General features: G+C 31.7%; 17 protein-coding genes and 1 pseudogene across 20 annotated transcripts; 13 read left to right on the plus strand and 5 right to left on the minus strand.

The window, feature by feature from the left end:
• Positions 1–4,929: 4,929 nt before the first annotated feature.
• On the minus strand, positions 4,930–6,165 carry LOC113871845. Its single transcript, XM_027508939.1, has one exon. It carries the CDS (start codon positions 6,163–6,165, stop codon positions 4,930–4,932), a length of 1,236 nt encoding a protein of 411 aa, XP_027364740.1.
• Positions 6,166–14,913: 8,748 nt separating this feature from the next.
• On the minus strand, positions 14,914–15,924 carry LOC113871846 (UV excision repair protein RAD23 homolog B-like). The gene has a single exon (XM_027508941.1). It carries the CDS (start codon positions 15,922–15,924, stop codon positions 14,914–14,916), a length of 1,011 nt encoding a protein of 336 aa, XP_027364742.1.
• Positions 15,925–17,784: 1,860 nt separating this feature from the next.
• LOC113872497 (dnaJ protein ERDJ7) lies at positions 17,785–21,497 on the minus strand. Its single transcript, XM_027510093.1, has 11 exons — positions 21,183–21,497; positions 21,033–21,095; positions 20,864–20,930; positions 20,661–20,720; positions 20,486–20,536; positions 20,287–20,367; positions 19,622–19,734; positions 19,313–19,430; positions 19,015–19,141; positions 18,704–18,839; positions 17,785–18,136 (listed from the first exon to the last, which is right to left on the minus strand). Exons 1-10 carry the CDS (start codon positions 21,293–21,295, stop codon positions 18,736–18,738), a joined length of 897 nt encoding a protein of 298 aa, XP_027365894.1. The 5' UTR covers positions 21,296–21,497; the 3' UTR covers positions 17,785–18,136; positions 18,704–18,735.
• Positions 21,498–26,088: 4,591 nt separating this feature from the next.
• Positions 26,089–27,993, plus strand: LOC113871847 (gibberellin 2-beta-dioxygenase 8-like). Its single transcript, XM_027508942.1, has 3 exons — positions 26,089–26,549; positions 27,133–27,454; positions 27,748–27,993. The coding sequence occupies exons 1-3, from the start codon at positions 26,089–26,091 to the stop codon at positions 27,991–27,993; spliced, it is 1,029 nt and encodes a 342-aa protein (XP_027364743.1).
• A 2,068-nt stretch (positions 27,994–30,061) lies between these two features.
• Positions 30,062–32,087, plus strand: LOC113871554 (pyruvate, phosphate dikinase regulatory protein 1, chloroplastic-like). Its single transcript, XM_027508646.1, has 3 exons — positions 30,062–30,706; positions 30,787–31,420; positions 31,591–32,087. The coding sequence occupies exons 1-3, from the start codon at positions 30,296–30,298 to the stop codon at positions 31,692–31,694; spliced, it is 1,149 nt and encodes a 382-aa protein (XP_027364447.1). The 5' UTR covers positions 30,062–30,295; the 3' UTR covers positions 31,695–32,087.
• Positions 32,088–32,940: 853 nt separating this feature from the next.
• Positions 32,941–36,454, minus strand: LOC113871556 (annotated as a pseudogene).
• An 11,992-nt stretch (positions 36,455–48,446) lies between these two features.
• On the plus strand, positions 48,447–49,150 carry LOC113871998 (NDR1/HIN1-like protein 26). The gene has a single exon (XM_027509138.1). It carries the CDS (start codon positions 48,473–48,475, stop codon positions 49,148–49,150), a length of 678 nt encoding a protein of 225 aa, XP_027364939.1. The 5' UTR covers positions 48,447–48,472.
• Positions 49,151–53,368: 4,218 nt separating this feature from the next.
• LOC113871996 (cysteine-rich receptor-like protein kinase 10) lies at positions 53,369–56,322 on the plus strand. 2 transcript variants are annotated; one of them, XM_027509134.1, is made up of 7 exons: positions 53,369–54,200; positions 54,683–54,823; positions 54,915–55,036; positions 55,126–55,336; positions 55,428–55,665; positions 55,769–55,919; positions 56,008–56,322. In XM_027509134.1, exons 1-7 carry the CDS (start codon positions 53,369–53,371, stop codon positions 56,320–56,322), a joined length of 2,010 nt encoding a protein of 669 aa, XP_027364935.1. The 2 variants fall into 2 exon arrangements, with proteins under 2 accessions (XP_027364935.1, XP_027364936.1); XM_027509135.1 differs by lacking the exon at positions 54,683–54,823 and having other exon boundaries at positions 53,822–54,023.
• A 2,382-nt stretch (positions 56,323–58,704) lies between these two features.
• LOC113871986 (cysteine-rich receptor-like protein kinase 10) lies at positions 58,705–63,048 on the plus strand. The gene is made up of 7 exons (XM_027509109.1): positions 58,705–60,291; positions 60,964–61,104; positions 61,199–61,320; positions 61,614–61,824; positions 61,995–62,229; positions 62,324–62,477; positions 62,603–63,048. Exons 1-7 carry the CDS (start codon positions 58,755–58,757, stop codon positions 62,936–62,938), a joined length of 2,736 nt encoding a protein of 911 aa, XP_027364910.1. The 5' UTR covers positions 58,705–58,754; the 3' UTR covers positions 62,939–63,048.
• A 2,333-nt stretch (positions 63,049–65,381) lies between these two features.
• Positions 65,382–66,979, plus strand: LOC113871848 (cysteine-rich receptor-like protein kinase 5). The gene is made up of 6 exons (XM_027508943.1): positions 65,382–65,385; positions 65,447–65,568; positions 65,640–65,850; positions 66,006–66,240; positions 66,334–66,466; positions 66,794–66,979. The coding sequence occupies exons 1-6, from the start codon at positions 65,382–65,384 to the stop codon at positions 66,977–66,979; spliced, it is 891 nt and encodes a 296-aa protein (XP_027364744.1).
• Positions 66,980–70,115: 3,136 nt separating this feature from the next.
• LOC113871992 (cysteine-rich receptor-like protein kinase 25) lies at positions 70,116–73,188 on the plus strand. Its single transcript, XM_027509123.1, has 7 exons — positions 70,116–70,976; positions 71,258–71,395; positions 71,506–71,627; positions 71,700–71,910; positions 72,039–72,273; positions 72,360–72,513; positions 72,847–73,188. The coding sequence occupies exons 1-7, from the start codon at positions 70,157–70,159 to the stop codon at positions 73,180–73,182; spliced, it is 2,016 nt and encodes a 671-aa protein (XP_027364924.1). The 5' UTR covers positions 70,116–70,156; the 3' UTR covers positions 73,183–73,188.
• A 1,924-nt stretch (positions 73,189–75,112) lies between these two features.
• LOC113871849 (cysteine-rich receptor-like protein kinase 25) lies at positions 75,113–76,739 on the plus strand. Its single transcript, XM_027508944.1, has 2 exons — positions 75,113–75,247; positions 76,143–76,739. Exons 1-2 carry the CDS (start codon positions 75,113–75,115, stop codon positions 76,737–76,739), a joined length of 732 nt encoding a protein of 243 aa, XP_027364745.1.
• Positions 76,740–78,424: 1,685 nt separating this feature from the next.
• On the plus strand, positions 78,425–82,505 carry LOC113871995 (putative receptor-like protein kinase At4g00960). Its single transcript, XM_027509133.1, has 7 exons — positions 78,425–79,310; positions 79,851–79,988; positions 80,407–80,528; positions 80,604–80,814; positions 81,076–81,307; positions 81,809–81,959; positions 82,099–82,505. The coding sequence occupies exons 1-7, from the start codon at positions 78,488–78,490 to the stop codon at positions 82,429–82,431; spliced, it is 2,010 nt and encodes a 669-aa protein (XP_027364934.1). The 5' UTR covers positions 78,425–78,487; the 3' UTR covers positions 82,432–82,505.
• Positions 82,506–85,880: 3,375 nt separating this feature from the next.
• Positions 85,881–88,803, plus strand: LOC113871988 (cysteine-rich receptor-like protein kinase 10). Of its 3 annotated transcripts, none has more exons than XM_027509114.1 (7): positions 85,881–86,746; positions 86,837–86,977; positions 87,056–87,177; positions 87,265–87,475; positions 87,751–87,988; positions 88,164–88,314; positions 88,417–88,803. In XM_027509114.1, exons 1-7 carry the CDS (start codon positions 85,918–85,920, stop codon positions 88,744–88,746), a joined length of 2,022 nt encoding a protein of 673 aa, XP_027364915.1. In that variant the 5' UTR covers positions 85,881–85,917; the 3' UTR covers positions 88,747–88,803. The 3 variants fall into 3 exon arrangements, with proteins under 3 accessions (XP_027364915.1, XP_027364916.1, XP_027364917.1); XM_027509115.1 differs by having other exon boundaries at positions 86,837–86,950; positions 87,035–87,177; XM_027509116.1 differs by lacking the exon at positions 86,837–86,977 and having other exon boundaries at positions 85,881–86,759; positions 87,072–87,177.
• A 1,367-nt stretch (positions 88,804–90,170) lies between these two features.
• Positions 90,171–92,245, minus strand: LOC113871850. Its single transcript, XM_027508945.1, has 3 exons — positions 91,875–92,245; positions 90,713–91,774; positions 90,171–90,639 (listed from the first exon to the last, which is right to left on the minus strand). The coding sequence occupies exons 1-3, from the start codon at positions 92,243–92,245 to the stop codon at positions 90,171–90,173; spliced, it is 1,902 nt and encodes a 633-aa protein (XP_027364746.1).
• Positions 92,246–95,900: 3,655 nt separating this feature from the next.
• Positions 95,901–99,325, plus strand: LOC113871994 (cysteine-rich receptor-like protein kinase 10). Its single transcript, XM_027509132.1, has 7 exons — positions 95,901–96,728; positions 96,918–97,049; positions 97,149–97,270; positions 97,372–97,582; positions 97,835–98,072; positions 98,233–98,383; positions 98,508–99,325. Exons 1-7 carry the CDS (start codon positions 95,948–95,950, stop codon positions 98,820–98,822), a joined length of 1,950 nt encoding a protein of 649 aa, XP_027364933.1. The 5' UTR covers positions 95,901–95,947; the 3' UTR covers positions 98,823–99,325.
• A 2,219-nt stretch (positions 99,326–101,544) lies between these two features.
• On the plus strand, positions 101,545–109,018 carry LOC113871851 (cysteine-rich receptor-like protein kinase 25). Its single transcript, XM_027508946.1, has 6 exons — positions 101,545–102,316; positions 102,758–102,882; positions 102,951–103,161; positions 103,267–103,510; positions 103,673–103,823; positions 108,689–109,018. The coding sequence occupies exons 1-6, from the start codon at positions 101,545–101,547 to the stop codon at positions 109,016–109,018; spliced, it is 1,833 nt and encodes a 610-aa protein (XP_027364747.1).
• Positions 109,019–114,896: 5,878 nt separating this feature from the next.
• LOC113871854 (putative receptor-like protein kinase At4g00960) lies at positions 114,897–117,633 on the plus strand. The gene is made up of 7 exons (XM_027508950.1): positions 114,897–115,677; positions 115,853–115,978; positions 116,121–116,245; positions 116,314–116,524; positions 116,630–116,873; positions 117,035–117,185; positions 117,304–117,633. The coding sequence occupies exons 1-7, from the start codon at positions 114,897–114,899 to the stop codon at positions 117,631–117,633; spliced, it is 1,968 nt and encodes a 655-aa protein (XP_027364751.1).
• The last annotated feature ends 230 nt before the right edge of the window (positions 117,634–117,863 follow it).

Raw genomic sequence — 117,863 nt, forward strand, 5'->3', positions numbered from 1 at the left:
ATCTCTCTTGTCTGTAATTTTGCCTTTTGTGTATTATTAAATGAAATTTACTACTGACAGTTTAGGGAAGATTATTTAGTTTCTGATGAGGAGCTGTATTATGTTCATCTCTTAATAAATAAATGATGTAACGTGAAGGTAACGGAATCAACAATACCACGGCTGGATCAGAATATAAAATGAATAATACCGAAAGCAAAGCCGTTGAAGAAAGGAATAATGATATTATATCTACAAATGATGAAACTAGTTGTGGGATTTACATGAAATGATTTCAAAAATAGATAAATGGTTAAGATCAAACTTAATCTCGCTTGAATAAAAAGTTTATTTCTCAATATCTACAAATTAAAGATTAAACAAGACGAACTGTTTGGAGTGTCCATTAGTAAAAGGAAGTAGGAGGTTAACTGCGTTTTTCTCATTTCTTGTAAAAATAAAATTTTAAGGCCAACCTTTCAATTTTTTTATTTCGTCCTTGTCTAAATTCTAAACTCTTAAGCCCAGTTATCTAAAGTCCAATTTATAAACTTTCTGAAGACTTATGCACCTTTAAATCATTTTGTGTTTGCCTAAACAAAAGGAAAAGTAAGGCCCTTTTTGGAAAAGGAATAAAAAAGAGAGGCGTGCAATGGCTTATGAGGGAGCCCTGATCATGTTAGCCTGCGTGTATGTAGTATAATGTTTTATGGCTTTTCCACACGTATGGTAATACTCACTTCTTTTTGGTTTATAAGTTGGCCACACAATTTTTTAACATATTTTTTATTGTTATTTAAAATTTATTAAAATTATATGAATTTAATATTTTATTATTTATAATTTAATATTTATTTCTCATATTTTTATAATTTTTAATTAATAAAAAATATATACTTAAGACATTGTATTTCTAGCGCTGAACTTCTGTAATTTAATATTTTTTTATCCACGAATCTTTGAAAAACAAACACAGTATTATTCCATGAAGTATTTATGAATTTAGTATAACTTGCAAATTTTATTTGATCAAACTAAAGCATATTTAAAGAATGCAAGAAATTACAAAATTTGGACTTCGTTGAAGTTATTATATATATATATATAATTAAGTCGAAATCTCAAAATACAACTTTTCTTTTAGTTTATTTTAAAATTTTAATCACAAATTCACTCTTTAAACAAACAATTATTGTTTTCAAGTCTATTATTGAAGCTACTGGTTACTTATACTGTAGAATCATAAACATCAATAAATTTTGAAGAGAGTAAACATTAACTATTCATTCAACGAATAATCATATTCATAAGTTATCATTCACACAAATTATCCATTAATCTACAGTCAATAACATTTATACACAACAAGATACAATCACACATATATTAAAAAAAACTCGTTAAACATAAAATTGATATGAACTCAACTCATTTATATATATTTTATTGAAACATTTATAAGTTTATATAAAAGTTAATGATATACAATAATAACGAAACTAATCAAATAAATAGAGGAAGTATGGTTGTTCTGTATAACTCAAAAAGCAATCAAAATCATTAAACCATAGAATAATTATATTTTATGCTTTTTTTTAGTAATTGTGATATTATTTTTTATCAGTCGCTGAATGCATGTTTAAATTGCTTTGCGTCATATATCAGAAAAGACACCAGTAGTTAAGCGTGATATAGAACTCTCTCAATGCTTTTTTATTCAAAGCTGATCGAATGACAGTGAAGATTATACATTGCTATTTTCAAAGCTTGTATTTACACACAGCTAGTTCTACAATTCTTACATCTTATACAACAATAAACTTTCCCGCCAAATTACAAAAGCTTAACAAACTAACAAACTAACTGGTAATTTGGTATGAGTTAGTTAGCAGCAGAAACGTAGTGGCACGTGAAATACAATACTACTCTGGGGCTACTGAGTTGATGATCCTTTTTTTAGGTGGAATATGTTCTTGAGCAAGGGATCCATCGAAGGTTTCAATGGTGTCACCCTGCTGAACTCCGTGCCATCGAAACGACAGTTGTTCATCCATCGGAATCTGGTTGTGAATGAAAAAGTAGCGACGACCAGTGGGAAGACGAAACCGAAGCCTCTGGTGCAACTGTTCAAGCTTATCCTTCAACACTGCCACGTTATCCTCAGCATTTACCTCAATCGGTATTTTCTCTTTCGCGCGCATAGGCAACACCATCACCTTCAACTTCCTTTGCACTCTGCCACCGCCCTGTTTCGATGAAGAAGTGAATTGCGAAGGCGGAGCAGGTTTTTTGTACAAGTCAATCTCATTGTTAGGATATTCGAAAACATCGCAATCACCCAGCAACTGATGGTCAAGCAATTCAACATGCGTTCTATTCGACTGCAACACAATCCTATCCACTGGCACCGTTCCTGCGTAGTTTCCAACGTGAAGAAACTTCTTCAGCTCCAGAACGGTTTCGTCCACGTCCATTTCTACAGGGATACGATCTTTGTACGCTGGCACTTTCACATCCAGCACGATTGTCCTCGACGGCGACTCTATTTCTGGTTGGGGTTTCGTCGGAAACTCATTCTTTGTCTGCTCCACCTCCTCCTCCGTTGCAATCGACGGCAACTCTAATGCTGGTTGCGTTTTCTCCGGAAATTCATCCTTTATCTGCTCCACCTCCTCCTCCATCGTCGTCGACGGCGACTCTATTGGTGGCTGCGGTTTCGCCGGCAACTCATCCTTTGTCTGCTCCGCCTCCTCCTTCGTCGTCGTTGACGGCGACTCTATTGGTGGCTGCGGTTTCGCCGGCAACTCATCCTTTGTCTGCTCCACCTCCTCCTTCGTCGTCGTCGACAGCGACTCTATTGCTGGTTGCGTTTTCGCCGGAAACTCATCCTTTGTCTGCTCCACCTCCTCCTTCGTCGTCGTCGACGGCGACTCTATTGCTGGTTGGGGTTTTGCCGTAAACTCATCTTTTGTCTGCTCCACCTCCTCCTTCGTCGTCGTCGACGGCGACTCTATTGCTGGTTGCGGTTTCGCCGGAAACTTGTCCATGGTCTGCTCCATCTCCTCCTTTGCCGTCGTCGTCGGCGACTCATCCATGTCAATAATGAGTGAGTGAGTGAGTGACTGCAGGTTGAGAGTAAAAGAGAAATGGTATATTAATAAGCGTGGGAAATGGGTGGCGCACGCTAATTTTTAATAGTATCAAAGCGTCGCATCGCATGATGATGTTGATTTCATTTCCCATGACGAACCTTCGTGTGCTATATAGTTTCTGGAAACTTTTATCCTTTGGACGCCCAATACACGAAGTAGAAAGTAGATACGTTATTGCGTGTTTTTTTTTTTTTTTTACATCATAATAATTTTTTTAAAAAAATACTCCTTTAATAATTTAAATTATTAAAAATTTATAATTTTAAAAATAATTTATGAATTTAGGTTTATACACTTTTAAAATTAATTTTTTAAAATTATAAAAAAAATTTACATAAATTTATATAATTAAAATTTTGTTAACTTCAAGAGTTTAAGTATTTAAGTATTTATTAATAATTTTTTTATAAAAAAATATATAATTATTGCTTTGAGTTATAAAAATATAATAAATACTTTTTTTACTAAAATTTTATTATTATTAAATGCTTATCCTTAGCCTAAAGTTAATAAGACACATAATTAATATTTTAAATTTTTAAAAATTAATTTTCAAATTTAAATTTTCATAATTTTAAAAATTAATATTAAATATTTTTAAAAACATATTTTTAAAATTAAGATTATATATTTTTATAAATAAATTTTTAAAATTAAAATTTTAAACTTATAAAATTATTCACTATTTTTAAACAAATTAAATTAAGATTCTACATCTAAAAATTAATTTTCAAAAACAAGTTGTTTAAATTAAAATTATACATTTTTAAAAATTAATTTCCAGAAAAAGTTGTCATATTTTTTCAAATTAAAATTTTGCACTTCTAAAATTAACAATTTTTAAGTAAGTTTCTAAAATTAAGTTTTTAGAAGATTTTTTATAAAAAATTTTAAAATTTAATTTTGAAAGAAAAATGCAACAAGCAACCTTATCGGAGGTCTCTTCAAGCGGGTTTTTCTAATCTATTAAGGGTGCATGGCGTTTTGTTTATTTTTAAATAAAAATATAAAATTTAATAATTAAAAATAAAATTATATTTTTTAAAATAATAATATATAATAAAATTATTTTTAAAAATGATTTTATTAAAAAAATGTTTGAACTTTATTTTATAATTACAAATAATATATTAAAATGATAAAAATTTAATAAAATTAAATTTATTAAAAATAATTACGAAAAAGGGTAAGAATGTAATTTTATTAAAAATAATTAAACAAAAGTAGTACAAATTTTTAAAATGAAAATTTTCTATATAAATATAAATAAGCTCCATTTAGTCAAATCTAAATATTCATAAATAATTTAAAAAAAAAAAAGTGGTAAGAACAGGCCAAAGCCCACAAGACTTGAATATTTATTTAATATTTTTAACTGTAAGTTCTTTTCTTTTATGATTTTTGAACTGTAACTTGGATCTTTATAGATGCTAATAGAATTACATAATTTATTAAAATAAAATAAAGTTTCTACGACCAATTATCAAATTTTTTATTCGATCATTATCTAAATAAATAAAAAAATCTAAGGCCGAGTTTGCTCAAGCCCAATATATGGGAGAATCATGTTAGCCCAACTTCAAAAGAAGTGATGCAAAATAAATAGGAGAATCGTACAAAATGTATTCAACGTTTGATTTCAAAGATGAATGAAGGATATGGTTTTTCTATTTTTGAAGTTGTATTTACAAGCAGCTAAGCCCTGCCAGTTGTACAACTAGAGCATACTAACGAACTAACTAACAGGAAGGTTGTTATTAGTTACCACCTACCAATTAACAGAAGATACTGTTAACTGTTAAGATATGGATCCATCGAAGGTTTTAATGATGTCACCATTGCCAACTTGGTGCCACTTAAACGACTTTTTTTCGTCCATGGCACGCTGCCCGTGAATGAAAAAATAGCGACCATCTTTGGGAAGACGAAACCCAAACGTCTTCTGCAGCTCCTCCAGCTTCGTCCTCAGCACTGCCACTTTATCCCCAGCACTCACCTGTATCAATATCCTCTCTGACGTACGCATCGGCAACAGCATCACCGTTATCTCCGCATGCTTTATTATGGAACCACTACAATGATTACTAGTGCCAACACCATCCACCGGAAGCTGTTTCGGTGAAGGCAGAGGTTTTACTATCACGTTAATCTCGACTTCAGGAGGCTCTAATTCCGTGCAATCCTTCAGCAACTGCTGGTCAATAAATTCTTTTTTCGTTTTATGTGACTGCAACACAACCCTGTCCATTGCCACACCTTTCATGCCTTCAAGTTGAAGAATCTTCTCCTTCAGCTTAAGAAAGCTGTCTTTCCAATTCAATTCTACAGCGATACGATCTTTGAAGTGAGGCAATTGCACGCTCACTTTCCATGCCCATGATGGATGCGAGGGCGGGGGCGGTGGCGGCATTGGCTTTTGAATCCCTGGTTTTCTTTTTCTAGGCAGTTGGGGCTGTGACCCGGTCACGATAGCCATTTGCGGTGGTGAAGGTGGAAACTGCGTCGGGATTATCATTTGCGGTAGCGACTCTGGTGACTGTGGAAACGCTGGCATCTTCCCCGTCGACATTATCGTCTGCGGCAGTGACTGTGGAAACTCATGCATCTGCTGCGTCGCCATTACCGTTTGCGGCGGAGACTGTATACACGCTAGCATCTGCTGCGTCGGCTGCGACTTGGGAAATATTTGTGGTTGTGCCGGAAAGTCTAAGTTAGCCAGCAGCGACTCCATTATCTCCGGCGGCTCTGTCAGAAATTCTTGAATGAACATGTCCATGGCATCCATCGACGGCGGGAACTCGGGCAGCACGGGAGAGGCGGGGAGTAGGAGGTGAATGTGCGAGCCCTCATAGACTTGGGTTGTCCAGATGTCGAGATGGTCTTGGAGAACCTGGCCATTGAAGACGAAAGTTTGATCGGAAATTGGAATCCGTTGAAACTTTTGCACCTTCTCTTTGAGACGGAGAACTGTGTCGAAGGGTTCAACGGAAATAGTGAATGATTTGCCACCCTGGAGCTCTAAGATCACATCCATCTGTCAATAACGAGTCCTCATTTGGAGACTAGCGTCCATGCTCGCTATATACTTTCTGGAATCTCCAATAACCCAAGTTCGAAGAGTTCAATAATTGAAATCATTAAATAAAAAATTTAATATTTTGATAAAATCTAATTATATCAATTTAATATATTCGTATTTTTTGCACGTACATTCGATGCCTAAGTTAAATACACACTTTTAAAAATTTTTAATTGGATAAAAAATATTAAATAATTTTTTAAATTAATAAATATTTTAAAATATTTTTTTGTTAATTTATACCTTTGATGGACAAGATATAAATTTTTTAATAAATTTTGTTTATGGAAACAGTAAAAATCACTTAAAATTTATTTATAACAACAGTTTAAGGATTTTTTTATTATAAATTTTGATTAATTGTGTTATGATTAATAAGATTCTTATATTTTATTTTAAAAATTTATATTCTTAATTTTTTAATCATATGTTATATTGTTATGAATGATGAAAAGAGAACATAGATAAAGAAAGATGGAGAAAATATATTGAGAGTTTGACTAAAAATTAACACTACTTAAAAAAAATAAAAATAAACGTTAAGTGTATTAAGATGGAGATTACTCTTCACTGCATTAGTTGGAGACTGAATGAACAGCAACGGAAGCCACCGAGTGACAATGTACACAGCTTTTACTAGGCCTTACGCATCACTAACTGATGAAGTTGTATCACATAAAAACTAAGTTTGACGCCAAATTAAATTTTAACAAACAAACAAAATCCCTTAACCTAAGTTACTATTTACCAGTTTGCGACTGAATCTCGCTCATGTTTGGCGATGCTATATTTTTCTAGCGTTAGAAAGAAATTGAATGTTTTTGGTTAATGAATTCGATTAATATCCAGAAATTCCAATGGTGTCACCCGCTTGAACCCCGTGCCACTCAAACGGCATACTTTCATTCATCAAACACTGCTTGAAAGTGAAACAATAATGTCCATCTGAGGGGATAACACTGTTATCCAAGTTCATCTTCTGCAGCTGCTTCTTCAAATCCAACACTTTACCCGAAACGTTTATTTCTAACGCTATATTATGTTCACCGTTCTTGGGGGACACCAGCACTATCACCTTCCTTGACCCTCCGTCACTCGCCGTCTCTGCCACTGGTTTTTCATACATGAAAATTAGTGATTTATTGTCAAAGTCAGCGACGTGGCATTGTTTCACCAACAGTTCGTCACGCAACACGCGCCCTCTCGCATGCAGCAACACCATCCTTTTCACTTCCATGTCCTTGCGATTTTCGCAAATCTTCTCCTTCACTTTTAAAACGGTGTCGTCTGTGTCCACCACTAGAGAGAAACTCGGTTTCATGAACGAAATGATTTTTACAATCATTTGACACGGTGCAGGTAGAGTTTCCGACTCTTCATTCTTCTTCGGCGGCGAGGACTCCGGCGCCGGCACATCCACCACTTCTTGAATCACAGGCTCCTTCTTTGGCGGTGGCCACGAGTTCTTAACATTCTTCTTCCGACCGGGCAAACTCAGGTACTTCATTGGCCGCAATTTATCCTCTTCTTGAATTATTAATGAGAGTACGCTATCCATAGACGGAATTGGATCCTTTAAAAGAATTATCCCACTGATTTGAGCGAAAGAGTCATTGAGACCGAAGAGAAAGCTCATGACGCATTCCATATCCATATGATCGACGAGAGGTTGAGCACCGCCACATGAACAAGTATGAATTGGCGAATACTCTCTGAGTTCTTTCCATATAGACCTGAACTTGGCTAAGTATTGACTGACTGATAGAGGCCCTTGAGTACAAACAGCCAATTCTTTCTTCAATTCAAAGATTCTCCGTCTGTTGTGTCGCTGAAATCTTTGTTCAAGATGGATCCATATCTGCGCAGCTGAACAGGAGGAATATATGACGTTGGCTGTGAGAGTGACTTCATCAGAAATGGTGTTGAGTAACCAAGAAGAAATCAGGCTATCATTCAGCAGCCAAGCGTGAAAGAGAATTGGTTCTTTTTCATCTGGAATAGTGATTGATCCGTCGAGGAATCCAAATTTGTTCCTGGCCGTTAATATCATTTTCATGGCTTTCTGCCACCAGTTGTAGTTGTCGCCAGTGAGAGGTGGAGTAACGAGAACCATACGAGGGTGATCTAAGGGGTGGATGAAGAAAGGACTTGAAGGGTCAACCATTATTGTGACAGAAGAAATTTAGTTGCATATGGGCACAAGAGAAAGAGAAGAACTGTGAGCCTGAGTGCCTCGGTTGTTTTAACTGACAGCCAAAATGTGGGGTGATTCTTATTTCATTTACGTAAATTCCATTTCTTTTGAGACGAGTTCATGTGCTATACTATCGGGACGGATAATGCTATTTTATTCTATCTATTCAATTTCATACTTTTTTTTTTTTTTTCTAATTTAGGTTTAAACAACGTTGTAGGACTTATATTATAAATCAGTTTTTATATATATATTTATTTTTAATTTAGTCTCGACTATTAAATTTAGAGTAAACGATGTTAAATAAATAAAGTATTAAATTAAAAATAAATGTAGTATAAAGACTAATTTATAAATTTACAAATTTGACTTAACAATATTTTTATTAATTTGTGATACATTTTTAATTTTTATCTTAATTTTGTGATTTACCTGCACTCTCTCTTTTGCTTCTACTTTTATTTTTTTTATCTTTGTTTTTCTTATTCTTCTTGGTAAACTTTAATAAAGGTTATAATCTTTTTTTCTCTTAACTTTTTATTTTAAAATCCAATTAATTCTTAACAATCTTCAAATTACTTCACTATTTTCACTCTCACTCTCACACTCATCTACCCCAAATTTTAATCTCTCATAAAAACTTTCTCTCTCTTCAAATGCACCCTCATTATGTTACTAGCAACACATTCATTTATCTAGACCTTTAATTATCTATTCTCTTAACACTATCAAAATTAAGATATAAACTAAAAGTATATTACAAGTTTACAAAAATACTCAAATTTGTAAGTTAGTATTTGTATGAAAAAAATTATAAATCAGTCCTTATATTATATTTATTTTTAATTTAATTATTTACTTATTTAACGTCGTTTATTCTAAACTTAATGGTATTGATTAAATAAAAAATAAATATAGTACAAAGACTGATTTATAAATTTTTTATATATAGATACTAACTTACAAATTTAAGTCAAGTATCAAAATTAAAATATTATTTAAACCTACAATTTATATAGATATAAGAGATAGAAAGAGGATGAAAAAGTGTGTAAAAAATATCACCAAGATAATGCTGGAAGAATATATAATATTTTATATCTATATAATAGTACGATGAAACAGCTTCCAATAATGTTTTTAAATAAAGAAAAATGATTGAGTTCTAAATTTTTTATCAGTTCACATTATTAATAAAATTTCTGGATGCTAGTGCAAATTGGGACGTATCTCCAGAGGTTATGAAGACACCTACAAGCATCATGCATTAGGATATATGGTGGCAGGGACTGTGTATTTAATTTTAATGGCAGCGACAAACTATAATAATAAAGTGATCGTACTATTGTAAGTCTTTCCCTTTTAGGGTTTAGACTGTGAGAAAATCCTTATCTTATTTAGATATCTCCTTCCGTGGTTAAAAAACCTTTTTCCAATACAAAAATGCGTTAGCACATGAAGAAAATTGTTAAGAATATATTAAACATGCGTCCAAAGATCAATCCTGAATCCCAGAACAACTCCTTGTTTGAAACTTGAGCTTTATAATGCAAAATTGATATGTACCCATAAAAATATTTATATTATTATAATATTTTAGTGTTTGGACTACACCTAAAAATAAATTATATATTAGCCACTCATGATTATTAGCAATAACTTGTTATTTGAAATTCTACAACTTGCAATTCCAGAAATAATTGGCGAGACTCAAAAGGGAGTGTTGTCCTGTTACTAATAAGTATATAAAAACGATTAAAAAATTGAAAAATATGTTCCCGTGGATTCACTGATTACTTTTCACGAACCATGTGTATCGTCAAAACGCTTTAGCAAAGGAAGCATAAACAATATGCTCATAACATCTGCAATTACTTATGATAAGCGTATTATACACTGTCCAATGCTTTATCTGGAAACTGAATCTGAATGCTATTATTACACATGGCTTCCTCATGACTTCGATTGCCACTGTTAGGAAGAAATAGCAGAGATCCTTTTTTTCAGTTATCACCTTAATTCCTCATCAATTCTGACTTCAATGGTGTCGTTCAGTTCAATTCCATGCCACTGGAACGGCATGGATTCATTCATCAAACCATACTGGTAAAGGAACCGATAACGATCATCTGCGGGAAGAACATTTCCACGAGACTGAGACTCTAACGCGGTCCGCAGCTTCTCCCTCAAAACACGCACTTTATCATCAGGGTTTATTCTTATGGTTATCCAATACGTCCATTTTAATTCCTTCACCTTCACTTCCAACTCCTCTGACCCTCGGCCACCACCCGCAGCAGCAGCCACTGTCGCCGGTCTTTCATACATACATACATCCACGTAATTCTCATCAGTGATGCCACAATTAATCAGCAACTCATTCTGATGCAACTCCCGACCCGTTGGAAGCAGCAAGACAATCCTCGCCACTTCCTCAGCCATACCACAGAGTTGAATCTTCTCCTTCAGCAACAAAACGGTGCCGTCGGGGTCCATTGGTTGATAGGAAGTCCGTTTCAAGAACGAAAAGATTTTAACAATGATCGTACAAGGCGACAAGACATCTATAGTTGGCAGGAATTCGTCGTTGCAAAGTTCATCGACGAAAATCGAACATCCAGGATAAATTCCGCCTTCTTGAAGCATCTGAAAGGGATCCACTGGAAGCAATTCTTCAGACGTTGAAAGCAGCAAATCCATATCGTCCCTGTCCATCCATTCCGTCCTCGACGAAATCATCTCCTTTAGCGTCTCGACGGTGTCTCTGTTGATGTCAACTTCCATTCGTAGAGGAGGTTGTCTCCTGGAGGCTGACAACCAGCTCACGTAGATCGTGACTATCTTCGGCACTACTACTGGGTTCTCCTGCTTGTTCCACCACTCATTCAAGATTTTCCAGTATGTCGAATGAAGAAGTATGAGCTGAATGTGCGGTTCTTCTTGGAGATCGCATTTGCAGACTTCTTCTAGGACAGGTTTGCCTTCGTAGATGAACAGCTGGTCCTCCATTGGAATGTCGAATCTATCTTCAATTTTCTCTTTCATGTCCTCCGTTGTGGCATGGGTATGCACTTCGATGCAGAATGATATCCCTCCGTCCACCTCAAAAAACACCTTCTCATCCTCCATCTCATTCGCAATAGTAAGCACACATTCACAAAATCGATTCACAGTGATGATCTGTTATGCATAACTAATTTCCAACAGAATCTCACTCACATCAGTACTGAGTCGTTGTGTTATCACAACAAGAAAATACCACCGAATCTAATTTAAAAATCTAAAGAAATCCGTAACAAATATTGACTAAATTAGGAATAGACAAATGTTATTAAAAATAAAAATAATTTATTAATTATTTACAAATTTTATTTAATTTTTTTAATTTAAACGTATGAATGTTTATATATTTTTTAATATTTTAGAAGATAAAAATTAATTTATATATATATGTATAATTTTTAAAAAGAAAAATAATATTTTAAAAAACATAAAAATATATATTTTAAATAAAAAATATATCAAATTCATATTTTTTAAAAACAACAAATTAAAATCATTATAAAAAATAAATAAACTAAAATTATAAAATGTTACTTAAAATTAAAATAAATAATTATTATAAAACGAAAATTAAGTTTATAGTTATAACTATTTTTAGATAAATTATTTTAAAAGATAAGAATAACTATTAATTATTACATAAAATTTTTCAAATCATTCTGTTACATTATATTATTGATTTAGTAATATAAAATTAATAATTTTTATAAATAATATAGTTATTAAAATATAATAAATAATAATTATCAATTTATGTCTGAATTTTAAAATTATAATTATAAATCAATAAATTTAAATTAAATTTTATTATTGTAATCAAAATAATTAATAATAAATGATCTTAAAGCAAGAAAATATTTAATTTATGTTATCTAATATTTAAATTATAAACATAAATTTATAGTTTTTTACATAAAAATTTAATCCCTAATTATGATTTCAACTATGTTCACGTAGTTACATTTTTCTTTATTTTCAATATAATAAAAAATATATAAAAAACTTTAATTTAGTATAATTTATTATACAATTTATTTGTTTTAAAATAACTCAACTATCATAGTATATAAAAAATTAAATAGTAAAAAAATTATTAAAAAAATAGTATATAAAATTAAATATAACCATCATAATACTACTATAAAATTATAATATTTAAAATTATTAAATAATTAGTTATTATATTTTTTTGTTTTTTATAAATATTCAAATAAAAATTAATAAATAATATCTCAAAGAATGATTACAATTATTTTAAATATGATTATATTAATTCACTAAACATTATATGATTTATACGTATCAATACACTTATAATAATATATTTAAACATTTAAAATATTTACTAATTTTTTATTTATCAATGTTATTTAATTTTAAACATATTTTCAAACACACTACTATCAAATGTTTTATAACGATTATGAAAAATTTATATCATTGCAATTCAAATTAATTTATATTCAAATTTAAATTTAATATATGATATCGTAAATGATAGTGTATTTTAATTTGAATAATTTTTTAATAATTTTCTTTAATATTAATAATATTATTTTAAATTTTTTATATTTAATATAACAAAGAATTAATTATTAAAATAAAAATATTTTCTTGAAATAATTTTTGTTTATAATATTTTTAATTTCACTGACTATAATATAAAATATAATTTTAATAATATTTTAAAAATAAAATTATTATATATATATATATATATATAATTTGTTAAATGAAAAAATAATATTTTTAAAATTAAAAAAACTACGATAAGTGACCAAAAATTTCCTTTCTTACGCATTATAAAATAAACAATTACAAATGTGTAAAAAAACCTTACACCTCTCCAGCATTTGGGTTCATGAAATTGGAAGCCCCAATCTCTATTTGAAAGACAAATTTTAGTTCCTGTGCAGAGGATTATTTCCCAGGCGACAAAAACTTTATTCAAACTATCTCTTTTCTCATGAATTGGATTCCAACCAATATCAAGCTACTTGAGTAGTTTGTCATCCTTCTTCCTTCTTTTCTTTAGCTGCAACTGCTGTAGACGCATTCACATTTGAATTAAATATATGACCATCATGAGTGGCATCAGGTGAAAATTTGTCCAAGAGTCATAGTTACCCCGTTAGTGGAGATGCTTTTCCAATGTAGCATCGCATTGCAGTTTGCAAAGGGGATTCGCAAGGCTATTGAGGTGATGTGTTGATGTTTGTCTTGCCTTTAATTTCATCTGTCGCTGTGATGTTTGATACTTTAATTGGTTATCTTTTTCAATTTTTTCCATTAATTGTCTTAATGGATATCATTTTATATATTTTTTCTGTTTTTATAAATCTGTGTATATAGAGTTTTTGGTTATCTTTTTTTTTCTTTCTTCTTTAAGTTTCTGCAAAATAAAGAATTCAACAAAAAATATCAAGAAAAATCTTTATCTCTATCTTTAAATTAAAATAATTAATTAATTTAAATTATTCTAAATTAAAAAAATTAAACTCAAATTAATTCATTAAAAAAATAAGTATCCTAATTCATATTAAAGATTACACAATCTTAATACATATCAATTGTAATAAAGCTAACTACAATAGTTTTCAAAAATATATTATAATCAATTTCTATTATGTGAAACAACAATGTTAAGTCAATTGAAGTTGACTTCTAGGTAAGAGTCATTTAAAAATTGAAGAAAAATTAATTAAAATTGACTTTTATATGAAAGTCATTTAAAAATGAAAGAAAAATTGATTAAAAATGATTTATACGTATGAGTCAGTTAAAAATTAAAGCAAAATAAATTAAATTCTTCTGTTATATTTCATATCTTGACCTATCTATAACCATTTTTAAAGCAAAGTATATACATAATATATTATTCAATTTATTTTATTCATATTTAAAAGCGCCGAGGCTGAGAAAATGAATACAACAGGTAAGTTGTATTTGTGCAGAAAATTTTGGGTCATGATAAAGTTGTTACCTTGTTAACAAATAAAAACCATATTATAATTAAAAATATGAACAAATAGATCGTATATTCAATCACTTAGGTCTTAGAAGCTAGGCGCACCAATTGTTAGAAAAGAAATCAAAACCCTTATAAAGGAGCAAGTCTTCAAGCAATTAAGTATATAAAGAAGTAAAATTAAACCCATATCAAAATTAATACCCATACAAACTCTCGAATGCTTTTATTTCAAAAGTGGACGAATGACAAGGGAGCTTACAAAACTGTTATTTCAACGCTTTACTACCCTCATTGTTTACACCCTTGGTTAGTAAAGTTCTTTAAAACTACTAACTAACTTTCCCGCCAAACTAATGTTTAACGAACGAACTAACAGAAAGTCAGAAACGAGAGGTAAGTAACGAACTAGCAGTTTGTTATTAGTTAGGAACTGACAGTGGCGCATGAATGAATGGATGGCTTCTTCACCAGTTGTTTATGTCTTTCGTTTAGGTTTCTTCTGTTTATCATCTTCAACGTATTCATGGGCAATTTGAATGGTGTCACCGTCGCTAACCCTGTACCAATTAAACGAATGAGTTTCGCTCATGACACAGTTCTTGTAAGTGAAAAAATAAGCACCACTAGGGGGAACAACATTCCTGTAATACCTCTCCAACACATCTCTCAAATCTCCCACCGTATTTTCAATAGCATTTACCTGAATGGGTATCTTCTCGGTCCCGTTCTTGGGCAACACCATCACCGTCAACATCTTCGCTCCGTCACCGCTTACATGAGCCGCCAGCATTGGGAAAGTAGGTTCTGGTTCAGGTAGTTGTTTTTTGCGCACGTAAATGGTTGAAAATTTTGAAATGCCACAATCTCGCAACAACTGATGGTCGAGCAATTCCTCACCTGAATCAGACCACAGCATCATCTCGCTCCTTTTAATTTTGCGGCATTTCCTCATTCTAGCAATCCTGTTCTTCAGCTCCTGAACCGTGTCGATCAGGTCCATTTCCATGCAGAAAGGCTTTGCGTTCGAGTATTCACCGTTTTTCACCGTGAACGTGACTGTGGTCGAAGGAGGTTTCGGTGGAGACTGCGGAGGCCGCAGCGTCGAGGATGTTGGCGACGGCGGAGCCAGCGGGATCGGAGATGTTGCTGACAACAGAGGCGACAGCGGTGGTGGTGTAGGCGACAGCGGAGGCGGCAGCATTGGTGACGACGGAGGTGTCGGCGTCAATGGCGTCACCGTTGGTGACGGGGGAAGATTGTCAGAATCGGCGGCGACAAGGAGTTGAATTGGGGAGTCCTGGTGGATGTCGCTTGCTATGATTTGATCGTGATCTTGGAGAAGCTGACCATTGAAGAGTAGCGCTTGCTTGGAAACGGGAATGCCCTTGTATTTCTCAACCTTCTCTTTGACTTCCTGGAATGAGTCGTAGAAACCCACTTCAATGGAGAATGTTTTCTCGCCCTCAAGCACAAAAGTCACGTCCATGTCAATCACTCACTACAACAGTTCACAAACGCTCAGCTGAGCCAGCACAAAATGCTGTATGTACCTGAATTTATATAAATTTCGTATGTCTATGTGTGTATACACGAATCTTTTTATATTTATTTTGAAAAAAAAATTAAAATAAAATGTTCAAATTACTAAAAGACCTTATAAAATTATTAATTTTTAAAATAAATATTCAAAATTATAATCCTACTTAAATTTCCTAAATTAAAATTTTATGCTCTCATAAATTCATTTTTTGAAGTGTCACTTAAAAGAAGTATCAGTTCCACGTGAACTTGTTTAACCCTTGACAATAGTTTGTGGGCCAAATAAGATTGGTGCTTCCTAACCAGAACAATTATTTTAATGGTTAGAATAGTTAAAATAAGCTTTTAGAAATTATTTTTTAAAATAAGGTTTTAGAATTAGGATTCTATATTTTTTAAAATTATTTTCTAAAATGTTTTATTTCTATTTTAAAAATAAAATATAATTTAAAATATAATTATAAATTATATTTTATTTTTAAAACAGAAATCAAACATATTCTAAATCTTTAATTTTAGAAATTGATTTTAAAAAAGAACTAATAATTTTATAAATTAATTTAAAAAAAAACCTAATTTCAAAACTTATTTGATAATATATTTTTATTATTATAAAGGGTATTTTAAAAAATTATAATTTTTTTCCTAGATGTGTAAAAAAAGGTTTGCAAAAAGGTTTCACAACCAGCAAAATGATAATAACTTGAACAGCTACATACATGTGGTCAAAGCCGAACGACACTGCGACAGCCACGTTAGGGCTAAGTACCGAAAGTACAAGGAAATCTAACACTAAATACGAACTCCTCAAATACTAAGTTTTGTAGGCTTTTTTATTTAAATAATATTTTTTAAAAAAGAAATTATCAAATCATAACTTTTTTAAAATTATTTTTTTATCTAGAGTAATTTTAACTGCGTGTCATAAGTTTTGCTATTATTATTATTGACTAAACTTTTATTTTTAAATTTAAAAAAAAAATTGTTACTAAAAATGTGAAATTTATAATTTTTTTATTTCTTAAAATAAATTTTACCACAAAAAAATTGAAATTTATAAAATTTTTATACGTGTTAAAATATTTGTAATTTTATAATTAAAAAAATATTTATTTAAAAAATAAAAAAAGTTTCGGAAAATGGATGACAAAACTATTTGAAAAAATAACGTTGCATAGTGGAGCTTCTAGCGCAATAGTCTAAAGGAATACTAGATTGAGTTTCAACAAATGAAATCAATATAGCTACAAATGAAAAACACATGCCGTTAATCTCCAAATGGCTTGAAGCATTACATCTACCTTGATTTGCCTTCTAATTGATATAGAAGACTGCCCTTTTCAAACTCAGAAATTGAAAAATGAAAGAAAACTATCTCATTCATCAGACTTGTAGTTGTATTGATTTCATTTGTTAAAATTCCATCTGGTACTTCCTTAGACCCTTATGCTAGAAGCTCCACTCTGCAACGTCAATTTTATTTATTTTTTAAACAATTTTGTCATCCCGCAAAACTTTTTTTATTTTTAAATAAATATTTTTTTAATTATAAAATTATAATAGTTTAACACGTATAAAAATTTTACAATTATGACGAAACTTATTTTTAAAAATAATTTTTTTTTAAATTTCACATTTTTAATGAAAATTTATTTTTTAAAATTTAAAAATAAAATTTTTGTTAATAGTCATAACGAAACTCATGATATGTGATTAAAATTATTCCAGACAAAAAAATAATTTAAAAAAATTATAATTTAATAATATTTTAAAAAAAATATTATTTAAATAAAAAAGCAAGTTTTGCACAGAAAAACCAGATACTCTTTGATATCTACAATCCTAAATACGACAATGATTACTGATGTTTGAGTTATACATAAAATTATGAAAAGAACAAATGAATATTGTCATGTCATCTAACGCTCGAAATCTCTCGTCCATTTTTAAAATCTTCCAATTTGAAGAATTTCTGAAATCAAAACAGAAAAGAAAACTTAACATCTGTACTATTCTCCTCCCTTTAATCTTCCTTTGTTTCCTTCCGTCCGAACTCCCCGGCTGGCCTTGTTGTCAAGATTCTAATATCACCCAAGTGCACCCTGGTCATGCCTTTGAGCAGGACTCACCCGTTCCCATTTCTTATCCCTTTCCCTGTCCTAATTCGAGAATAATACTTCAGTTAAAGAAAAGAACTTGATAATTAGGGAAAAATACATTATTTTCTATTGTCATGTCATGTTTAATTGACAATAGGAAATGAGACGCAAGGACGCGATTTCTATTCTCTTAAGCCTAAGGAAGCAAACAATGACACTACAGGAAGAGTAGAAGCAGGTATTTCGTATACATCCCAACATGCAGGTCATAATGCTACTATAACATACTGTTTTCATCTATCTCATGAAAGGTATTGAACTAAAGGCACAGAATCACTGACAAGTATGTGATTGCAGTAAGACCGAGGCTAAGTACTCAATTCATTGAAAGAATAAAGCAAAAGCTAAAGCAGTATTCTATGGTGTTCACTGTTTAGCATGTGTAAACATAGTACATTTTGTTCATGATTCCACGTTTTTGTAGTTGACATTCATAATTCTTTCTGTTCTATCCCCTCTCCCCAAACGAGAAAAAATCCATTCAAAAGAAATCAATTGGTAGCTTTCCAATTTCAATTATCACGTTGTGGTTCAGTTCAATTTCAGTGATAAAACAAAATTTAGTACTTGAAAAGCAGCAGATGAAGCAACTAAAGCAGCTATCTTCTGCGCTTTGATTCTTTGCGCATATCTGCTACATAGCTCTCCAGATTTGTTTTCTCCCATAAACGTCTTAGCACAAGATCTTCCTTTGTTGCCTCATCTATTAATAACAGGCACCCAATCAGTAAAATTCAATAAGTTTTGAAGCATTAAGAGACATGCCAGAAGAAGTAACCAAAACATGAAAAGTAGGATGATTCTACTTCTACAACACAAATAATCCCCTAGTTCCACAATATCTAAAAGAATGTTCTGCATAGATAAATTATAATCACCTATATTTTTCCATCTATCGAGAGGAATACCAAGGGACCTTTGTGTCAAATAAGAAGCATCTTCCCAAGAATAAGGGTGCTTTTTCACTTTGTATCTCCAAACCCAACAGCAAGACCACAACAGCAGCTGAATGGAGAACAGAACTAATTAGTACTTGCACATAAAACAATTGATATTTTCAAGATTCAGCACTACTTATGGGAAAGAACATCATATATGTACACTTTGAATTAAAATACAGCAATCAAAGATTCATGGTATGCAATTGCAGTTTCCAAATAAGATTTTAGCTCTAACCTTGCCTAAAGTATACGGTAAAAGAACAAAGCGGACACCAACAAGTTTCCATGCAGAGGGCTTTTCAGCTCCCGATATCTGCAGCTCAAGCTCTTTGCTAAGATCTTCCTCCACTTTCCTGCATATACAGATTCCTCACATTGTGTGTCAAAACTCAAAAGTACAGAAATGATGGGCAACAAAGCCCAATCTTATAACATTGTGTGTCAAAAGAGTTTGTAAGGAGGACAACAAATTTGAACGGGTCAGAGGATACTATATTTAGGAAATTACATACTACAACTACACAGAATAAGGATGATACCATACTTGTCTGTATTCTTCTGACTCTTCTTCTTGTTTGTAATCCCTCCACTGCGTTCAAGTTCCAATGCCCTTAGTCTATTTTTATATGCAGGTGTCTTCTTGACCATGGCTACAGCCTAAACACACAAAATTCGATGCAAAGAATGTAGATATTTTAATATTTCAAAAACACTTTTACAAACAACAAATAAAGCAATTTGAAGAAAAATATTTGTCGTACATATCCTTCGTTGGAAATTTACACAGATCATATCTATTTTCAAATCTTCGCATGCATGTAAGACAGAAAATCATGGTATAACATTTTATCAGATAATGGCACCTGGAATTATAGGACATGTACGATACAGAAAATTTTCACCAGGAAACTTGGGTTGTGACAACCCTTGACTCGAAGACCTAGTTTCCTTGCCAAGAGATGTTTCCATATATGGAATGTTGGGCATAAGTTGGCAGAATACAATATTTAAAACATGAGTACAGAGGCATACAGCTCTTCAGCCTTCAGCTAGCTGATTAGAGCTGTGTAGGATAAATGCACATTTCACTTAAATACAAAGTTCAACTTAAAGTTTTTGACAATCTAGTTGCATCAGCAGTTAACATCTACACAACACAGTGACGGAAGTCTTATAATAAATCGTAAGGTATTCAATATATCACAGTACCTGATTATACCTTGTTGATTGATTTAGATATTGAAAACCAGAAAGAATAAGAAGAAGGCCAACCAACACAGCACGAGGATCCTGGCAGGTAAAAAGTACATGATAAAATGAGATTCAAAAGCAAAAATCAATCACCATTTTGAATCAATTTTATCCGATATTTATTGCTGCTTGCAATTACAAAGGCAACAAATCTCACCGTCTTGTGACCATAGTACGCCCGATAGTAACGTGCAGTATTATAAAACACCTGGAATCAAGAAATGAAAACTCAGTTCTTTTCAGCAAACACTAAAGATTGAGAAAACAATTCAGGGTTATGGACCCCAATTTTAAAAGGAAACACAACTTAACCGTAACGAAAATATAAGTACCTCCTCTGGATGTGCAATTGCATAATCATATTGTTCTCGGGTGGCCTCATCCTTCAAAATCTGTAAAGAAGTTTAATTTCTGTCATTGGCAACACAACTAATTTCTCAACGAGAAAAGAACAATGTGCTCCATTTACAATTTACTCCACATTGCAAAAGATTCGATCTTATAAAAGCTTTAACAAGAAGAATAACCAAGGTACCTCGTAAGCGTTGGCAATTTTAACAAACAGCTTTCGCGATTCTGGATCAGGGTTTTTGTCGGGGTGACTGGATCAAACAGAAAACCAAAAGAAAGAGAATTACTTGAAGGAGAACCAAGCTATGAGTACGGGGAAAGAGAGAGAGAGAGAGGGAGAGAGAGAAAGATACTATTTCAAAGAGAGCTTGTAGTATGCTTTCTTGATTTCGGAAGCATTGGCACTCTGAGAAACCCTACAAATGAAAAGACGAGGGACAGTCACGAGAACAAATAAAGCACAAACCAAAAATAATTGGGGAAAGAAAGGAAGCTTAGCAGACCCAAGCAGATCGTAGCAATCATCTTCGTCGCAGTAGATTGCGCGCGAAGGAGAAATGGTAATTAGAACGAGAACCGCCAAAAGAAACGGGATTCCAGTTGGGCGCCCCCACATCGCTGCCGGCGACGGATCCAATTCGCCGGAAAACGGTGTGCCTAATTTTCTACTTTCTCTCCGTCGACACAAACTCCAGACTCCAACTATATCTCTTTTCTGGCCATAAATCTGATATAATTCGGGTCCTCGTGCTCCGAGAGTCCGATTTGAATTGCACTGGAAACGACAACGTTTCGGTTCGCTTCTTTTCTCCAAAAATTCTTCTCTGTTTTCTAATTTAATTTGATCACTCTGCGCTTACATTTTTAGTCTTGTCAAATAGTCCACTGTATTTTTCTTTCTTCACATTTAGTTCCTTTAAATAGTAAGGGATCTTCTTTTTTTATTCCGTTTCAGTATTGCAAATTTTTTTATGTAACTCTCATAAATATTATAATTTTCATTGAATTATCTTAAAATGAGAGATCACGTAAAAAAGGTATGATACTTATACACGAATATCAACATAGTGTGTATTAATCTGGAATCAACTCTTGAAGTCATCACGGATTTCAACAATCACTCCAGACCTTATTAAGATAATTGCCTAAAGGTTTTGTACTGTTTGAACTAAATTATACCTATATATGCGTATCTTTTGTCTAAATTGAGTAAATAATACATTATTTCAAAACTAAATACCAGTATCTGGGAATCTTGGATGATGATAGGTGGAAGCATGTTTAGATACTATTAACTAATAAGATAGGATTTGCAAGAACATAATTGCAGGAACTAACTTGCATAGAAGTTGATAAGGAGTGATGAAAAAGATCTATTTAGAATTCATAATCTTTTTGGAATAGAAACTAGATATTTAATTTTATTTTTATTTAAGTAAAATAAATTTACTTAAAAAAAAATAAGGAAAATGATAAATTTTTATACAAAATTAACTTAAACAAATTTACATAAAAAAATTTGTCATTTTCTATATATTCACTTAAATAAATATATTTTTCCTTAAATAAACTCTCGTCACAGCTACGGAGAATCTAGATCCATCTATTTATGGCATGGAATTTCAAGCCACTGTACACGTCAAAAACTCCTAGCCAGACCTCCTGTTCTCTTTCACGTCCTCCCTTGTAATGACCGACCCTAAATGCACTGCAAAATTGTTAGGCAGGACTAAATTTTTTCTTTAAATATAAATAAATATGAATATTAAATTATATATTTTTAATAAATATTTAAATAATTTTAAATTTATTTTACATAATTATCATGTGATAATACATAATTTAATATAATTAAATTTTATTAGGGTAACTAGGGATTAGGCGGGGCCAACGTGTTCGATGGACACGAAAAAAAATGTGATTCAGATGAGGGAATTTGATTATCTTTTTCTATGATAGCCGTTGTTTCAATCAAGTCCTAACCACTGATGATTGTGAAGGATTTACTTTGTGTGTCTGAGAATTATGATCCGTAAATCAAGTTGAGATTTTGCAGTGTAAATGCCTGCTGATGGGAATCCTGTCTGTTCATTCTCTCCTTCTCCAGCATAATCATGCACCCCTCTTATCCCGTAGCTACAAAATATTTCTTACATATATTCTTTATATTTTTTTACAGCATTATCTTTTTTGTTTGAAATTTATTCTAGTTCATTATCCTTATAAATTCCCTTTTTTTTTACCATTAACAAATTAAAATATATTATAAATTTAATTTTATATTAATTATTTTTTATGACATGTCAATTTATAATTACACAATAATATAAAAAATAGTTATACTGTTAATGCATTTAGATTAAATATCGTATTAATTAAGACAGTAAAAGTGATGATGTTGCGCGTGTGGCTGTGAATGCTGATTAATAAGTATCAGTATGTGCTAATCATCATGGCATTCCTTTGGGATGTATATACTTTGTGAGAAGAGAGAGAAAAAAATAACCATTATAACATGTGATATAATGTAAAAATAGAATTGAAAAATAAAGAGACGTAAGATAGATATAAAAACTAAAATGTGGAAGAAAAATAGAAAATACAATGTTGGCTAATGGCTTACCTCATTTTAATTTATAAAATTTTGAGTTAAAGAAAAACTTGGATAAAATGGTCTGTACTGTGAACGTCCCATAAATGGTGGCTAAGGATGGATATTGTTGTGCATTGGAGCAACTGAGGCATGGATTTCCACGTTGCCGATTACAATGTACTCACTTGAGTAAGCAATGCACATGCATGTCCTGCCCTCAATTTCCCAGCCTTGGCCAATTGGAAACTTGAGGTTCAAAACTTTTGACGTTGATGTTACCCTCGGTGGAGCCATGCTTTGGTAGCGGACATGGATCATGACGTAACAGTTAGGCCCCGGTGTGTTTTGCAGTGTACTTATCCATTGCAGTATGTAAGTATTGCTGTGCTATCGGATATTCTTATGCTATTATCTTGGTGTAACTTCTCTCCGTAACTTCAAATTCACTGACATTCAAGTTAAGATTAATCAATTATTGTTACTATTATTTCCCTTCGTGTTTTTCTTCATCGACGTTAGATCTCAACATCGATGTCCTTGGTGTTATCATTGGTGACAATAATTGAGGGATTTGTAGCTTATAAATCATCAGCAAGTCCGCAAATCTAGCTTGCTAAATCACACTCTTTTCCTAAAGGCTGAAAACCAATTTGATTGCTCATAGCTAGCAGGTACTTCCTTCTGTGTGTGAGTGCCACTTTCTGCCATTAATATATCTTTAGAATTGATTGCTCTGCAACAAGTTGACCCTCTCCTCGTATATTTAAAATCATCTATTTATATATTTTTATAATCTCCTTTTTGTTCGTAATAATAATTATATCTAGTCTCCATCATGTACTCTATTTCTCCCTCATAGTCTGTTACTACTGTGCGTTTGCATCCTATATCTAAATAATCGATCTGATATTGGAAAACATGAGGCGAAGGTTTTCGTATTGTAAATTATTAGTTGACAGTATTTAAATATAATTTTAGATTTCGAGCTATCATTTTATTAGTAAAATGAAAAAAAAAAGTCACATGTTTCCCTAAATCAAACCATAACCTATATAAGAAATATAATTCATATCTTACTTTGTCACCTTCACCGTTAGCTCAAACTTTTGTTAAATTACAGTCAGTTCACACTTGGTGTAATGATTTGCCTGAATCTTCATACAACATAAAACGTAACTGAACTACATCTTATTTTTGTAACTAGTATGTACTTAGAGAATGTATTGTAAGTTTTTGATTCAACCAAGTATTCTTTGAGGGGCTATCTAACTAACTCCAACTGAAAATGGGGTGAAACAATCCCTTCTTAAAAGGACCAATAAAATTATGACCAAGTGTATTCAGATAATTTGAACTCACTTATATACTTCACTTTTCAGTAATTATCACATTAAAATTAGTATCGATATTAATGTAAGTTACCAAGGTGAAGTAAGTGAAATTTAAATTAAGATATACTTAACTACGTTGATTCATTTAATTTGAAGATATATTATTTAACCTTATTTTTATTTGAGGCAAGTTAGACAACTCCCTTTATTAATTAGCCACGAAATTTCAGTTGGCTACTTGGGTCAGTTAGACAACACAGTCTAATAATACGACACTTTTCCCATTTCGAGTATAAGTTAGACAACTCCTCCATTTGCCCTTATGATAAAATTTTTTAATTCAATACATATACAGAATTACATGCTACATTTGATTATCTAATCCATACTTTTGTGGTTTGACGTGACCATTCGAGCAAGTTAATTGAATATCTAAGTATCTTATTGCGAATGCCACATATCATAGAGTACCTATGCCTTCATTATCAGTAGCTTATGCTATGCTATTGGTTCTCAAATTCCAAAACATGATCTTCTATTTTTGTTTTTTGGTTAAAAATAGAAAACTTTCGACCTTCTTTCTAATTTATTTGTAAGCTGTAAGTACGCAGTATTTGAAATTATTTTATATATAGCATAAAGTCAATTTACACACAATTAGCATTGTGATAAAAAAAAATGCAAACATAATTTTAAATCAGTAATGTTCATTTAATGTCTCATTTGTAAAAGTAAATTCCCATCAATCAATATACTTGAGAATGTTTATTAAAGAAAATGCATTAAAATTTCTCTCACCCTTTGTTCTTCTCCTGCTAATATAATTAATCTCTCAGGCAATGTCATGTTCAGCTTATTTTCCCAATTAAGTCCGTAACTAACGAGAAGAATTGGGATGATAGCAATATAACTGACACTTGAGAGAATCCTTAGCCTTGCAGAAGCTCCTTTACATAGGCTTAAAGGTATTACTCGCCCTAGCTGTTCAATAAATCCTGTGTGTATTTAATTCATTTACCCCATAAGAGGATATTTAATAAAATGGTCTTATTTTTAAAATATGAACATTAAGTTTTTAAGAAGTATACATCATTAGGAATGGGTTAATGATACAATGTGTAGAGTTTATAGAATATTTTTAACTTGAACTTCTATTTAAAGTACCCCAAAAAAGTGGTTATGCAAGTTTAATTGGGGCTGCAAAACAGTTAGATATATATAGTTAGAATTCAGCAATGGGAATGTAAAAAAGTACAAGATGATAAAAAAGTGAACATAATCTTGTGTCGACTAAAAGACATGCAATTGCCTTTGTCTCTACAAGTCTAAAACTTTTCAATCAAAGACGGAATATGAACAGAAAAAAAGAAAGCTACAAAAACAGGTTGTCTTTCATCATTTCTTTTTGTCTCCATCTCTCAAAATTATAAAGGAAGGAAGAAAGAAAGAACTCACTTTTTAATTTCTTTCAGCCACTAACAAAGTATGGAGTCGATTTCAAACCCACCCCTTCACGAGGCATACAAGATCCTCTTGGACAAGATCCAAAACAGAAAGGGAGAAGATGGTTTTGAACAAGAACTCTTGGTGGTGGAGGAGTGCGAATTGCCAGTGATCGATGTGAGGCGTTTAGAAGAGAGTGATGAAGTGTTGAGGGAAGAGTGCAAGTCTGAGATAGCTAAGGCATCTCAAGAATGGGGTTTCTTCCAGGTCGTGAAGCATGGGATTTCCAATGATGTTTTCAGCAGGTTGAGGACTGAGCAAGAGATGATGTTTCAGCAACCCTTTGATAAGAAGACCAAAGAGCACAAGTTCTTCAACTTTTCCACTGGTAGCTACCGTTGGGGAACCCCCACTGCAACATGCATCAAGCAGTTATCTTGGTCAGAAGCATTTCATATTCCTTTAACTGACATACTGAGTTCCAGCGGATCCAACACTTTTGAGTAATCACTTATCTCCTCTCAATATTTAGGTATAATCAACCAAAACTCCAAAATGTATTAAAACCATAAAATTGTAGTGAAGTTTGAATCGGAGTTATTAATTTGATATTTTCTAAAGCCTTTACAGGCATTGTGCAAAAAAATTTGCTCTCCAAATATATGTTTCACTTTTGAAAGATAGAATTAATTTTAAAACAATTAAGGTTAAGTTCTCCAACTATAATATTTTTAATAGTTTGATTCTGTAATTATTAGTATTAAATTTGATGTTAATTAAATATTTGTAGGTATGTAACTGACCAGTATTTATTTATATTTTAAAAAAATACTATATATTAAAATAGAATAATTAATAAAGCTCCAATAAAGGCATCTAACACAATTTATGAGTTTTAAACATTCAACTAGGAATTAGTTTGATAATTTTAGAAACTAAACAAAAAAACGCTATTGAACAGTATAAACGTTGTATCACTTACATAAGGTGTTATCGAAGTATGTGGTATTTTCATCAAGTCACCACAGCAAAATATAATTTATCAAAAGCTGGTATTAATTTTTGTAGGTGTGTCTATGTTTGCAGTTCGACGGTTGAGCAGTTTGCTAGCCAAGTTTCCTCTCTGGCGCAAACGTTAGCTGATATACTGGCTGACAAAATGGGTCACAAGTCAACTTACTTTCAGGAGAATTGTTCACCCAGCACCTGTTATGTTCGCCTGAATCGATATCCTCCCTGCCCCTTGGCTTCTGAGGTTCATGGACTAATGCCACATACAGATAGTGATTTCCTCACCATTTTGCATCAAGATCAGGTTACAGGTTTGCAAATTGTCAAGGATGGGAAATGGATTGCAGTCAAACCTAACCCTGATGCTCTAATAATTATCATTGGTGACTTGTTCCAGGTACTCATCATTATTATTTATTATTGTTGTTAATTAGCTCATGTATATAACTTATGTGAAATTATGTACGGATTTTAGTGCTTTTCACTGACTGATGGGTGCAGGGGAGAGAGAAAAACATGTATATTTTTATATAACTTAAAATGCATGTTTTTTTTTCCTTTCATAGTTGACCATCCAATAAATAGAGGAGTTTTTCCAGTAGTTATAGGTACTATTGCTTGCTTGTTTTTTAAAATGATAGTGCTATTTGTTTTTGTACTTAAGAATTGATGATCGGCTTTTATATGCAGGTATGGAGCAATGGGGTTTACAAGAGTGTTGAGCACCGAGTTGTGACCAACCCAAAATTGGAAAGGTTCTCTATGGCGTATTTCTTTTGCCCTTGTAATGACACAGTGATAGAGAGTTGCACAGAGCCCTCGGTGTACAAGAAATTTAGCTTCGGGGAATACAGACAAGGAGTTCAAGATGATGTTCAGAAATTGGGCTACAAAATTGGCCTACCAAAGTTTCTCATACATAAAGGGACTACATAGTGTGCATGTCTGCATGAATATGAATAACACGAGTTTAATATTCCAACAATAATTATTATGCCATATATATATATATGTGAACTTGAAACAATAATAATAAAAAAGGTCGAGTTTAGTTTACCGGGTTTTCAGCTTCATTTAATAAAACAGTTGAATATAATTCAAATAGTGTTCTTTGTTATAATTGAAATATATTTTTTTAAATTTGTTTCCCAAGTTTTGAAAAGATGTTTTCATTATTTTCGCCACAAAATTAAAAAACCCAACATATTTTGAAAATACAGTATCGCCAGTAAATAATAAATCATATTCATACTTTATGAAGTTTAATGAAGTTATATCTAATTTTTATTGTTTTACCTTATATAAATTTCCAAACACACGTATGAGGTTTAGTAAAATTAAATCTAATACTTTTTTTAATCCAAACACATTTTTTTCTATAATTATTTTTATCTAATACTGTCTAAAAATTATTCAAAAAAATTACCAAACAAGTATAAGATATTTGTAATAATTGATTTCATACTTTTTTTTAATTATTTGTCAAATATAAACACATTAAAACACATTTCAAGCATATCAGCTTTTTTTAAACATATTTTAACGCAAAATTTAATCTTTAAGAAACATACATTTAATTAGTCTTTGATGAGATGGACTACTTGATAATTTAGTTGAAGTGATTCCTATTAAGTCTGGATTTTTTTGTGCTCTTTTTATTTGGTATTACTCTTTAAACCTTTTCTTTTTCATAAAAAAGAAAGAGAAATAATAACTCAGTTGAGTTTCTCCAGCCTTTATTACTATAAAAGATGGCATGTGAGGAATAATATAAAGAAAAAGAAACTGAAAATATCAATAGATAGATTATAACATCACATGTTTGTATAAATTCAGAATATAAATGATTCAAAGAAGATCGCAAATTACAATAGATCTAAGGCAACAGTAACTATTATGCTTTTCAGTTTTTATAAAATATCATAAAACTAAATATTAATTGGATTTTAAAAGTATTATATTATTAATAACGATTGTTATGTTAAATTTATGACAATTTTTTAAAAGTAGATCAGAAACTTTGTAACGGATGTTTTTTCATTAATTAATTTTTTTTATTTTAAATTTTTTTGGGAATAAATCCCAACAAAAATAGGAGATATTTCTACAAAAGAAAACGCACTCTAAGAGTGTTAGATTTACTTTCTCATTTTATTTTATTGGGTACCATTAGTTTATGCATTTTTCTTAATAATCATACAATGTCACATTAAATTATTTTTTTTAAAAAAAAATTGTATGTTCAATAATAAATAAAAAAAAGTTGTTTTTAATGTTTTCAATCTTGGCCACTTTGAAAGAGAAGGGTTTTTATTTTTAATTTCCCATTGACTAATGTCAATTGGCAAACCGGCCCAAAACTATTTAACTTTTGTCGTATTTGATTTTGTGGCTGTGCTCAATGTCGTTACACGGCTCACAAATCTCACTTCCTGCACGTATATAGATCAGATTATATGTAGACCAGACTATAAATAAAATGAGGATGAATGACCCAAGATGGGAAAAGACAATATTTTATTGTCTGTTTTACTCTGTACAAGTTAGATATAGAACTTATGACCACAAAATATATATACATAGATAGAAATTAACAAGTTCTGTTGCAAGAGTGAATATTGATAAAATTATATTAAAAACATTTAACGAAATTTTATATTTTTAATATAATTAATTTATTTTTTCAATAAAAATTATTATTTTTGAATGTTTAACCTAACCCTAATGACTATAATTAACGGGACCCTTAAAATTATTTGAAATATTAAGTTGTTCACTTATTCTTGTTTATTTGGGATATTAAGTGGTAAGTGAGTCTCACTTACCCGGCAACTCCTGAATTCTGATAAGGATTTTTATTTTCACTTTTTAATCAGTTTCCTGAGAATGAACAGTTGGCACTGCTACAGCATCTCGAATTACGTGTACCAGTCACAGTTCAATCTTCATCAGCTAGGAATGTGCAATGTCAAGTATTGGTGTCATCCTAGTTCTATCAACAAAGCAGATCATCAAACTGCACAATACTCCAAAGATCAAAAGGATTAATGTCAAGAAGTAATAACGATGCTATAGAATTGTTACTATGAATTATTAAAAAAAATTAATGAATGAATTCTTTTGAAAAAATCTGGTCCATTAATCAACCCAAAATAAAATGACAAATGTTGGTAATCTTCCCATTTTCATAATCTTTCCGTGACCAAGAAAATCAGAAAAGAGAAGCAACTGGGTATCCATGCAAATTTTGCAGTTATGTTCCAACATCCATTCCGTTCCTCAAATTGGAGCGTGCAACCGCAACGACCAAACCGGATCCAAATCAGTTTCAGGGAGACCCAAGGTCAGCCCTCAACTGAACCGCTGGTCAAGAGCTCGAGCCATCCGGTCCGGTCACAAACTGGACCGGTCCGGTCCCCGAACCCAACCGCTGGAACCCAACCCTCCTCAACCACCGATTTCTCTCCCACTCGACCCAAACGACGCCGTCAGTTTTGACGGCGCAGAGGTAAGGACCGTCAAGTCCATCTACATAGTCTCCGACGGAACCGGATGGACCGCCGAACACTGCGTTAGCGCCGCTTTGGGTCAGTTCGACTATTGCTTGGTAGACCGTGGCTGCCCCGTCAATACCCATTTATTTTCTGGGGTAAGAAAATACAATGATTTTTAGAATAAATTTCTCCTTTTTTTGTTTTTGGAAATTTTAAATGTTGTTTTTTTTATTAGATTGATGATGCGGAGAATTTGTTGGAGATCGCAAAGCAAGCAGCGAAGGAAGGGGCTTTGCTTGTGTATACTTTAGCTGACCCATCATTGGCTTTAGCTGCAAAACAAGCATGCAAGTTATGGGGGGTGCCTTCCACTGATGTGTTGGGACCCATCACAGAGGCTATTGCTTCTCATTTGGGTGTCTCTCCCTCTGGTCTTCCTCGTGGGGCTTCTGGTCTTCCCCTCTCTGATGATTACTTTCGTAGGATTGAAGCTGTTGAGTTTACTATCAAGCAAGATGATGGGGCGTCTCCCCAGAATCTGGCCAAGGCTCACATTGTTCTCACCGGCGTTTCACGCACCGGCAAGACCCCCTTGTCCATTTATTTGGCTCAGAAGGGGTACAGGGTGGCCAATGTTCCCATTGTCTTGGGTTTGGAAATGCCAAGGACTCTGTTTGAGGTGGATCCAAAAAAGGTTTTTGGTTTAACTATAAATCATGTTGTGTTACAGAATATTAGAAAAGCAAGGACTAAAGCTATGGGATTAGGTTCAGAAGGTAGGAGTAATTACTCTGAGATGGATTATGTTAGAGAGGAACTTGAATTTGCAGGAAGGCTCTTTGCTCAGAACCCTCTTTGGGCAGTCATTGGTAATGAATTTATTATATATCCCTGGTTTCCATTTCAGTCGCCTTAGATGTTATTTTTATGTATTGAATTATTCAAACTGTGATTTACTTTAATTCGTGAAAGGGGGTTGGAAAATGTTGGCTTCAAGCTAATGCTTATGATATTTTAATAATTTACCGTTTAATTACAGATGTGACTGGAAAAGCCATAGAAGAGACTGCAGCTGTTGTATTGAGACTGTACCATGACCGGAAGCACCAGTGCACCATGCCAAGGATCTCAAAACGCTATTAGAGATGACAAATTTTTCTCTTGTTGAGCTACAGATTGTAAAGCACCAAAATTGTATACTATTACAGTGCAGAGTTTGCTGACTACTCATAATTTCATGTACCATATGCTTGTGGGGGTATACTTTAGCTAACAGGTATGTCTTTTTTAGGTGTCATATATCATTCTATGTACGTTTTGACATGTTACTATCAATTTCAAGACTTGTATTATAAGTAATTCGATTCTAAGAAAAGGATTGCTAGATAATCTACCAAAACAAGAGTTGAACAGTATCTTACTAGGCCCAGCTGCTGAAAAGGTGTTTTGCTCTGGCGAAAACTGCTTTAAAAAAAATTTGGTGATTGTGGGTGACTTTTCTTTTAGTGAAATTTCTCATAGAGCGCAATGAATAGGTAGAAATTCACTTTTCCTTCAAGGTAAAGGAAGTTCTGTTTCTACCAAACTAGTAAAGCATTCCTCCATGGTTTGGTAGTCACTAGTAGAAGAAATGAAACACCATCAAATCTTTCAGGTATAGAAATTTGTCCTAGGAAGCCTTTTTTATAGCTCTTCGGATTGGCTTTAATAATCTTGTCAGATTCCAATTACACTTAATTGTTATACCGGGATTATTTGTTGGTATGTATATGATTTATTTTCTTACCAAATATCTGGGCTGAGTTAATAATCATGCTAGTGGGGCTGCGGAACACTTGTTGAAAAAATACATGACGTGCTAAACATGTCGAAACCCTAGATTCCAAGCAATCTATATGTCATTTAACATATTAATGCAAACTTGCTGGTGTACCAAACTTGCCTACTAGCACATATGGAAGAGCTGGTGAATGGGGAGGGGTTTCTTTGTTTTTCTTTCCAATTGAGAAGTTCAATAATTGTCACAAATTTTGTGGGTTAAGTTGCTGATATTTTGTTCACCTAACTGGGACATGTGGATCAACAGTGTGGCTGCAATCTTAGAATAACTGTTGGCTCATTGCCATAGGATTGTATCTAATATCTTATTATCGGTGAGGACAAGATAAACGCTTACGTTATTGTAGGTTGTCCTTAAGTCTGCAATTGGAAAATTTTATGGCAGTTTAACTTCTGTAAGTGGCAAACATCAATCTTAATGTTAAGGTTGTTTGTTATGGAAAATGATCTAACCTTCACATGCTTCTTGTTATTTAGACCAAAGTACACAGCATACAAAATTTTCTAAATTAATCTCAATCTTTCATACAGTTTATTCCGAAAGGTTTCCCAATATATAAACATTCTTTGTCCCTGGAAAAGGCACTCGTGGACTGCAGTTTCTTTCAGAAAGGAAAGCCTTTCAAGCACGCATGCCGTTGTACCTACTTTTGTAGCTTGTAGGTAGCTCTCATGGTATTGGTTTCTTACTTTTTTTTCCCTCCCTTTTTCCCACTGTTAACATTTAAAATCACACACGTTAGAAAAAGCTTCACTTGGCATTAGGATTGCATGTAAGAGCAAAGCAGAACGGAATGATACAGGAGATGAAGATAGGGACTGAGTCGAAAGAGGAAAAAGTGACTTTCTTATCCGCCAACTCCACTATATGCCCTTAAATGACACTCCAAATAAACTATAGAGCACTCTCTTCCATGTGATCTTTATCTGTTGCTGTCTTCCATTCATATAAAAGAAATATTCCTCCCTCCTTCTATCATAGTGCAGTATGTCATTCGTTGTATTTGCCTTTTGCAGCTCCCAAATAGGTAACTGATTCTGACGTCAAGGTGGTGAAAGTTTTTGTTAGCTTTTGCAACTTCTACAAATTTTGTTTCTAGAGTTTTGCTCCAATCCTGGGATTATGTTAGATTTTACATGCCCATTATTTCATCGTGTCTGGTGTAAGTCGTTGGCATCCATCACTGCTGCTAGTCACCCCCATATTCATCTGCATTTTGCTTGCTGATAGTAAGAGTGAAGTATATGAGCAACATTGTTCCCATGCTAGACCTGTTTCAGAACAGATAAATCAAGGAATATAACTTGAGTGGACTGAAAACAAGTTAAAAGCAGAAACCAAGTAATCTTACAAGGTGGCAAAGAAAAGAAGAATTCTTTTAGGGTCAAGGAGCCATGAAGAAGGTCGTTTAAAACTATTTCTTCTAGTTACACATTTGCTTTCGGTTGTGGTGGTTGGGCAGATATTACTGGCAGTGATAGTAATCTGATGAAGGGCTTGTGCGTTTGTGGAATGATGAGTGGATCCCACTGCCCCTACCGCTGACTTTTCTGCCATGCTTGACCCTACCAGAGGAGCTGCAGTTCCATAAAATCCATATCAATATTGTCTAAATTTCTGATTATGACAATACCTATGCCCTCAAATATGGGTTATCAACAAGATATTATAATATATCATTGTAATAATCTCAAACTGTTGTGCCTGTAGCCTAGTACATGGTTGAACCAGAACTCTATTTCAAAATTAAAATTGACGTGTTCACACAGTGGGTTTCCTCTTTTTCACCCCAACTAATCTTCAACCACCAGGACTAGGCCGAGCAAATTTCACCGCCCTCATAATATTCAATTTCGTAATCCCAGTGTGACTACAATCATGTTTAATGTCATTCCAAAACATAAATACATTGGATCTGACATTATGATACTGACAATTATAATATATTAATAACATCCATCGTTATACAGCAATGAGACCTAAGAATAAGGAGACACCCACCTTGGCCTCACATAGGTACAGGTTGGTGTTGAAATATTTTATGATACCAGTTTAATTTTGTCACCGATGTTCACATACACGTAATCAATAAACCCAATTTCCATAATGTCAAAGAATAGATACAAACACACCTGTTGATTATATTAAACTTCTCTTCAACTAAAGAGATGCAGCAAAACAATTTCCATGTAAGCGAATCATTCGGTCTAGATTCGTACAAGAAAAAATGATATTTGGATCCTATCATGTGTTTTATATGTTGTACGTGGTACCGAATTTATCTTTTTTTGTTTTTGGTCTGGGTATAAATTTATCTTCAAATTACCATATCACGCGAAAAACAAAAGTCAAATTAAGATCCAAATACAAAACAAAAAAGACTTTATTACATTTAAAATTAGAATAATAGAAAGAATGATTTCGCAATTTTTTGGAAGGGTAATGGTACCTTTTGCTGAGCATGTAGTCGGGACAGTATCCCTATCATGAAGTGTGACATTGCCATTCACCTTCCTGTCGCCCCCACGCTGAGATCCTTTCCTGGAAACGCTCCGCTGCAACTATATCGTTTAAATCAATCAATAACATGAATAAAATCATTATTAAGTATTATAATAATTAAAAGAACAATTGAACAAGGCAACTTGGTGGAAGTTAAGTAAAAGATACACAAAGTTGAAACTTAAATGATTAAATTAAACAGCTTCCTCCTATCTTCAACTTTTCATTAATTAAAAATTATAGTTGAGGGTGAAAGAAGTCGGGGTTGGGATAACAATAATGCTTGAGAAAGACATTCGACTTAAATGCCCGCAAAGGTTTAACAAAAGTCGATAACGTGTATGTTTTCCTTCTCATTTTCATTAATGCCCCCATTCTCTGTTCATGGCGAAGGTCTAACATTCGACTTTTTTAGTGTCTCGTCACAAAAATAAAATAAAAATTATAATATTTAATTTAAGATACATTGTAAACTGCAAGAACATAACACTGACCCTGTTTTGCTGGAAAGATGCGCCAAACAAAACCAAAATGAAATTATTATTGGAATAAAATACAATTTAAACTAGAAAACAAAAAGGGGATCTTACTGTAATTCTGGAATTAGCGTTGAGGCTATCTTTGTTGATGGCGGAAGAGAAGGAATCCATATCAATAACAAAGCTATCAGATTTCTCAGCAGTGTACTGATATGCGTTTATGTGATCTGCAACCGAGATTCTCTGCGTGCCCAGGTTCTTCTGTTCTGATTCCAAAGCTTCGCTACCTAAATCCTACAAAAACCAAACCCAACAATCCACAACCACAGAACCGCAAGGATTATGAACCTGTTGACTAAAAATTGAAGTAACCGAATAAAGACCCAGTTTTCAATGGAACAGTTATAGAAGAGAAAAATCGGAAAAGGAATTCTTACCAACTCCGGAATTTCTGCCATTTCCATCACTTTCTTAGAGAAAAAAGGTGAATGAAAGAGGTGTGAATGTTCAGGTTTGAGCTTCAAAAATTGCGTGTTGAATGGGACACTGCTCTATAGCTATGCAGCACCTGATTGAACATGAACGTGAACCTCGTAAGTCAAAACGCTCAACTTTATATATAAAAATAACATAAACAAACATAAAGCAATCGGAACATACCCGTGAACTATGACCCAGAACTTTCTTCTTTTCTCCTTCTTTAATTCCGGGATTAGTTTGGAAAACTGAAAACCAAAACCCGTTCAGAGAAGCTGGGTCCTCTTCACAATTCTGGCGGCAAGTAAAGAGTTGCAAAGAAATCAGTTACGAAAGTTGACAGTTTCTTCTGGTGAATATGAATCATAGAAATGGAGGAAAGAAATGGACTTATAACCACTCTGTTTTTTGTCTGATTAGAAGTGGGTGATTTTTATTGGAAGGAAGAAAGAGGAAACGATGAGGGAATGGAATGGATGGGAAGCGTGTAAGAGGAAGATAGTGAGAAGGACACCATCATCATCATCATCATCATGTGGGGTTGGCTCTATGAACAAAACATACCTACATCAACAGAGATGTATAGTTGGGGGTTCGAGACTTGCTTTCTCTATTACCTTTTATTTATATTATGTACGTTTGCCTTTTTGTTCTGTTTTCTTGTTTGAGAGTATGTCTTATGTACCTCACTGTGACGTGTTGCAGATAAGTACACTCTGCAACCAGGATCCGGTGAATTCACAAATATAATTGAGCGAATTTAACCATTAACACATATTTTTGTGTGGTAAATATTACCAACATAGAACCAGTTGAGTTGCTTCTTGATCTTTTTGGAACGTAAAGAAAGGATAAGGATAATCCTATCGTTATTTTTTGTGTCAATTATAAACTAACACCTTAAAGTACGCTTTCATATCTAGCTTGTATAATTAAGGATATTAATTTCAATCCATCATTTTTTTGGTGAGTATTCCATCATTTTAAGTGCACTAATCTAGTTAAAAATTCTGGATAATGATCATATCGGATCCGCTTTTCACTTACTCTTAAATCATTTTTTAATCTTATTATTTTAATTAATTAATAATAATAATAATTTGGACAATAATTCACCTTTACAAAATAAAGAATTTGCTAAACGAAACTTAATCTTTGTCTATCCTTCTTTGAAAATAAAAATACATGTGTTAATTATTCTTATTATAAAATTAAAGTCTTTTAAAATTAACTATGCATATGTTAAATAATTTTAAATGTTTTTCTCTTATAATTTCTATATTATTTTTTTTGCTATTTTATAATTTCTATATTTAAAATTATACAAAATAACTCATATATAATTTATATTTTCAAGTTTTACTTAAATAAAAAAATACTTCTGTAATAAACAAAAATACTTGTTAGTTATTTTTTAACTTTAAATTCTATTTTTATTTGAATTGAATAAAGAAAATGCCTCCTATCATGGTTTCTTATAGGATATTTTTTATTCGTTAACAAAATTAATATCACTTTTCTTTTCTTTCTTTCTTTTTGCTGAAAAATACCGCTTTTCTAATGATCATAAACATCTTTAGAATCTCAATTCAGATTATGCAACGAGAAACTACCAATCGTAATTTAACAAATATAATATTCACAATTTATAGTCAAAATAGTTAAAACATTGACGATTGCCATTTCATGTAATTAAAGTCTTGAACTTTGAAAATTAATGCAGTAAAGTCACATTGACATATTGGATTTAACTGAACAAAAGGAGGGATATTTTATGTCACTTTTTCTTTTATAAATGACGCCTAAATGTTGTGTGACTTATGTGTGTGTGTGTATATGTATATCACAGCTAATACAAAATTTTAAGATTAAAGAATATAAAAAAGTATATATAATTGATGATGAAATCATCTGTCAAGAAAAAAAAGCATGTTAAGAATATCTTATGGGTATAACTATAATAGTTAAGCAGTTATAATACAGTTGTTAATCATGTAATTGTATCGATTAATTTGATTGCCAATTTGCCACATGTAATTATGTATAAAAATGTATAAACAGTGCAGCTAGTTTTGAAATGAATATAAAAAAATAACAGTTTATATTCGGGTGCTATCAGCATCTAGTATAAATAAAGGTAGTATTTGAAATATTAATTAATAAATAAACTATTTAATAGTTAAAAATTGATAAGTTAGTTGTTTAAATTACAAAAATATTTATAGATTTAGTTAACAAATGTGAAATAATATAAAATAATATATTTAATTACTCTTAATTACACTTGACACACACAAAATACATAATAATATCTTAATTAATCATTTTATCACTAGAAATGAAAAAAAAAAATTAAAACTAAAATTTTAAAAATTTACACTATCATAAAAATATATCAAAATCAAGATATTTAGGTATTATTTTAAATGTATAACGAGGAAGAGATCACCTTTTGTATAACTTGCAAATCTCCACTCCACTGCATGAAGAGATCACGTAGTTTGTATCGTAAAAAATGTACGTATCTTGTAAAGAGTTATACAAACAAAGCACGAAGATGGCAAATATATGAACAGGATATGCTATCGACAACTGACAAGAATGTATCAACTTTAATTCTCTGAGCATGATTAATCAGCAACCCAGAAATATCAATCATTCCTTCCTTAATATACCTATGCAACAATGCCCAAAGCAAGCCCTGTTAGGGGGAAATTTTAGGTAAATTTTAAGATTATTTAACGTTAAAACAAACTTTAAAAAACAATAGCATAAGAGAGTTGGTATTCCAAAACTACTTATGCCCATAATTAGCATAAGAATAATATTATTTTTATTGCATATTTTTACAGCTTATTTATTACGTTATTTATCTTATTTTATACATTTTTTTTATCTCTTTTTGATAAGAATATTATATGAATGTGAATTAAAAATAACACTATTCTTAACATAATATATGAGAACTATAGTTTTGTAAAATGAAGAGTATCAAATAACAGATAACCCATACAAATCGGAAGAAATTATTAAAATAAAATAATTAATATTATACATATCAATTAAAGAATTGTTGAACTTTTTATCCTTAATTTATTTACTAAAAAGTCTCTACCGTTGATTTAAAACTATTCTTTCCTGATCAACTGTTTATAATTTTCTTTTGAGCGCACGAAAGTCTTTTTCACAAATAAAACTTATTTTAAATACTAACAGCATATTTAAAATATCTTTATCTCCCATACCATCCACGCGTCCTCACGTGAGAAAACGAATAGAAAATAATAAAAAATAGTGCGACTAACATTTGTGCATACAAACAACCGATTCTTCAGATCATCATTGCAATTTAGAAGAAATGGGGTAAATAACATCAGTTAACAGTTGTGCCCAGCTTTATTAATTATTTTCTTTGATTAAATATTTTTATTAAAAAATTAGAATATAATAATTGAAAACATATTTATATATTTTAGTAACGTTATCAAACTAAAAAATATTAGCATTATTAAAAAGTAATTAATACATTTGATTTTTAAAAAAAATAATAAATATTTTGAGACAAATTGAAATAACTAGAGAGACATGTAATATGAAATAAAGTTAGTAAATGTTGATATGTGGATACTATACAACGTGAAGATGCCAAAGAAAATAGTAATACGCAAACAATGTTAGCCGTAAAATGTTGCTTGGTAGTGGAGGCATCCGCATAGTTTCAACAAAATCATAATAAGCCCACAGGCCACATCCATTCGTTTTCTATTTTCAATGAAACTTGCGTGGCAAGTTAAGCAATGCTTTCTGTTTTGTTATAGATGCAAATTTATAATTTAATCTCTATTAAATATTTATATTAGTTAGTTTAATTAAGTTGTTTGCTATGAGCTTAAGATAGCCCTATATTAATTGAATTATGTGTTTTTCCCAAAAAATACATTTTAGGAATTCAATCAATTTTATTCAAATGTATATGATTTTTTTTAAAATTAAGTGGTTATATAATAATTATAGTTAATCATGACTTAAAAATTATTATTTTTATATATTTTATTCTTCACACATCTTAAAGTTAATCGTGCCATATATAATACTATTTAATAATTTTTAAAAATATTATATTAACTAATTCAACCATAAAATTAAATTTTTATTAATAAATTAAATTTATAAAAATAAAATTAATAAGTACTTCATATATTATTTTATTTTAATATGTAATATATTTTTAACATATAAATAAATATAACATGTTTATAATATTTAAATTATATGGAAATTAATATATATATATATATATATATATAATGATAAAAATAATATAGAATAATTTTACAGTTAGATAACATATTTATAAAAATGGTCAAATCTTTTTCTATAAAATTTCACTCGAATATACTCTTATAAAGAAATTCTATCAATACTTTGATTAATTTTTTTTTATATGAAATCATAATATTTAATGATATGAATATATTTTATCTTAATTTTTAGTTAATATTCCTAAGATTCTAACTTTTACATAAACGAAAATACCCAATAATAACGTTGGGTACCACTTTTAGAACTGCTCGTGTGATTATGTATATACCATTATACTACATATGTTTGGTTTTAATCGATTTAGTATATTTTGGCGGTTAAAGCATGAATCAATGTTTGATTTTCTCGTGATTCAGCGGCACAAGTGCCATATTATATGTAGCTCCATATTTTAAAAAGTAAGCAGAAAATCTATTCAAATAATAATTTCACTGTAGCAATGATTGTTTACTGTTTAATTATAAATGAACCAGAAAAATTATAATAGGTATAAATAACAACAACGTAATAACTTGTATGGAAAATATTACAATTTGCCTATGCAAGGAAAACGTACCAAAAGTTTAAAAAGACTATAATTACCCAACTCAAACTCCATCTAAGTGAGAAAGAACTAAAATTCTGATCAAATTTTATTAAAATATTATATTACAATTACAATGATTGTTTCATATTACTAAGATCTGATATTATATGTTAACATTCGCAAGATTAAGATTCAAGCGAAGAAAAAGTGAAAGTAAATAAACACGAAAATGGCAAGAAAAAAAAAATGCAATAGAGAGAAATTTTGATACAGGGTGTTGAGACGACGTATTTGCCAGAAAGAGCGTGGCGTGGAAACGGTGGACTGGTCCCGGCTATGAAGCCATGGCACTTTCAGCACTTGTCCCTTTAAACACGAAATTGTTTTATTTATACGGCAACTTGCAATGATCGATTGAGAAAGACAAGGCACACCTTCGAATTTCGAATTCTAACGAAGATGATAATTAATTAATATCACGGGACACGTGATGAAAAATGATATAATGATCCTATTTTTCATTTTTGTCCTTAACCCAACTCGATTCTTTATCAAATTAAAATCCTTATTACTAAGTCACTGTATTGTGCCTAGAGTGATGATTGGATCGGATAAATAAATTAATAAACCTGATTATTCAAATTAATCTAAACTAAAAAAATCTAAATTGATACTTAAAGAGTTTGATTAAATCTAAACTGATAAAATCTGACGTAATTTAGTTCAGATAACAGGTTAACACAATTCAATCTATAAACTTGATAATATATCTAATTAATCCGTTGACTTACGTCGAATTTATATATTTATAATGAAATATTATATAATTATATTAAAATTATGTGTTAAGAATTATTCGAATAAAAAATTTATATTTTTTTTATTTTTTATATGTTTTTTATTTTAAGTTATTTAATCGATCAATCTGATTATCTAAATCAAATCAACCCATTTATATTTAGTTTAAATTTTTAAATTTTTTTTATAAACCAATCTATTTTGATTGGTTTAGATTATTAATTTAAACTAAACTGACTCGCGAAAATCCCTTGTTGAAGCAGATGGTGGGTCATTAGTCTAGCCAGAGCTATTTTATTTTGCTGACTACTTAATGTTTAAATTTGTTATTGTCAAACCCGAATTAGTAATCACTCTTAATGTGTTTTATGAGTAGAAATATTGTGTAAGTATGATTTCCATTTTGGAAATAGACATGGTCGATAACAGTTAACACGCACCTTTTATAACGGAAAATAGCTTTCTAAGAAAAACTCTAGTTTAGATCGATGCAGCTGTAAGTAAGAATAAACAATGTTTTCTTTTTTATCTATCAAATTAATTTAAAATTTATTAATATTTAAATTCCTTATTATGATTCTTTATTTGAACCTGACTTAATCCTTAATTAAGACTAGGACAGAGTAAACGGCTATCATTTTTTGTGTTAAAATATAATTCTGACAGGTTGATTATAAAAACATTTGTAACAATTATCATAAATACGAAAAAATTGATAAATTGAGGATGAAAGCTATACTATTTTATATATTAAAAAATGACAATAACAAAAACTTCATTTGTTGGATTGTTTAAGTTTTATATAATCAAATAAATATTCATTTAATCGTGCCAAATCAAACACAATCTCTATAGAAGCTTAAAGAAAATCAAAATTATTTCAAGAGATATATTATATAAAAAATAACTAAACATCCTAATGTGTATGTGCCAAGATATTAAAATTGAAAATACAATAAATTCTCGTAATTAATGGCATTATCAATTGGAATATCTGTGTCGCTCAACAGAAAATTACCGAAATATCAACTAAAAGTTGGTTTAAATAATTCTTTCAGTTTTTTTTTCTAAAAAAAGGTATTGAATTTGAGTATTATATTCAGAAAAATTATTAAAAAAGCTGATTTATTAAATCTTATTAATGTTTTTATCTCAATAAAAAAAAATCTTGTATGGAAATGATAGCAATGATTAGAAGAATAAAATACACAGTGAATTGAGTCGGTTCCTTAGAGTTTGTTTAAGAAATGAAGCTGGATTTATATATTTTCTAAGACACAAATGTTTGCTCCGTATGAAAATTTGCCTAAAAAAAGAAAGAAAGAAAAAAAAAAACCCTTAATTTAATCACATAGATCACTTACGGTGCCTTCTATCCCCCACCAACTCTGAGCAGATTGTAACTCCCTTTTTGCTGATTCTAATAAAACAATGCAAACAATTATTTTTAGTCTCCCTTGTTTACCTTCACTGATCTTTGTCTTCATCAAAAAGCCTTTTTAGGAAAGGGGTGTCAAGACCTAATATTATTATAATGCAAAAAGTATTTAGGCATAATAGAAAAGTGTATGAAATATGCTTGCGCATGAAAATGGTTTGCAAATTAATAATTCACTTACCTTACAGTAGGTTTTCTACGTCATTGTATAATGTTATTTGCCTTATGCTTTCCATGTGAGCTCCACATACAATAGTACAACTTTCCTGTTGTTATTTGGTGTATAGTATGGTCGGCTAAACACGCATTATCTTGCCCTGCAATTTGGTCGGTTCATATCCCACCTTAAAAGTTATTGTGGTCACATTTTTATCCACAAAATATTTTTCTTTTATTTCTTTGTCCTTATCAGGGAATTGAAACCATGCATAAAAATTCCCACGGTTTGTGATTATATAAACATAAGGACCATAACCAGAAACAGAACTAGTTGGGTGCGGGTTATGATACCATCCCTTCTTTTAAACTCGACAATTAATATAATGACATATTCATCACCCACCAACATATGTCTACATATAAAGTAGATTATAGGGAAAGGGACGGTGACGTGCTTTTTTGTTAGAATGAGAAATTAAGAAGGCACCAATTGGTGTTCAAGTTGCACGTTTAAGCTTTGTGTTCGGTGTATAATTTGTAGTCTCAAGTAATTAAGCTTCCCAATCAAAATCCCATTTCTATCTTGATTACGTCATCTTTGAACATATGAGACGTCCATCTCTTATAAGCAATGTCTACATTGCACCATATGAACATGGACACTTGGACATGAGGTTTTGATGTTACAGGATACATAATACATAATAATAATAATCATCCTCTTGTAATTGCGAGAAGGTTGAAAGCTAAAGGACCAGAATAATTATGCTTCAGGATCTCCATCTGTCTTTCAAATCATCGAGACAATGCTTTTACCTGCATTCCTAAGTAACCAAAGGTTTGTGTGAACCAGATCTTCATAAACGACAACATGACATTTAGTTACAGACGATATTAAAATTAGGTAAATACTAATTAATGTCTTCAAGTTATTTGGTTAAGAAATCTAAAATATTTTTATAAACTATTATTAATATGTATTTTATTATTTTTAATATATCACAATATAATTTCTAATATTTTTTATTTTTAATTAATCAGTGTCAAGCAAGACCCTTAAGATTATATATAATGGTAGAGGAGAGAATATGGAGACTCGTGCTGCCCGTTATCAATGTAGGTGGAAATAAAAAATTTTAAATATTAAATTTTACGATAAAAATTAAAATTTAAAAATAAAATCATACCGATATTTTTGTAAAATCACATAATTTCTAAAATTTATTATATAACATTAATTAATTTTTATTTTTGATCATTCGTTTATACTTGTATGAATGATACAAAAACTGAATAACAGAGATTGAATGATACAAAATAAAAACTTCTTCATATAACAGAACCTACGAATTTGTCCCAAGTAAAAAAATAAATGTGTCTTTTACACCATTATTCTTCATACAAGTTTGAGCCAACCACTCATTGCCTATCCTCCTCACTATAATATAATCTTGCGAGGCCTTAAAATTCAAACCCACAGGTCGAATGCGTTCGAAATATAAGACAAGACGAAAGGTCTTTATATATATTAGGCGACAAACTTCCATTACATTCTGAAAGAGAAAATATAGCATTTGATAACTTTGCAAGCTTGATGACAAGCTCACAATACTGGACTGAAAGGAATGTTTTGGTATGCTGTAATATATTGCACTTGCCAACAAAAGTGTTGAAGCCAAAGCGGTTTGTATTCTTATGCGACGATTTAATTCTATGTTCGATAGCACCGTATAGAATTGCCATAGATATAGTGGTTTATTGCTCTTCAAAACTTTATAATGGTGACCTTGTGAGGATCAATGTGGTCTTAGTTCAGTTAAGAGTAATACTGGTAAAGGCTCCAATGCACTTTTTTAAACATTTTTTTTTAATACTGATTGAAATTTATTTTGAGACACAAAATAATGAGAGTAATCTTTTTTATTCAACAAGTCTTGCTCATAAATTTATGACTTTTAATAATTTTCAGTTAATAATAAAGAATATTTTTAAAAAAATTATATATATATATATATATATATATATATATATATATATATATATATATATATAAAAGAATACATGTTCAAACAGGTTTCTCATTATCACCAAAATTTACGCAATTTGACTTGATTTTGACAAGTTCTTGATTAGTTTGAGTAATTCTTGAGCCATATCGCCTTTGAACCTGCAGCGATTTGTGACCATTTATATAATTGTTCCACTCATTGTCTTGTGGGTGGTATTATGCAAGATCACAAGGAGAGAGATCCAAGATACTTCCTTGCAGGCTTTGGCTTGTATATAATCCACGTGCCCATACCCTATCTTGCATACTTAATAAAGTGATAATAGGAGTGAAAAAATAATTAACCACATACATATAGGGTTTATTTGCACTGGACATTGTTGCCTCATGACAGAATATATAATTCCTTTTAGAAGAACGAAGCCAAGTTAAGATGACTAGACGTATAACTCGTAATTTGGTATAAACATTCACCATTTTATCCTTCATATGCATAATCTTATTTTAGCCTTATGGCTTCATAATCTCCATTACATTAATTGTTCACTCTTTTTCCTTCCAGTCTTTGCATTTCTACTACCGATCATACTCCTGAGCATTACTGAATTCGAAACACACAGATTTCCGTACATGCATACCTTTATTGATATATAGATATGCTTGATACGTACATAATACCTAGGTACGTAGTTAAAAAACAAAAAGAGTAGAAAACTCTTTTTAAAAGAGAAATCAAACATATCCTAATTCTCTTAATTTGATGTTTATTTGGAGAGTACCAGTAATTGGACGTCAATCTTGCGAGCATAGGTCACCACAGGACTTGTCTTGATGATCTTCAGTTTAAGTAAGAATGTTCGTTTAAGTATCTGACATAGCTACTAACATTCTTAAAATATATATTATTTGAAAAATATGAAGGAGATATAGAAGTACAGACATATACATCGAAAATAAATAAATAATAGTTTCATTTGCGAATAAACTGTCGGTTTACAATCTTCTTCTGTTTTAACTTTTTAAAATAAAATGAATTATAATGACAATATCATGTAATGGTATATTAGTCTCTTATACTAGTAAAATTATTTGATTTATAATATTTAAATTAATATTTTTTAGATAAAATTTAGATCAACAAAAACAAGCCTAACAATATAACTACTGGTAAATATATTTTTTATTTGTAGTGATAGCACTCAACAATAATTTTATTTATTCGCTTTACTTGGTTTTCATACAATAGTTATACTTATAATAATGAAAAAAATTAATAAATGAGTGTGAACATTGATAATTATAATATAAAATATTTATTAAATTAAAACTTTAGAAATTATTTAATATTTATTTTTATAATATAATTTAATATATTTAATAAAGTAAACAAATAACACCCTTTAATAAGATGATTTAAGAATAAATATATTGATAACCAATAAATTAAATCATTTACCAATCATATCTCCGAAGAATGCCCTTATGTATACGCTCTCTGATAAGCTACTGGAATATTTTTTTTCTTCAATTATCTTATTGTATATAATTCCTTTCTTTTATAACACGAATTATAATTTAATTTTAGAAAAGAAAAAAAGAAAACTATTAAATAAAAAAGATAATTATAAGAAAGTAGATACTGTTAGTAAATGAAAATTATTGCATTATTTTATTATGTAATGTTGTTATCCAAGAGTATTAAAGAATTAACATCATACGGTTCGTTAAATTTAAATTTATTAATGAATTAAAATCAAATCATTGCCAATGCCATTATGATCACGGGATGTTTGTTAGCCCATTTTTCAAGCCCATAAAATTTTGGGCTTACTATTATCAAATTAAAATCCAGTACATTATTTTGTTTTTGGAAACATTCGAAATGAGTGTATTAAGGGGTTTTAAGGAAAAACCCAACCATCTACATAAGTTGACCAAGAAAACAACTCACGTACATAAAAAGAGAGAGAAAGCAAAAGAAATCAACTGCAATACATGAAGTGGCAAAGCCATATTTAATCCAAAGCCAATATCTAATCTTAATAATTCAAGAATCCCCTCAAGATCAAGCCCACGTTCCTAAATAATGGCGTTTTTAAGTTTGTTATTTATGAACCCTAATTATCGAGTGTTATTTATAAGTTTTTATTATGAAATTCAGGTAGCTCATGTGACAGGTGGGAATTGCACGCCAGCGATTTTGAATCAGTTTATTAAACTAAAATGGCCACAAATCTTTTTACATTTTGGGTCTTTATGTGGGGCTACAAATCTTATTTGCACTTTGTAGCATACATTTTTCTAACAATTAAGATTGGTTGATATTTTCTGATTGTGGGTGTGATTAAGATTGGTTAATTTACTAGATGACCATAACAGTATCACTGTAAGGCATCAACCTCGTATGTTTATAATTCTACCTTAAAGCCTTTTCCGGTTCATGATTTTTAGAATTGTAAGAAAAATATGTAGTTCTAGATTTGTAAATATCATCAGTGTCTGGTGACTTGGGAGCTAGGCAACGATACAAATATAAAATTGGGAAACATATGAAATGGGAGCCTAACATATAATATGTATTATGTGTCTGGTCCCCAATACATGCCTTTATCTCCTTGCCTAGAATTCGTATATACTTTATGCGACATTATACGAAACCTTTATACCTTATTCCCATCCAAATAATATTAACCTATCATTCTTTATTTATATCCTTGCTAGATGTATAGCAGGTATGATAACGATAAAGAACCATGTTAATTATTTTTTATTTTAACTTTTGATTATAAACAAAGTTACTGATCGCTATCATAACAGTCCTTTTTGCAGATTAAGTTCAAAATTTGCCTAGTTAATGAACAAAAACTATCCATTCGTGAATGTGAGTCATAATTCCAAATCCTTCCTCTGACAACATACATTTAGAGGGAAAAATAAACTTTTGATTTGGATTAAGGGAAAGTGAGTTCATAAGAAAGCGATTACTTTTCAAATTTATAAAAATGTAAAAGAAACAGAGTTCACTAAAAAATTTCCACTTTAGTTCTGCGTAGATAATTAGTAGTGCATAATGTTAATGTGAGTTGTTACGTAGTTTTACATTATTTGAGTAGCTACGTTCTAAGTAACAAGGTGTGATTATAATTCCTAAAAGGAGATGCAAAAGGGCAAAGCCTATAACTGAGAATATTAAAAAATGTTTTCTTAATTACGAGGAAGTGCAATGGAAGAGAGAAAGCTTATTCTTTTCTTCGTCGAGGTAGCATACTCAAAGTGTGTTCTTTCCTCTGCAAGATCACTACAAAAGCACAACCAGAAGAGTTCGTTTCTGAAACGTATCATCGATCATCTCCTACGTCAAACAAACCAAAATGCATGCTAACGACCGCATACCCGTTCACCATGTCCCGGGTCCGAAACCGAAACCCGTAAAGCGGCACCACTCCGCCCGGTACTACGTCCAGCGGGTCCATGATAGCCTCACAACCCGTGTGTCCAAGATAATTTGCGCCACCTTCTTGGGCCTACTCGCCATTGTGGGCCTAATCGCTTTCATCCTCTGGCTCAGCCTCCGGCCCCACCGGCCCAGGTTCCATATCCACGAATTCAACATGCCGGGTCTGACCCAAGAATCCGGGATCGAAAATGCCCGGATAACCTTCAACGTAACCGCCCGAAACTCCAATCAGAACATCGGGGTTTACTATGAGTCAATGGACGGGGCGGTTTATTACCGGGACCAGAAAATCGGGTCGGAGCCGTTACTTTCCCCGTTTTATCAAGGGCCTAAGAACACGACGGAAGTGGACGGTGATCTTAGTGGGGCTACGTTGACCGTTAGTAGCCAGCGTTGGTCGGAGTTCCAGAGCGATAGGGCTGACGGTATGGTTGTGTTCCGCTTGGAGTTGACGTCAGTGATCAGATTCAAGATCACGACGTGGCACAGCAAGCGCCACACGATGCACGCTAACTGTGATGTGGGCGTGGGACCCGATGGTTCCCTCTTGCTCAATTACAAGGAGAAGAGGTGCCCCGTTTATTTCTCTTGAGCTTCATCATCATCAGCATCTTATTGTTTTCACTGATTTGTTTTGTAAATGATTAACCTTGTCTTTCTTTGTCACTTACCCTATTCCCCAAAACATATTCATTTATTCCTTTTTCTTTTTTATAAAATATTAAATTAACCAATCTTATTATTAAATTATTTTGTATTATCTTTGTAATTTTATTTATCAAACTTCATATTATTTACACACTTGTCAATAAATTATTTCATATTTTTTATATTTAAAAAATGCATTATAGTTTAAAATAAAGTAATATAATAAAGTATTTATTTATTTTGTCTTTTATAAAATAATTTAACTGATAAAAAATTATATTAATTGATCTGGATTTTAACGGATTTGACTTCTATTTACATACACAGAGAGAATGTAACCTAAAAAAAAATTCATTCAATGTACCAGAAAACTTATTATGGTGTTAGTAAACTGAATGTTAAATTATCTTAGTTTGGGTTAAATTTGATTTAGAGTGAAATCATTCATGCTTAGAAATTTGTTCAATCAGTTTCTCGAGTAAATTCCTAACTATGAAAAGGGCTCAATTATTTATTATCACAAATTGTCAAACGTAAACTTGGAGAAAACAAGACAAGTGGTCGCATTCATCAATATAATTTGACACCCTTTTAAAACCAATAATAATAGAATGAAAAAATGTTAGTGTTATTGTTGAACCATTGATCATAATTTGACGCCTGGTAATTAAAACGATCTTATTAACTATTGTCATACAATAATTAAAAAATCAATAAATATTTTTATTAAATAATAATTGTATAAAAGTATATCAATAAATATTTCTTGAGAACGGGGAGGTAGTTTAATTGAGTGCGGCGTTATCATCCCTTCATATTGATTTCTAAAGGGGCAATATAAAATGGCTGGGTGGAAATGAAAGAATGTATAAAGTAAAGAAAAAGTTGAGGTTGGGAATGAACAAGGGGGAGTGAATCATATTTTTAAATACTTTTACTCTGAAAGACAATAGCACGATAACTAAAATATATTTTAAATCACTAGTCAGTTCTAAGTTCAAAAAGATTGCAAAAAGCATATTGATATGCCACCCAACATTTTCATGGATATCCTTTTTAGTTTGCATATTATGTCTGCTACTCATTTCCCTTGGCAAAGCATGGGTTCCATCAAGCTCCCACCACTTGTTCTGAATGCACAAGCAACAGCACTTCTGCTTCAAATAGCACCTGCCATTTCAACGTCACAACACTCCTAGATTGGACGAAAGTCCTGTAATTTCTTTTTGTGAACGATCGTTAATTAGGATTACATAGGTCAGGGAGGAATTATTTGATTCAAATTCAAGTGGATATTGCGGACTTGTTTCCCCCAGAACTATTTGACTCTATGGAAGTATCTTGGCTCATTAACCTCAAGCCTCAACAGCCCTTCAGTTCTCTTGTCATTAGCAGCATGTTTTATGCGTATCAGATAGAATGCAGGACATGTCCAGCAAGGATTTAGTAAGATGAGGCTAAAGATAAAATTTTAAAATTTGAATTAGAAAGAAAATTAAAGCTGTTTTGGTTTTGTTTTTTAAAAAGTATTTTTTAATCAAATAAAAGATTCTTTTTATTTGTATTTCTTTTCTCTGGTCGAAACAAATCAAAGGAAGGACCATGGAATATTTAGTTACCCACATCAAGTGTCGGGTCCACTTTGAGAGAAAAGGACTAACAACACTTACGAGAAGGTAAGTTTTGGAAACTTAAATCAGAGAACGGTCAATACAACATTTTTTAAATTGGAGAAACTTAAAAAAGATAATTATTATATAAATCTTCCTTTTTTCCTATCCTCTCAAAAATAAACTTCCGAAGAAAGCTTTAATTTTTGGAAACCAGTTGAAAAGTGAGTATATTTGCACGTTGAACTATACATTGCTTTTTGGAAAATGGGATGGCAAACCAAATTGCGGCATGTACCACCACCACTACAAGAGCATGGTCCAGAAACCACCCATTTTGCGAGAAGAGGAGAAATACCGACTGTCCTATCCAAATGTATATAGCTTCTTTGGCAATGTGAATTCGCATGAATATTGACCAACATAAAACCCAAAACACCAACAATCCTTCAAGTATATACATCAACCTCAAGTGATTTATCATCTCTTTAGCCTTCTGTTCTCTCTGCTTTTAATGGATATGATCAATATATACTTTTAATGGATTTATAGTCTTTCTTAATATTTTAAAATTGATGTTACTTCTTGGCATTACTTAAATTTAATTATATTCCATTAAATGTGATCTTCACAATTTCTCCGTTCAGTGTACTAGGTAGAAATCTTAAACAAAATCAAGCAAGATTGTTTCCACATGGAAAACGTTTCGTGAACATTTAAAAGGTTACAGCTTTAGGGGTCCTTTTGTATTGTGGAGTATATTTTTGAGATATATGTATATAAAAAATAAAAATAAAAATATTTTTTAATGAATTTAAATAATAAAACTCTTCTCCCATAATTGCAGTGTATGAAGAAAGTGGGTTGTTACTCATTATAATTGCTATAATATAGGTCATGTGGGTTTTTAAAAATGGAGTTGAATATAAAATGATTGGGTGGACATGACAACATGTAAAAAGAAAAAAAGTTGAGTTTAGGAGTGAAATAAAGCGAGGGAAATAAGTACAAGTGCGTTAGGCTAATATCATCGTACCATACTTCAAAAAAAATAAAAATAGAATGATATTTATATTTTAATCACCATTTAACGGCTTAATAATTTAAATAATACTTTTTTAAAAAGTAATTATCAAAACAAAATAAAAATATATATATTTTCTGTTTGGGATAAATTTTTATTATGTAAGTAGATATATTGTATTTAAACTAAAAAAAATTATTATTTTTATTTAATTATTTTGTCTAAAAGAAGGACGAAATACTCCAAAACTTGACATGTGTAATAAATTTTGTATAAAATAGAGATGAAATCATAGAAATTAGACACATATTCAAATTTCGTTAAATTTGTCTCAATTTAAGATAAAATCATAGAATCTTGATACTCGTTCACATTTAAACTCATATGGATACGAATGTGGTGTTACCCCCTAAACAACAAGCTGCCGCGCCACCCAAATATTTAGCAAAATTTAGGCACTTGGCTCTTTTGTTGTGTTTTGTATAGGTATAGTTAATCTTGAATCATCATTGTCTATAAGTCTAATTCAAGAAAGGATGACAAGTCAATTTTGATATAAAATTTCATACAAAAAAACTTAGAAGGCAAAACAAAAGACGATTGTAAGAATATCTGATGATTGGAATAAATCATATGCTACATTACCAATGTGGTTAGAGTACATGCAATTTCATGCTCCAAGATTTGTTTATAAGATTAACATGAAGCCATTTGTTGTTGGACATCAAGAGGACAACAAATTTAAAGTATTTAAGCGATTGTTTTAGTGTTTTGATTGCAACAACACAAGATGAGAATAATTGTGTCCTACCACTTACATTTGCTTTTGTTGAAGGAAAGACTCTTTTAGCATTAGAATTGTTTTTGAGAATGATTTGTGTGCACGTAACAACAAAGACATAAATATGTTTAATATCTAATAGGTATCTAAGCATTAAAAATGTTATTTCAAATCCACATATTAAATGGCAACCTCCTTATGCATAACATGTTTACTGCACTTATCATATTGCGAGCAATTTCAATCATAGATTCAAGAATATTGAGTTGAAAAACAACTGACAAAATCATGCAAAAACAAAAAAAAAATCCTATGCAGGTCACTAAACGACAAAAATGATATAACAACTTCTCGAATCACGAACAACTTCTCGAACCACAGAGAAGAGAAGGAAAAAGGTAGACGCTTTACTGTTGCTCCACTTACACGTGGTCCAATCAACGTGTTTTGTTTTTGAGTAAGACAAAAAGGTGATTTCATTTGACATAGAGACAAAACAAGCTGATTAGGCCACGTGTCATGGAAAGTTTAATTCAAATTTTTTTAGATTTTTGTCTCTTTTTTTTTATAGGGAATGACTTTTTTTTAGTTTTATTTTGGTAATTACTTTATAAAAAAGCATTATTTAAATCATTAAGTCCCGATTAACTCAACTTTAAAGATTATAAAGAAAGCATATGTATCTGCCACACCATATCACCAGCATTGTTTGCACATTATCTGAGCTCCGAGTTCCCATTGCGAAAGATGGGTTCTTTTCATTTGCTCCTTCTGCTTCCAACTTTCTTTTCGCTCTTTGTTCACTGCTCTTCCTTTCCTATCACTGAAGCAGCTATCGATCAAGCTTCGAAAGCTTACTATAACTGCACAACGAACGCCACTTTTGCTGCCTATAGCGCTTACCGTTCCAACGTCAAAACGCTCCTAGATTGGCTCTCCTCCAATGGCACTAACAATGCCAGATTCTACAACACCACAGTTACTAGCAAAAACACTGCAGACACAGTCTATGGTGACTTCATTTGTGTAAGAGAGATCAACCAAAAACGTTGCCAAGAATGCGTAACAGAAGCAGCCAAACTTATATCATCACTATGCACAACCGCAAAAGAAGCCATACTCTGGTACCAAGTATGCTATGTGCGCTATTCTGATCGTTGTTTCTTCTCTACCGTGGAGGAAAGTCCTAAACTTTCCTTCATGAACGTTCACGATTATGTGGGCGATGTTGGGCGCTTCAACAATATTCTGTGGGATATGATGAACGATTTGAGAACTGAGGCAGCAAGTGCTTCCAATAAATCAGCTGACAAAGAAGTAAACATCACAGACAACCAAAAGCTATATGGCTCCGCTTGGTGCCTTCCATATCATTCCAAAGACAACTGCAGCTGGTGTCTTAGTGATGCCATAGCAGAAATTCCAACCAGTTGCTGCAAAGGAAAAACTGGAGGATCAATAATATATCCCAGTTGTTTTGTTAGATATGAATTATATCCATTCCACAAGTCACACATCAGGGGTGATTTGTTGCCGCAGCCACCACTGCCCAACAGTCCTCCTCCTATTACTTCACCAGGTTTTATAGCTATGATTATCTCTCGTTTATGTTCTCGTAATTTTCTTACTATTTCTTAAACAATGAGGGATATGATGCATGAGTGGTTTTGGCAGAACAGTAGGGTCAGATGAGATGATTCCGATCACGCTTATTCCCACACGTTACTAATGACTACTATCTGGCAAAAGAAATATATTCTACTATTTGAGTACATTGAGAATATATATTGACCAGTCAGGTTGAAAAAGCATCAGTTATACAGTGACTATTAGCCTTTGACAATAACAATACTTTCATTCCAAACATTTTCTGTGAGTCATTCACTGTGCATATTACTGTCAGCCAAGCTCTATTTTCTTTCCCTTCTTCATTCAAGAGGAATAGTTCAAAAGATAAAACTCTCACTAGTTAAGACAAATCTATTGTTTAGACATGTAATTATAATCTAATACTTCTTGTTGCGGAGTAGAAATTGACATAAGGTATTGATATTCATGCAGGAAAAAGAAAACAGAAGACACTGACAACGATTGTGATCGTTGTTCCAATTGTTGTTTCACTGGTGGTTTTATTTGTGGGCTGCTGCTGTTTTCAATGCAGAAAAGAAAGAAAAAAGCAACATGATATTCTCAAAGAAAGCTGTAATGTGAAAATATACACTTGTTTTTTACGCAATCTAGAAGCATTTCCTTCAACCAAATAACTTACAGAATTCGAATCTATTTTCTGTAGTTGGGAATGAAAGCACCACTTTGGAGTCCTTGCGATTTGAATTAGCCAAAATTGAAGCTGCAACAAACAAATTTGCTAAAGAGAACAGGATCGGCAAAGGCGGATTTGGAGAAGTCTACAGGGTAAATATATTAACTAGTACCATATTAAAAGGGAATATCAATTGCAGTCTACTTGTTTATCATGTTAACTAGTTGAATATGTTTTTCAGGGTATTCTGTCAGATGGACAAGAAATAGCTGTGAAGAGGCTTACTGGAAGCTCCCGGCAAGGTGCAGTGGAGTTTAAAAACGAGGTTCAAGTTATCGCCAAGCTTCAACACAGAAATCTAGTGAGGTTGCTTGGATTTTGCTTAGAAGGTGAAGAAAAGATACTCATTTATGAGTACGTGCCAAACATGAGTCTTGATTATTTTTTATTGGGTATGATACATCTAACCTATATTAGACAATTATAAATCCAGTCTGATTTGAACTGCATACATCACCATTTAAAATAATGACTTATTTCTAGATACCAAGAAGCGAAGACTACTATCTTGGTCTGAACGCCAGAAGATCATCATAGGAATTGCTCGAGGAATTCTATATCTACACGAGGATTCTTGCCTCAAAATAATACACCGTGATTTAAAACCTAGTAATGTTCTGTTAGACAGTAATATGAATCCAAAAATCTCAGATTTTGGGATGGCTAGAATTGTTGCTGCTGATAAAATTGAAGAAAGCACAGGCAGAATTGTAGGGACATAGTAAGTTTTTCATTCTACTTCATTGACTTTTTCATGTCTGGTTTTACCTATCAATCATTGTTGTTCACACTCACTAAACAAACTTTTCGTGTTTTATATACAGTGGCTATATGTCTCCAGAATATGCAATGTATGGACACTTTTCTGTGAAATCTGACGTTTTTAGTTTTGGAGTCATGGTTCTGGAGATTATTCATGGGAAGAGGAAAGGTTGTTCTTCTGAACCAGAGGGTATTGATGACATCCGGAGACACGTGAGTACAAAATTTATTCTATTCTATTCCATAAATGGAAAATAGTGTTGAGGGTATGATTTGATTCGTTGACTAATGGAGATTGTAGGCTTGGACAAAATGGACAGAGCAAACGCCTCTGGAACTATTGGATCCTAATATGGAAGGACCTTATGCACGAGAAGAAGTCATCAAATGCATTCACATTGGTCTGTTATGCGTTCAGGAAGATCCAAACGATAGACCCACAATGGCAACGGTTGTGTTTTACCTCAACAGCCCTTCAATCAACTTGCCATCCCCTCATGAACCAGGATATTTTAAGCGTGATAAAATAGAAGACAACAAGACGACCAACAAAGAATTTGATTATACCAGTGATTCCATTAACGGAATTACCCTAACCAAATTCTTTCCTCGTTAATACTATGGTGGCAGTCTTGGCTGCCTCATCTGTTACTTATGGAAAATAGAATTTAACCATAAAATGATATTAAATTGTAACATATCCTCAAGCACATTTACATATTTAAATACAAATAATAGGAAAATTCAGAAAAATTGGGCAATAATGTTTGAATTTGGGAAACTACATTCCTGGTTTTTTTGTAATGCCACCATAAAATTCAGAGTTACCGTAAATAGAGAGAAGGCATAAAGTGTGACATTTCATCAAACAGTTATTGCAGTAAAAGACATGGTCCACAAAATGAAACAAGTTTGATAATGTTATATAGGAATTACAGTATAATGGGTATAAGAAACGATGAGGAAATCACCTGAGTCCAGCTCCACAAGACCACGCGAGTTCCCTGAGTAAAGAATAAGAACTAGTCGTAGTAGACGGGTTATGTAAAAGGAAGAAGAAAAGGCCAAGTAATATTTTTATATTTTTTTAACAAATAGATATCTTAAATCGATTAAAATGCAAATTCAGTTTCTATAATTTTTTTACCGTTTTACTATTTTTATGAGTATACAAGTGTTCATTATATTTGGATCTTTATTATTTTATTAATAGAGAATAAAGTGTAAATTATAAATGAAAAGCAAAGGATTAAAGTGTAATGAAATATTTATATAAAGATTAAAACATAAAATTTTTTAATACATAAATTAATTCATACATTAGTATTAACCATAAAAATCAAATGTATATCTTAACCACTTAAATTTTAGTTTTATCTCAGTCGGTTCTTACAATTTATATTTTATGTAATTAGATATCCATGATTTTAATTTAATTTTAATTAATTCTTAAGTTTTATCAATTTTATAAATAAATATCTTAAATTTAATCATTCTTTAGTTTTTGTTATAACTTTTTTCTTGTAAACATCAAAATATAATAAAATTGCAATTTGTTAGAGGTTATATGACATTGTCAATGAAAATTAGGCCAATTGACCATAATTGAATTTGTATTTCACAAAGACACGTTTAAGTTTTATTGCTGATATAAAAACTTCGTTAGTAAATAATTTATAAATATATTAGAAGCGTTTTTTTTATTTTAAAAGATATTCCAATCCTAATAAACTCTGAAGATTTAACCCATCTAAACTTTTTATGTATAAAAAAAATATATTATAAAAAACTGACATTGTTATCTCCTTTGATACTCAATTAATTGCTCGTAAAAAATAGACTTTATTTCTTTTGATAAGAAGCATCAATATAAAATTTAAACGATACCAACACATCTGCATTTTATTTATGGAAGTGTATCATTTTGTATCTTATTAGGTTAGTTGTGTATTCATCAATAATATTAACAAATACCAATAGGTCTATTTTTTTCCTACAGTAAACCATATTATATTTTATCGTATCAGAAGTAATTAGCTGTGCGTTAATTCATAATATTAATAAATTTGAGTCACATTATCAAAAATAAAATAATTTTGAGTCAAAATCAAGCTCAATTAATGTGAATAGTTTTTCAATTTTTTATTTATATTTTATGTAAAAGAAAGACATTATAATTTTTTTAATCATTATAATTTTTTTTATTGTTGATTAAGTTTAATATATTAACTTTGAATTTTTCATCTTTATATATTTGACTCCAACAAATAGTTTTTAACTCCGTCCCTGTAGGTCGCCTATTTTTTAAGCACATTATTCATGATTACATTAAATACGAAAGAAGGAAGAAATAAAAAAGAAAATAAATAAAAATATTAATTAGTGTTTGATTAAAAAATAAAAATTTGTGTAAAAACTATTATTAAGTATAAGTTTTTTAATTTTTTAACCCTTTCAAAAGTAACTTTAAATAAAAAATTAATCTTGATATACACAAAATTCTCTCGTGGACGGGCATCACCATTATTTCACTCAACAAAGTGCTGCAAGAAATTTCGATATGGGCAAATTCAAGGAAACAAACATCCATATACTGAAAATTCAAATTACTGTAAATTGTGATACACCCAAACACCCGTGACATTACAGGAAAGCCATTTGGAATACCCCGTTCCAGGAAATGAAGACGTAGAACCTTGGCTTACTGCTTCGTTGACTTTTCTTCTTTTAGATTACCTTTGAGAATTGAATTTTGAAACGAAAGAAAAACGACGATAGATATTTTATTTTTAAATTTAAAGAGATACATAATATTTATAAAAATAAATAAATTATCAATACATTAAATTTTATATTAATATAATATTTTGTAATTTTTAAACATAAAATTAAAAATGAAAAACTTGTTCTGTCTTCTGCATAGTGTAACTCTCAAATTCAGCCCTTGTTATTTAGAATAGACAGAAGAGCGAGAAGTATAGAAAAATATAGCATAGTGATACTGATGTCGAAGACCTACAAATCCGTTGTCCCTTGACAAGTCCATCCATGGCGTCCTGGAAGCTTGTGTACCTCTTTACCCTTGTCGGCTTCATCAACTTCGTAGCCACTAAAGCACAGGACTATGACAACGGTGGTGGCTGGTTCTCCTCCTGTTCAAACTCCACAACCACCCCAGACAGAGCCTTCCAAGCGAACGTGAGGACCCTCCTCTCTTATTTAATTTCCAACGCAACCGCTAACAAGCAATTCTACAACACCACAGTCACTGGCAGAAACCACTCTGACTCAGTCTATGGAATGTTCATGTGTTGGGATGACCTCCCCCCACCGCTCTGTGGCCAGTGCGTCGCAAACGCAACCCAAAGATTATTCTCAGACTCATATCTAGATTGTTCCTCGTACAAAACTGGATGGATTGAGAACGATGCCTGCATGATTCGCTTTTCCAACCGCTCTTTCTTCTCCACCGTTGACATGGATTCATCTTCCAGTTGGTGCATCTCTTTCAACGTGACCAACGAAATGAATTTGTTATCCAAAACCATAAACGAATCGGCAGATGAGGCAGCCAATTCTATTGGTGCCAAGAAATACGCCACGAAACAAGCAAGGATATATGGATTTCATACCCTTTATTTGGAAGCTCAGTGCACGCCCGATCTGTCCCCCCAAGATTGCAGAAAGTGTCTAAATGCTACCCTAGTGAATGGTCAACGGCAATGTAACGCAGGCTTAGCGAGGTTCTTTTATCCAAGTTGTAAATTGAGGTATGACGTGTACCCTTTCTATCGCCCCACCACCACTCCGCCCCCGACGGGACTCGTTCCCTTCACTGATTATTCCAATACATACTCACCACATCCTGTTTATCTTTCTCACAATTGTTCCAACAACGAAACCATCACCACCACAGACACAGCTTTTCTACTCAATCTCAGAACCCTCCTTTCTTCTCTGTCTTCCAACGCCACTGCCAAAACCGGTTTCTTCAAGACCACCGTCCACACGCTCACTGGCCTCTTCATGTGCCGCGGGGATCTTTCCTCTACGCTCTGTCAGCTATGTATCCAAACCGCAACCCAACGAATATCCTCAGAATGCCCCTTCTCCAAAGAGGCTATCGTTTGGTTCGATCACTGTTTGCTTCGCTATTCCAATCGCTCTTCTCTCTCCACGGTGGACACCACTCCCACTTATCGCCACTTCAATATCCACAATACTTCCAACCCCAACCTGCTGCAAAGCTTATTCACATGGACTTTGGCGAATACTTTATCTGAATTGGAGATCCAGACAGGGGACAGTACTGTTAAGAATTATGGAACAAGATCAGTCAAATTGAATGATCACCAAACCCTCTATACTCTTGCTCAATGCACGCCAGATCTATCTAATGTCGATTGCCGCACCTGTCTAGACAACATTTTCAGAAGCGAAATTGCATGGTGTTGTCTGGCGAGTCCAGAGGGGGAAGTACTGAATCCTAGCTGCTATATGATGTTTGGATTGTCCCAATTTTACAGAGTCGGTGACCAATTAGTTGAGGTTAACACGCTAGCTACTCCTCCAACAACCACCGCAGGTGATATTACGATTCTACAAACTTTGCATACATACACGTCACCTAATTAATAATTTTTCATGCTTATTTTACCGATAATTTTAGTACTTAAACTGTTGCTATTTGCTAATATGGTTTTATGCAGTTTTGACTTTTCAGCAAACTGCGCCACAAAAATAAAAATGCTTCGTTATCCGTTACAAGTAAAATTTTGTTAAAATTATTTGGTAAGCTTTTTACTTTATTATTTATTAGCTGGTCTTACTTTGAATTGAGAACTACCCAATTATCATAATTTTTTATAAAAAAATATATTAACTCAACCTATTGAATTTAAGTAATTAAAAATAATAAAATTTTATAATAGATTATTAAAATATTAAATATTATTATTTTTTACGACATATCTTTCTATTCCATATCCTCATCACATATTAGAAACACCGATATATGATGGTTTACTTTTTAATACAATCAGTTCTTTTAATTATTGATGTATTAAATGTTTATTCCTGTTAAAAACACCGCAGCAGAGAACAAGGTGAAATATGGGTACTTTAGATCTAATTAGTTTCACGATTTTTTTCAGTTCTCTAGCCATATATATCAAGGCATTTCTATCATTGTTATCATTACCCATTAACAATTATAATTGATTCATGAATAAATGACACATGTTAATTTCTTATGTAGAAAACGAAAAAGTTGGCTCACAAACAATTATCTTCATTGTTGTCGCTATCGTTGTCTCGGCGGCATTCCTTTCCTTTTGCTGCTATTTGCGAAGGAGAAATGCAAGAAAAAGTAATTATAAGAATCTTCTCAGAAAAAACTGTACGTATTATAGATTTTCTATCAATAACTATTAACTTGTAAAATTTTAAGAAATTTGAAAACTGAATTCAATAATTCAAATTCATTGGTATAGTTGGTCAGGAAAGTACCACTTTAGAAGGGTTGCAATTTGATTTGACTATAATTAAAGCAGCAACAAATAATTTTTTGCGAGAAAATAAGATCGGCAAAGGTGGATTTGGAGAAGTTTACAAGGTGAGAAGTTTGATAACTTTTTTAAGCAACAGTTAATTGCAGAATCTTAGATATTTCTTTTTGTTATTTTCTAATTAAATTTAAAGTTTTATTTCAGTAATATATATATATATATATATATATATATATATATATATATCTATAAGTTAATATTAAAAGTTAACGCTGAAATAAAATTTAATATTAACTGAAAAATAACACTAAAATAAAAACACTTTTGATATTGATTTAAATTTTATTTTTTTTATTATGTTTTCAACACACAAAAATAATTCTTCTTTCTAATTTTTAAGGGTATTCTTTACGATGGACGACATGTAGCTGTCAAGAGACTTTCAACAAGTTCTAAACAAGGCTCAGTGGAGTTTAAGAATGAAATTTTGTTGATAGCAAAGCTACAACATAAAAATCTTGTGACATTTATAGGATTTTGCTTAGAAGAGCAAGAAAAGATTCTTGTTTATGAATACATGCCAAATGGGAGCCTTGATTACCTTTTATTTGGTCAGATACCTTTAACCTTAAGTATTTTAATTAGTTAAAGTTATTTATATATTATGTATTTATTTCATACATTACATCTTAAAATAATTTAAGTGATTAATGACAAAACATATTTCAATGGATTGATTATAAAATATAACTGATTTTTTTTTATTCATTTGACATTGTAGGCACTCGACAAAACAAGTTAAGTTGGCTTGAGCGTTATAAAATTATAAGAGGAACTGCTCTGGGACTTCTTTATTTACATGAATATTCACGACTTAAAATTATTCATCGTGATCTTAAACCTAGCAATGTTCTTTTAGATGAAAATATGAACCCTAAAATATCAGATTTTGGCATGGCTAAAATTGTTGAAATGGATCAAGATTATGGAAATACCAAAAGGATTGTTGGAACATAGTAAGTTTTAAATTTTGTTCTGCATATTTTATTCTAGATCTTTCTTTTATATAGATTATATTTAAGCTAATTTGTAACTTTTTTTCTTCTACAGTGGTTATATGTCGCCAGAATATGCAATGCTCGGACAATTTTCTGAAAAATCAGATGTTTTTAGTTTTGGTGTCATGATTCTTGAAATTATTAGTGGAAAAAAGAATTTAAATTCGTATGAATCAAACAATATTGTTGAAGGTCTCACGGGTTATGTGAGTATGATAATTTCAAATTATTTTTAATAACAAACATATGCATGTATGATATGTAATTTAAAATTTATTTTATTTTAGAGAAATTTAGCAATATGAATATTTATTTTGATTAATTGTTACAGGTTTGGAGACAATGGAAAGATCAAACTCCATTAAGCATCTTAGACTCAAACATTGAAGAAAGTTATTCACAAATGGAAGTTCTTAAATGCATACACGTTGGTTTACTATGTGTTCAAGAAAATCCGAATGTTAGACCTACAGTGGCAACAGTTATTTCATATCTTAACAGTCATTTACTTGAATTGCCATCTCCACAAGAACCTGCTTTTTTCTTACACAGACCTAGAATTGATAAAGAAATAATTACTCAAGAGTCAACTTCCAGTCAAGCTCCCAATGGTTCCACGCTATTCTCTATTAATGAAATGTCCACAAGTAAATTTTATCCTCGATAAATAATTAATTCTTCATTTATGTTGGTAATGTATAATAAATTTTATGTGACATTTAAGATGTTAGAGATTGAGTTATAAGTTTATTTATGATGTATTTATTCAATATTTTCCAATTAGAAATATAGAATGATCAATCTAATAAAGCAAAGAACTGTAGGCTGCAAAACTAGAATGTACAGGATCATAAATGCACTATACATATGTTAATGACTTAATATTTACTTTTAATTAGTATGACATTGTTTGACAAAAATCAGTAGAGCTTAAGATCTTTGACACTTTCAAAGAGGGGTAATCACTATGGTTTAGATATATATATCCATGACCTATCCTCCCCCCTAAAAAAATAATTAAATCAAATCATATAAATTACTTGGAGCCAAAGCTGACCTCACATCACCCCTCTTTGCAAATTAAAGCTAATGGCAGTGCATGCAAGACCATGAGAAATTTGTATACTTTTTATATGTTGCGGACAGTGGCAAAGGAAATATGTTGACATATCGTGTGCTGATATATTTAACTTTTGGAGGTGTTACAGCGGTCAAGAGAGGCCTCAGTGCAGTGTACCAAAGCTGACCTCACATAATTCAAAATTAAGAATACGGTATGAACACTGTAAAAGCAAGCTAAGATATTTCTACGTTTATATTATTTTTATCAAATGAAATTTTCAACTAGCAAAATAAATTTTAATTTTTTAAAACCCCCTGATAATAAAGGTTTTGTTTAGCTAATAATATGAATCCTAAAATCTAAAATTTTGGCATGGTTAATAATTGTTACAGCAAGTTTTTCATTCCTATTTAGTTCACTTTCTCATATCACACGTCCTGCTTTACCTAGCAATCATTGTCATTCACGGTCAATGAACAAGTCATTCGTTTGTTATATTCATAAAAAGATATTATCAAAAACTATTTTTATTTGAATATTTTACAGTTATTATATAATTTTTATTTTTATTTGATAAAAATAGTTATTATTTTTATTTTTATTTTATTTATTTAAGTAACATATTATTGAAATTATTTATTTTCTTTTAGGCAATTGGGCAGAAAATTGGCTGAAAGATGGGTTTATGAGACTCGGATATGTATTTAAATTACTCAACGGATAAAATTAATTACTTTTACCTTGTAACACGCTTCTCAAAGTTAAGGGTGTTTATAAATTGGGTTGAGAGTTGAGACAAAAGAAAATTCGATTAAAATACAATAATTTAGGTTAAGTTAGTTATTTACTTATTTTTACATGTGATACGAATTAATTTGACCTAATCACGGGTTGACTTAGATTAAATAATTAGATTTGTATATAAATAAATTATTTTTGAAATCTATAAAGTTAAATAATTATTAAAAATATTTATATAAAAAAGTTTGATTTATACTTAAATAGTAAAAATTATTTATAATAAATTACATTTAAAAACACAGATTAAAATATTAAAATACAAATATCATAAAATATTTTAATTTTTTGACTGCACTCCTGTTTTAAGTAAAAAAGTAGCTCTGGACAAGCTCACCGTAGATAGCATCGAAAGATTGACCGGTCTGAGTTAGAGAGCTTCACTCGCTTAATATAAATTACGCGCGCACGTGAATAACATTAATTTGTCGTCAATTTTTTTATTCCTCAGAAAACTATAAACAATATTGGTTCCCATTGCGCTACACTCACAAAATCCAACTAATGGTCCACAGCAAGCATGTGAAGGGAAAAAATAAATTTTGGGAATATATCTCACTTTTTCGATTATTTCAACTATTAAAATTGATATATACTTATTCATTTTTTTAATGAAAATTTGTTAACAACATAATTTTTAATACATTTTTTAAAATATTTTTAATAATTAATTAAAATTTATAAATAATTTGTGAATTCCACTCTTAATTTAATTATTATTATTTATATTTTAAATTCTTAATAAATATTAGCTAAAAAATAAGAATATTTTTTAAAAATATGTTAAAAATACTCCTCTTATATTCTTATATATATGAATTATATATTCTAAATATTAAAACAGTTTTTTTAATGTGTAGTTAAAAAATATACATCTTAAAATTATAAAATAATATTTTGCTTTACAAATTATACTATTTAATATTATTAATATATTATACTTCATAAATAAATTATTATGTATCTTTTTACTATAAGTCAGAAAAAATGATATAAAAAAAATTCCTAAAGCGATAAAAGAAACATTTATCAAGAGCTTAGCTCCCATACTTAACAATTACATATTGATTGGGTAACGGGCTGGAAGGTAACTGGGAATACACATACCAAGAAAATGAAGACAAAAAAATTTGACATAGTGTTTCATTTAGCCGTGTTCATCTATCTGGCTACGAGGGGATTCCAATTTCAAGTACACCAAAATAAATAGAATTGGTGCTACTGCTATCGAAGATTAACAAACAAGTCCATGGGTTCTTTCTTTAAGCTTGTGTGTTCGTCTACTGAATTTTGACGATTTAAATATTGGTCTAGTTGGTGATGAAAGTATCTCTTTAGAGGGGTTGCAATTCAATTTGACTATAATCAAAGCAGCAACAAATAATTTTTCGCACGAGAATAAGATTGGCAAAGGTGGTTTTGGAGAAGTATTTAAGGTGAGAAAAGGTGATATTTTTTTTCTTTTTATCTTATTTCAACACAAACTATTAATAATTTACATTTTTAGGGTATTTTATGTGATGGAAGATATGTAGCAGTTAAGAGGCTTTCAAAAACATCTAAACAAGGTTCAGTTGAGTTTGAGAATGAGATTTTATTAATAGCCAAGCTACAACATAGAAATCTCGTGGCATTTATAGGTTTTTGGGTGGAAAAGCAGGAGAAGATTCTTATATATGAATACAAGTCAAATGGAAGCCTTGATTACCTTTTATTTGGTTAGATGCTTTTAACATTAAACTTTGTAGTTAGTTAAATTGATTTGTGTATTATGTAATAATTTCAATTTATTAATTATATCTTCCATTAATTCAAGTAATTAATTACAAATATTTTGTATTTACTTTTTTAATTTACTTAAAAATTTTGACAGGTACTCAACAACAAAAGTTAAGTTGGTCTCCACGTTACAAAATTATAAAAAGAACTGCTTTTAGAATTCTTTATTTACATGAATATTCTAAACTTAAAGTTATACATCGTGATCTTAAATCCAGTAACATTCTATTAGATGAAAATATGAATCCAAAAATATCAAAATTTGGTATGACAAAAATGGTTGAAATGGATCAAGATCGTGGCAATACAAATAGAATTGCTAGAACTTAGTAAGTTTTTATCTTTTATGGATATATATTTTTTTTCTAGATCTCACTTTTGTAGATGTTACATTTTAACTGTTTCATATGTTCTTTTTACAGTGTTTATATATCACCAGAATATGCGATGTTTGGACAATTTGCTGAGAAATCAGATGTGTTTAGTTTTGGTGTCATAGTTTTTGAGATTATAACTGGAAAAAGAAATTCAAGTTTTTTAAAATTATACAGTGATGTTGAAGGCCTTGTGTGAGTATGATGATATAATTTTTTTGTTAAATAATTACTTACGGGCACATACATGAAGAGTTTAATTCTAGTGCATTATCATTGTAAAGCTATTTATAATGTCAATCAATTAAAATGCATCATAAATATACTTATTATATCAATTATTATAGAACTTATTGATTTTTTTACATGATAATTTCTTATTAGATAATAGTATAATTTTTTTTAATTATAAGTGTATTTAAATTAAATTCATATATAAAATATAATATAAATTGAAATTGATTTTAGCTTTGAGAATTGTTGTAATATGTGTTTTGATATACAGCAGGTTTGGAGACAATGGCAGGATCAAACACCGTTAAGGATCTTGGACTCAAACATAAAAGCAAGTTATTCAGAAATAGAAGTTATTAAATGCATTCACATTGGTTTATTATGTGTTCAAGAAAATCGAAATATTAGACCAACAACTATTTCATATCTTAATAATCACTCACTTGAGTTACCGTCATAGAATGGATCTTGAAATAGTTACACACAAGAAGAATGGAGTTCCAATCATACTGGCAATGGTTCGCCACTATTCTCTATCAATGAGATGTCTATGACTAATATTTATCCTCGGTATATATATATATTTTACTTAATAATTTACAAAAATATTTGATAATTTTTTCTGTATAACATTAATTTGAACATATCACACAATTATTTAAAATAACTATAAATAAATTATGTATTCAATAATTTTTTTTATCAAATTCAATGACATTAATAAAATAAAACTTTGTTATTGTAATGTTAATTTTTAATTATTCAAACAATAGGATTATTTCATAATTAGAAATAAAATTTGTGCAACTTTAAAAGATAACTCTGGTTATCCCTTTTACATTTAATGTTTTTTTCTTATTTATTATTTTATTATTTTTTATATTCTTTTATTTTAACAACTTTACTTTTGTATATCTTTAAGAATAAAATTAAAAAGATATCACTATCATTTTTTGTTTTCTTTTTATTTAGTATTTTTATCATTTAGGAAAATAAATATATAAATATTTTGTTTTTTTATTTTAAAAATAAAACTAAAATAAAAATATTTTTTGTTATTTTTGAATTTTCTTTTGTCTTGAACATTTTAAAGACCAATGAAAAGAATGATAATAGTTTATTATTTGTTGTCTTTTTTATTTGTACTTTTAAATGACCTGAAAAAAATAAGGTGGTAATAATTTAATTAAAATATAATAACAATGTAAAAAAAAATTATATTGTCATAATAATCACATCATTAAAAATTCTTGACTTGTATAAAAAATATTTACACTAACAATGTGATAAAACGAATCTCTTGAAATCATTTCTAAATTTTTTAGTAATATTTATCATAAATTTTATTTATTTTTATATTTTATCTTATACAATTAAATTAAATGTCAATATTGATTAGGTGATCATTTCAATTCAAAATTATAATTGAATAATTATTAATAAAAAATAAATTTCTAATTAATTGCTCAAAAGTATAATTTTATTTTCTAAATTTTATTTATATTTTATAATTATTATATTTTCCTAACAAAGTCATCATAAAACTTGTTTTTATCTAAATAAATGTTTATTATTATGATATTATTATATTTTAAAATTATATGTTTAGTTTTTTATAAATTAGATATTATTAAAATTAATGTATTTACTACTTAGATCTAAACTTATATGTTATTGACTTTTTCTGACTTAACAGTCTTTCATTAACTATCAATATATTATAGAATAGATCAATTAATTATATATAATATAACATATGAAGCTAATTTTTAATTATTTAAATATCAAAATTATTTCATTATTAGAAATAAATGTTATATTACTTTAGCTAATATATGTTTAGCATATGAACTTTTTATTGTTAAAATAACCAAACTAGTTCATAATTTATAAACCACAACCCATCTATTCATATTCAATGCAAAGGTCATTTTTCCATTTTTGTCTTTTCTGGGTCTGTACCCATTATATACGCCTCATTCTCATGGGACTTTTGGTTCAGTCATCCTTTATTTCTTCTCCATCCCAATCTCTCGGTTTTCCATCTCTGAAGTTCACCTTTTCATATTATGTTTTTAAGACGCGTTATATATATATATATATATATATATATATATATATGATTCATTCAAGATTTTTCAAATGGAATTAACCTCCGTGACGAAGATGGAAAAGACCAGATAATAAGGTTGACTTCCCTGCTTCATGGGCTTGCTTGCATATGTCCTTTGTCCTCTGTGCCATGTCAACCTAAGTTTATCAACAAAATTCCAAGCATAAACTTCCAATTGTCAAATGCACAAATAATACACAATCTTAATTTTATATTGTTGAAATTTAAGAACGGGTCAATCTAATTAACTTAAAATACAAGGAGAGTGGTTAGTTTAAGCATGGTAATGGAGTGGGTTAGAGGCCAGTTTACCTCTCTTCATCCTTGTTTCCATTAAAGATGAAGTGAGTTTGGGTTGGATTTTGAAAAAATAGTGATAAAAAAAATTAAAGTTCAACTCCATTCCAATATATCGAAATTGGAGAATCAGTGAAAACTCACTTACTTTTTTTTAATTTAATTTATTTATATATTTTTAAATAAATCATATATTAAGTACATTTTAATTTAATAATATATAAAAATTAATTGAAAAACTTAAAAATAAAATATTTCAAGAACTAAATTATTTTTTTAGAAAAATATGTGATTTTAACTCTTTTTTTTAGTTATTATAGTTTAAATTATTTAACTACTAACAATTTATTTTTAATAATTACAAAAAATAAGAGTGTAAGTATAAAAAAAAATAACTCTAATATATGTGCGTAATTTTTATTACCGAATGAGTTCATATACCCCCGTTTTTGCAAAAGTAAAATAAAAAATCCTACCAGCAGGTTACACGTCTCTTATATTTTGTTTTTCTTTATTCATGTTTAACCAATACGAGACTTTCCTGTTTTTCTAGCACTCTTGCCTCAAGATCAATTGGTCCAACTGTGACTTTGTCGCCTTCAATTTTCAGCTTGAGCTTACGCTCCTCCTTCTTTAGCTTCAAAAGTCTACAAATCTGCAACATTTTTTTATGCTCAAGACCCTAAGTCAACTAACTTCTTTTTATTAAATTCTTGTTTCTTTCTCTTTAAGTTTTTTCGTTTTTTTTTTTTTCACTCAAGTCTCGGCCACTATATTTTCTTAAGATTGAAAGTGGGATCTTGATAATATCATGTTGAATTTACGAATGGGTCCGATTCAAGATCATAGTACAGGGAGAATAGTTGATCCTGTTGAAGGATTTTAGCTTGAAATTATAATTAAATGCCTTTAGGCAATTGGACTTGTGCACTTCTTTGCCTGTGTTTCTTTTACTTCACTCATGTTTAACCAATGTAAGACTTTTCTATTTTTCCAAAAATATATATATTTATATCCACTTTATTTATTTTTAATTTTTTTTATCACATCTTTTACTTTCTTTGATTTTCTTTAACTCTCTTTTTACACTCATTTAAAACTTATAATGAAGCGTAAGAGAATAATTTTCCCTACATAATAGACAAATTTAATTTCACCAAACACAAATTGCAACTGTGCATCCACCTACACAGTGGGCTCAGAGAATCACAAACCCACCAACTATCCATGGCATCCTACCTCAAGCTCCAACACATCTTCCTCTTTTTCCTTCTTATCTTTCTCAATTTTGCAAAAACTAAAGCACAAGACCCAAATTTTCTCTACCAGGTTTGCTCAAAAAACAGATTCACGCCCAACAACACCTACCAAGTAGACCTGAGAACACTCCTCTCTTCCTTACCCTCCAAAGCCACCAACACCACCCAATTCTTCAACAACACCGTGACAGGAACAAACCCCTCAGACACAGTGTATGGACTATTCATGTGCAGGGGTGACATCCCCTCCGACCTATGTCATCAATGTGTCGGAAACGCAACACAACGACTAACCACAAACGCGGAGTGCTCTTTATCAGTAGAAGCTGTGATGTGGTACGACGAGTGTATGGTTCGGTATTCTAACCGTTCTTTCTTCTCCACCGTGGCCACACGGCCTGGGTATGTGCTGGCGAGCCCCACGAACATGACCAACCAAGACAGTTTCAACCGTTTATTGTATGACACCATGAACATAACTGCAGATGATGCAGCAAATTCACCAACTGGTGCCAAAAAATTTGCCACGAGGGAAGCAAACATATCTATATTTCAGAACCTTTATTGTCTGGCTCAGTGCACACAAGATCTGTCACATCAGCAGTGCAGAGGCTGTCTGAATAGTTTGATAAATTCGGACCTTCCACGGTGCTGTGCTGGTACGCAGGGAGGAAGAGTTCTATATCCTAACTGCATCATCAGGTTTGAAATTTACCCTTTCTATCGATCTCTTGCTTTTGCACCATCGCCAACACCAGCAGGATTCGTTCCTCAAGCAAATTCAGGAGGTAAGTATTTGTTTCACACTTTTAGTGGATGATAAGTATTAAGTAGTAACTTCAGAAAAGATCAAAATTTTATTTACAACATCTAGAACAAAAACTTCATATTGTGGTTTTATAGGGAGGCCATGGTAAAAAAATTAAATACTATTGACTCTATAAAATTGATTTTTCACGTAAAATGATTAACCAACGAATCATGATTATTTGCCTCCTGTGTTCTTTTATAGAAGAAATTTCTACTGTGATTTTGGTATCGGAATGATATACGTTGATTTCTCATGTAGAAAATAAAGGTAAATCCCGGACAATTATCTTAATTGTTGTACCCATTGTTGTCTTGGCGACGGCCCTTTCTTTTTGCGGCTATATGCTAAAGAGGAGAGCAAGAAAAAGCAAATACAAGACTCTTCTAAGAGAAAACTGTATGTATTGTGATTGTGATTGAATTAAGCTTTAATTCACAATTCTTGATTTATAAGATTCACGTAGAAGTTTCTGAACTTAGTCTGACAATTTAGACATAATGGTCTAGTTGGTCGTGAAAGTACTACTTTAGAGGGATTGCAATTCAATTTGGCTACAATTGAAGCGGCAACAAATAACTTTTCACATGAGAACAAAATTGGTAAAGGTGGATTCGGAGAAGTTTATAAGGTGAACAAATGTCTCAAATTTTGTTTCTTTTATGATCATGCTTACTACAAAAATAATGGTTTATGTTCTCAGGGCACTCTTCCTGATGGACGACTTGTAGCTGTTAAGAGGCTTTCGACAAGTTCTATGCAAGGTTCAGCTGAATTCAAGAATGAGATTTTATTGATTGCCAAGTTACAACATAGAAACCTTGTGGCATTTATAGGTTTCTGTTTAGAAGAACAAGAGAAGATTCTCATTTACGAATACGTGCCGAATCGAAGCCTTGATTATTTTTTATTTGGCTCGAGTATTTCATCTTAAACTTTTTAATTGGTTAAAGTGATTTGAAATGTTTTAGATTATATTATATCTAAAGTTAATTTTACTAAAGTATATTTTGCTTTTTTTATTCATTTAAAATATTTACAGATGCTCTGCAACAAAAGTTAAGTTGGCCTGAGCGTTACAAAATTGTTGGAGGAACTGCTCTAGGAATTCTTTATCTACATGAATATTCTCGACTTAAAATTATTCACCGTGATCTCAAACCTAGTAATATTTTATTAGATGAAAATATGAACCCTAAAATATCAGACTTTGGCATGGCTAGAATTGTTGAAATTGACCAAGATCGTGGAACAACTAATAGAATTGTTGGAACATTGTAAGTTTTGAATTCTTATCTATATACATTTTTTTCTCACTTTTGCATGGTTATGTTTAAGCTAATTTATAATTTTTTTTTTACAGTGGTTACATGTCTCCGGAATATGCAATGTTTGGACAATTTTCTGAAAAATCAGATGTTTTTAGTTATGGAGTCGTGATTTTAGAGATTATCACGGGAAAAAGAAATGCAAATTCTTACGAATCAAACCATATTTCTAAAGGGCTCATGAGCTATGTGAGTGTGTTAATTTAGCAATTTTTTTAATTAATGTTCACATATTCATATATATATATATATATATATATATATATATATATATATGGAACAATATCTTGTTACACTCAAATAACTCTTACACCTAATTTGAGTCTTTCATTTAATTTAAATCTAACAGTGAGTAAATTAATAAATTATAACTCATTAAATTTAAATTAAATGAAAAGTTCAGATTGAGTGTAAGAGTTTTTAGACTTATACTGGTGTAAAAATATTCATCTCTATATATATATATATATATATATATATATATTATAATTTAGATGTGTCTATTATGATAACTATTTATAGGTTTGGAGAAACTGGAAGGAGCAAACTCCATTGAGCATAGTGGATGCAAATATGAAAGAAAATTATTCTCAAGTTGAAGTTACTAAATGCATTCAAATTGGTTTACTATGTGTCCAAGAAAATCTAAATGCTAGACCTACAATGACAACAGTTGTTTCATATCTTAATAATCTCTCGCTTGACCTACCATCTCCCCAAGAACCGGCATTTTCCTTGCATGGTAGAACACACCAAAAAATTTCTGCACAACAAGAATCAAGTTCTGGTCAATCTGCCAATAGTTCTACACCTTTCTCTGTTAATGAGATGTCTGTGAGTAAATTTTATCCTCGATGAAGTTTATCCTCCTTTTGCACAGTATTATTTACTTGTATTTTTAACGTGTAATACTTTTATTTATCATTTATTTGTGTAAGCATAATCTACTGATTGATATAAGTCACTCTCAATCAACGGATAGACGAGTCAATATACTAGCATCGTTATGGTAACCATCACTTCATTAAAAATCTTCAATGTCGCTGTTCAAGTGTTTTACAAATGTTGTCTTGTAGTTTTGGTACCCCCATCATACGTCTAAATACATATATAGGCCATTTTGTATCGGGTAATCTCAAATTTATTTTAGTGTTACTGACTTCGGGTGAAGAATTTTGACGTTGTATATGAGAAGTATGTATTTTTCCTTCGACACTCCTTGTACTCAAGTTTTAAATGATTTTTTACTTTTAAAAAATATCCATATAAAAAATTAGATGATTTTAGTTCTCACCACTAAGTGTTTACTGAAGTATTTATAGATAGTCTATCAACAAAGTCCTGATGCCAGCATTGAATTCAAACTTGTGTCCTTATAGTATATAGTAATTTTATTAACTAGACCAACTTTTATTAACCTTTTATTTATCATGTATATTAGGATAGATCCAATATTAATTATGAGTTTTTTTTTTGTTATTATTCATCCTTTGCTCGTTAATATTTGAAAAAAAAAAAAACACTATGAAGCTTGGGTTGGGTGTATGAAATAATGTGCTATCAATTTTAAAAAAAATAGCACTCTAACGTTTAAATCATGTTATTTTGTCTATCCCTTAAAAAAAACCACATGATTCAATGAACTAAATTACAGATAATTCCAAATGTCTCTAAGAATAATTTTAAAATAAATCAATGGAGGGAATATTTTGTATATATTAAAAACTTTGAGTTGAAGAACATTTTAAAAAAAAATAAAATTAAAGACTAAGTTACACATCACCCAAAATTTAAGGGGCTAATTTACGATTTTCCTTTAAATTCTTTGAACGATCATTAAATCATCCATCATGCAAAGAAATTTAGGCAGCAAAAAACAAGTAAAAAAAAATATGATTACACTATTTGACTGGACTACATTCACTTTTGGTGAACATTACTTTATAGACAATTTTCGATTGAGTTGAGATCTTTGAGGCTTTCGAATTTAACAAAATGTGACTGGCAACCTTATTGGAAAAAAAAAAAAAGAGTTTGGTAAAATTAACAGCACGCGGGGTAAGAGTAACAGAAATTCTTTTAAAAATATTATAAGGATCAAAACTAAATATAATAAATAAAAACGAATATCAACATTTATCTAATTTTAATATTAAATAAAAAATATTTATAGTTACATTTTAAAATTTTAAAACAGTTTTAATTTTTATATAATTTTATTACAAATATAATAATTTTGAATGATAATTTCTTTAGTAGTGATTAAGTAAGAATGAGCCGCTTGCCAATCTAATCAATCTCCGTTAAAAATGCAATATTTTTTTTTTTAATTTTATCATTTTCCCAGGCGATATTTTTAAAACTCCGTTCTCATGCCCTAAAACAAACAGCCACACTCTATCAAGTATCCATGGCAACCAAGGAAATAAAAGAATCACCTAAAACAATGCAATAATAGTTGTTCCCATCATTTATTGTCCACTATTCCCTTTGGATCGTCATGCCTTTCATTAAGTGTAGGATCATTGCTTATAAAATTCTTTGTTTTTTCAAACCCTACACCGTGGTTAATGCTACTGCAACTACGCCAGAGATGTAACTCTTAGATACGTTTCTATCTTAAATCTTAATCCATAATATTAATAATTGACATAAAACATTTTGATTTCTCTCTTAAAATTTTAAGGACCACTTAATTCACTCGCATGAATTGAACTCCTTGCCTGAAGATTAAAAAACGGCTCCTCGCCAGCCGACCCGACACCGGCACAACCACCTTTGTTATAGGATGGCGAAGTACTTTGAACTCAAAAAATCATTTGCCATGATTGCCGCCAGGGAACTCTCCTCCAGAGAGAAGCCCTCACCCAAACCTTCCACGAGGCCATTGACTTTCACATCAAGAAAGAAACAAAGGTTAAATGTAAGTACATATGTAGTATGCTAATTATTGGTCTTTTGACACTGCCCCCCTTAAATTCCTGGCACCTTGGAAGTCAACATTCTTGAATATTGTAAAACTTAACTTTCAGCAAATAAATAATGAAAGTAATTCAATGAAATTTTTCATTAATAAAATATTTATTAATTTCTTTATTTTTTATAAAAAATTGAACATCGGTCAATTGGAAACGGTCAAAGACATAAATAACTGTAGACGATTTTCGATCAGTATCATTGGCCCGGATGAGCTGGGAGATGGTTGACTAGTTGACCATAAATTAATATCAGCATTTAATGTCCGCGTGGTAGTCACAATTAACTGATAGCAACTAATCCAATCCAAGTCCATAATTAAGCACAAATATATCTTCTGCAGTCTCTCCACATTCGTAGGCGAATCTATACTCTCTAATGTCACCGACAACGTGAGAAACTACTCAGTCACCAAATATCATGTGTTCCTTTATCTCTGTCTTCTGTTTCATCTTCCCCTTCTCACATCTTCCACACTCGAATTTGCTTACCATTGCTCAACCAACAAAACCTTCGATGGCAGAGCTTATTAGAAATTGATATAAATTTTTAGAATAATCTAAAAAAATACTAAAAATAATTTTTAAAAAATTATTTGAATCTTTTAATTTAAAAATACTTTTAGAAATAGTTCTAGAATGTAAATCTTTAAGTTTCATAGTTTTAGTATATAGAACCATCCAAACTTAATAATAGAAGATACTTATAAATAAAAAAGAAATAATAAAGATATTAATTCTCTATCTCTTAAATTTTTTACTAAATTTTCTTCAATTATTTCTGCTAGTATTTCAATTATCTTACTCATTTCACCTGTTCTAAAAACGATCGGCGCTTAACAGTTCAACTTAGACAAACTTTTAGCTACCCTCTCCTCCGTCGCCGCCACTGGCACTACGTTGTTCTACAACACCACAGCCGGTGGCAGCAACACCCCCGACACCGTCTACGGCCTCTTCAATTGCCGTGGCGTCGTGCCACGTCAGGTGTGCCAAGATTGCGTTGCGAGGGGAACCAAAGAGTTATCCTCAAAGTGTGAGTTTGAGAAAGAGGGTATGCTATGGCGAGATCAGTGTTTCGTTCGCTACTCCAACCGCTATTTCTTCTCAGTAGTGGAGAAAGAACCGATACTTGGGTTTTTCAACACGATTAATGTCACCACCAATAACAACACGGACTTCATTACGACACTAGCCAAAACGTTGACCCAAGTGGTAGCAGAGGCAGCCAATTCTGGAGTCCCTGGTAACAAAAACTTTGCAACCAAAAAGGCAAGTCTTTCCCTTGTTGAGTCTCGGTCGCTGTACACTTGTGCTGATTGCACAAGCGATCTGTCCAGCAAAGATTGCTACGCGTGCCTGCATGAAGCAATTAATTCTATACCGGGTGTTGTTTGGGAAAGGCTGGGGGAAGAGTTGGGTATCCTAGCTGCGGATTAAGGTATGAGTTGTGAATGCACTTTCTGTTAATAACTATATATTGACTTTCGACGAGCATTATTACCTTGTTGATAAATTTTGTTCAGCTTAAGGTCTTTGTTGCTTCGAATTAATCCGACAAGCTGACTTTTTCAAACAAAAAGAATCAATTTTAAAATATTCAATTATCGATCATGAATATTTAAAGTATCTCATAATTATCAAATTTTGAGATATATTATTTAGCGAATAATGCTTTAAAATTTTATGTCAAAATTTCTTTCTCTTCCACTTTTTTATGTCTTAACTCCAATTTTAATAGTGAGAACAAGCTTTTCACATTTGGAAATTTAGGGGGGGAAATAGGCTTAACTTTTTATGGAAGTGATGAAGAAACTGTGGAATTACTAAAGAATCAGTTTTAAAATCTGAATATCGATCATGGGTATCAAAGTGTCTCATAATTATCAATTTTTGAGATATATTTTTTAGAAAATAATGCTTTAAATCTCAACCAAAATCTCTCTCGCTTGTTTTTTTTTCTTCTATTTTTTCCTTAATATTTCTTAACTCATAAATTTTAAAATCTTACCCTCCCTTTTTTTTTTTTATCTCACCAAGACATACCCAAAACTTATTGTAAGTTCATTGGCTGGGGTTCACGATCCGTACAACACTCTTTTTGCAAACACGTGGGCAATAAGTATTATTCTTTGTACTATGTTGATCCTTTGTATTTATGGTCAACAATTTTTTATTTTGGTCTTGATCAACAAGTACTATGTTGATACAAACCACCAAACCTAGTCCTTGCCCTGCAATCCTGCATGCCTGTTCAGTTCGTGTTTTTGTTAGCATTGCCATGTTGGCCTGTTTGTTCTTTTGGGCCTTCAGGGCCTGTGTTACTTTCACGTTCGACCAAAAACATATATTGATCACGATCAATTTTTGCATTGACAAGGGATAAAAATTTAGTTTTCTTATATGTTCCGATGTCATATAGTAGTATTTAAAATTTTTAAATAATAAAAATTATTCAACACTTAACTATTAATAACATGATAATATTTTATCGTAATATGATTTGTATCAAAAAATATATAAAAAAAACCAAATATACAATAAATTATTCAGTTGGATAATAATTAACGTACACTCTAAAATAGGGAGTAAAGATGGAAGAAAAGAATAAGTACCGTAATAAAATAAAAAATAAAATTATTATATAAATAATTAAACATAAGATTATTATTATAAATCATTTTATTTCTATAAACATTTGTAGTTAAAATGTAAATTTTTTTTATAATTTTAGGATAATAAATGGATAAATAATTTAGTTGACTAACCTGCAGTTTTAGAACGTGAAATTGATAGAATGAAATTTGCAATAGTTTACCGATTATTGACATGGCCCCATGGTTAAATGATTTGAATCAAATGACAAAAGAGAACAACGCTTTGGGTCCATTCCCATATCAACGAGCAGAGGCAAATAGCCAAGTTGGTTTCGATCACATGCCAGTGCTGACTCCACCAACAACATGATTTGACAATGCGATTGGACCCGCACCCTCTAAAACACCAAACTGCATAAATAATCCATAGAATAGAAAGGAAGAAAATGCATCCCCTTACGTTTCTAATTTAGCAATTAGATTTTTCTCTCTCTTTTTTAATTAGTCAAAGTTTTGCTTTGTTGACTCATACTCGCAAACCTTAATCATTTTCATACATTGTGCCGTCTCTGATTACTCCCCTTTGCGCTTATGTGCATACTAGCAGCCTACCAATTATTTCTTTCTCGCAGTGTAGAAAATTTGCTGCATAACAGAATCATGATTGCTATAATTATCACGCTTGTTCTCGCCGTAACAGAAACCTCTGCATCTGTTTTCAACAACGTTAGCTGCACGAGCAACCAAACTTTCACTCCAAACACCACCTTTAACACCAACCTCAACATCCTTCTCTCTTCCCTTTCCTCCAACGTCACCAACAATGTTAGATTCTTCAACGCTACAACAGGGACAGAAGATTCGGACGCCGTCTACGGTCTCTACATGTGCCGTGGAGACGTGCCATTTGCTTTGTGCAGAGAGTGTGTGGGTTTCGCAACGCGAACAATAGCCGCATCGTGTCCCACATCAAAAGAAGCTGTGATTTGGTACAACGAGTGCTTGTTGCGTTACTCCTATAGATTGTTCTTCTCTAAAATGGAAGAGTGGCCAAGGTACCAGATCAATATCCCCTTGGGGGACCCTGTGCTCTTGCACAGTCGTGGCTTCTACACCGCATTAGGATCCATTTTCAGTGAACTACCTAACCAAGCAGCACTGGCTCTCGGTGGGTTTAATGGATTTGCTGTTAAGCAAGAAAACGCTTCCTCCAGCGTGACACTGTACGCCCTCGCTCAGTGCACGCCGGACTTGTCCTCCCGCGACTGTGAACGGTGTGTCTCCGATGCGGCGGCGGAACTCCCCAAGTTCTGTTGCGGAGGTAGCATAGGGGCAAGTGTTCTGTTTCCTAGTTGTATTGTTCGGTATGAAACATATCCCTTTTATCAGCATTCGGAACAGGCAATGATCAAGGGTCAGTTCAAAAAATTTTCCTTTTCTTTATTCGGGGGTGAAAATTGTTTTATTCACTTCACTTTTCTTGACACTTCTTTATAAAAAAAAATCACTTTTTTTTTTCATTTCCAAACATACACTGAATCATTTAATACAAAGAGAGAGGAGCCATCTTGTTACTATACTACACCGGAGGGAGATTAGCCTCGGACTTGCGAGATGGAGAAAAGAAAGAGGGCGAAAGAAAATGAGTCTAAAAAACTTATTTTTCATGAAGTGTAAAGATACCTTTTGTTTTTTCATTTTTTTAAAAATTTGTGTCTTTACTTACAGAATAAAAATTTATTGAAAATTATATCGTATTATATAATATAATACATTAATAATATTAAATTATATAATTTTTAATAAAAATTTGTTATTTATTAAGTTTTTATTCGTATGCTAACACGTTCAAAATCGTTTTTTTTTTTAAGTAACATGTTAATTTACCGCTTAAGAAAACATTAAAATGCCTTGATGGGGTGTGGTGTGTCAATCTATGACCTCATTTTGACAGGTGGAAGAAATATTCGAACTGAAGTGATTGCGGTCGCTGTTGTCTTGGTTGTCGCTTTGGCGATGCTATTTTGCTTTGGCTACTGCTTCTTCCAAATGAAAGCGAGAAAGAAACGCAAGGCCAGTGTCAGAGAACACTGTAATGTCAATGATCCCGTTATTATCTTTAGAGAAAAACTATTCGAGTAACCTATTCATTCAACATTTTATAATACTATTTTTTTTATTCCTTCTTACTAAATCCCCGATTTTATTTTATACTTCTCCCCATTCTTTCTATTTCTCTCGTGATTGTAACTTAAATTATAAAAAAGTTATCATGCAAAAATAATTTCTCATATCAGTCTTATGATTTTGATTTTATATCACTTATATTTCATCACACTACTTATCTTATTTCATACATTTTCTTCCTAGTTGTAAAGAAAAGTTATTGAAAATATATGTAGAAGTAAAATTTTTCTTTTTTGAAGCTTATCCAGAGGCCTTTTTTTTTTCTTCTAGTATTTGCTACGTGTTTTTTCTTTTAAATAACTGTTTTCTGAATTGTCATGTAGTTGGGCCTGAAATCATCACCCTGGAGTCCTTGCAATTTGATTTGGCTACAATTGAAGGAGCCACAAATAATTTTACTGAAGGCCGCAGGATTGGCAAAGGAGGTTATGGAGAAGTCTACAAGGTGACATACAAATATGATGAGTGGCGTACATCAATTATTGTTTTATTGCAGTTCTCTGATTGAATGTAATTTTAGGGAATCCTTCCTGACGGAGAAGAAATAGCTGTAAAGAGACTGTCAACAAATTCTAAGCAAGGAGAGGAGGAATTCAAAAACGAAGTGTTGTTAATAGCTAAACTTCAACATAAAAATTTGGTGAGATTAATAGGATTCTGCCAAGAAGACCAAGAAAAAATACTGATTTATGAATACGTGCCTAACAAGAGCCTTGATCACTTCTTATTCAGTAAGACACTTAAATACTTATTTCTACTTTTTATTTAAGTTTTACACTGCTATGTTATTTTTATCATGATCAAACTCGAAATAAAATTTGGTTTGCATGTATTTATTTGAATGCCAGATTTTCATAGTATATATCATATAATGATATGTTATTTATTGGATTTAATAACATTTGGAAATCTCTTTGAATTGTGTAGCTGATAATAGAAAATAGTTGTCCACTTATACTTTTCTCATTTGGTTGGTTGATGGCATTTTATAGATCCCCAAAGACGTTTAACTTGGTCCGAACGGTATAAAATCATCAAAGGAATTGCACGAGGAATTCTTTATCTTCATGAAGATTCTCGTCTCAAGATAATACACCGTGATATCAAACCAAGCAATGTTCTGTTAGATAACAGCATGAATCCAAAAATCTCTGATTTTGGCATGGCAAGGATGGTATCTACAGATCAAATTCAAGGATGTACGAATAGAGTTGTGGGCACATAGTGAGTTGCAAACCCTTATTTGTACCACCTTCTCAAAAGCAAATTCTTATATATTTTATCTTCTTCATTTATTTATTATCATAAGAAAAAAAAAATGTGACACGTTCTGAATACTATCTCCTGCCATCACTTTGGTTTAGGTTAAATTAATACTGAAAAATATATATGTTACTCTGTCGCATGTTCTCAAGTCCATTACTTCGACTTTGGAATGGCAAGCATGCTGTCCTCATCAGTTCCAAAGATGATTGATTAAAATTGTCGGGAACTACTGAGTTTCAAATATTGTTCCTTTTTTCTTTTTCTTGGCCATTTCAACATTAGTGATGAGATTGAAAAAAAAAAGTGCAATGTGATGCAATACTACCCGCGAACACTGCTTCTATGTCCCTACTACTTTTATTTGGGTTAAACTGTCAACTCGATATCCCCTGCATGGCTATTTTTGTAGTGTTACATATGGTCTTGATACTGATCTTTTATTTTATTCTCCTTTTTCAGTGGTTATATGTCTCCTGAATATGCAATGCATGGAAAATTTTCAGAGAAGTCTGATGTATTCAGTTTTGGAGTTATGGTTCTTGAAATTATTAGCGGGAAGAAGAATTCTTGTTCTTTTGAATCTTGTCGTGTTGATGACCTCTTGAGTTATGTGAGTATCAAATTCCTGCTTGTTCTCTTATTCTTTATATTTTCATGTCACGGGATCTCTACATAGTTCAAAAGAGAGAGAAATACAAATCAAGAGGGGCAATAACCGGGATATCTATTCGATTTATGTATGGTTTCAGGCATGGAATGAATGGAGGAATGAATCACCATTTCAATTGGTGGACCCAATTCTGCAAGAATCTTATTATCCAAACGAGGTTGAAAAGTGTATGCAGATTGGTTTATTGTGTGTGCAAGAAAATCCAGATGACAGGCCTACAATGGGAACCATTGTTTCATATCTTAACAACCCTTCAGTTGAAATGCCATTCCCGCTTGAACCAGCATTTTTCATGCATGGCAGAAAGAGAAGACAGTCAGCTGATCATGCATCAGTTTCAGGTCACTCCACTAATCATTCTTTCTCGTCCTCTGTAAATAAGATGTCTACGACTAATTTCTTCCCTCGATAGTGTTGTTATATGGTATCTCAAGAAAAGTGATTATATGTATATATTTCAACTGATATCTTTACGTAAGTTTCTCTCCATTGAAATTTGAAGAAAATATAGAACATTTTACTTTTTTATTTAATATTTTCTTTCTAATATTAAAAGATTATTAAGATGATATTGTAAAATAATAAGGTGATAAAAGTAAGCTTTGTCCTTCAGCAAAAAAAAAGAGAGTAAGCTTTGTCACTTTATAGAAGGAATCAATCACAATAATCTGAGACGAGGCTGTTTATTTTAAAACGGAAATTAATGATTAATTATTTACTCTAATTACAGAATTTACCCTAAAAAAATATTGGAAAGAAATGGTGGGCTGGAGACAAACGGTCAAATGTGGCTTGCCGCACGGCAGGCTCAACTAACATGAAGAAATTCCAAAAGATTTAAAGCCCACAGTTTTAGAGAAACCACTTATATTTTACAATTCCTTGGTGATGGATGCATCTTGAGTTCTTCACCCATGCCAGGGAGGGAGGTTAGAAGTACATTCTTTGACATTTTTTTAACATTGGTTTTAGTGATATTTGGTAATTTAATAGATGTTATATAATTTTTATGCAGTACTTAATGGTATGTATATAGATATATGATATTTAAAAATTACTTTCGATTTCGAGTAACTCGAGTTCAGTCAATCACCTCAATTACCAAAATATATAAATTTTATTACGTGTGTGTTCTCAATTTCTAATATTTAGTGCGTATTTGTTTATATTTTTTTTAAAAAATCACTTATTTGTCAGTTCTATAATAATTTTTTATAAAAATAAAACGATCGTTTAAAAAGCAGTTTTAAATGTGTTATTAAACTCAAATTTTTTTATTAAGGAGAATCACTCTTTATCGGTCACATTTTAATTTTAATTTTAATCTGTATATGCTAATTCAAAATGATTTTTTTATACTTGTACATAGTAATATTTGTAGAATTAAAGTGTGAGGGGGAATAAAGTACACCGATAATTGTTTCAGTAGTATCATTCAATATAACGTTAAAGAAGGTAGTGATCGGTGGCATGAATGAACAGTTCTTGAAGAGGCAAAGTGAACGCATCAAAGCACTATAGCGTGTTTAAATATCTAGCTGAGAATCTAATAATTATGATTTGAAACTTTTTCAGCGAAATTGAAACAGATTTAGTTACTAATTAGGCTCTTATTAATATAAGAACTGGAAAGGTATTTAGGGATGTACGTGATCTTTATTTTATAATATATTTTATAGTTAGAGTTTTTATTTTTCGGTGGTAACTTTTATGAATAATTAAGAATAACAAAATATTTTAAACAGACAAAGAAGGAAATGTGCATATATATATATATATATATATATATATATATATATATATATATATATATATATATGGATTAATTAATTAGAAAAAATTTAAGTGTAGATAAAAAAATGTACTTTTATAATATATTTATCTAAATATATGTCTTACGTCTGAGAAATTAGAATGATAAACTGTTTTTTTGACATCCTGAAAAATAATTAAAAATTAGATAAATACATGAATTATAAATAAATATAAGAATCCAAAAATTTTAATTAGAAATAGTAGTTTTGACGGCATAAAAATAAATTTATAAATAAACACTTACCGTGAAGATTTATTATTCAATAACATAATTGAAACTTACTTTTAAGTTTTAACTCATAATAAGCAATTACTTTTAAAAACTCCGAAGTTGATACATCATTATACTAATAATATAATTAAAATAGCACCTTCATATTTAAAAATAAATAAATTTAATATAAATTTTATTTATTTATTGAGTTTTAAATATAACATTTAAATATTAACCTTTTGATTGGCAATATATCTTACACCATTAATAATTTAATATAATTTTTTATTAATTCAATGATTGAATTATAATTATTTATTATTTAATTTATTTACATCAAATTTTGTCAAAATTGAACATTTATAAATTTTAAGTCCACATGATTAATAACTATTACTTAGCAACACAATTAAAACTTTAATTTTAAAAATTAACTTATAATTTGAAAGTCTTGAATTAGTAATTATTTTAAAAAAAAAATCTGGAGTATGTACGTAGTCATTCTACTAACATAATAAACAATATTTTCGTATTTATAAAAAATAAACTTAAATTTAATTAATTTATCAAGTTTTAAATATAACATTAAAAAGAATAACATTGAAATATATGCAGCAAAAAGACAATATTCAAATATGTCGTGCAGAAACAAATTGAAATATAACACGCAAGGGTCTTTTGGTCTTTCTGTTATTAGAAGATTAATTTGGAAACCTCGGTGACTTGAAAATATTATGTTTCTGTTTCTGTTGTCCTTTTTAAATTTTTAGTCAGCGGATGGTGTCTTGTCCTTTTCCCGGCTTCACATGGCGCTCTCAACCTATTTTCAGGTCAGTTTTCGATAGCAATGCTTTTTATATTCCACATTATCACTTCCTCAGTTCCTCACCGTTTACCATCTTTATTTGACGTATAAAAATATTCATTAGACAATATAAGTTTTTTTTTTTTTAAATTGCAGGGCTAGGCCTCAAAGTCAAAGCAACTCTAAAATAAAAAGGAGGTTCCAGTATAATCTTTAACATTTTTTTTTATCAGAAATCACAATCCTAAAAATAATTCATTAACTTTCTAATCTGTCATCAATTCATAATTTTTTTCATGTTGGAAAAAATGGAAAATCTAAATGTGTTTAAGCGAATGTTTATAAAATTTAAGTTTGGATAAACTTGCCTTTACTTAAAAATAAATCTAAATTTAATTTATATTAATTTTTTTAAAAATAATTCATAATAAAATTTAATATAAAATTTTTAATTCAACTTAAAAATACAATTTATTACACCTATATAAAAAGAGTTCAAATAAATTTTAAGTTATGTAATCTAATATAAATTCATAATTTATTACCTTTATTTAATATGAGTCTAAAAATATAAACATATTATTAAACAAACATAATGTAGTCGAAGCTGTATTTAATTATAACTAAAAACAGATATTAAATTATTTCAGAAAAAATCACAATAATTACTTTATTTAATAATTTTTTAAATATTAATTTTTAATTTAACCGTTAAATAAAATTATATGTTTATATTGATCATGCATATTAAAATTTAGATAAATTAAAAATATAATTTTATAATTAATATTTATTTATATTTAAATAATATTAAGCGTTAAAATATTTTAAAAAAATATTTTTAGAGTAACTTGCTTTGTATATCCGATAATCACTGCAAGTCCAGAATGACTAGATTTGCGTTCATCCATGGATGGATATAAAGTATGAGCAAAAATTTGCTAGTTCCATTTACACGCACTTATCATCGTTACAATACACAATAGCAATGTTGACAAACAACAACATGCGACACTCCATCCATCCATCCACGGTGAAGTAGTAAAGGACCCATTCACTCGACCATGGCGTGGAATGCCTTCAAGCTTCTCTTTCCATTTTTCCTAGTTAGCTTCTTCCTCAGTTTTGCTACCACAGAAGCACAGACCCCAACCCTTCTAGATAAGAGTTGTTCGAGCAACAAAACCACAGCTAACAGCGCCTTTCAATTGAACCTCAGGACCCTCTTCTCTTCACTATCTTCCAAAGCCACAGCCAACAATGAATTCGACAACACCACAGTCGCAGGAACCAACCCCTCAGACACAGTCTACGGACTATTCATGTGCAGGGGTGATGTCTCTTCTCAACAGTGTGGACAGTGCGTGGTCTACGCAACACAACAACTATCATCGCTCCCAGATTGTTCCTTGTCCATACAGGCTGTGATCTGGTACGACGAGTGCATGGTTCGCTATTCCAACCGCTCTTTCTTCTCCACCGTCGTCCAAGCACCTGAAATTGCCCTCTTTAATTCCAACAACATCTCTAATCCGGAAAGCTTCATGAGTTTGTTGTTCAACACCATGAACAAAACAGCAGATAAAGCCGCTAATTCTCCTGTTGGTTTTAAGAAATACGCCACAAACCAAGCAAACATATCTCAGTTTCAATCGCTTTATTGTTTGAGTCAGTGCACAGACGACTTGTCAACCCAAGATTGCAGAAGGTGTCTTGGTACTTGCATAAGGGGCCTTTCACGGTGCTGTGAAGGGAAGCAAGGAGCGAGGATTCTAGCTCCAAGTTGTAACATTAGGTATGAATTGTATCCTTTTTATCTCTCCAACACCACTGCTCCACCATCAGCCCCACCTTCAGCCCCTGTTCCTCCAACCAATCCTCCTAATTCTGGAGGTAATGTAATTTAGTTCCAAATTTCATGCTTTCTAGAATAACATATGCTTGGACAGAAATAAATTTAATTAATTCATTTTGGAAATGCAGGAAGTAGTGGAGTCTCATCTGGAAAAATTGTTGCAATTGTGGTTCCAATTACGGTGGCTGTGCTGCTATTTATCGTGGCCATTTGTTTCTTAAGTAAGAGAGCAGCAAAGAAGCGTGGCTCTGCTGTAAAAGACCCAAAAAGTAAATTGAAAAGTTGTTGACTTTGTTTGTATTTGCTGTTGCAATTTTATCTGATAGACACGCCTTTTTGCTTCTCAGCTGGAACTGAGATCAGCGCTGTGGAATCATTGAGGTTTGGTTTTAGTACAATTGAGGCAGCCACTAACAAATTCTCTGATGCTAACAAGCTGGGTGAAGGTGGATTTGGTGAGGTTTACAAGGTATGGCAGTGGCACTCTTTGTTTCTTTATAACGGGAAAATTAGACCAATTTGTGCACGTGCCATTTAATTTTTGTGAAAAATTCAGGGCTTGCTTCGAAATGGACAAGAAATAGCTGTCAAGAGACTCTCTAAAAGCTCTGGACAAGGTGGGGAAGAATTTAAGAATGAAGTAGAGGTGGTTGCAAAGCTTCAACATAGAAATTTAGTGAGGCTTCTGGGATTTTGCTTGGAAGGAGAAGAGAAGATACTTGTTTATGAATTTGTACCCAACAAAAGCCTTGACTATATTATTTTTGGTAGGCTCATCTTAACCATATTCTTTGTAGTGTACTACTTACATGCCTGCTTTAATTCCAGGAATTTATCTAATTTATTCATGTGTAGGACCAAACTTAAGGAAGTCATGCATAACTAACATTGATACAATTTAGTATTTCATTAACTGAACATTAACCCCGAGAAAATCATAAAATTGTATGGAAGTTTTTTCTTTCATTTGTTTCTGTATTTCACTAAACCGATTCACCTTTATTTGAGATTTTTCTTATAGTTTTTGTTTTTCAATGGGCAGATCCTGAAAAGCGAAGGGCATTGGATTGGTCAAGGAGTTACAAAGTTATTGAAGGAATTGCCCGAGGCATTCAATATCTTCACGAAGATTCAAGGCTTAAAATTATACATCGTGATCTTAAAGCTAGCAACATATTATTGGATGAAGATATGAATCCAAAAATTTCAGATTTTGGCATGGCAAGAATATTTGGAGTGGACCAAACTCAAGGAAATACCAATAGGATCGTAGGGACATAGTAAGTACAAGTTTTCATGTATTTCTTTCAGCATATATTTGTGAAAGCACTGGTTTCCAATTCAAACAATCTAAATGTCAGAATTAGCTCAAACATCTTAGCATTTTCAAACAAATAAAATCATTTGGTCATTCTTTAGACTCCAATGCTGTATTGATGGTTGAATGTGTTTTAGTGGTTATATGTCTCCGGAGTATGCAATGCATGGAGAGTACTCTGCGAAGTCTGATGTATACAGTTTCGGAGTCCTTATATTGGAGATTATAAGCGGCAAGAAGAACAGCTCCTTCTATGAATCAGATGTTGCTGAGGATCTATTGAGCTATGTGAGTAGAGGGAACATTATAATGTGTTGCTTCTTGAGTTAATTCATTCGTACTTGTATAGTGATCATGTTATAACAAATGCTTGATGAAAATTTGATACAGGCCTGGAAACTTTGGAAGGATGGAGTACCCTTGGAGTTAATGGAATACTCGTTAAGAGAATCATACACTCAAAATGAAGTTATCAGATGCATTCATATTGGTTTACTGTGTGTCCAAGAAGATCCAGCAGATAGACCTACGATGGCATCAGTAATTCTTATGCTTGATAGTTTTTCTGTTACTCTACCGGTACCTAACGAGCCTGCATTTTTTCTACACACTGGAACTGGTCCAAACATGCCAAACGGGATGCAAATTGGTCAGTCTCCTAACAATTCAACAAGAAAGTCCATCAATGAGATGTCAGTGAGTGAAATAGATCCTCGATAGGCACGAAAATGCGAGGTTTTAAAGATAAATGTATCCGTTCTACTTGATTGTGAGTCCTGCCTTCTGATGATCCAAGCACAAAATCTGGCAATTGTTTATTTTCCAATGGTGAAATAATATTTTCGGGTTCGTTGAAGCCATGTTGTATGTGTTGCGTGTCGAAAAAACAACCTTATTTTCCGATTGTTTATTTGCTTTGAAAAAACCTTCAATTCTTACCCGTAAAACAAAAAATGCAAAGGAGTTTGTCTATTGTGGGTACTATTTATACTTCCAAGAAAAGATGACAAGAACTTCTCACCCTAGGAAGGGTATCCACTATTCACACATTAGCTGTGTCAATTCACTGTTAAGCCTCCAAATTTGAATCTAAATATTAACCAATCTCTAGCGAATCAATATGTTTCTTCACCTTGACTGGACTTGAGAACGCACAACCGGTGTCTTCTTTGGGTAAAAAATAAGGGGGTCATCCGCATTTAAACACAAAATTGCAAACTCTGCTTGACACCCGATTGTTCAAATCCCTAGTACATGCTAAACACAAAATAAAGACTTGAATGAATAAGTAAATTGCAGAAATGAACAGTCCCCTGCAAATCTTTCCCCAAACAAAGATCACCAAGTTCAAGATGCCTTCTTCCAAGTACTTTGAAACAATTCCCATGGATTTCCCATCCCTCTTTATGTCCCTACTCTTCACACCCAAAGAAGCTCCAATTTACAGTTCCCATTACTGCACATAATCTCTCAAATACAAACCAAATAGCACATTCCAAACCAACCTCAACCTCCTCCTCTCTAAGTGCAGCGCACGCCAGAGTTGTTCTTGTTTGATGGCACCATGTGTTTCGGAAGCGCCATTGCGTCCGTTCCAAATTGATGTGATGGGAAACAAGGAGCAAAGGGTGTTGCTTCCTGGGTGCAATATTATTAGATATGAGCTGTGAAGCCGGATCCTTGATACGACACCGATATGGGAATAGAGAAAAAATTTAAATTTCAAGATACGATACGACTTAGATACTTTAACATGAATTTAATAAAATAATATTTATAAAGAAATATTAATAATTAATTTATATTAATGTGTTACATTTACATATCAATGATCACATTTTACAAAAAAATACATGCGATCATATCTTTCCTTGTCTACGAACACATCAAAAAATTACATACTTTACCCCTATTCAAGTTAAAATTTCACAAAAGAAATGGTAGTTCTATCCAAAAGAAATATAGAACTATCACAAAAAAAAATATCCTGCCTTTATATTATTTAATTCTAACATCGTCACACTCATTTTCTCCATCTCCATCATCTACAAAAAAACATAACTTCTAAGTCTGGTTCATCAAGAGATAATTCAGCCAATTCAAGAAATTCAGCACCATTATCAAGTGGATCATGCACATCTCTACTAATATCCCACATCCTTGTCTCTCCTTTTAGTATACTTTTCTTCTTTCCTAGACAAAAGACGAAGGTTGGAATGCACATAAACCAAATCCTCAGCCCTTTTTGGATCCATTTTGTTTCTCTTCATAGAATGAATGAATGAGTACGTACTCCAATTCCTCTCACAGCAAGATGAGGAACAAGGTTGTACAAGAAGCTTTAAGGCAAGCTTTTGAAGTAAAGGGGTAGAAGATCCATGCATTACCCACCAAGATTTTGGGTCCAATGTCCACCTATCTTCAATCGAATCAAAAGAAGCAAAGTCAGCTGCACAAGATGAGAAATTCGAGAATTCAACAAAAACATTTTTTCTTTCTTCAGCATTAGGAAAATATCTCTTCAAACATTTGTTCTTTTCTCTCGAAACTTCATCATCTTGATGTGGAGGAACTCTATTAGGAGCTTCCCTAAGCCATTCTTCACTATAATACCTACATATGATTAAAAAATTTGTTATAGTATGATTTTTATTTTTCAAGAGACAGTAACTAAGTTGAAATTTACCTTGGGTTCAATGAATGGGCCAAACAATGAAGTGGAGTACAACTCTTACTCCACCTAAAATTCAGTATACTATGAATCACATCATAAAAATTGGAAACTTCATTTGTTTCCTTTTCCTCATGCCTATATATGACTGTCTTCACTTTTTCAATCATGGAATCCCACATTTCATAGACCGAATGAAGAGTAGAAGCATCTGTGTCACATTTTCTAAGCATGCTATATATAGGATCTGTGAAAGAAAGAATATAGTCTAATTTATCCCACCATATATCATTTAAAATAAGTTCTTTCACATGGGCAGCTTTACCAACATCATCTTCTCTATAACTATTCCATCGGTCACTAATGACCATATTTTGCAAAGCACGTTTCAACAACTTCAATCTTTTTAGCATTACAAGCATTGATACAAAACGAGTTTCAGCAACAGAAAGCAATTTAAGAGATGAAAACTCATTAAAAATAGTCAATCTCATAGAGTGAGTCATTATGAAAGTCTTGATAAAAGATGCATCATCAACTAGGAGAGTGATCCAATGACACTCATTGAAAACATTTTCATTTCCATCAATATTTCTAGCTGCACATATGTTTTTCAATGCTAAATTCAAAGTATGAACAACACAAGGAGTCCAAAATACATGATGAAACTCAGCTTCAATTAACATCCCGGCTGCCTTACAAACAGGAGCATTATCTGTTATGATTTGAACAACATTTTTTGGCCCTACTTCATTAATTACATCCTTTATTATGCTGGCCATATAGTGTTTGTCCTTGTACTCCTTAGAACTATCAACAGCCTTTAAAAATATTAGTCCTCCTTCACTTACAGCCATGAAATTTATCAATGGCCTTCTTTGAACATCTGTCCATCCATCATAAACCAATGTAACTCCTTTTATAAGCCATAAAGATTTTATAGGTTGGAGCAATCTTTCAATATGAGATCTCTCTTGTTGTAAAAGACTTGTTCTTAAAGCATTATAACTAGGAGGAAGGAGACCACTAAGGTTATGGTTTGCAGCAAATGAATAAGAGCTAACATAGTAAGGATTTCTAGCAAGATGAAATGATAAGCCAGCTAAATAAAACATTCTTGCTATCTCTGCTCTAAGTTGATTTCTTTCATCCACATTGAAAGCCCTTTCTAGTGTACCCACTTCCTATTTTTTTTCTTTTCTGGGATAAGGTTGCTGGAGCTGCTGAAGGTAGTGGGATAGTTTTGGGCTTAATTTTATTTTCAACTTCTTCACAAATTCTCTTCAAATCAGCCAAATACTCAGGAGTGACCTTAGGACAAAGAGCAACACCAGCACCCGATATTCTAAGTAAATGTGCTTTCACTCTTGAGTATGAACTTTTGACCACTTTAGCACAAAAATTACAACTCCATAACTTGTTGCCTCCTCCATCTCCTAGCTTATCTTTTATAGTGACAAATGTCCAAAGTGGAGCATGATCATCTTGAAATTCTAATGAACCAAAGTTACTTGGAATTCTAAAACTAGAGTCAGAACCAAAACTCATTTTTTGTCATCAAACAGCTGTGAAAAAATGCAAGAATAATATTTTTACTTTATTGAATATTGCTATAAAATGAATAGAAAATATAAAATTATGAAAGAGGAAGTTTGTGAGATTTTACCACCACAACAATGGAGAAAGAACGTTAAAATTGTTGCTGAAGTCCAGAGAAGAGAAGAGAGAAGAGAAACAAAGTTCAGAATACACCCACTGACTTGAAGCGCTACAGCAATGGAGAAAAAATGTTAAAATTGTTGCTGAAGTCCAGAGAAGTGAGAAGAGAGAAAAGGAACAAAGTTCAGAACACACCCACTAACTTGAAGCCCGAAAATCTCCTCCTTGATGAGAATGAGGAACTCAAGGTCTCCAACTTTGTCCTCTTTGCTTGCCGGAGCAGCGGAAATCCGGGATGCTCCTCACGCCCTGCAAAATGCCAGCTTACGTGGCGTCAGAGGTGTTGAAGAAGAAAGGATACGATGGGTCGAACCTGGTTGTGCGGGTTATCCTCTTCGCTTTGCTTTCTGGGTACCTTCCATTTCAAATGTCGAACCGTGAAGCCCAGAATCCAACCTCAAAACGATGATGAAAATGGAGAAATATATGAGTTTTGAACCGTGAACCCTAGCTGATTTTTGATTTTTGGGTGTTCTGTTTTGTTCCTAACTCACGAATGATAGAAGAAATGGGAAAGTGAAAGATGAAGTGAAACTCCCCGTTTCAATTTTGTTGATTCACTCAATTTGAAAAAAGTTTTTAGCCAAGCTGATTTGGAGCCGTTTCCAAGCCGTTTCTGAGTCGTATCAAAATATTTGGAGCCGTATCCAAGCCGTATCGCAACTGTATCCAGTTTAAATTTAATTTTTAAAAATAAATTTAATTTTTGATACTTCTTGGATACGTATCTAAGCGTATCAAACACGTATCAGTATCGGATACGTGTCCGATACGGGTACTTTGCCATTTTTGACGTATCTGGACTTAATAGGATATGAGGTATACCCTTTTTACTACAGCACCAAAACATTGACCTCGGTTGCGAAGTCTGGTACTACAGGTACAGTATCAGTAGTAGGAAGCAATTATAGTAATTATTTACTTGCTTAATCTCGGCTTTTTTATTTAAATAATGTAAACTTAAAAACAAATTCTTAATATATAGTTTTTTTAAACAATTTTCGTGTCTGGGGTATGTCAGTCCACGTGGCATTAGTTTCGTTAATGCGACTGGCGAAAATATTAAATTTTTATTTTTTTTAAAAAAAATTTCGCCACAAAAAATGCTAAATAATCAGATTGTGACATGTGTCAATATCTGTAAAATTTCGCAATATAATTGGCGAATTAAATACCAGTTTCGCCATACAGAGTGCGAAACTCTCGGATTGTGACATGTGTCATGATCTGAGTGAGTTTTGCCATAAAAATTGCACAACTTGCAGGAATCTGACACGTGGCACAATTTTAAGCTATTACGCAAATTTACCTTTATTAATTTTAATAACATAATCAAACTAAATCTGATTTAGATTTAGATGCAAATTATTACCACATTCAAAATAAAAATTAAATTACTAACATTCCACTAAAAAATATTTTTTTTATTTACATATAAATTCAAATTACATATTAATTAAATAAATTTAAATTATTAACATAATTAAAATTATTACATTATATAGTAAAAACTAGTATTATACTTTTATAAATGTTACCGATCTCATATAATAATAATAATAATAGATTTATAAAATATCATGATTATATTATAATATAACAACATGTTATTGTAAGATATTATATTATTTTTAAAAAATAAAATTTTCCAATACAACATAATATAACAATTATTATTGATCATATCAAATAATATATTTTTTTATGTTATATAATTTTTTTGTAATATACAAAAAATAATGTTAATCTAAAAATTAAAAATATTTATGCCCATACATTTCAGTGTTAATTAATATTGATTTTTTTTGTATGTTAGTGATTTAAATTTATTTAATTAAGATATAATTTGAATTTATATGTAAATAAAAAAAATATTTTCTCATGAAATGTTAGTAATTTGATTTTTATTTTAAATGTGGTAATAATTTGTATCTAAATCTAAATCAGATTTGGTTTGATTATGTTATTAAAATTAATAAAGGTAAATTTGCGTAATAGCTTAAAATTGTGCTACGTGTCAGATTCCTGCAAGTTGTGTAATTTTTATGGCGAAACTCACTCAGATCATGACACGTGTCACAATCTGAGAGTTTCCCACTCTATATGACGAAACTGGTATTTAATTTCGTCAATCATATTGCAAAATTTTGTAAATGTTGACACATGTCACAATCTGGTTATTTTGTAATTTTTGTGGTGAAATTTATTTTTTTTAAAATAAAAATTTAATATTTTTGCCAGCAGTATTGGCGAAACTAATGACACGTAGATTGACACACCCCAGATAAAAAAATTATTTCAAAAAAATTATATATTAAGAATTTGTTTTTAAATTTACATTATTTAAATAAAAAAGCCCTTAATCTCAGTGCTAGGTGCTGACGGTTTATTTTTGGGTAATTTAGCAATTGGAGTTAACCACTTTCACACTCACTCTTGATTTTATCAGCAATTATAGTTCATGAAGTTACCATTCTATAGACACAAATTATTGACAAAAAGAGGAATAAAATAAAAATAAAACAAGCCACCGAAATTGACCTGGGTTCTTTAGCCACTTCCTTTGACTTTCTCCGTCATAAGCTTAAAAAAGCGCTGTTGCCTTGAATTAAAAGGCAATGGACATTTTCTTTCAGAACAAATTTATATTTTACAGGGAGAAATAAATTAAAAAGAGTGACTTTGTTATTACTATTTTAGATATTAAAGGTTAAAATTATGATTATATACACAGCATAAATTTTGAAATAAAAAAATTTAATTTATTATCTTTCTTTGTAAACAATAAAAAGAGAGATAGTTATAAAAATAAAAGATAAATAATACAATTGAAAATAAAAATAATTTTAAGTTAAACGACGATAGTATATCATATCTTTAATATATGTCATGACCAATAAAAACGATGGGATATATGTTACATTCTAATTAATTAATTAATTATTATCTTTTTATACCGGAAGCAAATTTACCCAAAATATAATTAGAGACTGGAATGAGGAATAGAGATCTAATTTTTTTAATATAGTTTTTTATTAGACACATATCTTATTATTTTAATTTATTTAATTTCAGGAGACTACGTAAGATCTTTTTTTTTTCTTTTTTCTAACGCCTAGCATATGCCATAACTAATTTTCAAAAATTAAAAGTTAATCGACTGTATTTGACAGATCATTGGAACTAATTTAGATTTATTTAATTAATTAAATTTATATATATTTAAGTTTTAAAAAAAACTCATTTACAATAGAAAATAATTTGAAGTTAAGGACAAATTCGTCAGTCCACACGAAAGGAGGAAAATAGAAAAAAAAACAAAAAAGTCGTGCATGGATACGTGCGCAATTGACTCATCCTGCGAACCGATCCACCTGATCCCTACTTCACTTCATTAACTGATATTGCATTAAAAAAACAGTTTTGTGCTGGCAGTAGCCATTTCCCTTATTAACACTCACCTCAATCTTAAAGTCTGATTATGAAAAAGAAAAATTACCTTTGGCTCTGAGAAAGCAAAGCGAGAGAGAGATGTGTACCTTAAAATCCTCTCCAAAGCACTTGCTGCTTCTATCTCTCTTCACCTTCCTGTTCTTTGCAACTGAAGCGGCTCCTACATACAGCGATTCAATCTGCACAGAAGGACCCTATTACCGACCCAACACAACATTCCAAACCAACTTGAACCTCCTCCTCGCATCCCTTGTCTCCAACGCCACCCTCCACCATGGTTTCTTCCTCACCAACATCTCCCTCGGAACCCCCAATGAGGTCAAAGGAATCTTCCTCTGTCGTGGTGACGTCACCCCTTCTGTTTGTCAAGACTGTGTCACAGCTGCAGCAGAAAACATCACGCACCTCTGCCCCAACCAAACAGAGTCCATTATCTGGTACGACCAGTGCATGCTTCGTTACACCAACAATTCCTTCTTCAACAACATAGTTCCTAGCGTTAACTTGGTCGCCCAACAGAGCATCCCTGACTCTGACCGTACCCGCTTCACCGATTTTCTCGCTGCCACGTTGAAAGATCTAGCACAGAAGACTGTGAATTCTGCTTCGGGCAACAAGTTTGCTACCAAAGAAGCAGATTTCACGAGCTCAATGAAACTTTACACCCTGGCGCAGTGCGCACCCGATTTGTCCACCTTTGACTGTAACATGTGCCTAACAAGTGCCATCAGTGATATTCCATCATGCTGTGATGGGAAACAAGGTGCACGGTCCCTGCTTCCTGGTTGTAATCTCAGATATGACTTGTACCCATTTTACAATGTTTCCCCTGCACCACACCTTCCCTCTTCATCTTCAGGTATCAAACATTTATAATTTCTAACCTTTGCATAATTTAATGCAGTAATACTGCTAATATCACAACTTTTAATAAAGAATTATTATTTATTAACTTTTTATTACGTTTAATTTTGCACGTTTTAGAAAAACGGACGATATAAATAACACTGTCAAGTTGTCAATCTTAGAAAGTGGGGAACCTGTGCAGGAAAAAGCAGTATATCAATAGTTGTGGCGATTGTTGTCCCAGTTATTGTTGCCGTGGTACTTCTCATTGTTGGCATCTGCTTCCTACGTAAGAGGGCTATCAAGAAGTACAATACGTTCATCCAGGATTCAAGTAATTTCTCTTTTTCTGTCACAGTGATTGTTCCTGTTAATTTGTTTCCTTTTTTATTTTAATTTGGTGGGTGCTGATTGCTGTGTTTCTGCTGTGTAGTTGGGGAGGATCTTACTGATTTGGAGTCCTTGCAATTTGACTTGGCTACAATTGAAGCTGCCACAAACAGATTCTCAGATGAGAACAAGATTGGCCAAGGTGGGTTTGGTGTGGTTTATAAGGTATGAAACGTTAAAACATGTTTATGCTAAATGCTGATACTGACATACATTTCTTTTTATGCTAAATTAGTTAAATTGGTCTATTTCCTTGTTTGTTTCAGGGTATCCTCCCTAATGGACAGGAGATAGCTGTGAAGAGGCTATCAGTAACTTCCTTGCAGGGTGCAGTTGAGTTCAGGAATGAAGCCGCCCTTGTGGCCAAGCTTCAACATAGAAATTTAGTGAGGCTATTTGGATTTTGCCTGGAGGGGCAGGAGAAGTTGCTAGTCTATGAATACATCCCAAACAAAAGCCTTGATCACTTTCTATTTGGTATATAACTTGTCTACTCTTCTATTTCTTGACATCGCAATTAATGTAATGATTGATTGCCCTGAACAGACTGATATGACACCTAAAAAGTAGAATCACTTCATAGTATTTGCATGGTGTTATCTTTTATCTTATTAAAAAGCGACGAAGGTGGAGGGGGTAATCGCTTTGCAATAATGCTTTTTAATAAATGGAAATTGTAGTGACCTTGCCATTGCTAACCTGGGCATTTCACTTTGGCAAAATTTGTAGATAACGAAAAGCAAAGAGAGTTAGATTGGTCAAGACGTTACAAGATTATAGTAGGCATTGCTCGAGGAATTCTTTATTTACATGAAGATTCTCAGCTTAGAATTATACACCGTGATCTCAAAGCTAGCAATGTTCTATTAGATGAAAATATGAACCCAAAGATTTCAGATTTTGGCATGGCAAAAATTTTCCGGGCTGATCAGACTCACGTTAATACACAAAGGATAGTTGGGACTTTGTATGTTTTATGCCTTTTTATTCCATCTCTTCTTACATATATGAGTAGCTTATGTCGTAACACATGGTCAGTTAAGTTCTGCAAAAAAAAAAAAGTATGTTCTTCTTTCCAAAAATGTTATTGTTTTTTTAAATAAGTGGATTATATTGCTGTTTTTCAGTGGTTATATGTCTCCAGAATATGCAATGCACGGACAGTTTTCTGTGAAATCAGATGTGTTCAGCTTCGGTGTCTTAGTTTTGGAGATTGTTAGTGGCAAGAAGAACACTGAATTTTATCAAACGAATCATGCTGATGACCTCTTAAGCTATGTGAGTATGAATGAGTCTTCTGCTCTACTGATACCAAGCTTAGCTGCAATGCCTAGATAAACACTATTTCAGTGGGTGAGCAAGGAGATATTCCAAGTTAAATACTAACATTATACTGCCACAGGCTTGGAAGAATTGGCTGGAGCAAACACCTTTGGAGTTACTGGATCCAACACTGAGAAATTCTTATTCAAGAAATGAAGTCATAAGATGCATCCATATTGGTTTATTGTGTGTTCAGGAAAATCCATCTGATAGGCCTTCGCTGGCCACTATTGCACTTACGCTAAACAGTTATACAGTTTCCTTGTCGATGCCACGACAACCAGCATCTTTCCTGCACGGAAGAACTACAAACAGACTAAAGCAAGGGGTTGACTCTGATCAGTCTACCACCTGTTCATTTCCATGGTCCATGACTGAAGTATACCCTCGATAAAGGATTGATTTTCATGTGTGTTGAATCAATCCAATGTGTATTTAAATCTTGTCAAAATATGGTGTTACTATTACACACTTGCCTGGCGGATATGCATTGTAAATATGTAGTGTAGATAAAGATGTCCGAGAGCGAACAGAACAATAATTTACAATCTTGAACAATTTTGTTTTTGAAACATAGGATTGATTTCCTGAGGGATTCTTTTTTCTTGCTTCCATTTATGTTGGCAAGTACTGTACTGCTAAATGCAAGTACCTAGTTCTCCAACATAGATCGATTTAAATTATGATAATAATGTCAGATGTGTCTGGATTAAGAATTTATGCAGCCTAGAGTCCCATTTTATTAACTAAGGCTAGGGCATGCCAGAAGTTTCAAGAGTGAGGACTTGTGTGCATTTTTGTGGTACTAGTTGCCTCAACCATTTCTTTATTTCCCTCGCTTCTCTATGCTGTGCTAACAGAGAACCTTTTAAACCTTTTTGGTGCCAATAACTTTCCATTGAATATGGTATTTTCATTTTTTTTATTACGTATGATATTTTGATTGATCAAGCATCCTGAGAATTATTTTACAGTATTTGGGTCAGCTTAAATTTGTTGTGGGGGAAAGGTGCTCTGAGGTGCAAAATCTCAGGAGAATATCTTGACAAGGAACTAAATTTTTGCTCTCTTATGGGAAAACTCGATTTCTTATTTCTCACCTTTTGCTTGTTTCTTTGCAACTTTTAATGTCGAACTCACAAGAAATTCTAACTTTATGTACACTTGAAGTGGTGCTACCTAATTTGTCATCTACAAATCCAAAACTCGGATATGCTTATTGCTTGTGCTTTCTTTTTACATTCACACAAGGAATTTGATTATCTGAAAGGAAAATAAGTAGTGATTCATAACAGCCACTGCCAAAGTGACGAGTGATGGCGCGTTCTGCACGGCAATCGCGTTCATTAACGTTTACAGCAAGTCCAAAGCAAAAGATGATAGAACAAAACAAATGGGCATACATAAATGTTTGGATGTGTGCATGTTACGTTGCTCAAACAATTATGAGAGGAAGTTAGGTGCATGATAATGATTTGTCTCTATTTTTCTGTATCCGAAGTGGTTTTTGTTGCGTTTTGAATTAATTATGGGCTTTTGTCATTGGCGTAGCAGGGTATCAAGATCCATAATTCAGCCCCGGGAGATAGCAGTAAACATATTCATTTCGTACATATATCATGGATCTGCTGCTGTTTCACAAGATGAATTATCATTATTAGTCATGAAATTCCCCAAGTATTTGAATTCGACATGATTTTGTTCAATATGAACCAATTGGTGTCATTTAAAGATTATTTTAAGAATAGAATTTCTATATCATTTCTTTCTAAGTAGCTGTTTCTAAAATGATTGTTTGTTTGACCATAACAATTTTCTTGGTATCCTTTAAATATAAGATTTCTCCATCAAATTTTGTGCAAGAGTTCCCGAGAGACTTGCTCTTTTAATATCCAACCGATGATGATGTTACATAGTACCTCTTTCATTTTTCTCATAAGACGCGTTGTAAAAATATTAATAATTTTTTATAAGACGTTTATGGTTTTTATAAAATATTTTTTGTATTTTTTTAATAAACAAAATTGATAGAAAATCATTAGATTCAATAACTTGATACGGATTATTGCCAGAAGGAGATGGAGACTCGGTCTGATAATATTTTGACATGGCTGCGGCTCTCTTCATCTGCTTCCTTGAAAGCTTCCTTCCTAATTCAATAATCAATATTTCTACTTAGCTTAGTTCTCTCTTCTGCCCACTGCTATCGCTACACTACATCAAAATGACATCAGATTTTAAATATTTTAAATCAAAATATTTTTTACTTTCGTTTAAAATTAATCTCAGTTCAAATTCAAAATATGTATTATTTTAAATAAAAATAATGGCCAACTTAAGAATGTTTCCTAAATCTCTACATAAAATATCCAACCTACCACATAATCAGACCCTCATATGACTGAATAGAAGCAATGCCCATTGACCTTGCCCTTGCCTCCCCCTTTCAGCTACTAATATATATCAAGAAAAAAAATTGGTGTATCATAATACGTATTTTTTAATACTATTTTCTTGGTAAAATTAAAATTTTATTTTAATGGTTTATGACACGATAAAAGTTAATATTAAAAGTCAGTATATATTAACAAAATAAAATTTAGTTTTAATAAAAAATACTTACGATAGTACATTCAATTTTGTTTTATCCTAAATTCATCATATTTCTCAAAGTCAAAGTTACCACTTGCCAGCCATTCTCTTCACCTATCCAGTCATTAAAAAAAGTTATATGTTCCCATGAATAATTAATCTCTAAGTTGACAAATGCTTTTTTATTTATAAAAAAAAAATTATAAGTGTTTTATTTAACCCATCATTCAATCCCCACTACAAACTCCTTCAGAAAACAAATTTGTTCTCTGCAAAGTCGCACACCTTTTACTACACAGTAACCGCACACCTTTTACTACACAGTAACCACGTGGCTGTCAATGATTGCATCAACTATCAGGCCTCCATCCAAAATAAGATGGTCTGCATTCTTATCTACCATTAAGAAAGGGAATTGTATAATAGCATCTACTTTGAGATACTCCTAATTAGAAAATCGAAACAGAAGGCATAGTACTTGTCATACTGTCCCACTGCGTACCAGGCACCAACTTCAACCCAACATGCTTATCATCAGCTTCTCTATAACCCCATTAGCACTTTTCCCTTTGTTTCTTTTGCTCATCCACGCAAGTGAATCAGCACCCACTTACACTACCCATCGATGCAAAAACCAAACTTTTTACCAACCCAACACAACATTTCAATCCAACTTAAATACCCTCCTCTCTTCTCTCATCTCCAACTCCTCACTTCAGTCAAACAACGGTTTCTACACAACCATCATTGGTCAAAACACCCCTGACGTCGTGAACGGTCTTTTCCTCTGCCGTGGCGACGTCAACGCCACCCTCTGCCACGGCTGCGTCGCCACCGCAACAATCGACATAACACGCCTCTGTCCGGACGATAAAGAGTCCATAATCTGGTACGATTTGTGCATGTTGCGTTACTCAGACACCACCCTCAACAACAACATCGATACTGGGGTTTTCGTGTACGAACTAAGTAAGATGAACATTAGCAAGTCTAATCAGTTATTGGTTGACTTATTTAACGAGTTGGCAGAGAAAGCTGCAGCCATGGCGGAGATGAAGTTTGCTGCAGGCGAGAAGAAGTTCACGAGTACACAGACACTGTACGGAATGGCACAGTGCGTGCCCGAGTTAACAAGAGAAGGATGTGCCAATTGCGTACACACCGCTATTCGAAGTCTTCCCATGTACAGTGCAGGAGCAGACTATATGTTTCCGGCATGTCATATCAGATATCAATTGTATCCTTTTTTGTATAATACCACTTCAGAGATGCCAGGTGTTCCTTCCCCATCTTCGGGTATGCATTAAGCATATATACACTTTTTACGAAACTTAGTTTTCACCAATTTTATTGTCAAAGTAAACGTTGATTGAGAGAGTTTTTGAGGAGGAAGTTGGTTCCTTTCTGTGTCCACTTTAAGCATTATTAGTCAGTCACTTATGGTATTTTAAAAGAGCTCCCTTGGGCAGGAAGCAAAAGTATATCGACGATTGTAGCAATTCTTGTCCCAATTGCTATTTTGGTGGCGCTATTGGTTCTAGGCTGCTGTTGGTGGCGAAGAAGGCGAAACAAAAACCATGATGCGGTCCTGAATGGTAGCATTAATAATTTTAACTTTTTTGAATAAAAATAGAAACTATTATTGCTCTAATTATTTTTCAATTTCAAAGCTTCACAATGTGCTAGCAATTTTGTCAATCACATGAAGTTGTCTACTTTCTTTCTTTTAAACAGCAGCTACGAGTTATTTTATGTGTGAAGATGAGTCTTTGCGTTTTGACTTGGCTACAATAGAAGCTGTCACAAATGGATTCTCAGATGAAAATAAAATAGGCGAAGGTGGATTTGGTGAGGTTTATAAGGTATGAATTAAAATATTCTTAATAAATTTATGTTGACTGGAACTTTCTAATCACAAGCATGCTTTCAGGGTACCCTTCAGAATGGACAAGAGATAGCTGTGAAGAGGCTATCAAGAAGTTCCCGGCAGGGTGACTTGGAATTCAAGAACGAGGCTTCACTTGTTGCACAGCTTCAACATAGAAATTTAGTTAGGCTGTTAGGATTTTGCTTGGAGAGAAAGGAGAGGATACTTGTTTATGAATTCATACCAAATTCCAGCCTTGACAACTTTCTATTTGGTTTGTAATTTTTTAATTTCATTAACTTGTTATATGGACTAATTAATTCTTCTTCGAAACTCAATTCATCGCTAACTTCAATCATACAATTTGACTAATTTGTAGATCATGAGAACGAAGAAGAGCTAGACTGGGCAAGACGTTACAAAATTATAGTTGGACTAGCTCGAGGAATGAAGTATCTCCATGAAGATTCTAGACTAAGAATAATACATCGCGATCTCAAGGCTAGTAATGTTCTATTGGATGCGAACATGAATCCAAAGATTTCAGATTTTGGCTTGGCAAAGATTTCCCCTAATGATCAAAGTCAAGTAAATGCAGCAACAAGAAGGATAGTTGGAACATAGTAAGTTGAAGGCCAACAAATGTAAATTGTATCACCAGCTCCTTAGCAGAGAAGTAGTTTAATTTCTAGCAAACTTTATGTTATTTTTCCTTTTTTTCTGCCTTCAAAAATCTTTCATGTTATTTTACTGGAACATACATATTGATATTTTTTTTGTTTCAGTGGTTACATGTCTCCAGAATATGCAATGCATGGAAAATACTCTGTGAAATCCGATGTGTTTAGCTTTGGAGTCTTGGTTTTGGAGATCATTCATGGCAAGAAGAACTCAAGTTATTATCGATCACATGAAGATGACGACATTTTGAGCATTGTAAGTTTAAATTAAACCACAATTCAGTGGTGTCAAAATTTTGCTGCATGAAAAGATTTAGGTTATTGGGCGATGATAGTTTTTGGTGTAGGTGAGATGAATAAGATAATTAAAATGTTAGTAGGAATAATTAAAATTGGTAGTTGAAGAAGTTTTAGTAAGAGACTCAAGAGATAGAGAATTGATGTCTTAATTACTTATTCTTCATGTTTACAATGAGGTAGCATACCTATTTATAGGCATTATCCACCATTAGGTTTGAATGGTTTAATATACTAGAATTATCTAGAATCTTGAAGATTTACAATATTCTAGAACTCTCTCTAGAAGTATCTGCAAAATAGAAGATGTAAATGGTTTTTTCTAGATTGTTCATAGTATTTTTTTAGACTATTCTAGAAATTTGTATCAATTTCTAATATTCCTTCTTGATGCAAATTTCTGTAACTCCAAGCATTGTGCATAACTGTTAAAATTTTGGTCTTGGTAGTGCTTTTGTGAAAATGTCTGCAACTTGATCTTCAGTTGTGCAATACTCAAGCTTGATTTCTTTAGTTCCTTCTGCTTTCCTGATAAAGTGATATTTGATTGCTATGTGTTTTGTTCTACTATGATGCACTAGATTCTTTGTCATTACTATAGCTGATTTGTTGTCGTAGTAGATTGTAGTAGGCTCCTTTTGTTTTTCACCTATTTCTTCAAGTATTCTTCGTAACCATATTGCTTGACTTGTAGTTTCAGCAGCTGCCACATATTTTGCTTCTGCTGTTGATTGTGCAACAGTTGCTTGCTTCTTTGAAACCCATGAGATTGTTCCTGATCCTAGTGAAACGGCATAACCAGATGTGCTCCTCATGTCGTCAATTGATCCTGCCTAGTCACTATCGATATAGCTAAGTAGCTTTGAGTTGCTTATAGTTTTGTACTATATACCATACTTTTTTGTGCCTTGTAGATATCTTAGGATTCTTTTTGCTGTTTCAAAGTGAATTTGGCTTGGACTTTGCATAAATCTTCAAAGAAGACTTACAACATACATTATGTTTGATCGTGTAGCGGTAAGATATAGTAAGCTTCCAATCAAGCTTCTGTAACGTGATGCATCATCAGCTTCTGGTGCTCCATCATTTTTCTTTAATTTCTCATTTATCACCAATGGAGTGCCAACAGTCTTACATCCATCCATCTTGAATTTCTTGAGTAATGCTTCAACGTATTTCTTCTGTGAGATAAAATTTCTTTCTTGTTTTTGTTTTACCTCTATTCCGAGGAAGTAGTTCATTAAGCCAAGGTCAGTCATTTCGAAGGTCTTCATCATATCTTCTTTGAACTTAGCTATCATCTCCACATTATTTCCTGTGCATATAAAATCATCTACATACAAGGAGACAATGAGTATGTCATACTGACCTTGGATCTTGGTGTATAAAGTTGCCTCACTTTTGCTCCTCCTGAATCCTTGGTTTGCAAAGTATTGATCAATTTTGCTATACCATACTCGTGGAGCTTGCTTCAATCCATATTTTCAATCTTAGTACTTTGCCTTCATTACCTTTGCTGATGAAGCCTTGTGGTTGCTCTACATAAATTTCTTCTTGAAGAATGTCATTGAGAAAGACAGATTTTACATTTAGTTGGTAAATGTTCCATCCTTTTTGTGCAGCAAGAGCAATTAGGGTTCTTATAGTATTCAGGTGGGCTACTGAAGCAAATGTCTCGTTGTAATCAACTCCAGGTTATTGTGAATATCCTTTAGCTACCAGTCTTGTCTTGTACTTTTGTATTATGCCATCGGGATTAAGCTTAGTCTTATAGACCCATTTTACCACAATGATATCTTTATCTGTGGGGCAATCTACTAGCTCCTATGTGTTATTTTTTTCAATTATTTTTATCTCTTCTTCCATTGCCTTGATCCATACTTCTTGTTTTGACGCTGCTTCAAAGCTCTCAGGTTCAGTTATGTCCAGGTTATAGGTCTCATATATATCTACCAAAGATCTAACTCGTCTTGGAATAGACTCTGGTGAGGAAATTTGTTGTTGTGGAGGTGAAAAACTCTCACTGAGACTTCTTCAATTTTTTGGAGTTGCTGCATTGGTATGGAAACATTTTTTTGAACCTTTCATCTTTTCAATTCCAAGCAGCACTTTCATCAACTTTAACATCTCGACTAATAGTGAGCTTCTTAGTTTGCAAGTTGTAGACTCGATATCCTTTTGACTGTGTGCTATATCCTAAGAAGATACCTCATACAGTTTTGTCTTCTAGTTTGTGTCTCTTCTCTTTTGGAATATGTATGTAGCAAATTAATCCAAAAACCCTTAGATGTTTTGTTGATGGTTTTTCCCCATTCCAAGCTTCAAGTGGAGTTTTATCTTGAACAGCCTTAGTTGGGCATCTATTAAGTATGTAAACAGCAGTATAAATTGTTTCAGCCTAGAAGGTATTTGGCAATTCTTTCTCCTTCAGCATGGATCTAGCCATTTCCATTACTGTGCGGTTTTTCCTCTCAGTTACTCTATTTTGTTGTGGAGTATATGCAACGGTAAGTTATCGTTGAATGCCTTCATCATCACAGAATTTATCAAACTCTTGAGAGGTATACTTTTTGACACGATCACTTCTTAATACTTTTATCTGTTTACCACTTTACTTCTCGACAAGGGCCTTAAACTTCTTGAATATTCCAAAGACTTTTGACTTTGCTTTGATGAAGTAGATCCAAGTCATTCTAGAAAAATCATCAATGAAAAGGATAAAATACCTGTTATATGAAGTGATGATGTCCGCATTGGCCCGCAAATATTTGTATGAACAAGCTCCAATAAGTCTTTTGCTCTCCAAGCTTTTCCAGTAGAAAATGGGAGTCGATGTTGCTTGCCAAGGAGACATCCTTCCCAAGCTTTATTATTTTCTTCAAGACATGGAAGATCCTTCATCATATTCTTTTGATATAATAATTTTAAGGCATGAGTATTGAAGTGGTCAAATCTTCGATGTCAAAGTCGTGAATTATCAACTTCTGCTTTCATGGCCATGTTTTGAAAGCTTATTGGAAAACTTCTATTTCTTTTCTCCATCTTTACTTGACCAATCTCTTATTTTTTTACTGTCATATATCTTACACGTATCCCTTTTGAAGTGAAGAGAATAACCTTTCTCCATCATTTGGCCAATACTCAAGAGATTTTTCTTGAGATTGGGGACTAGTAAGACATCAGTAATAAGTTTCGTACCTTTCTTTATCTTCACTATAACAGTGCATTTGCCTTTTGACTCAGCGATAGTATCGTTCCCCATTCGAACTTTCACTTTGATGGATTCGTCGATATCCTTGAACATGTTTATATCTTTGGCCATGTGATTGTTGCAGCCACTATCCAAGTACCAATTTCTACTCGTTTCAGTGTTGGAATCTTGGGTAGCATAGAAGAGATGTGGTTCTCGATCATACTCTTCAGCAGAATTTGCTTGATACTTGTTTTTGTTGCGATAATATTTTTTCACATGTCTATATTTCTTGCAGTGTCGACATTGTGGTTTTTCACGATACCGACATTCTTCTTTAGCATGATTTGTCCTCTTACAGATGCCGCGTGGAGGATATTTATCTTGATTGCTTCTAGAGAAATTTTTAGAATCTTCTTTATTTCTAGAAGTTTCTCCATTATTCTTTCTCCTTTCATTCCCTTTATTCTGAGACCGTAATTTGAGCTTTGATTGAAAGGCATTTTCTATTGAGTCCTCATCATGCCTTTTCAACCTTTGCTCATAAGCTTCAAGAGACCCTACCAACTCTGTCACTGATAGAGTAGATAGGTCCTTTGTTTACTCAATAGTGGTCACAATTAGATCATATTTACGGGAACTGTAATCAGTAATTTCTCAACAACTTTTTTGTCAAGAATATTTTCTCTGTAAGCTCTCATTTGATTAACCATTTCTTTTATTTTGGAATAGTAATCCATGACGGTCTCAGACTCTTTCATTTTTAATAATTTAAACTCTCATTGTAGAGTTTGAAATTTTATAGCGCGTACCTTTTCGCTTCTTTCAAACTCCTCCTGCAGCGTACTCCATGCTTCTTTGGCTGTTGTAGCACCCATTATTCTTGAAAAAATTGCGTCAGTCACAGCTTGTTGTAGAGTAAACAAGGCCTTCAAATCCTTTTGTTTATTCTCCTTCAATTCTTTTCTTTGAGCTGCAGTAAAGGATGATATGTCTGAAGGAGTACTAAATTCTTCTTCCACAACATCCCACAAATCTTGGAAAATGAAATATGTTTTCATTTTTGTGCTCCAAAAATCATAATTTTTGCTATTGAAAATGAGGACGGGAAGATATAATGGTTGAGTAGTGCCAGGCATGGGTTAGAAAATTTTTGGAAGTGGTTTATTTTAATTTTGAAATAGTATGGTAATATATTTAGGCCCAGTAAATGACTGAACGTAGCTCTAATACTACTGATAATTTTTAGTATAAGTGAGATGAGTAAGATAGTTGAAATGTTAGTAGGAATAGTTAAAAATGATAGTTGAAGAAGTTTTAGTCAGGGACTCAAGAGATGGAGAAATTATGTCTTGATTACTTCTTCTTCATGTTTACAATGAAGTAGCATGCCTATTTATAGACATCATCCACCATTAGGTTTGGGTGGTTGAATATACTAAAATTATCTAGAATCTTGTAGATTTACAATATTTTAGAACTCTCTCTAGAATTATCTACAAAATAGAAGATGCAAATGATTTTTCTTAGATTGTTCGTAGTATTTTTCTATACTATTTTAAAAATTTGTATCAATTTTTAATAGGAGACCCCATAAACGTGAAACTTGTTCTCTAACTCGAGTTTTGCCACAGACTTGGAAGAATTGGACAAATCAAACACCGTTCTTGATTTTGGATCCAAAATTGAATGGCTCGTATTCTCGAAATGAAGTTCGGAGATGCATCCACATCGCTTTATTATGCACTCAAGAAAACCCAGTTGATAGACCTTCAATGGCGACAATAGAAGTTGCGTTGAACAATTATTCTGTAACTTTAGCGTTACCTCGACAACCAGCATCTTATCTGCGATGGAGAACAACACCAGACAGATTAAGACACCAACGTGGTTCTGATGGGAACAGGTCCCCAATCCCTTCGTGTCCGAATGATTCTCTGATTACTGAGGTATATCCCCGCTAAAGGTTGTAACTAATCTCGTTAAATTGAATCACACACACATAAAACTCTCGGGAACTCTGTTGTTTACGAAGAAGTGAAACAAATGTGGCATATGAAAATCGAACTATTTTTTGACTAATTTAGACTCTGTCGTATAAGTGGATCTATCTTTATATAAAATATTCCTTTCATTATTACTTCATATATAAATTATTTAAGTCGTTATTACTTTGTGCATAAAATACCTTTATGTATCCTATTTCTCACGTAATCAATTATTAATGGATATTCTTTTCGTTTTGATTAATTATATTTTAAAATTTATATAAAATGTGATGAGAATTTATAAATTAATTTTTTAAAGAAAAAATTAATTAATTCATTAAGACAAATAAATAATAGTTATATGTAATAAATTTATAGTATATTTAAAAGTATTTTATCTTAATTTTATAATCACATATTATGTAGCAAAATATCAAGATATAATAAAATTATAATAATTTTAAATTATATGTTTTCTAAAATAATAAAAATAATATATTAAATATTATAAATTTTGTACAAATAAAAATATTTATAAAAATTGAAAGTTTATATAAAATAATAAGATAATTTTGATAAACATAAATACATAATATTTTTAAAAAATCAAAAAAATTTATATAATGTAATAATAAAAATTAAGTAGCAACTTTTGTATTTAAATTTCAAAATAAAATTAGACATAAAATCATTGTAGTAAAAAAATATAATTCACACATGATTTTTAATAATTTTAATTTTAAAAAATAAATATAACAAAACATGAAAGAAAATAATTCTATTAATTATTTTATTTTTAATTAAATATTTTTATTTATAATATAAAAATGAATAATTAAACTAAGTTGTTTTTAAATTCAATATCAATCCAAATAACGTTAGGTGGGGCCACACAATTGAAAAACACGAGTATGTTACTGTGAGACACCTTTGTATTTGAAGCGTTACTCGTGACTTTCGTGTCAGAGCTTCCAATAGTATTCCTGGTTAATAATTTTAAATAATAATTAAGAAAAATAAAAAAAAATAGCTTAATTAATATAATAAATTTGTTAATTATTTATTATTATTGAAAAATTGACTCACAATATTAAAATAATATTATATTCACTAATCATTAATGATTAAATTACAATAATAAATTTAATGTTTATTTAAAATTTTAAAATATCACTTAATATGATTAAGAAAAAAACAAAACATGACAAATGAAAGAAAGAACATGTACATTGAAAAATATATTTTTGTAATATATTAAATATAAATAAATTATTATGTTATAATATTTTTTAAAAACTTAAAATTAAGGCTTTTTTTATACAAATAAAAAAATTATTATTTTCTAAATATCTTGAAAAGAATAAAATTATGTAAATATCCTAAAAAAAACATATAACAGAAGTCGATTTAAATGAATTTTCGTTTTGAAAATTTTTACACAAAAATCGATTTAAATCAACTTTTATTATAGGCATAATGTTTTATATAGAAGTCCATTTAAATCGACTACTATTTTGCTTTTGAAATTTTTTACACATAAGTCAATTTAAATCAACTTTCATTCTATTTTTAAATTTTTTTACACAGAAGTCGATTTAAATTGACTTTTATTTTATTTTTAAATTTTTATATAAAAATTAATTTAATTCAACTTTCATTTTGGTTTCAAATTTTGTTTACACATGAGCCAATTTAAATTAACTTCACTCACACATGAATATGTTTTAGAAAGAAGTCGATTATAATTAACTTTGTAATACATAATTAAAGTTAATTAGAAAGAAGCCTATTATAAATAAATAAAAATTTGTCATTTGATGATGAGAAAATTTTAAAATTAAGTGTGAAAATTAGAGTGAGATGATAACATTCATTAGCAATCGCTTTGCACGTCTGTTCTTAAAACTTACAACAAATTTTAATACAATGACACAATGTGCTACACACAATATGCATGATATGCTGAAGGGATGCCACACATTCTTTGTAGCTTCTAGAGCTAATTTGATTGCGTGATAGGGATTGGGCTGGAGCTCGTCAAGAGTAAGACAGTAAACCATACAATCGACGGCTAGCAAGAATAAGGAAAAAGATAGTAAAAGCTTAAGGGACTCATCACGAAGGCAAGTGCTCCAGTTGAAGCTATAAATTAAAAGGGAAGACTAAGTAGCGGTAGTTAATTGAGATAGGAAGCAACTCATCCGTTAGAATAAGGAAAAAGATAGTAAAAACTCAAAGGATTCACCACGAAGGCAAGTGCTCAAGTGGAAGCTATCAATTAAAAGGGAAGATCGGACAGTAGTAGTTAACCGGGGAGACAGCAGCTCATCCGTCAAAATAAGGAAAAAAATAGTAAAAGTTCAAGGGATTCATCACAAAGACAAGTGCTTCAGCGGAAGCTATCAATTAAAAGGAAAGACCGAGTAGTGATAGTTAACCAAGAGGAGCAGCTCATCCGTCGGATGAGATCCTTCTACTTCACGTTTTTGGCTTATCTTTTTCTTGCGTAGACACTTTCAAAGCAGCTTTGTCTCCACCTCAACCTTCTCCGCTCCTACCTAGGTATCTCCAAGGACTTGAGCTAAGGGATTGTTTACTGAAAGTCCCATATAATTATCATGCAATCAAATTACCTCTAAAAGCTACAAGAAATGAGTGACATTCTTTCAGCATATCATGCATTATGTGCAGCACATTGTGTCGTTGTATCAAAATTTGTTGCAAAGTTTAAGAACAGACGTGCAAAGCGATTGCTAATGAATGTTATCATCTCACTCTAATTTTTATATTTAATTTCAAAATTTTCTCATTATCAAATGATAAATTTTTATTTATTTATAATAGACTTCTCTCTAATCAATTTTAATTATGCATTACAAAGTTAATTATAATTGACTTCTTTCTAAAATATATCCATGTGTGAGTGAAAGTTAATTTAAATTGACCCATGTGTAAACAAAATTTGAAACCAGAATGAAAGTTGAATTAAATTAATTTTTATAAAATTTAAAAATAAAATAGAAGTCAATTTAAATCGACTTCTATGTAAAAAAAATTTAAAAGCAGAATGAAAGTCGATTTAAATCGACTTCTATGTAAAAATAATTAAACCTATAATAGAAATCGATTTAAAATGACTTATGTGTAATAATTTTTAAAATAAAAATGAAAGTCAGTTTAAATTGACTTTTGTGTAAAAAATTTTAAAAATCGACTTTTATGTAAAAAAAATTATACCTATAATAAAAATCGATTTCTATATAAAAAAATATAAAAATTAATTTAAATCAACTTTTGTTATACGTATTTTTAGAATATTTATGTAATTTTTTTAAAAAATATTTAAGAATTAATTTAATATTAAGTTTTTTTTTTGTATATATCAAATTATTTGCTATTCAAATTAACTTCTATTAATAATATTTTTTTTATCTTTAATATATATTTAAATGTTTTTAAAATTATAAAATATACCACTTACATAAACTCGTTATTTATAATAAAATTAAACTTCAACTATTTTTTTTTGTCCAGATGATATGATAAGTCAAAATATTTTTTAGTAAATGATCTATTAGTTTAAAAATTCATATTATATTAAACTTTTTATAAGTCAGACCGAGTAGCTGCGGGATTCGATATTTTCAGATCTCTCCGAGTGCAGATGTGGTAGTATGAAAGCTTCCTTGCTAATTGAGTATTAGTACTTAGCTTCCTTATCTAATCATTTCTCTTCAGACTTAAAATTTAAGAATATAGATAACTTTGTTTTAGAAATAATCCAGTGACTGTTTTCGCAATTCTTGGTTGTATAAAGACAACTTTTCATCCCACACGCTAATTTGTAAAATAATCTATACTATTTTAAATAATAATAATAATGAACTTAAGAATGTTTTCTAAATATACATAAAATATCCAACCCACTACATTATCATACCTTGATGTGATTCAGTAAAAGCAATGCCCATTGACCTTGTCAAGAAAAAAAAAAACCTGAATTATGAAAGGTTTTTTTTATATATATATATATATATATATTGTTTGTCTGTTAAAAATAAAATTTTATTTCAATAATTTATAGTACAATAAAAATTAACATTAAAAATCAGTATATATTATCAAAATAATAAAATATTTGCAACCCTTCACCTAATTTTATTTTATGTTTGTACTGCATAAGAGAATTACTCAATCCTACATATAGAAAAAAGAAATTGAATACTTACTCGGTCCAATTTGAACCAATATCTTATCAGGATTTAAAGGTAAATAACTTAATTAAAGATAATAATTAAAATATTATTTAAATCAAGAAAAGAGTTAAAATCAATGTTAACTTAGCAGACCTATTAGTCCATTACAATGCCTATAAAAAGAAGGTAAGAAGTACATGTGAAGGGTTCACTTTTTATTATTAAATATCATTTATAACTTAGAGCCAAATCCTGACTTCAGCATTAGAATGCCTTTTGCAGGTATCCTCCCACATCAACGATCTTCAGAAAGACGTCAGATCAGATATTTAAACAAATACCCTTGCCTTTTCCAGGTATCCTCCTACGTCAGCGATCGTCAGAAGATATCAGATCAGAGATTTAAACAGATACTTTCACACGTCAGAAAGACGTTAGATCAGAGATTTAAAAACAATCATTTCCCTAACAGGAACAATATTAAATTTATCAAAATTTTAAAGTCAAAGTTGCCTCTTGTCAATTGTTGTCTTCGTCTTCACTTATCTGCTGTTAAAAAAGTTATATATATATATTCCCATGAATAATTAATCTCTCGGTTGACTAATCATTTTTTATTTGTAAAAAATTAAATAAAACGTTTTATTTAACCCATGCAATACCCATCAAGTTTGTTCACTTGCGCCGACTCATTCTATTTACTACAGTAACCACGTGGCTGTCTGTGATTGCATCAACTATTTATCTATACATGTATCTCCCAATTTGATCTGTTCGGCCCTTACATGCAATCACATATTTTATGATATATTTTTTTTCTATATAACTATAACATATTATATATTTTTTAATTATCAGATATAAAACTAACCTTTGAATCTCTGTTGCATAGCTACACTATTGCATTCTTTATCTACAATTTTTAATTTGCAAATTTAATTTTAATTTTGATTATAATTTTAACTATTATTTTATTTGCTTTTTCATAATTTTCACTACTTTTAATTATTATATACATTATTCAATTATCATCGATATAAATAAATATTAATATATTATTACATTATAGTTACAGTATTAAAAATGAAATAATCAAATTTTTATTATAATATAAAAATGATTAAATCAACAACCAAAATGTTAATATATATTCCTTTAAATATAATATAAAATAATTTTTATATAAGAGAACAATAGTTCATTAAATATTTTAATATATTTATTTTATAATATTAATATGTTTTTATTATAAAATTAGTTTTATGACTGTTTTAACAATTAAATAATTTATAAGTATAATTGCAATATATTACCAATATAATTTTTTTTTACTTATTATAAAAAATAATTATTCACTAATATAATAACGTCTAACTAAATAACAATATAAAAATATTTTATTCTATCAACAAACTTCAATTAAATTTATAATTTATTAATCAAGTATACTTGTAAAAATAATTAATAATAAAATAATATTTTTATCATTAACTGTTGTAAATAAAATTAATTTTATATATCTGCTCATAGGTTGGGAATTAAATCTAGCAGTATCTACTTCAAGGTAGGCTATTCCTAATCGGAAAATTAAAACCAAAGGCACAGTACTTAACATATTATTACACTACACTGCACGAGCGCATCAACTTCAACTCAATATGCATATCATCAACTTCTCTGTAACCCCATTAGCACTTTTCTCTGCGTTTCTTTTGCTCATCCACGCAAGGGAATCAGATCCCCCTTACCCTGTCTATCACTGCCAAAACCAAACATTTTACCAACCCAACACCACATTTCAGTCCAACTTAAATACCCTCTTCTCTTCTCTCATCTCCAACTCTTCTCTTCAATCCAACAACGGTTTCTACACAACCACTGTGGGTCAAAACACCACTGACGTCGTCAACGGTCTTTTCCTCTGCCGTGGCGACGTCAACGCCACCCTCTGCCTCGGCTGCGTCGCCACCGCAGCAAACGACATAACACGCCTCTGTCCGAACGACAGAGAGTCCATAATCTGGTCCGATTTTTGCATGTTGCATTACTCCAAAAGCACCCTCAAGAACAACTTGGTTACTGGACTTTCCGCGCACGACCACACACGTGTGATAAACTCGAACATTGACAAGTTCAATCAGTTATTCGCTGAGTTACTTTACAGTTTGGTGGAGAAAGCTGCAGCCGGGGTGGAGATAAAGTTTGCTGCAGGCGAAAAGGGTTTCACGAGTACACAGACACTGTACGGTATGGCACAGTGCGTGCCCGAGTTAACGAGAGAAGGATGTACCGCGTGCTTACAAAGCGCTATTAGAAGTCTTACCATGTACAGTGTACGAGCAGAGTTTATGTTTCCGGCATGTCATATCAGATATCAATTGTATCCATTTTTGTATAATACCACTTCAGAGATGCCACGTGTTCCTTCCCCATCTTCGGGTATGCATTAAGCATTTATACACTTTCTACGAAACTTAGTTTTCATCAATTTTATTGTCAAGTCAACGCTGTTTTGGGATTGAGAGGGTTTTTGAGGAGGAAGTTGGTTCCTATCTCCACTTTAAGCATTATTAGTCAGTCACTTATGGTATTTTAAAAGAGTTATCTTGGGCAGGAAGCAAACGTATATCAACGATTTTAGCAATTCTTGTCCCAATTGCCATTTTGGTGGCGCTATTGGTTCTTGGCTGCTGTTGGTGGCGAAGAAGGCGAAGCAAAAACCATGATGCGGTCCTGAATGGTAGCATTAATAATTTTAACTTTTTTGAATAAAAATAGAAACTATTATTGCTCTAGTTATTTTTCAATTTCAAAGCTTCACAATGTGCTAGCAATTTTGTCAATCGCATGAAGTTGTCTACTTTCTTTCTTTTAAACAGCAGCTACGAGTTATTTTATGGGTGAAGATGAGTCTTTGCGTTTTGACTTGGCTACAATAGAAGCTGTCACAAATGGATTCTCAGACGAAAATAAAATAGGCGAGGGTGGATTTGGTGAGGTTTATAAGGTATGGATTAAAATATTCTTAATAAATTTATGTTGACTGGAACTTTCTAATCACAAGCATGCTTTCAGGGTACCCTTCCGAATGGACAAGAGATAGCTGTGAAGAGGCTATCAAGAAGTTCCCGGCAGGGTGACTTGGAATTCAAGAACGAGGCTTCACTTGTTGCACAGCTTCAACATAGAAATTTAGTTAGGCTGTTAGGATTTTGCTTGGAGAGAAAGGAGAGGATACTTGTTTATGAATTCATACCAAATTCCAGCCTTGACAACTTTCTTTTTGGTTTGTAATTTTTTAATTTCATTAACTTGTTATATGGACTAATTAATTCTTCTTCGAAACTCAATTCATCGCTAACTTCAATCATACAATTTGACTAATTTGTAGATCGTGAGAACGAAGAAGAGCTAGACTGGGCAAGACGTTACAAAGTTATAGTTGGAATAGCTCGAGGAATGAAGTATCTCCATGAAGATTCTAGGCTAAGAATAATACATCGCGATCTCAAGGCTAGTAATGTTCTATTGGATGCGAACATGAATCCAAAGATTTCAGATTTTGGCTTGGCAAAGATTTCCCCTAATGATCAAAGTCAAGTAAATGCAGCAACAAGAAGGATAGTTGGAACATAGTAAGTGGAAGGCCAACAAATGTAAATTGTATCACCAGCTCCTTAGTAGAGAAGTAGCTTAATTTCTAGCAAACTTTATGTTATTTTTCCTTCTTTTCTGCCTTCGAAAATCTTTCATGTTATTTTACTGGAACGTCCAGATTGATATTTTTTTGTTTCAGTGGTTACATGTCTCCAGAATATGCAATGCATGGAAAATATTCTGTGAAATCCGATGTGTTCAGCTTTGGAGTCTTGGTTTTGGAGATCATTCATGGCAAGAAGAACTCAAGTTATTATCGATCACATGAAGATGACGACATTTTGAGCATTGTAAGTTTAAATTAAACCACAATTCAGTGGTGTCAAAATTTTGCTGCATGAAAAGATTTAGGTTATTGGGCGACCCCAGAAACGTGAAACTTGTTCTCTAACTCGAGTTTTGCCACAGACTTGGAAGAATTGGACAAATCAAACACCGTTCTTGATTTTGGATCCAAAATTGAATGGCTCGTATTCTCGAAATGAAGTTCGGAGATGCATCCACATCGCTTTATTATGCACTCAAGAAAACCCAGTTGATAGACCTTCAATGGCGACAATAGAAGTTGCGTTGAACAATTATTCTGTAACTTTAGCGTTACCTCGACAACCAGCATCTTATCTGCGATGGAGAACAACACCAGACAGATTAAGACACCAACGTGGTTCTGATGGGAACAGGTCCCCAATCCCTTCGTGTCCGAATGATTCTCTGATTACTGAGGTATATCCCCGCTAAAGGTTGTAACTAATCTCGTTAAATTGAATCACACACACATAAAACTCTCGGGAACTCTGTTGTTTACGAAGAAGTGAAACAAATGTGGCATATGAAAATCGAACTATTTTTTGACTAATTTAGACTCTGTCGTATAAGTGGATCTATCTTTATATAAAATATTCCTTTCATTATTACTTCATATATAAATTATTTAAGTCGTTATTACTTTGTGCATAAAATACCTTTAT

Source organism: Abrus precatorius, unplaced genomic scaffold, assembly GCF_003935025.1.
Source record: "Abrus precatorius isolate BTA unplaced genomic scaffold, Abrus_2018 Scaffold7, whole genome shotgun sequence".
Lineage (NCBI taxonomy): Eukaryota > Viridiplantae > Streptophyta > Magnoliopsida > Fabales > Fabaceae > Abrus > Abrus precatorius.

Coding starts and splice junctions, on each gene's coding strand:
- LOC113871845 (XM_027508939.1), bottom strand. CDS start 6,165: ATGGATGTGATCTTAGAGCTCCAGGGTGGCAAATCATTCACTATTTCC.
- LOC113871846 (XM_027508941.1), bottom strand. CDS start 15,924: ATGGACGTGACTTTTGTGCTTGAGGGCGAGAAAACATTCTCCATTGAA.
- LOC113872497 (XM_027510093.1), bottom strand. CDS start 21,295: ATGTGGGGGCGCCCAACTGGAATCCCGTTTCTTTTGGCGGTTCTCGTT. Junction 20,721..20,863: donor AAATTGCCAACGCTTACGAG/GTACCTTGGTTA, acceptor ACTTCTTTACAG/ATTTTGAAGGATGAGGCCAC. Junction 19,142..19,312: donor TACCGTATACTTTAGGCAAG/GTTAGAGCTAAA, acceptor TTCTCCATTCAG/CTGCTGTTGTGGTCTTGCTG.
- LOC113871847 (XM_027508942.1), top strand. CDS start 26,089: ATGGAGTCGATTTCAAACCCACCCCTTCACGAGGCATACAAGATCCTC. Junction 26,550..27,132: donor AGCGGATCCAACACTTTTGA/GTAATCACTTAT, acceptor CTATGTTTGCAG/TTCGACGGTTGAGCAGTTTG. Junction 27,455..27,747: donor TCATTGGTGACTTGTTCCAG/GTACTCATCATT, acceptor TTTTATATGCAG/GTATGGAGCAATGGGGTTTA.
- LOC113871554 (XM_027508646.1), top strand. CDS start 30,296: ATGCAAATTTTGCAGTTATGTTCCAACATCCATTCCGTTCCTCAAATT. Junction 30,707..30,786: donor ATACCCATTTATTTTCTGGG/GTAAGAAAATAC, acceptor TTTTTTTATTAG/ATTGATGATGCGGAGAATTT. Junction 31,421..31,590: donor CCCTCTTTGGGCAGTCATTG/GTAATGAATTTA, acceptor GTTTAATTACAG/ATGTGACTGGAAAAGCCATA.
- LOC113871998 (XM_027509138.1), top strand. CDS start 48,473: ATGCATGCTAACGACCGCATACCCGTTCACCATGTCCCGGGTCCGAAA.
- LOC113871996 (XM_027509134.1), top strand. CDS start 53,369: ATGGGTTCTTTTCATTTGCTCCTTCTGCTTCCAACTTTCTTTTCGCTC. Junction 54,201..54,682: donor TCCTCCTATTACTTCACCAG/GTTTTATAGCTA, acceptor ATATTCATGCAG/GAAAAAGAAAACAGAAGACA. Junction 54,824..54,914: donor TGATATTCTCAAAGAAAGCT/GTAATGTGAAAA, acceptor TATTTTCTGTAG/TTGGGAATGAAAGCACCACT.
- LOC113871986 (XM_027509109.1), top strand. CDS start 58,755: ATGGCGTCCTGGAAGCTTGTGTACCTCTTTACCCTTGTCGGCTTCATC. Junction 61,825..61,994: donor CCTTGATTACCTTTTATTTG/GTCAGATACCTT, acceptor TTGACATTGTAG/GCACTCGACAAAACAAGTTA. Junction 62,230..62,323: donor AAAAGGATTGTTGGAACATA/GTAAGTTTTAAA, acceptor TTTCTTCTACAG/TGGTTATATGTCGCCAGAAT.
- LOC113871848 (XM_027508943.1), top strand. Junction 66,241..66,333: donor AATAGAATTGCTAGAACTTA/GTAAGTTTTTAT, acceptor TTCTTTTTACAG/TGTTTATATATCACCAGAAT. Junction 66,467..66,793: donor TTTTAAAATTATACAGTGAT/GTTGAAGGCCTT, acceptor GATATACAGCAG/GTTTGGAGACAATGGCAGGA.
- LOC113871992 (XM_027509123.1), top strand. CDS start 70,157: ATGGCATCCTACCTCAAGCTCCAACACATCTTCCTCTTTTTCCTTCTT. Junction 70,977..71,257: donor TCCTCAAGCAAATTCAGGAG/GTAAGTATTTGT, acceptor TTTCTCATGTAG/AAAATAAAGGTAAATCCCGG. Junction 72,514..72,846: donor CTAAAGGGCTCATGAGCTAT/GTGAGTGTGTTA, acceptor AACTATTTATAG/GTTTGGAGAAACTGGAAGGA.
- LOC113871849 (XM_027508944.1), top strand. CDS start 75,113: ATGGCGAAGTACTTTGAACTCAAAAAATCATTTGCCATGATTGCCGCC. Junction 75,248..76,142: donor GAAAGAAACAAAGGTTAAAT/GTAAGTACATAT, acceptor GGCGCTTAACAG/TTCAACTTAGACAAACTTTT.
- LOC113871995 (XM_027509133.1), top strand. CDS start 78,488: ATGTGCATACTAGCAGCCTACCAATTATTTCTTTCTCGCAGTGTAGAA. Junction 79,311..79,850: donor GGAACAGGCAATGATCAAGG/GTCAGTTCAAAA, acceptor TCATTTTGACAG/GTGGAAGAAATATTCGAACT. Junction 81,308..81,808: donor AATAGAGTTGTGGGCACATA/GTGAGTTGCAAA, acceptor CTCCTTTTTCAG/TGGTTATATGTCTCCTGAAT.
- LOC113871988 (XM_027509114.1), top strand. CDS start 85,918: ATGGCGTGGAATGCCTTCAAGCTTCTCTTTCCATTTTTCCTAGTTAGC. Junction 87,476..87,750: donor CCTTGACTATATTATTTTTG/GTAGGCTCATCT, acceptor TTCAATGGGCAG/ATCCTGAAAAGCGAAGGGCA. Junction 88,315..88,416: donor CTGAGGATCTATTGAGCTAT/GTGAGTAGAGGG, acceptor AATTTGATACAG/GCCTGGAAACTTTGGAAGGA.
- LOC113871850 (XM_027508945.1), bottom strand. CDS start 92,245: ATGAGTTTTGGTTCTGACTCTAGTTTTAGAATTCCAAGTAACTTTGGT. Junction 91,775..91,874: donor AGAAAAAAAATAGGAAGTGG/GTACACTAGAAA, acceptor TCATCTTGCTAG/AAATCCTTACTATGTTAGCT. Junction 90,640..90,712: donor GCCCATTCATTGAACCCAAG/GTAAATTTCAAC, acceptor AATCATATGTAG/GTATTATAGTGAAGAATGGC.
- LOC113871994 (XM_027509132.1), top strand. CDS start 95,948: ATGTGTACCTTAAAATCCTCTCCAAAGCACTTGCTGCTTCTATCTCTC. Junction 97,271..97,371: donor GGTTTGGTGTGGTTTATAAG/GTATGAAACGTT, acceptor TGTTTGTTTCAG/GGTATCCTCCCTAATGGACA. Junction 98,073..98,232: donor CAAAGGATAGTTGGGACTTT/GTATGTTTTATG, acceptor GCTGTTTTTCAG/TGGTTATATGTCTCCAGAAT.
- LOC113871851 (XM_027508946.1), top strand. CDS start 101,545: ATGCTTATCATCAGCTTCTCTATAACCCCATTAGCACTTTTCCCTTTG. Junction 103,162..103,266: donor CCTTGACAACTTTCTATTTG/GTTTGTAATTTT, acceptor ACTAATTTGTAG/ATCATGAGAACGAAGAAGAG. Junction 103,511..103,672: donor AGAAGGATAGTTGGAACATA/GTAAGTTGAAGG, acceptor TTTTTGTTTCAG/TGGTTACATGTCTCCAGAAT.
- LOC113871854 (XM_027508950.1), top strand. CDS start 114,897: ATGCATATCATCAACTTCTCTGTAACCCCATTAGCACTTTTCTCTGCG. Junction 115,678..115,852: donor TGTTCCTTCCCCATCTTCGG/GTATGCATTAAG, acceptor TATCTTGGGCAG/GAAGCAAACGTATATCAACG. Junction 116,874..117,034: donor AGAAGGATAGTTGGAACATA/GTAAGTGGAAGG, acceptor TTTTTGTTTCAG/TGGTTACATGTCTCCAGAAT.